Raw genomic sequence first — 109,374 nt, 5'->3', positions numbered from 1 at the left:
ACATGGCACTGCCTGATTGGGTCCGGTCAATTGGGGATCAATTCCTGATTGATCCATTGGTTGAAATTGAAGATCTTCCTAAAAGGGTGTGGACGCTTTCAAGGATAAGAATCACCAGAGCAGCACCCTCAGGAGTGGTAACTCGAGACCAACCACCATAAGAAGCAGCGTCCTTGGGACCACCGGGAGAGAAAGACCAAACGACCATGTGGATCAAGGGCAAGGTCTAGTGTGGCGATGTTTGATCATTCCAAGTTAAGTTAAAGTACAAGATACTGACTTAGATTTACATGTTAGTTGTCAGATTTATAGTGTTAATTTTTAGTTTATAGCGTAATTGTTATAGTATTAATGGTGTTATAATCAATAAGGATCATTTCCTATTAAGAGTTGACTCACAGTCCTTAGCTGGATATATGAGCTAAACACACTGAGTGGCGAACGCAATAGTGCCAGCATATCATGTGTAGCCTTGCAAGTTACAGTGCTTCAGGTAAGATTCAGATTTTTAAAAAAAATGAATTGAGGATCTCTGCATCAACCACAAACTGGACAGTGGATTACAGACACTCCCCACCATCTGGGTGAAAAAAATTTCTTCAAATTGCCTCTAATTCTTCTATTAATCTCATTAAATGTTACACCTTGCTATTTGACCTTTCTGCTAGGGGAAACCGGTTCCTTTTTATACACTCACAGGATGTGGGTGTCACTGGCTGGGCTAGCATTTATTGCCCATTCCCAGTTGCCGTTGAAAAGGTAGTGGCGAGCTGCCTTCTTGACCTGCTACAGTCCACGTGCTGTAGGTAGATGTACGGTGCTGTCAGGTAGGGTGTACCAGGATTTTGACCAGGCAATACTGAAGGAATGGCAATATATTTCCAAGTCAGATGGTGAGTGGCTTGGAGGGGAACTTGCAGGTGATGGTGTTCCTACATATCTGTTGCTCTTGTCCACGATCCAAACACTTCATTCTTCTGTACACCTCTATTATGTCACCTCTCAGACTCCACTGTTGTAAGGCCTAAACAATCTTTACTCATATCATCAATTTCCAGGCCTAAGAACATTCTTGTAAATGTCCTCTGTACTATCTCTAGAGCAATTATATCGTCCCTGCAATGTGCTGACATAAAACGCTAGCTGTGGCCTAACTGATGACTTTTATAGTTCCAGTGTTACATCCTTGCTATTGTATTCAGTACCTCACCCAGTGAAGAAAAGCATCTCATTTACCTCTTCACTACCTATCCTGCCACCTAGAGACCTGTGGACATGCACTGCAAGGACTCACTTCTTCTACCCTTCTCAATGTCTTCTACATTCATTGTTTACTCAGTTTCTTTATGTGCTCACCCCAAATGCATAAACGCATACTTCTCCAGATTGAATTCCATTTGTCTCTTTTTCAACCACTGAACTGAACTACATCTTGCAGTTAACAGTCTATCTTCACTATGAATAACTGGCTAATCTGCATATTTTCCAATCAGGAACACCACCTCCACCCCCCACCTCCTCCCCAAACCACCACCGTGACCATTTTAAGTCTAAACGGGACACAAAAGCAAACTCCGTGAAACACCACTGGAAATCTTTCAATTGCAAAAATATTCAAACTGTCAATCTTTACAGCATCCCTGGCTTCTTTTAACAGACTAAGATATATTTCATGCCATCCTGCTGATTTATCCACTTTCAAAGAAGTCGGTCCTTCTAGTTCTTCCCTTCTCATTGTGCTTATTTTATCTGATATTTCACACTCATCTTTATTGGGAATGTCTGCATCATCCCAATACTTTGTGAAGACTGAGACAAAGTACTCATTTTGCTGGCAAATGGGACGAGATTAACTTAGGATACCTGGTTGGCATGGATGAGTTGGGCTGAAGGGTCTGTTTCCGTGCTGTACATCTCTATGACTCTATAATCCATGTCATATTTTGTAATTCCACGCACAAGTCACCATGTGCATCTCTGAAAAGTCCACCTCTTTCCTTGGTCCTCTTCTTGCTCTTATTATACTGAAAAAACACTCTTGGATTTTCCTTAAATTTACCAATTTTTTTTCCATATCCTCCCTGTGCTTACCTAATTTTCCTTTTCACTTCAGCCCTGTACATCCTATACTTTTCTAAGATTCCTTAGTATTCATTGTTTGAAGCTGTTTTGTTTTAGTTTATCTTACTCCGTATGCTTCTGGTTACTTAGGGGATTCCAGATTTGGTAGTACCACCTTTCCTATTTGGGGGTGATGTGTCCACATTGTGCCTGTAGGATCTTACTTTTGAATGTCTCCCATTGATTTATCATTAACTTTCAAGTAGCTGTAACCAGTCTATTTGAGCCAGATCTTCTCTCAATTTTATAAAGTTTGCCTTATCCCAATTTAGAACTTTTATTCTATATTTGTTCCTTTCCATAATGTTTAATTTAACTATATTAAGTTATTGTTTTTAAATGGTGCTGATTGAGAATAGATGGTTCTGACACTAATTCTTTTTCGGAATAATGCTATTGGATCTTTTAAGCATTTATCTTGCATAATATCTCAATCAGAAGACAAATAGCATTCAATCAGTATCACAATGATAGGACAGCCTATATTGTGTGTTAGTTATTGATGGTGGTTTGAACTCGTACAATATGATTTATTTTCTACATTGTTTCTAATGACTTATTGGGACAGCTTTTGAGGAAGATGATAAATTTGGAAGTCATTATGGATTCTCCATGATGCCACACAATATGCAAAGGAATAATTATGCAATGAGTTGATGTGTCAATGTGCTTTTTTCATAAGTGATAAACATGGGTGTAATCCTAGGATTTCCTCCTATAGTAAATGCACAAACTCAATTTGATTATCAAAATCACAAATTTCTGACAGACAAGAACATCCCCAGAGTTATCCTTTCAATGCTTTTAAGCCAAATTAACCAGAAGACCATAAAACATTCTCATAACTTTAAATGCTGTTAGCTTCAGTAAAATCTATTGAGTGAAAATATACTATATTTAAAACAGAGGTTTACATAGAAGAAAAACAGATAGTATTTACTTTGATATTATTTTGATCTGAACATGTATTGCCACCTCAGCTTCATACCTGCCAAGATTTAAAAGCAGCCGGGATCCACATTCATGACAAGCTGGATACAGAAAACAAGTGTCATGAAGACGTAATATTGAGGCAACAACAAGCGATCTCTTCGTATTCATGTGGGTCCCTGAGAAAGGCATACAATGCAAGAACATGCAGTTATTTTTAAGTCAAAATTGTGAAATTCTTCAGTTAAAATGTTCTAATATGGAACAATAAGAATGTTTGATAGACTGGTATTGATTTGGATTTGTCTTCAGTACTAAACTGTTCAGGCTACATAGCCTTGGTCATGGATTTCGCAACCTCAGATGGCCAATGTTGTTTTCCTGTAAAATTAAAAGTAAACTGCAGAATGAACCACAATATGACAACTGGAAGTGCAGTCCACTTGAAACTAAACTGTTTCCGATAAATAGTGAATTTTGTAAAGAAGTCCTAAGAAATGCAATTATGGCATAAAGGAACAAAGCACAAGTGAAGAGATAGTAAGAACTGCAGATGGGAGTCAGAGGTAAACTCTGAAGAAGGGTCCGAACCCGAAACGTCAACTTTCCTGCTCCTCTGATGCTGCCTGGCCTGCTGTGTTCCTCCAGCTCCACACTTTGTTATCTCTAAAGCACAAATAAAACTGCATTTCAGTTACAAGAAATTTACAAAAAATGTCTCAAAACATTTCACAATTGGCAAAGTGTTTCAGAAGTGCAGTCATAGGCAAATATTGCTGCCAATTTTCATGATACAAAGTCTCACAAACAGTAATGAAAATAAATGAATTACATTTTTTTGGTGTTTTCAATCTCTGGCTGAGACATTGAAACTACCAGCATTCAACTCTGCTACTGACAGCACCTTCTGGAATCTACGCGCACACACATACACAGATGGAATTGGAAATTCAGAAGTTGTTATCATTGATTCTACATTTCTCCATAGGGCATTCTGTTGAAGTCCTCCAAGCTGCAATTAATTGGAAATCATTGACTGTAAGGACTAATTCTTTTTACAAAAGCCATTGTTTTTGGTCTCTGCACCAAACTCTGTTCCCTAGTGACAGACTCCACCTCTTACCCCGAGAACAGTGAGAGTAAGTCAGCTTGTTCACAACCTTGATGTCATGTTTATTCTCAAATTGAACTTCCAACCTCATATTCGTGCCAACAGTCAGACTGCCTATTTACACTTCTAACATTATCTGACTTTGCCAGACTCAGCTTGCCTGGTGCTGAAAGCATCCATGCCATATTGACAAGAAAAATGTACTTCTGGATGGTGTCTCACATTCTGCCCTCTGCAAAAGTAAGGTCATCCAACTCTGATGCCTGTCTTTACTTGAAGCAAGTCCCATTCCCCTCTCACTCCAGTGCTCCCTAACAGACATTGGCTCACAGTTAAATAACATTTTGACTTTAAAATTCTAATTCTTGCTTTCAAATCCTCATGTGGCTTCACCTCTCCCTAAATCTTGTAGTCTACTCCAGACCCACAATTGAGATCTCAGTACTCTTCCATTTGGGCCTCTTGTGCATCCCTAATTTTGACTGCTCTGGCTTATTCCTGAAATTGGCTTAGCTTTAGCATGGGAATATCTACATCTCTGTGCCTCTCCACCTCACTTATCTCCTTTATACATTCCTTAAAAGTTACCTCATTGACTACCCCTGGTTATCTGACCCAAACAGACATGTTTGATGTCAACTAATTTGGCAACACCCACTACCAAGACAATTCACCTGATTTATGCATTAATCAGTTTAAGAGATTACAGACGAGCGTGGATGAATTTTTTTGCCTACAGACCTTGACAATGGCTTTCTGGGTCACCGGGCCAATCAGAGACTGGCAGCTTCTGGGTCTTAAAGACAGCCAGTTTAGACCTATTCCTTACAGCAACAAGCCTTTTTTTCTTCTTTTACTGGGGCAAGGGAAGTGGCTTTCAGTGGCCACCCTTCCGGCCTCCATCTACACCTCCGTTTATCTCATGATTGGAGCAGTTGGAGACCCATTCCAAGCTGGCAGGTAGGTCACGTTAGTTTCCTAATTGAGAAACTAGACACCTTTCTCATTGACAACGTTCTCATCTGCTAGGAAGACAGGTAATCGGAAAGGTGGCAAGTTGAGACCTTTTAAGGGGCTATTAATTAACTTAATTCTTGGCTGGTTGAGAAGGACCTTTTTACCAAGTACTTAATTGGTGAGGTGGCAAGGAGGATTTGAGTATTTCACCAGAAGAAACCCACCTAATTATTTTCTTTCTTTCTTCCAGGCAGGGGAAAATTCAGCTGATCTGGTAATCCTCAACTCCAATTTCCTGTCTTTTCCCAATAACCCTTGATTCCCTCAGCAGGTCTGGCAGCATCTGTGAAGGAAAAAACAGTTAACGTTTTGGGTCCGGTGACCCTTCCTCAGAACTGTTTTTTCCTTCACTGATGCTGCCAGACCTGATGAGCTTTTCCAGCAACTTTGTTTTTGTTGCTGATTTACACCATCCGCAGTTCTTTCGGTTTTTAACCCTTGATTCCCTAACTGATTAACTATTTGTCTATCTCAGCCTTAAGTATAGCTGACGACCCAGTCAAAACAGCCCTCGGCAGAAAAGGATCCCACTAATTCACTACCCTCAGAAGAAAATCTTCTTCATCTGTGTTTTAAAAAGGCAACCTCTTATTCTGAGACGATGCCTTCTCGTGCAAGGCTCTCCCAGTTCTCATTCAGTGTCACGGAATTGTTTATAGCACTGAAGGAGACCATTCAGCCCATTGTGCTCACACCAACTCTTCAAATGTGCATAAGAGCATCATTACCTACTGCCAATCTCCTGCTTTTATCCCATACCCTTGCACATTATTTCTATTTAAAAGCCATCCAATGTCCTCAAGTGTCTCAACTAAACCTGCCTTCACTGCATTTCTAGGCATGCATCCCACATTACCCTTACAACTTTTGCACATTAGTTTAAATCTATGCCCTCTCATTCTTGTTCTTTTACAAGTGGGAACAGCTTCCCCTTATTCCATGCAGCCCACGCATGATTTTGAAATCTTCTCTCAGCCTTCTTCTCGCCAAGTAGAACAGGCCCAACTTTCTGAATCTACCTTACAATTGAAGTATCAACTTTGTGGAATCCTTCTTGTAAATCATTTCTGCATTCTAATGCATTCACATCTTCCCTGCAATGTGCTGTCCACACGTGTTACAAAATACTCCAGCTGAGGTCTAACAAGTGTCCTATACAAGCTCAACTTCATCCTCTTGCTCTTGCTCTCGTACTCTATGCCCTACTAATAAACAGTGTTGCTTTATTAACTGTTCTCTCCACCTATCATACTCAAACAGCATGGAAACAGTCCCTTCGGTCCTACTAGTCCATGGCGACCATGTCCCCAAACTAAACTAGTCCCACCTGCCTGTGTTTGGCCCTTATCACTCCAAACCCTTTCAATTCATGTACTTATCCAAATGTCTCTTAAAAACTTTGCAACTGCACCTGTGTCCACCACTTCCTCCGGCAGTTCATTCCACACACAAACCACTCTGTTTAAAAAGGCTGTCTCTCATGTCCTTTTTAAATCTTTCTCCTCTCACCTTAAAAATATGCCCCCTAGTTTTCAACTCCCCCACCTTAGGGAAAAGATCTTTGCGACTCACCTTATCTATGCTCCTTGTGATTTTATTGAGATTTTAATAAGGTCATCCCTCAATCTCCTACGTTCCCGTGAAAGAAGTTCCAGCTTATCCAGCCTGTAACTCCAGTGTTCCAGTCCCAGCAACATCCTGGTAAATCTTTTCTGAACCCTTTGCAGTTTAATGATTTCCTTCCTATAACCGGCAACCAGAACTGTGCACAGTATTTCAGGAGAAGCCTCATCAACTCCTGTAGAACCTCAAAATGTCATCCCAACACCAACACTCAAAGGTCTGAGCAATGAAGGCAAGCCTTCTTAACCACACTGTCTACCTTTGATGCAAATTTCAAAGAATTATGTACCTAAACCTCTCGGCCTCTCTGTTCTACAACACTGCTCAGGGTCCTACCACTAATTATATAAGTTCTGCCCTTGTTCATTTTACCAAAATGCAATACCTTGCATTTATCAAAATTAAATTCCACCTGCCACTCTTCAGCCCTTTGACCCAGTTTGATCAAGATCTCTTTGCAATCTTACATAACCTTCTTCAGTGTCCACTATACTACCAATTTTGATGTCATCCACAAACGTCTTAACCATGCCTCCTATATTCATATAAATTATTTATATAAATGACAAACAAAAGTAGACCTAATATCAATCCCTGCAGAACATCACCAGTCACAGGCCCCCAGTCCTAAAAACATCCGTCCACCACCACCCTCTGTCCCCTTCTGTAAAGCCAACTTTGTATCCAATTAGCAAGTTCACCCTGAATCCCTCATGATCTAACTTTACTAATTAGTCTACCGTGTAGAACCTTATCAAAGGTTTTAGTAAAGTCCAGGTAAACAACAGCTACTGCTCTGCCTTCATCAATCTTTTTGGTTACTTTGTCAAAAACCTCAATTTCCCTTGCACAAAACCATGATGTCCCAAATCATTCCTTTCCCCCTCCAAACAAATGTAAATCCTATCTTTCAGAATCACCTTCAACAGTTTACCTACTGTCAGATTCACAGGTCTACAGTTCCCAGGCTTCTTTCTTAAATAAAGGATCATACAGTCCTCTTGCACCTCACCTGTGGTTACAGATGATACAAATATTTCTGCTAGAGGCCCTGCAATTTCCTCCCTAACTTAGCACAATGTCCCGGATACACTTGATCATGTCCCGGAGATTTATCCACCTTTACATTTTCTAAGACCTCCAGCACTACTATTTCTGTAATGTGAACGGTTTTCAAAACATATATATTTATTTCTGTGTTATCCAGCCTCTATTTCTTTCTCCACAGTAAAACCTGACATACAAAATATTCATTTAATCTCTCTCATATCTCCTGCGGTTCAACAAAAAGTTAACCTCATTGATCTTTAAGGGGCCCTACTCTCTCTCCAGTTGCTCTGTCACTCTTCTTGTACATGTAGAATCTTTTTGGATTATCTTTAACCTTATCTGCCAAGGCTATCTCATATCCCCTCTTTGCCTTCCTGATTTCCCTCTTAAGAATGCCCTGACACTCTTTATACTCTTCAAAAGATTCATTTGATCCCAGTTGTCTATATCTCATATATGATTCTTTTTTATTCTGGACTGGAACCTCAATATCTTTATTCATCCATTGTTCCTTATATTCCTGTTAGAATAAAAGGTAAGGCTGGTAAGGTTAATGTCTCTGAACTCTCGTCATCACACTTTTGAAAGCCTCCCACTTGTCAGCTGTCCCTTTACCTGCGAACAGTCTACTCCAATCAACTTTTGAAAGCTCTTGTCTCATACCATTAAAATTGGCCTTACTTTACTTAAGAACTTTAACTTTTATGGAAGGCTTATCCTTTTCCACAACTATTTTAAAACTAATAGAATTATGATCACTAGTCCCAAAGTGTTCCCGTACTAACACTTCAGTCACTTGTCCTACCTTATTTCCCAATAGAAGGTCAAGTTTTGCTCCTTCTCTAGTTGGAATATTTATATAAAAGAAAATTTTCTTGAACACATTTAACAAATTCTTCACCATCCAAACCTTTAACATTATGGCAGTACCAGTCAATGTTTGGAAAATTAAAATCCCCTACTATTGCAACCCTAGTGTTCTTACATATATTTGAGATCTCTCTAAACATAAGCTCCTCAATTTCCGTCTGACTCCTGGGTAGGCCTATAGTACAATCCTATTAAGGTGGTCACCCCTTTCTTATTTCTAATTTCCAACCAAATATTTTTACTGAATGATCCCTCAGAAATATCCTCTCTAAATTACAGTATTGATTAAATTTTCTTAATCAAAAACTCCCCCTCCTCTTTGCCTCACTTTCTATCCTTCCTATAGCATCTAAAACCTGGAATATTAAGCTGCCAGTCCTGTCTGTCCTTTCTTCAGCCAAGTTTCCATAATAGCTATGACATCCCAGTCCCACGTTCTGATACATTCCCTAAGTCCATCAGCCTTACTTCTAAGACTCCTTGCATTGAGATAAATGCAGTTTATTTCTTCAGTTACCTTGTTCTCTGACTTTGCTCTTTTCTGATTCATAACCATTCTTACCGTATTTCTATTTTCACTGCTACTTACAAAACCCCCCAGTCTCTTCTCTCTAATAGTTTATAGGCTCCCAAAATAGAACTAGTAAATCTTGCTGCCAGGATAGAATCCATAGAATTCCTACAGAGTGGAAACAGGTCATTCCGCCCATCGAGTTCACACTGACCCTCCAAAGAGCATCCCACCCAGACCCACTCCCTACCCTATTCCTGCATTTCCCACCCTAGACACTAGGGCAATTTAGCATGGCCAACACACCTAACCTGTGCATCTTTGGACTGTGGGAGGAAACCAGAGCACCCAAGGAAACCCACGCGGACATGGGGAGGAAGTGCACACAGACAGTTGCCTGGGGCTGGAATTGAACCCAGGTCCCTGGCACTATGAGGCAGCAGTGCTAACCACTGAGCTACCACGCTGCCCCATTAATCCAAGGGATCCCTTTCCAGTTCAGGTGAAACCTGCCCCTTTTGAACAGGTCTTTTCTACCCTAGAAGAGATCCCAATGATTCAGAAATCTGAATCTCTGCACATTGCACCACCTCTTCAGCCATTGTTTTATCCACCCTATCCTTTTATTATCCTATGATCTGGGCACATATACAACCAGGTCCCTCTGCTCACCTCCTTTGGAATTGCACACCCTATTTTGTATTATCTTCCATTGTTCTTCCTACTACTTCTAAACAGTTCTTCTAACCTCCAATGAGCACAAGCTCAACATATTCCACCTCGCCTCATAAGACAGCCCCTCCAAACCTGGCATCAGCCTGGACTGTCTCCAATGCCAATATATTTTTCCTTAGATAAGGGCCCAAAATTGTTCACAGTATTCCAGATGTGGTTGGACTAGTTTGTGGTACAATTCTAACAAGACGTCACCACTTTTATACTCCATTCCCTTTGAAATAAAAACCTACATTCCATTCGTCTTCCTGATTATCTGCTGAACTTACATGCTAGTATTTTGTGATGTATAAATTCTATTATCGAATCCATTATAAAAACTGTGATAAATGATCTCTTGGATAATAATGATCATATTAGGCACAGTCAGCACGGATCTGCAAATGGGATAACTTAAGGAGATTTTTTTTGAGGATGTTACTGACAAAATTGAAAAAGGGGAGTTAATGGACATAGCATACTTGCACTTTCAAAAGGTTTTTGACAAGGACCCCACAGGAGGTTGGCTTGCAAGATTAATGTATGTAGGACAGAAAATAATGTACTGACATGGATTGATATTGGCTAACATGCAGAAATGAGTAGAAATAAACTGGTCATTCTCATGATGGCAGTTTGTGACTCATGGGGTACTGTATTAGAGGTCCAGCTGTTCACAACATGTATCAAAAATTTGAAAGTGGGGACCAAATGTAATATTTCCAAATTTACAGATGAGACAAAGCTAAGTAGGAACATTCATTGTGAGGAAGAGGTAAAACAGCCTCAGGAAGATTTGGACAGGCAAAGTATGTGGGCAAAATACTGGCATATGGAATACAATGTGAAAAATGTGAGGTTATCCACTTTGGTAGGTAGAACAGACATAGAGTATTTCTTACATGGTTGGAAGCATAGATGCACAAAGGGACCTAGGTGTCCTCATCAATAAGTCACTGAAGGTAAACAGGCAACAAACTATTAGGAAGAGCAATTGAATGTTAGCCTTTATTGCAAGAGGATTTGAGTACACTTTGCTTCAATTATATGGAAGCTTGGTTTGACTGTGTCTAGAGTAGTGTGTGCAATTTTGTTCTCTCTATTTCAAGAAGAATATTATTACCTTAGAGGGAGTGTATATAAGGGTCATTAGATGAGTTTGTGGTTGGTGGGAGCATCTTACAAAGACACTTTGGACAAACTGGGCCTGTATTCCCTGGAGCTGTGGAGAATAAGAGGCAATCGCATTGAAACCGACAACATACTTAAAAGGGATAGACAGGGTAGGTGCAGACAAGTTGTTTCCACTGGTTGGGAAGTCTAGAACTTGGGGACACAATTTCGAAATAAAGAACTGCCACTTAGGACCAAGATGAGAATTTATTTACTCAGAATTATGAATCTTTGGAATTCTCTTACATCAGAGGACTATGGAAGCTCAGTCTTTATGTTGAAGGTAGAAATTAATAGGTTTCCAATTACCAAAGGAGTAAAGGGTTATGGGCAGAGTGTGGGTAAAAGGCATTGAAGCATTCAATCAGCTGTGATTGTATTAAATGGTGGAGCAGGTTCGATTGGCTGAATGGCCTATACCTGTTCCTATGATTTGAAGACTATTCCTAAATATACACATTCAGCGGAACCTTGCAATTTTGAACTGGAAAGGCCCAGCTGAAACATAGTTTAGTGGGTGTTGCTCATTATGGCTGAATTTAATCATGAACTTGAAGTGTTGTGCAAGACCTTTAGGATCCTGGAGTAACTTTGTAATGTCACAGCGTTATTTCACACTGGGCGTCAAGAGCACAATGTAGGTAGAATTAGTTAGGGTGTGTGAGAGATAGCTTGTGGGAAGACTTGTACAGGATAGTGTTTCAATATGTAATATGTAACAGAAACATTAATGGCTGGTATTAATCTGAGTGCTTCTGTAGCATATTTGCTGAGGCAAAGATGAACTTGAACAACATGTCACAGATTGATAGAGATGGCACAAATATATAGACAGAGCACACAAAATAGGAGCAGTAGTATGCCATTCAGCCCCTCAATCCCGGTCCATTATTCAACAAGGTCGTTGCTGATTTCGAATTTTAAAAATGCCTCTTCTAGTTCTGGACTCATGCATAAAAGGAAACATCGTTTCCACATCCACCTTGTAAAGACCATTTAGAATCTTAATTAAGTCATCCTGCGCTCTTCTAAACTCTGGAAACAAGTCTAGCATGTCCACCTATCCTCGTAAATCAACCCACTTATTTCAGATATTAACGAAGTAAATAAAATGAAGAAACACAGATTCTCAAAATCTGAAACTAAAGTGGAAATTGCTGGAGAAACTCAGCAGATCTGGCAGCATCTGTTGAGAGAAAAGAGTTAATGTTTTGAATTCAATGACCCTTCTTCAGAACAGATATCATCTGGGAAAATGTAGTATTTTTCTTGATAGCAAGTTGAGGATGAGTGGGGAAAAGGAATGAGCTGATACGTGGAGTCAGATCTCAGAAAGCGCGAGAGCAAGAGTGGCAGAAACAAAGGAATTGTTGATTGTAAGACAGGGAAGGAGAAAAGCCAAATAGGTAAAAATGGGGACTGTCAATGGGTGACGATGAGTTGGCTGTTTTGAAAGCAACCTGTGGCATGGAAGGACTTGAGGCATGAGTGTAGGTAAACGAAAACATGGAAGATGTGTTCAGGCTCTAAAATTGTTAAACTCGATTATTAAGTCCTGAAGACTGCTAGATCCCCAAGCAGAAAATGAGATGCTGTTCCTCCAACTGGTGCTGAACCTTACTGGAGCACTGCAGTAAGCCTAAGACTGAACTACCGGTCAGGGAACACAGTGGTTTGTTGAAGTGGCAGGCAACTGGAAGATTGGGGTCATTTTTATGGAGAGAATGTGGATGTTCCACAAAGCAATTACCTTGTCTGCGTTTCATCTCCCCACCAGACAGAAGACCACAATTGAGCAGCAAATACAGGAGACTTCCCTGAGAGAAGCAATGATTTACTTGCACTTCACCTGAAAGGTCTGTCTGGGGCCCTGGATAACGAAGAGGAAGGTGGTAAACTGGCAAGTTTTGCACTTTCTGCAATTGCATGTAGAGGTACCATGGGTGCCTTGGGAGTTGAGGAAGGGTGGACCAGTGTGAATCAGAAGGAACAGTCCCTACAGAATGCTGACAGGGGAGGGGAGAGGAAGATGAGTCTAGTAAATTTCCACTAAACCACCTCCAATGTATTTACATTGTTCCTTAAATAAGGAGACCGAAACTGAAGCTCATTTGGGGGTCAAATGTGATAAACTGTTAATAGTTTGGTTTGACTTCAAACAGTTCCCAAAGAAAGGAACAGAGTTGGTAGCAAGGCCAAAAGAAAATGTATTTCGTCTTCCCAGTATTTACTGGGGGAGAATTTCTACTCATCCCGTGCGTAATGTCAAATAAATAACTTGATAATTTAGAGAATGAAGGGATCAAGAGTGGTAGTTGTGAACCAGAACTGTAAAACTGAAAACTCACTCAGAACGGACCATGGAACATTTAAGAACACAATGACAGGTTAACGGACACCCAGCGATTCCTGTAGAATTACCTGGTTTAAGATACATGTTAAGTTGTCTGGTGTTGTAACATAAAGAGTTTGTGTGCTTCAATACCAGTTGACACTCACGGTGTCTGACTCCATCGCTGGCTTTTAGTATTTTTTTTCTCTGAAATTCCCGCCGGAAGCGTCCAACCAATGAAATTGTTCTTCTGTCCGTCACTTTTTCCGGTTCCGAATGGCTCGGGGTCCCGACGCCGACAGTCCGGACAGATTCCGTTCCGGGTCTCGGTCTTTGAATTGTCAGAGGTTCCGAATTGGAGTCCCAAACTGACGGTGAAGCAATGTTAGTGGCAGCTGATGGGTCACTGTGAACCAAACACGGAATGGTGCCACAATGATGCTAAAATTAAACAAAGAACTGCGCAATGATGGAAATCTAAAACAAACACAGATAATGCTAGAGAAACTCAGCAGGTTGTTAATGTCTATGGAGAGAGAAAGCGAATTAGTGTTTCGAGTGCAGTAAAGCTCAAGGGCATATCAGATGCGGCCAGACCTGCTGAGTTTCTCACATTTTGTATTTTTGTGCTTACATCATCTACTGTTTATCTACTTCACTCTTTGGTTCTCCTCCATAATTAGGTGTGAAGCAGTGAGAGTACGAATATGGCTCAATTAACAGATATTGGTGGAAAATCTCAGCAAGTCTGGCAGCATCTTGAGAGAAATTGGAGGGATCAGGGAGCAGTTTGAAGGCCAGGGTCAAGCAGGAGATACTTAGCCTAACTTGGAGGTGCCTTGTGGTCAGGCAACTGAACACCTGGCTCTGTGTAGGATATACAAAAAAAATTGCATAGAGTCATATAGCACAGAAACAGACCCTCCAGTTCAACTAGTCCATACCGAACATAATCGCAAACTAAACTGGTCCCACCTGCCTGCTCCTGGCCCATATCCCTCAAACATTGCCTTTTCATACATCCATCCAAATATCTTTTAAATGTTGTAATTGTATCCGCATCCACCACTTCACCAGGAAGTTCATTCCACATGCAAACCACCCTGTGTGTAAAAATTTGCCTCTTAAGTCTTTTTTAAATCTCTCTCCTCTCACCTTAAAAATGTGCCCCCCGGTCTTGAAATCTTAGGGAAAAGACAACTATCCCACATGGGCCCAAGCTATGCCTGCCTCTTTGTAGGTTACGTGGAACAATCCCTCTTCCGTACCTACACTGGCCCTAAACCCTACCTCTTCCTCCGTTACATTGATGACTGTATCGGCACCGCCTCGTGCTCCCACGAGGAGCTTGAACAGTTCATCCACTTCACCAACACCTTCCACCCCAACCTTAAGTTCACCTGGACCATCTCTAATACCTCTCTCACTTTCCTGGACCTCTCTGTCTCCATCTCGGGCAGCCACCTAGAAACTGATATCCATTTCAAGCCCACCGACTCCCACAGCTACCTAGAATACACCTCCTCCCACCCACCTTCCTGCAAAAATGCCATCCCATATTCCCAATTCCTTCGCCTCCGCCGCATTTGCTCCCAGGATGAGGCATTCCACTCCCGTACATCTCAGATGTCCTCGTTTTTCAAGGACCGCAACTTCCCCCCCTCAGTGGTCGAGAACGCCCTCCACCGTGTCTCCCGCACTTCCCGCAACTCATCCCTCACACCCCGTCCCCACAATAACAACCAAAAAAGAATCCCCCTCGTCCTCACGTACCATCCCACCGACCTCCGGATCCAACGCATCATCCTCCGACACTTCTGCCATCTGCAATCCGACCCCACCACCAAAGACATTTTTCCCTCCCCACCCTTATCTGCTTTCCAGAGGGACCACTCTCTCCGTGACTCCCTTGTCCGCTCCACACCCCCTCCAGCCCCACCACACCCGGCACTCTTCCCTGCAACTGCAGGAAGTGCTACACCTGCCCCCACACCTCCTCCCTCACCCCCATCCCAGGCCCCAAGAAGACTTTCCACATCAAGCAGATGTTCACCTGCACATCTGCTAATGTGGTATACTGCATCCGCTGTACCTGTTGTGGCCTCCTCTACATCGGGGAAACCAAGCAGAAGCTTGGGGACCGCTTTGCAGAACACCTACGCTCGGTTCGCAATAAACAACTGCACCTCCCAGTCGCGAACCACTTCAACTCCCCCTCCCATTCCTCAGACGACATGTCCATCCTGGGCCTCCTGCAGTGCCACAACAATGCCACCCGAAGGTTGCAGGAACAGCAACTCATATTCTGCTTGGGAACCCTGCAGCCCAATGGTATCAATGTGGATTTCACAAGCTTCAAAATCTCCCCTCCCCCTACCACATCCCAAAACCAGCCCAGCTCATCCTTGCCTCCCTAACCTGTTCTTCCTCCCACCTATCCCCTCCTCCCACCTCAAGCCACACCCCCATCTCCTACCTACTAACCTCATCCCGCCCCCTTGACCTGTCCGTCCTCCCTGGACTGATCTATCTCCTCCCTACCTCCCCACCTACACTCACCTTTACTGGCTCCATCCCCGCCTCTTTGACCTGTCTGTTTCCTCTCCACCTATCTTCTCCTCTATCCATCTTCTATCCGCCTCCCCTTCTCTCCCTATTTATTTCAGAAACCCCCTTCCCCTCCCCCATTTCTGATGAAGGGTCTAGGCCCGAAACGTCAGCCTTCCTGCTCCTATGATGCTGCTTGGCCTGCTGTGTTCATCCAGCTCTGCACCTTGTTGTATCATAACTCTATCTGTACCTCATTATTTTATAAACTTCTATCAGGTCACCTCTCAAACTCCTACGCTCCAGTGAAAAAAGTCCCAGCCTATCCAGCTTTTCCTTATAACTCAAACCTTCCATACCCGGCAACATCCTGGTAAATCTCTTCTGAACCCTCTCCAGTTTGATGGTATCCTTTCTACAACTGGCCAACCAGAACTGGACACAGTATTCCAGCAGAGGCCTCACCAATGTCCTGTAAAGAATTATGCACCTGAACCTCTAGGTCCCTCTGTTCTATAACACTAGCCAAGGCCCTACCATTAATTGTTTTGTTTGTTGTACCTCGCATTTATCCAGATTGAACTCCATCTGCCATTTTTCAACCCATTTGATCAAGATCCCTTTGTAATCTTAGAAAACATTCTTCACTGCCTACAATGCTACCAATTTTGGTGTCATCCGCAAACTTACTAACCATGTCTTCTATATTCTCATCTGAATCATAGAATCCCTACAGTGTGGAAACAGGCCCTTCGGCCCAACAAGTCCACACCAAACCTTGGAGCATCCCACCCAGACCCATCCCCCTATAACCCACACATCCCTGAACACTACGGGCAATTTAGCATGGCCAATCCACCTAGCCTGCACATCTTTGTACTGTGGGAGGAAACCAGAGCACCTGGAGGAAACCCATGCAGAAACGGGGAGAATGTGCAAACTCCGCACAGACAGTCGCGCGAGGCTGGAATTGAACCCAGGTCCCTGGTGCTGTGAGGCTGCAGTGCTAACCACTGAACCACCGTGCCACCCCAAATGTTTATATAACTGACAAACAAAAGAGGACCCAGAACCGATCCCTGTGGAACACCGCCGATAACAGGCCTCCTGTCTGAAAAGCAACCCTCCACCATTATTCTATCTCTTGCTGTTAAGCCAATTGTGTATCCAATTGGCAAGCTCACCCTGAATCCCACATGACTTAACTTTACTAATTAACCTACCATGCGGACCCTTGTCAAAAGCTTTACTAAAATCTAAATAAACAATGTCTACTGCTGCCATCATCAACCTTTTTGGTAATTTCCTCAAAAACTCAATCAAGTTTGACAGATATGATTTTCCTTGCAGAAAACTATGCTGACAATCCTTAATCAATTTTTGTCTCTCTAAATGTCCATAAATCCTATCTTTTATAATCACCTCCAACAATTTATCCACAACTGAAGTCAGTCTCACAGGTATGATGTTCCCCGGTTTCTCCTTAACCTTTCTTAAGCAAAGGTACAACATTAGCCAGCACCTCATCCACAGTTATAGATGATGCAAGTATTTCTGTAAAGGGTCTTGCAATTTCCTCCCTTACTTCCCATTACATTCCGGGATACATTAGATCAGGTCTCAGAGATTTATCCACCTTTATATTCTCTAGGACCTCCCGAACTTTCTCTTCTGTAATGTGAACTGTTTTTAAAAACTTTAAAGTTTATTTCTCTGCATTATCTAGATCCATTTCTTTCTCCACAGTAAAAGCTGACATGAAATATTCATTTAGTATCTCTCCTGTCTCCTGGGGTTCAACACAAGAGGACCTCCTTGCTCGTTAAGAGGCCCAACCCTCTCTCTAGCTACCCTCCTGTTCATAATGTATTTGTAGAATCTCTTTGGATTATCCTTAACCTTATCTGGCAATGGTACCTCATATCCCCTCTTTGCCTTCCTGATTTCTCTCTTAAAAATGTCCCTACATTCTTTCCATTGCCAATTGAACCAAGTTGTCTATGTCTAAAAAAAATTCTTTTATTCTTGACTAGAACCTCAATACCTCTATTCATTTGTTGTTCCTTAATCTTACCGGCCTTACCCTTCACTCTAACAGGAACAAAATGCCTCTGAATTCATGAACGCCTCCCATTATCAGACATCCTTTCACCTCTGAACAGTCTACTCCAATAAAGTCTTGAAAGTTCTTGTCTCATACCATTAAAATTTGCTTTAGTCTAATTACAAACTTTAACTTTTATGGAAGGCTTATCCTTTTCCATAACTACTTTGAAACTAATAGAATTATGATCGCCAGACCCAAAGTGTTCCCCCACTTTACTTCAGTCATCTGCCCTGCCTTATTGCCCAAAAGAAAGTCTAGTTTTGCTCCTTTTCTAGTAGGAGCATCCACATATTGATAAAGAAAAAATTCTTGAGCACATTTGACAAATTCTTCCCCATCCAAACCTTTAACACTATGGTAGTCCCAGTCGTTGTTTAGAAAATTAAAACCCCCTATTATTACAACCTTATTATGCTTACATTTATCTGAGATCTCCCTACATATTTGTTTCTCAATTTCTCTCTCACTATTGGGGGCCTTTAGTACAATCGTATCAAAGTGATCTTTCCTTTCTTATTTGTAATTTCTATCCATATATTTTCACTGTACGATTTTTCACAAATATCTACCCTAGTTACAGCAGTAATGTATTCCTTAATCAAAAATGCTACCCTCCTTTCTTGCCTCCTTTTCTATTGTTTCTGCTGTACCGAAAACCCGTAACATTGAGCTGTCAGTCTTGTTCATCTCTCAGCCAAGTTTCCATAATAGCAATGACATCCCGAGCCCAAGATCTTAAACATGCCATGAGTTCATCAGCTTTACCTGTAAGACCCCTTGCATTTAAATAAATGCAGTTTAATTCTTCAGAGTTACTACATACTCTGACTCTCCCTTTTCTTTCTTTTCTAATTGACTTACTCTCCTCACATTCAGAACCTACCCCAACAATCCTTCCTTTTACCCTGCTACTTAGAATTCCTCCACTTGCCTTCTAGATCAGTATAAGTCTCCCCTAATAGAATGAGCAAATCTCCCTCCTAAGATATTGGTCCAATTTCAGTTTAGGTTAGACTCATCCTTTTTGAACAGGTCTTTTCTATCCCAAAAGACATTTCAATTGTCCAAAAACCTGAATCCCTGAAGAATACACCAGCTTTTCAGCCACTGATTTACCTCCTTTATCCTTTTGTTCCTTCCCTCATTTGAGTTTGGCATAGGGAGTAAACCAGAAATTACTACTTTTAAGGTTTTATTTTTTAATCTTCTACCTAATCTCTTAAATTCACTCTGTACTGCTTTAATCTTTTCCATAAAAATATCATTCCTACCAATGTATACAATAATTTCTGGCTTCTCAATCTCACCTTCAACAATATACTTGAAACGTTTAGAAATGTCCTTAATCCTAGCACCAGGAAAGCTTCCTGGAAACAATGCAATAACTTGAGATTGCAGAATTTTTCTTTATTGGTACTGACTAATATTTACATTTTAATATAGATACTGCTGCTGAGCTCATTCCAGCCTTGGTCCAAATATGGATAAAGGAATTGAATTTCAGAGGTGAGGTGGCAATAATTACTCTTGAGATCAAGACAGTATTTGATTGATTTCTGGCAGAGTCCTGTCAAAACTTAAGTACGTGGAATTCGAGGGAACACCATTTCTGCAAGTTCCTTTCCAAGTCACATGCTGATATGGAACTAAATCTCAGTTCCTTGAGTCAAAATCCTGGAGTTCCTTCCTAACAGCCCTGTGGGCATACCTAGTCACCCCTTGCAAAAAAAAAATGAATAGCGGTGCTTCAGGAAAGTAACTCATCACTTTTTCTCAAGAACAATTAAGGATGGTCAATTAATACTTGCCTGGCCAGTGATTCCCACATCCCATGAGCAAACATTAAAAAACACTAATACCTGACTCCTGTGATTTATTTATTTAATTTTTATATTGAATGAAAACAGCTAACAGAGATGGCTTTGAGGTATATTTTGAACATACAAAAACTGACAGAAAGGAGTTGACTATTTAGGTCAATTGAAAGTGTTTCTTTAAGTATCTCAATACATAGACTTCTCTACCTGTCTCAACTGCCATCTTCAAACATATGATTCCCTGGTGGAGATAAAAAAAATCTGGTAAACACACAAAGGAAGGAAGTACTTGCATTTACATCACACTTTTCATAATTTCAGATATCCCAGAGCACTTTATAGCTAGTGAAATAATTTTTAATTGTAGCCAGTGCTGTGATGTTTGCAAACGCAGTGATAATTTATGCACAACAGAGAACCACAGACAGGTATGTGACCAGATATTCTGTTTCTCTCTATATTGGTTGCTGGACAATGCTGGCCAGGATACCCAGAATACACTCCCAGTGTTTTCCTTCAAATAGCACCTTTGAATCTTTTATGTCAGTCTTTTTCCTTTTGTTCGTTCATGGCATGTGGCGGTAGCAGGCTGGGCTAACATTTATTGCCCTTGAACTGAGTGACTTGCTAGACTATTTCACAGAATAGTTAAGAGTCAACCACACTGCTGTGTTCTGGAATTGCATGTCGGCCACACCAGATAAGAACAGCAATTTCCTTCCCTAAAGGCCGTTGGTAAGCTGATTGGGTATTTATGACAATCGTCACCATTATACTAGCTTTTTTAATTCCATATTCTTATTGAGTACAATTTCACCATCTACCAAGATTCAAACCCATGTTCCCAGAACATTAATCTTAGACTCTGGATTACTAATTGAGTGACATTACCACTTCACCATTGCTTCCCCTTGCACAGTCAGTTACAATTTTTAAAAAAATAATTATAATCCCCTTCCGGATCCACTTTTTTTCTGTTGCATTTGTTCTCCTGCTAATAATAAACAATCAAAACCAACTCATTTTGTTAGCTTGTCTCCACCTATTAGTTATCATCCTTCTCCTTTATCTCCACTAGTTGTAATTTTATTCCTGCATCAATTGTCCTCTTTTTCTTATGCCAGTTATGTATCTGCCCATATTTGTCAGTTGAAAGCCCCTAATACTAACATAAACAAAAACTGAAAGTGCTGGAAAAACTCAGCAGGTCTGGCAGCATCCGTGGAGGAAAAGCAGAATTATTGTTTGGGGTCCAGTGACCCTTCTTCAGAACTAGATGTTAGCAAAACGTTTTCATCTTCTTTGACCACAAGTCCAACTTCTGTCACTTACACTCAATCTCATTCTGACAATTACATTAGTCTTTGAAGAGGTTACGTTCACCTCATCAGTCACCAGTCAAACTCCTCCTCAGCTTGACTCCTTAACTATTCAGATCCGCCAGGCTTTTCTGCCTGCCTGTCATACCTTCTGCCACCAGCTCCTGCCTCTACCTTTCGATATTTCTCTCCCCATGTCTCAGGTTCCTTCCCCGCCCCTCCATTTCTCAGGCTTCTTTCTCCCATTCAACTGTCGGGTTCCCCTCTTCCCATCCTCTCAAACTCTCTCGGGGTCCCCCTCTTCCCACGTCCCCCCCAAACTCTCTCGGGGTCCCCTCTTCTCTTCCACCTCAATCAGGATCCTACACACCCATCCCTCGCCCTCTCGCTCACAGACCAACCCCCACTTAAGCCCCACCTCCACACCAGGCCCAACCCACTCGCCGACCCATACTCCTCCCCCTTACCCCACAGCCAGACTCCACCCCGCAAGACTCCACGCTTGATTAGCTCAGGGCCCAGCTCCTTTCTCTGACAGCCTCCAGGCCCAGATTCCATCGGTCCTCGGCCCCTGCCACACCCATCTCCCTCAGAACACTCCGCCCACCCAAAGGCCCGTCTGATGACAATTCCCCACCTCAGGCCCACAGGCCCCACCCACCACCCAAGGCCCCGTCTCACACAGCCGCCGCCGACACACGTTACCCACCATCACCCCTGGCCCCACCCCCATTGTCTGTCCCACCCCCTCCCAAGGACCCGCCCCCAATTGGCCCCACCCCCTTTCAGGCCCCGCCTCTCAATCATGCCCCTCCCTCCTCAGGCTGTCAGCTTTCAGTAACCGACTTGCTGATGGCGGTACATGTGAAGTTGCCGTTTACCGTGATCACCATAGCGACTGCTGCCTTGGCTCTGGCGCTGGGCTCCAGCCCTCAGCCGAGAACCTTGGCTGCCCGGTCGGACTCTGGGCGCCCGGTGCGATTTGATTATGAGACCCGGTATTACCGGCAGAAGGTGAGTGCGGTTTTAACCCGGTTGCCCCAGAAGTGCCGATCCTGAGAAGGTGAATGTGCAGCAGCCCGCTGAGCTGGAAATCTCTGTACCGAGCTGGTGTTGGGAAACATTCCTGAAGAACCGGGCTGCGAACTTCTTCATTCCTCACTCTGAAAGCTTCTCAATGTCCTGGTTTTACAGGACAAGCTGCATATCTGAGTATTACGACAGAAACTAGTGCAATCCAGCTATCGCCTTTCAGATTAATAGCTGCTGACTCGATCTAGTCTGTGCCTGCTTCTTTGTTTTTCGGTGGTATCCTTCCTCCAGTTCAAACTATAAATGAGTATCATTCAAAAAAGTTTCATTCAAGCTATTTATAAAGGCTGCATGCAATAATCAAATTATAATTATAATTTCCAGCCTCGTGAAAACTGAACTAAAATAGGATTTGGTGTGGAAGTTGTAATCATAAGGAAACAGCGAACACCAAATTGATGATCGCTTCTTCCTCTTATCTCCGAAGGGGTTCCTGCTTCTTCCTTCCTCTTTACAATAGCCAAACGCAGATTTGCGATTTCGAAATAGATCAAACCTGGTTCTTTATGACCTGTGCCTGCATGTGTAGCATATGTTAATACCCCAGTGTGCTACTTTGTAAATCAAGCTTGTTAATGAATGTAGAATTTCAACAGCACGTTAGATTTTGAAAGTCTTTGTAATAGCAAGATGTGGTTTCATTCTGTAAGTTCTCCATCTGATGAGTTCCAGATTTAAGATGTATTCCTATGATATGACTTCATTTTTCAATTTGTGGTTTCAATTTAAAAAAAAATCATGCCACTGCAGTATTTGCTGACAGAAACATACATAAAAGCAGAGAAGATAGGAGCAGGAATAGGCCGTCCAGCCCTTTGAGCCTGCTTTGCCATTTAATATGATCATGGAGCACAATTTCCATAATTCCACCTCCCCCACCCAAATCCCTTGATCCCTTTAGTCACAAGAGCTATATTGCTCTCCTTTAAAATACACAATGTTTTGGCCTCAACCACTTTCTAATGGTGGTGAGTTCCACAGACTTACCACTCAAATTCCTCCTCAACTCAGTCCTAAAAGGTTTACCCATTACCTTATGACCCCTGCCTCTGGACTCCCCCACAATTGGGAACATCCTTCCTGTGTCTAACCTCTATGAGATCCCCTCTCAGTCTTCTAAACTCCAATGAATACAGTCTGCCTTCCTATTTCTGCTGCCAAAGTGGATAACTGCATCTGCCATGCATTTGCCCGCTAACCCTGCCTGTCCAAATCACACTGCAACATCTCCTCATCCTCCTCACAAGTCACCCTTCTACCCAGCTTTGTGTCATCTGCACATTTTACGATATTACATTTAGTTCCCTCATCTAAATCATTATTGTATATTACAAATCTGGGGTCCTAGTACCGATCCCTGCAGTACCCCATTAGCCACTGCTTGCCATTCAGAAATGCCCCAGTTATTCTGGCTCTGTTTTCTGTCTGCTAACCAATTTTCTATCCATCTTGAAACACTATCCCCAATCCTGTGCACTTTAATTTTACATAGTCATAGCATGGAAACAGACCCTTCAGTCCAACTCATCCATGCCGACCAGAGATCCTAAATTAATCTAGTCCCATTTCCCTGCATTTGGCCCATATCCCTCTAAACCCTGCCTATTCATATACCCATCCAGATGCCTTTCAAATGTTGTAATTATACCAGCTTCCATCACTTCCTCTGGCATCTCCTTCCACACACACCCACCCTCTGCATGAAAAAGTTGCCCCTTGGGTCCCTTTTAAATCTTTCTTTTCTCACCTTAAACATATGCCCTTTAGTTTTATCTCCCCCACCCTGGGGAAAAGACCTTGGCTGTTAACCGTATCCATACCCCTAATGATTTTATAAATGTCTACAAGGTCACCCCTTGGCATCCGATGGTTCCAGGGAAAGCCTCTTCTGATAACTCAAACCCTCCAATCCCGGCAACATCCTTGTGAATCTTTTCTGAACCCTATCAAGTTTCACAACATCCTTCCTATAGCAGGGGCATCAGAATTGAATGTAGTATTCCAAAAGTGGCCTGACTAATGTCCTATACAGCTGAAACATGACCTCCCAACTCCTAAACTCAATGCGTTGACCAATAAGGGCAAGCACACCAATCACCTTCTTCACTATCCTGTCAACCCTAGACTCCACTTTCAAGGAACTATGAACCGACACCTCAAGGTCTCTTTGTTCAGCAACACTCCCTTGGACGTCACCATTAAGTGTATAAGTCCTGCCCCGATCTGCCTTTCCAAAATGCAGCACCTCACATTTATCTAAATTAAACCCCATCTGCTACTCCTCGACCCCCATCGGCGCATCTGATCAAGGTTCCATTGTACTCTGAGGTAACCTTCTTGGCTGTCCACTATACCACCAATTTTGGTGTCGTCTGCAAACTTACTAACCATACCTCTGATGTTCACATCCAAATCATTTATATAAATGATGAAGAGCAGTGGACCCAGCACCAATCCTTGTGGCACACCGCTGGTCACAGACTTCCAGTTTGAAAAGCAAACCTCCATTACCACCCTCTGTCTCCTACCTTAAAGCCAGTTCTGTATCCAAATGGCTAGGTCTCCCTGTATTCTATGTGTCTAACCTTGCTAACCAGTCTACCATGCGGAACCTTGTTGAACGCCTTACTGAAGTCCATATAGATCATGTCCATTTCTCTGCCTTCATCAGTCCTCTTTGCTACTTATTCAAAAAACTCAATCAAGTTAGTGGGACATGATTTCCCATGCACAAAGCCATGTTGACTATCCCTCATCAGTCCTTTCCTTTCCAAATACATGTAAATCCTGTGCCTCAGGATCCCCTCCAACAACTTGCCCACCACTGATGTCAATCTCACCGGTCCATAGATCTCTGGCTTTTCCTTACTGCCTTTCTTAAATAGTGGTACCACGTTAGCCAGCCTCCAGTCTTCCGGCACCTTGCCTGTGGCTATCGATGATATAAATATCTCAGCAGGGTGCCCAGCAATCACTTCCCTAGCTTTCCACAGAGTTCTTGGGTACGCCTGATCAGATCCTGGGGATTTATCTACCTTTAAGTGTTTTAAGACGTCCAGCACCACCACCTCTGTAATATGGACATTTTTCAAGATGTCGCCATTTATTTTCCACAAGTTCTTTAGCTTCCATGTCCTTCTCCACAGTAAACACTGATGCAAAATACTCATTTAGTATCTTGCCCATCTCCTGCGTTTCCACACATAGATGGCCTTGCAGATCTTTAAGGGGCCATATTATCTCCCTTGTTACTGTTTTGTCCTTAATGTATTTGTAGAATCCATTTGGATTCTTCTTAATTCTATTTGCCAAAGCTATCTCATGTCCCCTTTTTGCCCTCCTGATCTCCCTCTTAAGTATACCACAACTGCCTTTATACTGTGCTAAGGATTCACTCGATCTCTGCTGTCTTTATCTGACGAATGCTTCCTTCTTTTTCTTGAGAAACCTCAATTTCGCTAATCATCATTCTGTACACCTGCCAGCCCTGCCCTTTGCACTAACAGGAACATACTGTCCCTGAACTCTCGTTATCTCATTTTTGAAGGCTTCCCATTTTCCAGCCATCCCTTTACTTGCGACTATCTGCCTCCAATCAACTTTTGAATGTTCGTGCCTAATACTGTCAAAATTGGCCTTCTTCCAATGTAGAACTTTAACATGTTCATCTTTTATATGGGACTGTTGTCAAAAGCCTTCTGAAAGTCCAAATAAACCATCCCCATGATCAACTCTACTAGTTATGTCATCAAAGAATTGCAGTAGATCTGTCAAGTATGATTTTCCTTTTGCAAATCCATGCTGTATCTAAATCTGCCACTGTTTTCTAAGTACTCTGCTATAAAATCCTTGATAATAGACTTTAGCTAATCGGAGCTTTCACACTTTAAAACTCCAGTGTTTACTTCAGCTTCGATTCCTATTTAATAGAGAATCTCTGTGAAGACCTGAAAGTATCTGTGTTGAAGGTGGGATGAATTGCAAACTTGAGGAGGTGATTGCCCAGTGCTATGATCGTGGGATTGTTAATTCTGAGGCCAGGTGATGTTGTGGGGACTCAGGTTTGAATCCTGTCATGGCAGATGGCGGAATTTAAATTCAATAAAAAAAAATCTGAAATTAGTTCAATGATGACCATGTGTCTATTGTTAATTGTTGGGAATTGGTTCACTAATGTCCTTTAGGGAAGAGTTGGTAATTTTGACCCTGGATGACTATTGTCAGTAACCTGATTTTAAAGTAAAGAATAATTGAGTGAGATTTTTGATGGGTGGTTGAGTGGTGTAAAATTTAAATTTTTAAAAATTTGGTCATGGAATGTGGGCGTCGCTGACTGGCTGGGATTTATTGCCTGTCCCTGTTTGCCCTTGAGAAGGTGGCTGTAAGCTGCTGGCTAGAAATGTTGCAGTCCATATGTTGTAGGTAGACCCACAACATCATTAAAGAGGGAATTCCAGGACTTTGACCCAACTACTTTGGAGGAATGACAATATATTTCTGAGTCAGTTAGGTGAATGACTTGGAGGGTAAGTTGTACGTGTATCTGCTGCTCTTGTCTTTTGAGATGGATGTGGCTGTAGGTCTGGTGGGTGCTATCTAATGAGCGCTTTGGTAAATTTTTGCCATGCATCTTGTAAATGGTACACATTGTTGCTTCTGAGCATCATTGGTGGAGGGAGTAGATGTTTGTGGATATGGTGCCAATCAAGCAGGATGCTTTGTCCTGGGTCATTTCAAACTTCTTGAGTGTTATTGGGACTGCATTCGTCTGGGCATTTGGGGAATATTCCAACATACTCCTCCCTTCTGCCTTGTAGATGGTGGACAGGATTTGGGGAGTCAGGAGATAAGTTACTTGCTGCAAGTTTCCTAGTCTCTGAACTGCTCTTGCAGACACTATATTTATATGGCAAGTCCAGTTCAGTTTCTGTTCAGTGGGAATCTCCAGCATTTTGATAATGTGGGATTCAGTGATGGCAACGTGATTGAACATCGAGGTTAGATTGTTTAATATTGAAGGTGGTCGTTGCGAGATGTTTGTGTGGCCCAAATATTACTTGCCACTTTTCAGCCCGAGTCTAGATATTACTTTAAAATCTGAGGAGTCGCAAATGGTGCTGAATATCGTGCAATCATTGGCAAACATCCCCAATTCTGTCCTTATAATGGAAGGAAGGTTGTTAACGAAGATGGTTGGGCCTACCCTGAGAAACTCCTATAAAGGTGTCCTGGAGCTGAAGTGACTGACCTTGAACAACCAGGCATCAACTCTCTCCAACCAGCAGAGAATTTGTACCCTAAATCCCACGGTTTTGCTGGAACTACTTGATGCCACACTTGATCAAATGTGGCCTTGATGTCAGGGGCTGTTACTCTGTCCTCATGGTGATTAAATGGATGATTAAGTTAAAATTACACTTGAGAGGAAGTGAACATGCATTATGGGAGTTGTAGTTTGGTGAGAATGTAATGAAAATTTAAAATATGCAGAATGTGATAATCTTGTGCTTTTTAGTTACAGTTTTCATCGTGCTCCTGTAGACAGTCATATGTTATATATGGTTTTTATAATTTTGTGACAGCCATATGAGATAATTCTTTAGTAAATTTGTTGTATTGCGATGGTATGTGAATTTCTCTTGCATTTAGGCCTGAAAAAAAACAAAGTAACCATCACAAACTGCAGCGCAAGTTTTGAAAACTATGAGGAAACGTGCAAACAAATGTTTGATGCCATTTGTATAATGGATTAGTGCCAGACAAACAAATCCATTCCCATTAAATATGAAAATTATATTTTTCCACAGATTGATCACTTTGGATTTGCTGAAGATGCTACATTCAACCAGAGGTACTTGATAGCAGACAAACATTGGAATCATAATGGTGGTCCCATTCTTTTCTACACTGGAAATGAGGGAGACATCACATGGTTCTGTAACAATACGGTAAGAATAATTTACTTTGTAAATTTTCTTGCTTTTTTTTATTTCTCTCCTAAAATAATTGACTTCTGTTGCCACAATTATGTGTTTTTCCTAATCCTATTTCTCTCTCCCATATGGCCATTCTTCGTTTGTCAGTTTGGTAAGTACTACCCAGGAGGTTGGGATAGAATGGGTTGATTGGGGAACCTCAGTTGAGCGTAGTTTTGTTCTTTGCTGAAATTCACATGCATTCGTCCTAGGAAATTTTACTAGATATCCAAAAATGTACCTAATTATTCTTATCTCAGTCATTATATTTTGCGCTATATTGTAAAATTGGAACTGTTGAAGTGCTAAAGTATTGCTGTGTTGGCAGTGTTAGAGTTATAATTTAAGTTTTCCAACACTTATAGTGCATAATCTTATGCAGTCTTTCATGAGCCAGAAGGCCCCAGTGTATTAATTGCATGTTTGTAATGAAAATTGAAAACTTGTAGCGGTTCTTTGAAAGACGTATGCACCAGTTTTCTCATTCATTCGGGATCCGGTTTTCATGGGTCCAGACCCAGGACAGCCACCCCTTATAAATATTTTCTTTTATGAATGACAATACTGTAAATTATTTTTACCACTTCGTAACTCTGCTGAAAAGAAAACAGGTTGTAGAATGTTAGTTATTTGAATGGGACAAAGTATTATACTGCAGCTTTTAATAAATGTTGAGTTTAGGTCTATACTTTGTAGTCAGTGATTTGCTACCAAACCCTGCTAAACTATTCTCTTAATAAAGTGAAAATGTTTGAAACAAGTTTATGCAGTAAATGCTAAATCCACTGTGAGAAATCATCTTAGAATTTTGTAATTTTACATGCATATTCATTAATATGTGGGATGGATATTTGTTTTAAATTGATAGACTTGTAGGGGCCACTCTCTCATTAGAGAAGGGTGACTTGTGTGAGCTTAACCTGAGGGTCTCTGCACCTCAGGTGAAGGTAGAGGTTAAGAGCTTCATAGTAACCGGGGCAGGAGTTGGACCTGTGTTGTTGGTATTATTCCGCATCGCGAAGTAGCCAGATTGAGCTAACCTATCCAATGCGTCACTAACCAGCCAGGTGGAAGTGGCCTCAGTTTAATGGTTGTCCTGCTATAGGAAGGATGTTAATAAACTGGAAAGGGTGCAAAAAAGATTTACAAGGATCTCACCGAGACTGGAAGGATTGAGTTATAGGGAGATGCTGGATAGAGTGGGACTGTTTTCCATGGAATGAAGGAGGCTGAGGGTGACCTTTACAGATGTTTATAAAATCATGAGGGGCAGAGATAACGTGAATAGCCAAGGTCTTTTCCCCAGGGTAGGAGAGTCCAAAACTGGAGGGCATAAGTTTAAGGTGAGAGGGCAAAGATTTAAAAGGGACCTGAGGGACCACTTTTTCCACACAGAGGGAGGTGCATATGTGGAATGAGCTGGCAGAGAAAATAGTAGAGGCAGGTACAATGACAACATTTAGAAGACATTTGGACAGGAATAGGAAAGGTTTAGAGGGACATGGGCCAAATGCAAGCAAGTGGGACTGGTTCAGTCTAGGAAACCTGGTTGGCATGGATGAGTTGGGCTGAAGGGCCTTCCTCCATGCTGTATATCTATGTGACTCTAGTTGTGATTTCTGTTTTCATGCTTTGTGTTTTCATAAGTTTCCTGCAATTGTTCTCTTCCATGTCCTCCTGTGCTTTTATTTCCTGATCTGGATTATGATCTTTCTTGCTGTGTTAGTCATCTGGTTTTATGATTACTCTGCTTTGTACTTTCATAGTTGCTTTTGCTCTGTTTTATCGGTTTTTCACTTTTCTTGCTAATTTCTCAGTGATCAGCAAGCTTGTAACTGCATAATAGCACACATGCAGGACTGTGCAGCATTAAGGCTGAGCTGAAAAAAGATTAAGTTTGTCTCTAAAGCTATAAATACTTCCCCTGGTCCCCGTATTCAAACTATTCCTGCAACAGCAGTAACATACTGCGTGGTATTTCTAAATTGCAATTGTTCAAGATTACCTAGAAATCTCAGAAATTTAAGTGTCAGAAGTATGAACTGAATTGCTACAACAAAATTTCAATAAAAATGACCTGAACTATTTCAGTTTAACATCAAAGCCTTCAACAGCTAAGATTGTCGTTTTATTTATTAGCAAAGTAATAATTTGAAATATAAGTGGAATCATCTTTTTTAATCTACTCACCTGATTTTTCACAGAATTCTTCTGAAATCATGGGGCTTCAAGATTTCGGGGGTAAAAAGGTTGTGAATGGGCTGACTGGTAGGGGTTGGAAGCTGGGGGGTGAGAACTGTGTGGGTGGATTATGTAGATGGAATGTTTATCACTGTTCACTGCTGGTGACTGCCTGGTTTTTGGAACTTTTCACATAATGGTTCCAAAGCACCACAAAACCACAATTAAACCACAAATTAATGTGAAAAGTTCCAAAAACCAGGCAGTCACCAGCAGTGAACAGCGATAACCATTCCATCCACCTAATGCCTCTAACCAGAGAATCACAGAAGTATTACAGGATAAATCGGGGCCATTTAGCCCATCCATCCTGCATTGGCTTTTTCAATGTGCATTATGACTTGGTGCCATTCTCCTGCCTTTTCACCATACCCTTGCACCTCATGTCTTGAATAGAAACAATCTAATGTCCTTCTGCATACCTAAATTGAACCTGCCTCTGCCACACATCACTATGCTGTAGGAAATACATCAAATTCTAGGATATTTGGGTTATCTAGTTTTCAATGACAATTTAAAAAACGAAAACACTCGCAAATAAGGAAGTTACTTGGTGTCTCAAATTTACAGTTTCCACTGGATTTCATTCTAGTTGGAATGTAAATTTTCTTCATCTCTTTAATATCAGAAGATAAGGTAACTTTGTCTGATTATTGCCATGCATCCTTCTCAGGATATCAATAATTTAACCCAAACATAGTGTCTCCAAATTAAGTCATAATTCTTTACACAGATGTTTTAATAACTCTCTTCTTAAACTACCGTAAACTCTGCATGATCACCTAGTGCTCATTTCTTTTTCAGCATTCTAATTACCAAATTTAAACCATGCTAGAGTAAGTTCTCGCGATACATATTTAACTTTATACTATATAGTTAGTCTTCTAAATATATATTTAGTTTTCTAAATTATGGCCTGTTTGGCCAACTGTATTAATGATTCTAAAATGGTCGTCCTCCATGACCAGTTGTTAACCTATTGTGTCATACTGTATCCTATAAAACCTATTTGACTTGTAAAAGTAATGGTGATGCCTTTACAGTGAAGGAAGTTTCTACAAAACAGCCAATTCTAGATTTAACACTGTATATTGTGATCTACTGCAGGAATCAGGACACTGCAGTAGCCTGTTATGTAGGATAGTGTCAAATAGCTTTCTAGAATCCTGTAAAACTATATTCACTATTTCAATGCTCCTTGTTAGGTCCATTACATCAAATAAATCCAATAAATTAAGAAAGACCTACCATTCTGAAAGCCTATTATTAACTCCAGTCACTCAGTGTGATTCCTTGTACATGTTTGCATTATGGTATTTGAACAATTTTCCCACAAAGTAACAGTTGTAGATCTATAGCTTATTGTTTGTCTTTAGCCTATATTTAAAATAGAGGTGATTTCCTATTTTCTTATCTCGATTTTGCCCTGACCCCAGGTTGAAAGGCCAAACAGTCTACTCCTGCTCTAAGCCCTATATTCTTCTGTTTAGTGAGATCTGGAAAATATTGCTGAGAGAATTTAAAATGTCCAGTGTTAAATCTGTTAGAACCCTGGGATTGAATTTATCAAACCCAGGGTTTTGCCTCCTTGCAACCTCTCCAGCATCTCGTCTTTTACAAATTTAAAAATTTCTAGTGTTCACTTGCCCTCAGCCTGTTTTCTTACTTTGAATATGTTTACCCTGTTTCATTTGAGAATATTGTTGAAAGCAATGGTTTAATATTTAGCAACGTCCTTGTACTTAAACAGCACATCCCTTTTTTTAATAATCCAAGGTTTCTCCACACATAATTCACATCTGCCATATTTGAAAAAGGCATCACCATTAAACTGTTATATTTTGCTTATGTTTTTCCATCATTTCTTGTAATTTCTCAGTTTGGCTTTATAGACATCTTCAATTTTTTCACATTTTATATGTAATTTCCATCCTCAGTGCATTCCATAACTTACTCGGTTATTCTTGTTGGTATTACGCTTCAATTTTTATTTCATTAATTGCTTAATTGCTTTAACAGATTAAAAAGAGATCTTTAAAGTGTTTCCAATTCCCTTCCGTAATCTTATTTCCTGTTTTCTATATTTTTGTTTCATTTCATGTTCTTTTCCAAAGCATAGAAATAATATTATAGTCACCAGATACCATATTTTTCCTACTGCTTGGCTTACCAGCTCCTTTATTATGAGGAGAAACTGAACGTAGTATTGCATTCTGTAATGTATACTGCCTCACTTTCACTCAAAGCTACTGTATAGAATTGTATCAACAGAGGGAGTCAGCAAGCTGAAGCAGAGTCTGAAGAAGCTGTTTTAATGAAAGAAGCCATGTTACCCATAGACTTTTAATTCTGGTTGACTGTAGTCCCAAGAATTGTGCACCAATAACAAAGACATGCAAAATAAGATGGTATGAATCTTTTTGATGATTTTACTTACTCTCTGCAGAAAAGACAACATTTTAAGATGTAGATTTTAAGAAACACTCAGTCTATTTTAAAGGCTTACAGATTTGGATCAGGCAAGCAGGAAAGTTTTATAGACAATGTTATTCATTATTGTTGATGAAAATGGCACTGTCCCTGCCCCTTTTTCAGTCAATTTAGAACCGTCATCTGTGATTCCACATTGGCAAAAGTTGTCGTGGAGTTTTGAAGGGGCCATGGTAGATTTCGTCATCACTGATGACAGAGGGGAAAAAAAAATTGAATGGCGAAGTATTTCCAAGACAGGATGTTGAGTGGCTTGGAGGGGAATTTTTAGGTGTTGGTTTTCTCCTATATCTGCTGCCCTTGTATTTCTAGTTGTAAGTGATTGTGAGTTTGAACGGTGCTGTCTAAGGATCTTTGCTGAATTTCTGCAGTGCGTCTTGTAGATAATACATACTACTGCTACTGAACATCAGTGCTGGAGGAATTGAATGCTTGTGGATAGTATCCCTACTTCTAAACCAGAAAGCCAGTGTCAAGTCCCACCTGCTGCTATTCCTTCACTGTCGCTGAGTCAACATTCTGAAATTCTCTGTCTAACAGCACTGTGGGTCTACCTACAGCACACAGACTGAGTGGGTTCAAGAAAGGAAGTTCACCATCATCTTCTCAAGGGCAACATGGACAAGCAATACATGGTGGCCAGCCAGTAATGCCCATGTCCCGGGAGTGAATAAAAAAATACTTCTCTACTTTGGCAGTAAAGAATTAGAAGAATGTTTTTAACCCATTTACACCTTAGCAAAAATACCTGAGGTACCAAGCAACCATGTGTAACTGTGATGATGTTGACCATTTCGTATGGAAATCAAGCACAAATACTTCAAAATTGTTACTCCCAGCAAGTAAACTGAATAGCACTCATGAAAGAAAGAATGCTATCAGAGTTACTGAGCAGCAAGATCATTATTCCTTTCAGAGGATAGAACTGCTGAATTTCAGGCTGCGAAGGATAACTACCACACCTTAAATTCAACTCTTGGAAAGACTTCATTGTTCATGAACCAGGAAACAACCTGCACAACAACAAAGGCATTGTCAGAAATATTCTATCTTTTGGACACATTAAAATGATTCTCTGCAAGTGTCCTGCAACTGGTAAACAGTAAAAAGTTGTGGATAACCCAATCACTTTGTTCCCAGTTGCCACATATCATACCCCACCAAAAAAGATGAGAGAATGTAGCCAAAATAAAAGCACTTGATCAAGAATGTTTTTGTGCTCACTTCCAGACACTGCACCGAGCGATTCAGGGCAACAACCTGCTTAAATGTAGATACTTTCATTGATACATGAGCATTTGTCATTTTCATGGGAGACAATATTTACGGAACTTCAGACATGGCCCATTTTCTGCAAAGTAAGGACTATCAAAATTTTTGCTTACAATACTGACAAGCTATTAAAAATTCTCAGGTCTTTTGAAATGCTATTCTCATTCAAAGACTTTAGAGTGAATGTTGTCTTGGAATATCTGAAGAATGTGACACATTTATTGGTTTTCATTTGGCAACAGATTCCTATACAGGTAATTCTACTATAATGCGATAGTTGCGTTCTTGTGTGACCTTGTGCTGTAGAAAATTGCCATAGAAAATCGTGTTATAGGGAAATTGCTATACTTCTACAGCAGAAAGTTTGTGTTACCCAAACAGCGTCCACTACTCATCAATCGCATTACAACCAATTTGCATTAACAAAACACGTGTTAAAGCAGAACTACCTGTATCAATCACGTTCTCAAATTGCAGGTTGACTGTTTCACTGGTACCAGTGAATTGAGTGGTGTTCTGTACAAGTTACATGTAAACCCTGATGTGCATGCACCAGCAATGTCAAATATCATATCATTTCATATCAGAATGCTGATGAGGAAGGAGCATCAGCGTCTACGTGATATTGACCTCATTGAAAAGGTTGGGGGTGATCCCACGTGTGGTTTTCACCCTGCAAGTCATCAAGAAACTCAAGCAAGAGCCAGGAGAATCCACATTGATATGCAGTCAACAGACCACCTCATACATTGGGAAAGGCACTTGACACTGACAGATGATGATATAGAGAGAGTGCATGATGTTAAACACTTTGCTAAACTTGATCTCAATTCAGGATACTATCAAATTGAGTTTGCAGAAGAATTGAGGTATTTCACAGTATTGTGCACCATGTTGGAGGTTTGCAATACAAGGAGCTTAACTTTGCACAGTGGAGATATTTCAGCATGTGATTCAGTCTGCGCTAAGAGAACTTGAAGGCATACTGAACATTAGTTGTGACATGCACATCTGTAGTTAAATGGAAAGGGAACTCAAGCCAAGCCTATTTGCATGCTTACAGCATCTTAGAGAACATGCTTTCACCTTGAGAAAAGTCAAGTGCTTGTTCAATGAGATTAGAATCACATTCTTCAGTAATATGTTCAACAATGGTGGGGCATTATTTGATCCATGGAAAGTTGAAACCATTGCAAGTGGTGTAGACGCAACAAATTTGCGGGAAGTTTGGAGTTTTCTGGGAATCATCAGTCCTGGTCTCACTATGCAATGTAACAAATGAGACCACCAAGTGGAAGTGGACCATATCACACAAACGAGCTGTATACCAGATCAACAACAGTTGTCATGAAATTGTACAAATGCCTATTTAGACTGAGAAAACCACCTAGCTGGTCTTGAATACAAGCCTTTTGGCTAAATAGTTTTCCAGGAAAAAGACAAGTTAGGGAACCCATCAATTGTTGCAATGTTAAGCCGTTTTCTAATACCCGTAGAGCAATATTATTTGCAAAGATGTGCTCTCTTGCATAGGGTGTTCTTAATTTTCATTTCTAGTTGTGTAGAGATGAGTTTGAAGTGAAATCCAATCACAGACCCCTAGTAAGTTTGTTCAATGATCCACATGAAAACTTGAGTACAGCATTGGATATCGAAGATGCAGAAGTGCAAATTGCTTGTTGAGTATCAGCCAGGCAAGCTCAACCAGTATACTGTCTCTCACAACATCCATTGCCAGCAGTAATACTACTGATGAGGAAAATGTTGGTAAATTACACCTTAACAACTTAGATATAACTGTGGTGACAAAGCTGCTAAAACTAGCTGACATCAAAATAGCAACAAAACAAGAGGAAGCATTGGGCATGATACCTATGGAATCATGAAAGTGGAATGATGTGGTCAGAAGAGTGCTTACAGACAAAATTGCACACATACTAAGTGATCTGCACAATGTTGGAATGAGGTCACCATTATAACCCATGATCTTGTGTTCCACATCAATAGCATTGTCATTCCACAATCATTAGGGAATGTGCTATTGATGTGGCATTTGTAGGTTATCAGGGATTTGTGACTACTAAACAACATGGAAGAAACATATGGTTCCCAGGAATTGACCGCATATTTGAACACAAAATCGGTCTGTGCTTACCATGTCAAGAAGCAACCACAATATCACATCTTCTCAATCCTCTTGAAAATGGCTTAGCTACTTCCAGGACTGTGAACTGAAATTAGTGTTGATTTTTCACTAGTGAAAAATTGTGAGTTGTTATTGATGACTACAGCAGATATCCAGCCGTGGAAATAGTTACATTTGTTTCAACAAGTATCATGACTTAATTGGAAGATTGCACTGGTAATCATGCACCACTGTCCTTCAAGCTATAATTAAAATAGATAAAATTCCAACAAGACCACCACTTTGCTTGACTGACTGCTACTCAGGATGAAAGCACTTCACTCTAGGTTTTGTCAGTAACAAACTATTTATTGTAACACCTAATTTTAACAAGAGCAGTGAAAAGAAAAGATTTCTATTCTCCTACTATGCAATTTAAAATATACCCCTTCAAAACCCCAAAATATGCACTTACTCAATCACACTTAAGATGGGTAAAAGACAAATATTTCAATACATATATTATGGGTGGAGAAGGAATGTAGACCCGTAAATAAAATTCTGAAGATCAGAAGTCCAGGCACAATATGGAAAGTAACTTCTCTCAGTCCCCTTGATTTTTTGCAACGATGAGACTGCTGCTTGTGGGTGACAGTCATTCTTCGTTTTGGTGGTTCATCAGGTGGATTTAAGCATTTTATTGTTTGCATTCTCTCAAGCTTTCTTGATTTTTCTGTCTTTGCTGTACACACAGAGAAAGAGAGTTGGATGTTTAAGTGGATGTTTTCTGTCTGCATGCTGTGATCAGGACTTGGAGACACATTCTCGTTCAGCATCTGCATCTGCCTCTTGACCGTATGAACTAAATTCACAAGAAGAGCAGAAACGCCTGTGTGTAAAATCCACAGTGTTGCAGCAGTTACTGGAAGGTGCTTGCTTAAACAGGTCACCAGCCACCTATAGGACTCCAATGCAATAGCTTTGACTTTTCATAGCCAGATCCACAAGGCAGTGAGTACCATTTGACCCATAGCTTGGACTAGGCTGATGGACGACAGGACATGTCCAGATGCCAGTGGCTCACAATATTAGATGTTTTGGGGCTGAGAATCCCTGCAATTTAACCCAAGGCTATCCGATTCCTAGTTGCTATCTGTCACTGTGAGTTGACAATTCGTGGATATTAGTGATGCTGAGGCTGTGTGCTGGCAGGAGAAATTTGGTCCCCTCTTTACAGTAAGCTAGCCCACCGCTACGTGCAACTACATTTGACACATAACATCACCCTGTGACAAAACCGCTGATGCTGTCCTCCCTGTGCATCAGATGAATGTTAGGATGATTGAAGTTCTCATGATCACAATTGAACACACCCTGTTCAGTTCTTTCTTGGATTTCCAAAGCGATCTTACAGCTATCTTCTTTTACTGTTTGTACCGTATCATGTCCATGTCACTTTTCCATTGGCTACATCTCAGTAGCCTCAGGCTCAGTATAATTTCCAGCATTCAATTTTTAGTAATATGAAACACCTCCCTGACAAGTATTACCTTCCTTTCTCCTTCTCCCCCACAAAGCACAGACAAGCTTAGTAGGTTTATTCTCCAATCCTCATACTTCATTAGTCAATTTTCTGGTCACTCTTATGAAGCTTATTTTCAGTCTACTTTTTAGCACTTCTAATTCACCCATTTTACTCCTAGCACTTGTGTAAATAGAGGTTCAGTCAAACTTCTGTAATCTTTACTGTATATTAATTTACTTTAGCTGATCACTCTGTATACTTCTTTCCCACCTCACTATTGAGAATCAGCCTGACGTTGGCCTCATTAATTCAGTCTTCATGTACTCTTGAGGTTGTTACTATCTCAATGGAGATCAGTAACTCCTTTTTAACAGTGTAAGTTGTATTTGCTATTGAAACCAAGAGTAGGGAAAGAAGGAGGAGAAATAACTGATACTCCTATCATGGATTCAATAATCTGCTAATTGTTAAATAGAAACTTGCTACATTAAAAGATGAATTTCTTAATAGCCATATAAAATGATTGTTTTGAAAGCTGTATGTAGTATCTAGCTAGACTGAGTTCAAAAGTTACATTTTTGGATTATAGCAATTTTCTCAGCTTTCACTATTAACCCATTCAAATCTTTTTTTGGTGGTGTGGAGGTAGCAGGGGATGGTTAAATTTATCTTGTGTTTCCACCTCCTCATGGCCTTGTTCCTCTTTCTTGCTTTTTTCAGTCCCATAGTAAACCTGTAGACTCCTATTCCCTTCCCTTGATTTCTCCATTTCTCTGGCCTAGCATTGTGCCTAGCATTATAATGAATGTTGTTGTTCTTCCATTAAATGGAGTATCAGTTTGTAGATGTCAGACCTTTGCTCTATTTGTATAGAACTAATAGTATTCATCAAATCAGACAGCTATGGGAAAAGGGTCTTGGCAAGCCTATCACTTAAGAGGTCATGAAAAATGGACAATAGAATGTATGGTTTATGTTTTCCTTCTCGTGATTGGGAATATCAACAAAAGCAGAAGTAAAGATGCATAATGCTAGAAATATGCAGCCTCTGTAAATAATAAGTAACTCATAATAAATTTTTGAGATAAAGCCCTGTATCAGAACCTGTTTGTTATAATTAGTAAGATTAAGACCAAAAGAGGGGGAGAAAGGAAGGAGTAGAAACAACTGATACTCGTATCATGGATTGATTGCTAAATGCTTAATATAAAGCTTTTGAGTAATGTAAAAGTTCAGTAAGACAATGAGTATCAAGGGGTCAAATGTACATTGGATTACTTAAAAAAGATCACAAACAGGTTAATTAATCATTGATCACCTTCTCTTGGAGAATCTTGCTGTGGTAAATTAATTTCTGCATTTACCTATTTAAAACAATGGTATGTTTTCAAAATTAATTTGTATTTGAAATGCTTAAGGAAACTTTCTTTCCTTCTTTCCTTTTCGTTCATGTTGTATTTTTATTCTTTCCTGTCTTTCCTTATTTCTTTTTCTTCTTTGTTCACTCTTGCCTTTTATCTTATTTTTAAATGCATTTTCTTAGTTCTGGCATCAGTTTCTTTCTCTGTTATTCTGGCTTGTTGATTAAGTATGTTTGTTCTGTCTTTGCTGCTGTCCATGGCTAAATTACTAATGGTAGCTTACACCAAGAAAAAGGGCATTACCTGGACAAGTTCTGGTGCAAGCACATAGTATGCTTCAAAGCATCAGGGCCTTGGATGGTGATATTTCTTTTCTTCCCACCACCCCCAACCTTCCCCAAAAATAAATGAATGATGGTAAATCTTAATCCTATATTTAAATTGAAATACTGAGGATCATTATTAAAATAGATGGGTAAATTTGATGTTTTTCCTTCAAGTTATTCTTCTTAACTTTATCAGACTTGATCTCAGCCTTTGTACTTTTTGCTTCATTTGTTTATATTCAATGTTGAAATCATAGCTTTTATGCATTTTTTAGGGTTTTATGTGGGAAATTTCGAAGGAACTGGAAGCCATGTTGGTGTTTGCCGAACATCGGTATTATGGAGAGTCTTTGCCTTTTGGGAGCAAATCATTCAGTGTAAGTTTGGAAAAATACATGTTACAAACTTAATATTTTATCAGGTTTATTTCAGAGACAACTGCTTTTGTCTCTATTATTGTGTTACCATTGTCCTTTGTTCCTTCTGCAATTAAGTGAATGATAGTAAATCTTTGACTTATACGGACAGTGAAATACTGAAAACCATTCCAAAGGTGCTTGCATCTGAAGTCTGGAATCACAATTGTTACAACACACGTAAAGACTGTTAACAGTTAAAGATAAAATTGAAATCCCAGTTATTTACTAGACTGAAGTCACAAGGTTTTATCGTTTAAACAAATGAATTTTAGTACGCAAGCATCAAGCAAAGCAAATGCAATTCAATAAACATATTTTAAGGTAATTATTTACAATTTACATAAAACATAATGAAACATAATCACATACGCTTTAGACTAAAATTCTCAACAGAAATTTCCATTTTCCTTATGACTTTTCTCAAAGTCTTTGGCTACTTATCATGTTCATTAAAGTTATCCACTTGCTTCAGACTAACTCCAGTTTTTTTCCTTGGCTCCCTTGAAGAGTCCATGATTTTTCAGCTCAAGCCTGAACTTCACGCGCAATTCCTGTTCACTGAATTTAACAGAAATCTAGAAATATCCTGGTTTAACACTTCTTCTGTTAGCAGTTCTTATTAAATAACTTTCTTCCGCCTTTTGAACTTGGGGCTAACACACAAACTTGGTTGTTTTCAGATTTAAGTCCAAAATCTTCTGGCTTCTCCAAGCTAAACTGCTTGTCTCTGTGAGCAAAACACAATAAACCCAACAACGAAGAACTGTTCTATCCAATAAAGCTACAGGGAAATGTGGCATACCTGGGATGTCCCAATCAGAATTTTGCAGTAATTAACTGTTAGCTCCAAAACAAAATCTTTTCTTTCCAACACACAAATAAATGGTTTATATATGTATTGGAGTGAGCAAGCCTTTCTTCCAGACTTGCTGTTTCCTCAAAGAACCTTCTTTATTTACAAACAGCTTTTAGATTTTCTTCTGGGAGCTACATACATAAATATTTTATTGATGCAAGTGTGGATCTCCTGGCTGTACCACAAGCTCAGTGTCGGTTCATCTATTGATTAGGTTTTTCTTTTCTCATTCTGATTTCAGTATGACCAAATACTTTGAACCACTAGTACTTTTGTGGTGTTCTGGAAATTTCTAAAGTTCATCATTTTAATTACCTTGTCATTATGGAAAATCTTCACAACACTGGGAATTACTTCTAAACTAATACATGAACCATGAAACTTGATTTCTGTGACACAATTGTGTACTTATAATTCAGTTAAATCTTTACTACTTATGTCAGCATCTGTGATTTTTGTTTTTTTTTCAAATTAACAAAATAGATGAACTAGAGAATAAGAAGGGATTTACAATTAAACAGACAGGGAATGGATGTGTAGTTAGAACTGATGCCTGGTCATATGAAATACAAAAGTATGTAAAAGTTAGAAAAATACTTATTCAGTTTCTAAATGTGATTACACTGTAAAATTTAGTTGTGATCTGTGGCTTTTGCTCCTGGCTCTGTAATAAGTCTTTGTGTGCTGATAGGAAGGATGCAGCAATTCCAAAATAGTTTGTCAGGAATAATTGAAAGCCAATTTAGGTGGATGAAAAGGAACAAAGAAAGCATTCATATGGTGGGTAATGGCCTGTTTATGGTGACAAATGGGAATTGAATGTACAGAACCTACAATTCCTATAAACCTGAATTGATGATGTTTGAATTGATTTGGTAAAACCGCCAGAAGAGAGATGTAGAGTGCAGCAGGTTTCACTGCCAAATTCCCACAGCCTTAAAAAGATTTTCTGGTTCCCACTTCTAATCTCGAGGCAATAAATTTTAAATAACACAGAAGTGAATTAATTGGGAGGGAATGTAAAAGAGAGTAGGCTTGTATGGGAAAACAGAATCTATGTAGGTATACAGTTGAATAAATATTTGATCTTTTTGGTTTTGATTTTGATTTTGAAACTTCACATGGATTGGAGATGTTGTAGACAAAATGAGAGAAGAACATGATGTAAGAGAAATGTGAATATGGGTAGCCATGGGTGTTTCTTGAGCTTTTTAACTTATTTTGGAGTATGAATGGGACAATTTTTGAAACAGTAAGTAGTAAATACTAATTTGGGTTGGAGCTCTTGGTCCTTGGATGATTGACATATATGGCTAGTAAAGTGAATCCCTAAGTCACAGCACATAAGAACAACTTGGCAAAATAGTTTGGAAGAAGCAAAAAGCTTTGGCATTTTTAGTTTAAATTCTTGTGAGTATTTTGTGAAATAGCTATTCATAACACAGTGATCCTATACTATTTATAATATTCATGCCTTACTTTTATGCTATATCTTGGTTTGTGATGCATGTGCTATTATGATCCTGGGATCAATGCCATTGGTATATCATAAAGAAGGCTAAGTCATAATGGATTTCAAATTCACTTGCAAGAAATGGCACTGCACTCCTTTTGCTGAATTTAGCTGTTTTCCCAAAATAACTGATGCTGTTTTATGTAGTAAATATGTCAAAGCATAATTATGAGCTCATTTTTGTTAATTCAGTGATTGTTCTCTTTAACTATTTAAAAACTAACTTTATACATAGGCATGTTTTGAAATATTTAGAAGTTATTAGGGAATGTCATCAAAACAGAAAGTGCTAGCAAAACTTGCCAGGCCTGGCATTGTGTGTAGAGAGAGAAAGAGTTAACGTTACAAGTCCGATGACTCGTCTTTGAACTAAGCTGCCATGTTCACTTTCAGTTGTTATTTAGAATTATATTTTATGAATGTTTCTCTTCTAGAATCTCAAGAACTTGAATTACTTCACTTCTGAGCAAGCTTTGGCTGATTTTGCAGTTCTTATACGGAATCTCAAACAGACCATCCCTGGAGCTCGGACTAGTCCTGTTATTGCTGTAGGTGGCTCCTATGGAGGAATGTTAGCAGCCTGGTTTAGGATGAAGTATCCAAACATTGTTGTTGGGTGAGTAATAAGTTGGGAGGGTAAGGGAAAATATTTGCAGGAAGCAAATCTGTCTTTGTTTAATTTACCAAAAAATTTTAAACTGTTTTTGAATATGCAGCATTTGAAGAAAAACACATGACTTCTGGTTTGCATTCAGTTTGGTCTTTAAATTGTCTTTTGTTCAGAAGTTCTGTTTTTGACATAATGAATCTATGTAATATAGTATGATTCTATGGTAGATAACAGAAGTTAAAATATTATAAATTGTCTATATGTGGACACAAGAGTATCTCAGCTCCATTAAAATAGAAAGTTTATTTTAAAAAATTCACGTTTAGATTCTAATCAGTATTGCTCCGATCTGAGCCAGAATAAAAGGAATGGAAGCTAACAATAATTTACAGAAAGAGATTGATAGTAATATCAGATATAAGATCAAGTGACTAGAAACATTAATTTTGAGTGTTGAGGCAATGTATATCTATTAGAACGGTTGGAAGGGTGATGGAGAGCAAGACACAGACTGCAGAGAGATATAGACATGTTAAGTGAGTGGGCAAAAAATTGGCAGATGGAATATAATGTGGGGAAATGTGAAGTTATGCACATTGGCAGGAAAATACAGGAGCAGAATATTACTTAAAGGGTGAAAGACAACAGAAAGCTATGGAACAGAGGAATTTGGGAGTCCTTGTCCACAAATCACTAAAAAGCTAGTATCTGAGTTCAGCAGGTATTAGGGAAGGCAAATAGAATGTTGGCCTTTAATTCAGAAGGAATGGAGTATAAAAGTAGTGAGGCTTTGCTAAAATAATACAAGGCATTAGTCAGACCACAGCTGGCATATGGTGAACAGTTTTGGGCTCCTTATCTAAGGAAAGATATACCGGCATTGGAGGCAGTCCAATGGAGGTTCACTGGGCTTATTGGTTATTGGAAAAGACAGGAAAGTGGAGTTGAGGATTACCAGATTAGCCATGATGTTGTTGAATGGTGGAGCAGACTTGATTGGCTGAATGGTCTATTTCTGCTCCTAGTGTAGTTCCAATTTCTTTTATCATAATCTCTTTTTAAAAAATTTTTCTTTTTGAAGTATATCTTTAATTCATTTTAAATGTTGTAATTAACTTCATGTTTATAATTTTCTGTGATTACTTGTATAAATACAACTATGTATCAGAATGATTACATAGTGCACAATACTTATGTAAAAAACCAAACTCAAATTACAATGAAAGTGTGGTGTTCTATCCAAACCACTTGCATATATAATCTGAATTAAAAAGAAATGTGAAATCTTATCGGTTCTATAGAAATCTAAATCTATCTGGATGCTTTCTGTCATGATTTTTAAGTGCTGGTGCATATACAGTGTATGGACATGTATTGTAATCCTATTTAACATTTTTGCATTGAAATCTAGGAAGGAACAAGTGATTATTTGTGTTACTAGTTTATCGTTAAGATTTTGCTGTATGAACTTCACAGTCAATTCATAAACATGGTTGTTTGGAATTTGTTTCCAACTGTTTTAATGCCAGTATTAAATAGACACCCGGCCATCTTTGTTAAACAAGTTGGCAATATGCACCTTAGTCATATTGAGTATTATGATCCACTAATAAATGCAGAATGCAATTCTAAGCCATTTTGTGTTTGTGTTGTAGAGCTCTGGCTGCTTCTGCTCCAATATGGCTGTTTGAGAATTTGTCTCCATGTGAAGGCTTTTATAATATTGTGACCAATGACTTCTTGAAGAGTGGAAAAGGCTGCTCTGAAAGCATCAAGAATTCTTGGGATGCAATTAATAAACTGTCATCCACAGGTAATAAAGCCCTGTCTAGGTTTTGACTGATATTGTAGTTTTTTTTTTGTTAGTTTGGAGATTTCCATCTGGTTAAAATCTTAAATATTTCATTTTGAATACCCTTTTTTCTCTTTCAAAGAAAGAGGAGTATAATAATTTTTGCAACATATACATTGGCCTTCATAACATCACTACATGTCTATAAAACATGTTATAAAACACTGGAACAGAGGAATTCTATATGTGCTACACAATGCATGCCACTGGTATTAGAGAAAAATAGGATTATCTTCTGTCCATATACTTGTTCCCCTGCAAAAGTACTCGATTAGCAGCTGTAAATTTAATGTGGAAGTATTATTTTGTGGCATGTCAGTACCTTTTTTTTAAAGGTCCTGGATCAGTCTAATTACTGACTAATGGCAATACAAACACAGTGACTGCATTTGCCTTCTAGGTGATGCCAGTTTGTTTACTATTTACTAATGTACTATTTTTGCGTATATTGCTGAAAAGGGAGGCACGTTGCCCAAGATTTTCATCTTGCACTCATTAGGATGTAAATTTGTTGATGACACAAATGTAGGACAGTAAGTTGTGAAGAGGACATGAGGAGGCTACAAAAAGATAATGGGTTGAACGGGTGGGCACAGATCTAGCAATTCGAGAACAATGTGGGAAAATACAGAATTGTCTATTTTGACAGGAAGAATAAACAAACATTATCAAAATGGTGAGAAATTGCAAAGTTCTAAGATATAGATTAATCTGAATGATCTAGTACATGAATTACAAATGGTTAGTATGTAGAAATAGTGAATAATTACGAAAGCTAATAAAAAATGGTATAGTTTATTGCAAAGAGATTTGCAATTCCCTGGGGAGGCATTGGCATAGTGGTATTATCACTGGACTATTAATTCAGAGAACCAGGTAATGTTTTGGATACTTATGTTCGAATTCCACCATGGCAGATAGTGAAATTTGAATTAAATAAAAAAAATCTGGAATTAAAAGTCTAACAATCAACAATGGATTCATAGTCATTCTTAGATAAACCCATCTGGTTCACTAACATCCTTTAAGGAAGGAAACTACCATCGTTACCTGGTCTGGACTACATGTGACTCCAGACCCACAGCAATGTAGTTGACTCTTAACTGCCCTGTGGGATGGACAATAAAAGTTGGCCTGGTGAGGGAAGCCCACATCACATGATTTAAAAAAAAGAAATTGAATACATAAGCATGAAGGTTATGCTTCAGTTATAAAGTGCGATCACATCCTTTCTTATTTAAGGAAGGACATAAGTATATTGGAAGCAGTTTACAGAACATTTACCAGACTTATACGTAGAATGGATTTGCTCTCTTATGAGGAAAGGCTGGACAGGCTAAGTTTGTATCTGCTGGAGTTTAGAAGAATGAGAGACTGAACTGAAATATACAAAATCCTGAACTGGTTGACACAGTGGATGTGGAAAGGATGTTTCCTCTCTAGGAAGAATCTAGAATTAGGGGTCTCCTATTTAAAACAAAATGAGAAGAATCTTTTTTCTCTGAGAGTTGACAGTCTTTGGAACTCTCTGCCTGAAAAGGCAGTAGAAACAGAACCTTTGAATATTTTTAAGGCAAAGATGAATAGACGTCTTTAGAGTTGTGTGACTCTATGGCTCTATTATTGCTTGAGTTCAATACTGAAGTATTTAGAACTGTGACACTGGGCATTTTGGCTTGGGGAAGACCTTGTTCTTGTGCTGCCTTTGTTGCTACTAGATTTTGAGGATCTCTTGAAGGCACTGCTGGTTTTGAAGTGAAGGTGGTGTGCACCAGTAAGGTCTCGATGGAGCTCATGGGGCAAAGAGCAAGTGTCACCAGTGGACATGAAAAAAAATCCAAATTGTCTCAGGCAGGTAGAAATTAAAACAAAATAAAGAAGAAAATGTGTTCTTATGAAAATACATTGAGAACCACAAGAAGTACAGAAGGTTCAGGGGAAATAAAGAAGCATATTAGAAAAACCAAATGGGATTATGAGAAAAGACTGTCAGGTAACGTAAAGGGAAATCCCAAGGTCTTTTATCGGTACATCAGTAATAAAAAGATGGTCAAAGAACAAGTAGGTGTTAAATGAATCCTTTGCCTTTGTCTTTACCAAAGAAATAGATGCTACCAAGGCCATAGATGACAGAGGAGGAAACTATCACTTGAAGGGTTCAAATATAATAGGGAGGAAGTACTGCATAGACTATTGATACTTAAAGTTGACAAGACACTGAAACTGGATGAGATAGCAAGAACTGCAGGTTCTGGATTCAGAGATAACACAGCCTGAAGAAGAGTCCCGACCTGAAACGTCAACTTTCCTGCTTCTCTGATGCTGCCTGGCCTGCTGTGTTCCTCCAGCTCCACACTGTGTTATCACTGAAATGGGATGAGATGCATTCAAGGATATTAAAGGAAGTGAGAGTGGAAATTGCAGGGGATACTGACAATAGACGACTAGAAAAATTCAGACTCTACACTTTGTTCAAAAAGGTTATGAGGATAAACCCAACAATTACAGATTAACATCAGTGGTGGAAAAGCTTCTGGATAGAATTTACTAGTCACTTGGAAAATGCTGAGTTGTTTAGAAATTCATGCTGGCTTTTCCTAAAGGGTTTTGACTAATCTGCTGGAGGTTTTTGAAGACATAACAGAAAAGGTCAATGAGGGTAATGCTGCTGATGTGGTGTACATAGACTTTCGAAAGGCGTTTGATACAATGATACATAATCGGCTTGTGATCAAAGTTCTAACTCATGGAATAAAAGGGATGGTAGCAATGTGGGTAAAACATTTGTTAAACATCAGCAAACAAAGGATAATGGTCGCAGAATCTCACTATAAAACTTGCTCCAGATAAAAAATATTTGAAAACCGTTATCCTGTGTTTCCTGTTACTCAACCAGTTTTGTGTCCACATTGCTACTATCGCTTTTATTCCATGGGCTATTGCTCCCTGATCCATGGCCTTTATCAGTGAAGTCATGTTGGCTAACAGATAAAGCATTTTGCACTTTCAGAGACTTAATCAGTGCAGATGGGATGACTTGCATAATTATCCAACAGAAGTTATATTTTGAAGGCAAGATTTTCTCTGGCATAGTGTGCCCTCCATGCAAGGCTGGTATTTGAAGAGAATCATTACTGAAAATGTGGCCACGTTATCCAGACTATCTTAAATGAGTGCCACGTTACATGCAAATGCTCTATAACCCTCAGTGCTTGTGTTGTCTCGGACTGCTCCAGCACTAAGACCGTAAACCTAAAATCTCCTGCAGTTATCCCAACAATCAAAGCGGTCAGGTGACCTTTGGCAGTTTTAAATTCCAGCGTCATCTTCTCTTGCGAAATGTAAATTCACTAGGGTATATTTTTTCTGAAAAAGCTCAGTTTCATCACTGTTGAAACCTGTTTTTCTAAGTAGTCAAATAGGCATTGAATTCATTAGCCACTTCTGTTTCAGCATGAGCTGCCTCACTAGATATTCTTGTCTTGTACAGATAGACATACTTCTCGAAATGGTGAAACCATCTACGATTATTGAGTCTTTATAAGTGTGAGCTCTCACCATTCACCCTGCTCATTATGTAAGGACTCCAATGCCCTTTGGCTTTGTCTTGGATGGCCATCAAATTATAAGAGGCAGGTGGCACTGACTTTGATCATTATCCAGAAAGTCATGAGTTTTCCACATTCTCTGTGATGGTTCTGCTGGCCCAACTTGCCTTGTCAGCACTTAAAGCTGAAATGCTTTGTGCACTTTGTATGAACTTTGTCAGTAAATACAAGATTGTTCTCACTGTCGTAGAACATTTCTCTAGCAATATTGATGGCTCGTTCTCCTTTTAAATATTTTAAACATCCAAGTTCGTTCCCTTGGTCTCTTTGCTGAAGCAGGCTCACTACAATCTCTGCTGGGCATTTCTTGCTAATTTTCAAAAGGGATTGCAGCACAGGGGACTTTAAAATAACTCCTCTGCCTTGCTTTCTCACTGACTTTATAATGGCTGTTTTGCCTTGCCTGCTTTAATACCTTTAAAAAGACTCCTGTGCCTTGCATGCAGATAGGTACAGTACTGTGTGGTACAGTATTTTTCTCTCAAAACAATTTGAGAGACAAGGAAAGCAATATTTTAGAAGAAATTGCTCATGATCAAAATCAGCTTCAGTGATGAAAGATGAAATAAGGAGCAAGCTTCTTGTTTCAGAGAATGCTTTAAAAAAGCAAAGTTAACAGTACTGTGCAGGTAGTGTCTCAACTACTGTATGGTACAAGTTCATTAATGAACTCTTTAAAAACACAACCCTGGTTTTTCAGCTAGTGATCAGAAATTCCTCTTAAAAAATCACAGAGGTTTAAAGTAGTTCCTCAACTATAAGTACAGCTGAGAACTTTAAAACTAAAAGTTTCATTCCTTAACTACAACCGTAAATATAGTAGAGAACATTTAAAGTTCAATAGTAAAGACCTGTTTGAAAAATTAAATTCTTCGACTACAAAATGCAGGCACATTGGCACCAACTCAGTCATGATGCTTGGTTTTGCCAATGCAGTCATGAGGCTTGTTTGTTATTACTATTGTGTGCAATGACGCTGATTAAGTGTAATCAGGTAGCGAAAGATTGAACCCGATGTTAAAACTTGGAACAGAACTTTAATCAGGACAAAGGCCCTTAATTAAAACTCACATCAAAACCATGTTTAGCGGGGCAACTTTAAAGCAGGATTTACTGCATTGAAAAGAATTTGGAGAAAGTTCACCATGCTGATTTCTGGGATAAGAAGTTTGTTTCATAGGAAAGCTAAGCAGCTTGGGCCCTATACTCATTTGTGTTTAGAAGAATATGAGGTGTTCTTATTAAAATATGTCAGATTCTGAGGGGCTTAATTGGGTAAATGCTGAAAAGATATTTCCCCTCCTGGAGAAACCTAAGTCAAGAGGTCATGTTCAAAAGAAGGGTCATCTTACTTGTATGGGAATAAAAAGGGATTTCTTTTCTCAAAGGGCTATTGGGGTTCACTTCCTCAGAGAGCAGTGGAGGCTGGGTTATTAAATATATTTAAGGCTGAGTTAGATAGATTTGATTGATAAGGGAGTAAAGGCTTATGGGGTAAACAGGAAAGTGAAGTTAAGGCGACAATCTTAAACAGTCACAATCCTGCTGGATTGTGGAACAGGTTATGGAGCCAAATGATCATTCTGGTTTCTATTTCTTTGGCACACAGAAATTGCAGAAGGGTCTTTGAATCTATTTAATTTGTTGCACAGGACTTCCTCATCCAATACTCTTCATGGCAATTGCCTGATGGATAAAGAGCACTCCCAAATTAACACCCTCTCCATTGGGGGTTCCTGTCTCCTTTGATGACAGGATGGATCACCATGGCCTGTTCAGCAGCCAACTAGGGCAAAGAAGTAGAGAGTATGCAAGAGCAGCAAAGTTTTTCATACAGAGTGGAATGACGAATGGGATTTCTAAGAGATGTTCAAGTTATGGGGTCAAAGCTACTGAGGGAGGTTTTGGGATCTGGCATCATTGAGAAATTCCATTCAAGTGATGCGCAGATCAGGCAGGAGAATTTTGTACTTTACAGTTGGGGCCAGACTTAAGATTCTTAAATGACTCCAGCCATGAGCTTGATGCTACCCAAAATAGGCATGTCATGACGGCTTCTCCAGTGACATCCAGCCTGCTCTACCACCATCCAGTATGTCCCTGACTTTGGTTATCTCCACGGCTACTGGCTTCTCCTCTACCAGCCGCTTGAACCCACACTAAATATCTGAGTGGTGGTTTCTAGAGTTTAGCTGCCGAACTTGGCTGGAGACAGCTACTGCTGGAGGGCACAGTTTTTCAGACCTTAGTTATTTCATGGTAAAAGACAAACAGCTGCTGCAATGAGGCAGGGAAACCTACAGATGAACTGTAACAGTTCAAGGAGACAGCTCACCATCACCTCATCAAAGCAATTAGCCTTGCCAGTAACAGTCACATCTGATGAAAAAATAAAATTTTTTTATAAGCAGGAACTGCATGTCATAATGGAGACCGTATAGCTATTGGAGGAAATGAATTGGCAGAGCACACCATCTAAAAGGACATTTTGAAAGTGGAAAATCACGAGCTGAGTAGAAAAAGTACACTGACAAGACCATACTCCCAAAGAGGGTGACTTTGCACCACCATAGGGACTCACTGTATTCTTCTGTTCCAGAAGAAGTGGACAGGTTTCTTTGGTATTTTGGTGACCAGCTCGGGAGGAGGAATCAAACCTACTTAAAATAATTGGCACCACAACATAGCGGCCACCATAGCGGTTTAAAACCAGCAGTCAACATCCTTAGGCAAGTGGTGACTTTGGTTTCTATTTCTTGTCAGTTCCTTCGGCTTTACCAAGATGGGGACTCCAGGTTGAACACCACCTATTCTAACTGTTTGACCTCCTTATGTACTCTGAGCCTTGCTAACATCCCACAGTGGCCGCCAGGAGGGGAAACATTAATGCTTTCTTCTCCATTTGGCCCAGAATTGATGGATCAAGTCCCAGAACTGGTTGTACTCCACCAGCAGATATTTAAAATGCTGATAGATCAGCCTTGTCTGTGGTTGGAGTGCAACTAGCTCCGCCTACAGCTGGCAATATTCCAGTCGTGGTATCAGCCACAATGAGACCACGAGAACGTTGGAGATATATGTCCAAGAAATGTGAAGGCATTTGATTCTGGAATCTTATCCTTCAAATCTCAGATAAGGGAAAGCTGGAGTCAGGGTGGAAATTTTTACAGACATCCACCAAATCTGAGGACCCAACTAGGGCATTTAGCTTCTCAACCATCATTTTGCAGTGTGGGGTACTGCAGTGACCCCTCACCTCAAGACTGCAGTTGAAATCCTTGCCTTCCTGCCAAGGATTATGTGCTCGTCAACCATCAATGGAGCCAAGCTGCTCAAGCCCTTTAAGTGAATGTGCTTGCTGTCTGCCTGCCTGGGATGCGTACACATTTATGATGAGAAGAAGCACATCATCAACCTGGGCTGAAAGAAGTGCTTAGCATGCACCCTTCGATACCAAAGATCCTCAAATCATAATGTTGGTCATGCACTAAACTTCCACTTGAATTGATGCCAGGGTGACTCACGTGGGCCCTTCTTACAATTCTATGAACTACTACCACTACATCTATGAACCTGGGGATACTGTCTGTACCCTGATATTCCATTTTCTTTCTTTAGCATCACAGCAATAGGATTCAGTAGCAGTTTCTGATTCAGTACATCTTCCCTTTAAGAGGGAAATACTGCTTTAAGAAGAGCAGGCTAACTGCATCACATGCTGTCAGTACATACTGCTTGATCCCTTGCTAAGTACTCAAGTAAAAAGCTCTGATGAATAAGGATATGGAAACCAAATTTGCATGTCTACCTACCTCACAGCAATGGATATGACAATTTGAGCCCTATGACTCAAGAAATTACTTACGAACCAATTTCTAGTCCTGTATGCCATGGTAACTTCAGGATTCCTTAAATCAGATGTGTCCAAATGTTTTTCATTTTGACCTCTGATGTCCCACTGGTCATGTCATGGGCCATATCTAAAAAAAAAACAAGATTACAGTAGGAAACACTGAAATCACAGAACACATTTTAGCGCATTACTTGCCCAAGGTAAGTGACAGACAGAAAACGTATTATATATAATTGAAAGCACGCAAGTGTGTGCATTTGAAGCTAAGTTACAAAACTAACTGAATTTGCTGCCACAATTTTCAAAGTTGACTATAGGAATGGAGGCCTCTGTGCTGCTTAGATCAGAGGTCCAGGGCTCCGAACTGTAAATGACTCAGATACAATAGTTTAGGCCACACTTCCTGAAATTCTATTAATTGACTTGATTTTAATTTTCCCAAATCAAACATCAAAATTATTTTTTCCTTCCCTCATAAATGAGGGGAAATTGTGTAACTTATATTTCATCTAAGGTATTTAGCATTTTTTTTATTGATCTCATGTTCTGGATGTGGCCCTTTTTAACTATTAACCTTTTACACATCATGATATGGTTTCCATACAAATGTGAAGGAATTGTTATGGGCAAAATGACATGGTTGAATGGAGCTTCTAGATTTGCTGGAGAGTTAATTGATTTGGAAACCTGTGTTGTATTAAAGTTGGCTTTATCTGTAATGTGTCTTCTCATAATGCGTTCGCAACCTTGTATTGATTGCTATAATCCTTGCCAACACCCAAACAAACAAAAGTAAATGGTAGAAGTGGGAACTAGTACAACATTTAACAAGAATTTAGATGAACACTCGAAACTCCATAGCAAACAAGGCTATGGGCCAAGAGCTGGGAAATAAGATGGGGTGGATAGGTACTTGATGACCAGTGTGGATGCAGTTGGAGAAAGGGCTTCTTTCAGTGCTGTAATACTCAATTCCTCTATAATTACCTGATTGTTGAGCTTTTACCTGGGTTGAAACTTGCTGTAGTGTTGCAGCCCATTTTCACTCATGCAGGAAATACTCAACTTTCATCCAGTTGGCTTTAAACTTGTCTGTTTAGGTTAGTTTATTATTTCTAAGCTATAGCTATTGGTATCCCTGCATTAATACAACATTCAAATGTTTTTTGACTTTTTCTTATTGCTTTCTATTTGTAGCGGAAGGTTTAACCTTTCTTTCCCATACCTTCCATCTCTGTTCACCATTACAAGCTACAGATGTGGTATTCTTCAAATCATGGCTGAGCAACACTTGGGTTAATCTGGCTATGGTGGACTATCCATATAAGGCCAATTTTTTACAACCCCTTCCTGCTTGGCCTATTAAGGTAATTAATGTTGACACTTTGACAAAACAGTTTAGTTCAAAATTAATGAGTGCAAAAAGAGGAATGGAAAAACAGGAAAGATTACCAATTGAAAGAAAGTTTAAACTCTGAAATCTAAGCTTTCTGTTTGTGTTCTGCTCTGGTAAAGTGCTATCACAGTGTTTTGACAAAAATGATTTCAGTAATCAATGCATGTCTGAGAACAGATAAGATCACAATCATCAAGATGTTCTGACTCTAGCTGTCTGTGAAAATTTCCATAATATTTGCCATGAAAAATAACTGAGTATTTGATTTGGAATTTTTTTTGCATGAAAGGTTGTTTGAATATATTTTGCATTTTAGCATGTATTTTTGACACTTGATACCCTTTATTAAAGAGTGGAGCAAATCAATTCTATACACTTTAATTTTCAGATATTAATTTTATTCACAGCTAACAAGTGATGCTGTTGTATGTATTTTAATAAAATTAATTGCAAAAATACTAGGTACCAGACATACAAATCACATACAGGATATATTAGAATATGATGGGTAATTTTGACGAGTAGCTAATAAAACAGAGAGACAATCAAAACATTTGAGAAAAAATTGACAAGAATTTGACAGTGAAAGAAAATGTTAAGAGGGTTGGTAAGGAGCAGAGAAATGGGAATAACAATAAATCAAACTTACGGTGCAGTGAACTTAATTCTCATTTTCTGAGATTTATTTGATATTTTTAAGGAACTGACTTAATATTCCACATTTTTTACTTTGAATTTATACAAACTCACAAAATATAATATCATCTTGAAGATTAAAGTTGCGCTTGTTTAGGATGTGCTGCAAACCAGTTTTTTACACTGATAATTTATGTAATGATAGTAGAGACAATGGAAGCATTTCATAATCTTACATTTATTATCAGGTTTTAAAATTAGTATGTATAGTTTAACACAAAAAATTATGAATATTGACAGTTATTGTATATACACATATAGGGCTAGCAGTGAATAAAAGGTGTATTTTATATACCTGTTCATTAAAAGTAGGACTTCTGTTGTGATCCCAAAATAATGGAAGAAGTCAAGTGGTCGTTTGTGCATCATTGGAGTCGCTGTGACTTGTAAACATCTTGTAAAGTTTTATGTGCAAACTACAGAGAACTGTATAAAATCTTATATGTTGGAGAATTAAAATAAGCTAGCATCTTGCACTTCAGCAGGGATATGCCCGGCACTGAAACAGACATACTTTAAAATTTATCTGTACATGTGCCTGTATTTCATGAATTGTAGATATGTTGAGTCTGATGAAGCTTTCTTCAAATCATGTTGATTTGTTAAAAATGATTTCTTTCCAGGTTGTTTGTACCTTTCTCAAGAACCCCTCACTACCAGCAGAATCCCTGCTGCAAAACATCTTTAAGGCTGTGAATATATATTATAACTACACTGGCAATGTAGCATGCCTGAATATCTCGCAGACTGCAACTTCCAGCCTTGATGATCGAGGCTGGGATTACCAGGTGAATACTCTTATATGTCAAGCATTAATGTGTGATGGTGGTGTAACATGAGCATGCCAGGTGTATTCTAATAAAGGAAATCTTGTTTGCAATGAGAGCATATGATGTATGTACTTCATGTAATATTAGTTTTGTTGCATCTTTGTAGCAACCTGACTTTTCTGCTGACTATTAAGTTTTGACAAAAGCCCATGTCCACTGCTGAACCAAATGATTCGGTCAGAGTCCCCTGCTGTTTGTCGTGTACGTTAGAGATTCGGACATGAATGTAGGAAGTATGATCAGTAAGGTCATAGATGACACAAAAGTTGGTGGTGTGGTAAAAATTGAGGAAGATATAGATGGGCTGGTCAGTTGGGCTGAATAGTTGCAAATGGAATTTAGTCCTGAAAAGTGAGGTGATGCTTTAACAAGCTGAAGGAATTCATGATGAATGGTAGGACCATACAAAGTACAGAGGTTCAGAGAGACCTTGGTGAACAGGTCCATAGCTCATGTTAGGCATCAAGACAGGTAGATAAGGTGGCTAAGAAAGCAAATGGGATATTTGGCTTTATTAGTCAAGGTGGCTATGATTGAGCATATAAAACATTAGTTAGGCCACAGCTGGAATACTGTGAGATCACCTTTCATTCTTCTAATTTCCAAAGACTATAGACCTAATTTGCTCTGCCTCCCCTTATAGGACAACCATTCTTCCAAGAATCAATGTAGTGAACCTTCAGTATGCTGTCTGTATTGAAAATACATCCATCCTCAAGTATGGAGATCAGAATTGATCACAGTATTTAAGGTGTGGCCTCACCAAAGCCACGTAATATTTGTGTGCTCCAAATATTGCACTAAAGACCAATATGGCATTTACTTTCCTGACTGCTCACTATATCTGATGTATATCCACCCCACCCAAACCACCTTCAAATGTTTCAACTTGTCTTACTATCATTAAGTTACTTGGTGGCAATTTGTGAATTTAATCCCTGTTCTGTTGATTTCTGCTTCAAACATGTTTCGCTTTTTTCCTTTTCTTCCGTTAAGTCATACTTAGAAATTACCTTTGTATATGTGAGTAATTTTCCTGTATTCTGGGTCTAAACCATACAGGTTAGAATGGACCGTGTTCAAATTCCTGTCTACTTTATGTTAGACATTGTTTAATAAAGAGCCACAATTGGCTTTCACTCCATAAGTAAGGGAGAGGTAAAGTCAGCCAGCTTTTCTGGTGTTGGTTCGTATTGAATGACAGGTTGTTTAAACATTTTTTTAAATAGTGATGCCCATGAATGGTCCATACAATTTTACAATATGCATAACTTAAACATCGTCACTTCTTTGTCTCAGTTTCTAATGTGCAGCTTAAGCCAAGATGTCTTAAAAAAACACTTGGTCACAGATTTATACTTTTGTCAATTTTTTGTTATCAGACTTGCACAGAAATGGTGATGCCTTCATGTTCTGATGGCATCAATGACATGTTTGAACCAATGCCATGGGACCTCCAATCGTACTCTGATAACTGCAAGAAAGACTGGGGATTACTTCCTAGACCTCAATGGATGACTACAGTCTATGGTGGGAAAAATATCAGTTCACACAGCAATATTGTCTTCAGGTGCGTTTTTAAAACTAGCACAATGTTCAAGTATCACTTGGAAACGAAAGTGTATTTTTGATGTAAAAATAAAGTTGATGGTTTATAAGAAAGAAATCTTCTTACAGCTGTGCTAATGGTTGATGTGTGGAGGCAACTTCTAGTGTAAAAAAAGTGTTCAATGATTATATTGTAGATATGTAGCAGTGACCTTTTCAAACGGGTACTAGAAATGTTTGGCTGAATAGGTATAGTAAAAATCTTTTACGCATAACTGTGCTTATTTCCTATTACCAATTAGAAGTATGTTGTGATCATCTAGATCCTTTCAATGGAACAGTCACAACTGAAATAAAAAGCAGATTTCTTGCCAAGCAAGTTATTAGTAGTATTCATGTTGGAAACTATAGGAATGCATATCTTACTTGCCACTGTTCCAGTGTTAGCCAACTATAATTGAACAATGGATTTCCAAATATGGAATCTCACTTTGTGGATTTGATATCTTGGAGATTAGTTTTCTTGTAGATACCTTGTGTTTTGTGAAACTATTAAGCTATTGGGATCTTTATCCCTGCCTCCTAAGGAGGTATTCAAAAAGGAATTGAACGTAAAACGGTATCAGTTTATACCCTACAGCACAAGAGCTTCATTTGCCGAAGTGCAGTCTTGGACAAATAAGATGAGAAGGTATGGCATAAAACTAAAAGAAAAAGCAGACAAAGTACGAAAACTAGCACAGGTTCAATGCAGATACAAAGAATGACAAAAAGTGACGAAACAAATAGAGAGCTTAAAGTTTGATTTAAAGGAGGTTGTGAACAAGAGATCCCATGAATTGGGATGGTCAACAGAGCAGAAACAGTGGTGATAAGCAAAGGCCTGGGAAGGAGGCGGTGAATAGGAGGGTTATTGGAGTGGGAGAGGTAGCAAGTTGGGAAAGTTGTGGAGAGAGGCAGAAAGCAACTGTTTACTTTTGAGAAAACAAAGGTAACCTTGCTAAAACAAATGTGAAATCAGTGCTATTGCTGAATGTTCCTAATCTAGCAATCACACTGAAATTAAAACATGCTATTTGAATAGGCTTTAAACAAGGGTTGTCTGAACTTATTCTGTAAAATCATTTTTGAGCTTTGTTAACTGTTGGTTTTGTTTGCTTTTCACAGCAATGGTGGTTTGGATCCATGGGCAAGTGGAGGGGTGACTAAATCTATCTCTGATACGTTGATTGCCATACTTATTCCTGAGGGAGCACATCATTTAGACCTGCGCTTAAGCAACAAAGAGGACCCTGTCTCTGTCCAAAAAGCACGAACTCTGGAAGTCAAATACTTTAAAAAGTGGATTGAACAGGCAAAAACTGAACCAGTGCTATGGTAAAATGAAAGATGTGTATCTCTTCCTCATTAAGCTATATTCTGCAGGGGATATTGCTCTTGAATGTTGCTGATTTTTGACCTGATTAGCTGTATGTTTCTTTCACAATACAGCATGTGTTCAACTGATGCTTTTATACTGCCCAGAAAATAAATTTTACATTTTGTGCGTGACAAGGTTTATACTTGGTGATGCAAGCTGGACTGTCTAATAAGTAATAGAATGCTTTTTAACCAAACTAATCTTGTTTTGTAATCCAAATCATGCCCTGTTAATTTGTTATGCACACGTGCTACGGTGTTTCATGACTTTGATTATTAACTCATGGTGCACTGTGTTCAATTACATATCTAAATTGTGGTTTGCTGGTCAGACCTTTCTGATTCAAATACAAGTTGTGTTTCAGTGGATTTGTGAATAATTCCATAGCTTTGTAACAAAGAGAAATGGTACAAGTTTCATAACTCCATGCTTCCCAATTTAAGAACATACTGAGCTTATAACTGAAACCATATTTTGTTTTTCATTATATCTTCCTTTACCATTCTTCATGTATACCCTTTCAATGTTACATTTATTCATTGTTTGAAAGGTCTTAAGGATTAGATTGTTATCATACTTCCTTCAAATAAATGATATGCATAAGATGGGAAAATCAGTGTCTTGTGCACTGTCCTTATATCTTTCACTTAAACCTTTGGAAAATTTTGAATTTACCCCTGCACCATGTGGACCACAACAGGTATCGTGCCTCCCTATTTTAATTAGTTATCTGACTTGTAGTCAGTGTAATCCCAAACCACTTGTGCAATCTAAGAGGATGTACTCCTTCCATCATCAGCTCTTTTATGGAGGCATATGACAGCATGAGTCACCCCCTGAATGTCTGCTAGACAAAGGTCCTCCTCCAACGTGGCCAACATTGTGGAATGAATCCCTGATCATCAAGGTCCACAGGGAGGTCTTGGAGAACGTTGACCACATACAATACATTTTGAGTGCTTTGTGGGCCAAAGCAGCTATTGATGAAGAGATCCAGCACCACCTCCAGTGTGCTTGCACAGCCTTTGGCTGCCTGAGGATAAGGGTAATGGACAACCACAACACCAAACTTGACACCAAGGTCATGGATTACAGAGCTGTGATGCTTCTTGCCATCCCATATGACTCCGAGATCTGGACTGTCTGCAGCAGGCCCCTCAAGGTACTGGAGCAGTACCACCAATGCTGCCTGCACAAGATCCTGAAAAAGATGCACCAACACCAGCATCCTGGACCAGGCTAACATCCCCAGCATCCTTGCACTGACCACCCTTGATCAGCTATGACAGCTGGGCAAATCATCCGCATGGCCGACGCAAGACTCCTCAGGCAGGTGCTCTACTCCCAGCTTCAGTGATTCCCTCAAGGCCTCACTGGCAAAGTGTGACATTCCCACAAATACTTGGGAAGTACTGACCCAAGACTGTCCAAAGTGGAGGAGGAGCATCTGGGAAGGCACTGAGCACCTCGAGACTTGCCGTTGAGAAAAAATGGAAGTCCAGTGAAAACAGTGCTGCCACACTAATACCCCACCCACTCCTTGTGACCACTTTCTGCCCCAAGTGTAACAGAGCCTGCGGTAGCTGCATCAGTGCATACGGCCACCTATGAACTCACCCTCATTGTAAAAATCTAAAACCCTATTCCCTACCCCATTTATTAGTTGATTTTAACATGTGGCAGCGGTTGATTTGACCATGAAAACTGGCATTCCCAAGGAAATTAAGTCCAGAATTGGCACGAGGAATGATGCAGATGGACTCTGAGTTCCTAGGGACACTTAATTACCATATGTTGCTCCTCATCTCCCCACTGGAAAGGGGAGCAGATGAGACCAGTGTGTGCAAGGAGCTTTTTATTCATTTGTGGGATGTGGGCATTGCTGGCTGACTGGCATTTATTGCCCATTCCTAGTTGCCCTTGAAGGTGTGGTGAGCTGCCTTCTCGAATTGCTGTATTCCACCTGCTGTGGGTTGACCCACAATGCCATGCGGCGAGGGAATTCCAGGAATTTGACCCAGCGACAGCTAAAGAACTACAATATATTTCCAAGTCAGGATGGTGAGTGACTTGGAAGGGAACTTGAAGGTGTTGGTGTTCCCATATATCTGCTGCCATTGTCCATCTAGATGGAAGTAGTAGTGGATTTGGAAGGTGCTGTCTGAGGATCTTTGGCAAATTACTGCAGTGCATCTTGTAGATTAGTTCACACTACTGCTACTGATGGTTGGCGGTGGAGGGAGCGGATGCTTGTGGATGTAGTGCCAATCAAGCAAGCTATTTTTGTCCTGGATGGTGTCAAGCTTCCTGGTTGTTGTTGGAGCTGCACTCATCCAGGCAAGTGGGGAGTATTCCATTACACTCCTGACTTGTGCCTTCTAGATGATGGACAGGCTTTGGGGAGTCAGGAGGTAAGTTACTCACCACAGCATTCCTAGCCTCTGACTTGCTCTTGTAGTCACTGTGTTTATGTGACGAGTCCAGTTGAGTTTCTGGTCAATGATAACCCTCAGGCTGTTGATAGTGGTTCATTCAGTGTTGGTAACACCATTAAAAGTCAAGTGGCAACGATTAGATTGTCTCGTAATGGGGATGGTCATTGCCTAGCATTTGTGTGGTGCGAATGTTACTTTTAATTTGTTAGCCCAAGCCTGGATATTGTCTAGATCTTGTTGCATTTGAACATGGACTGCTTCAGTATCTGAGGAGTTGTGAATGGTGCGGAACATTATGCAGTTATCAATGAACAACCCCACTTCTGACCTTGTGATGGAGGGAAGGAAAATGATGAAGCAGCTGAAGATGGTTGGGTCTAGGACACTAGCCTGAGGAGCTCCTGGAGCTGCGTCGACTGATCTCTAACAACAATGACCACCTTTCTTCATGCCAGGCATGACTCCAACCACTGGACAGGTTGCCCCCGAGAAGCATTGGTTCCAGTTTTCCAAGGGCTCCTTAATGTCACACTTGAACAAATGTGGCCTTGATAATCACTCTCACTTCACCTCTGCAATTCAGTTATTTTGCCCATGTTTGAATCAAGGCTATAATGAGGTCAGGAGTTGAGTGGTCTTGATGCAATCCAAACTGGTGTCACTGAGGTTATTGCAGAGCAGGTGCTACTTGATAGTGACTTTACTGATTGAGAGTAGACTGAAGGAGTGGTAATTGGCCGGGTTGGATTTATCTTGCTTTTTATGTACAGGATATAGCTGGGCAATTTCCACATTGCCAGGTAGATATCAGTGTTGCAACTGTACTGGAAGACCTTGGCTAGGGGAGCGGCAATGCTGGAATGTTGTCAGGGCCCATAGCCTTTGCAGTATCCAGTGCCTCCAACTGTTTCTTGATATCGCATGGAGTGAATCAAATTGGCTGAAGACTGGTATCTGTGATGGTGGGGACCACTGGAGGAGGAACTGTTAAACTGAGTAGTTAATAAACTCTATCCACAAACCGAGGCTTCTTGGTTTCTGTATTGCTGACTGGCTTGATCTCAGGTTGACATTGGTAGGGGTGGATGGTTGCATAAAGGTGGAGATTGCACATAACAGTTCTTTTCAGACAGAAGATTAGGAGTTACTGGGGTATATGAGAAGAATGGCTGAGACCAAGGGCAAAGTATTGGGACATGATTTCATACGTGTTTTTTGAAGCTGAACCTTATAGTCAATTAAAAATTCGAGAATATGTGGATGTGTGTCACAAGATCAGGAGTAAAGTATTCTCAGAGTTTTGGTTTAACAATTGGAAATGGAGAAAAATTTGGGAACTCTAAAACATTTAGCCCATAAATGTTAACAAGAAAAATGTGCTATTACATGCAACGAGGCATGGTCAGACTTTGAAATATCCATCCTGTTTTCTAAATTTGTCAAAGTACATGTCGTGGAATTTAACAGACCATATACAAGACTGCAGTAATCCTACTTGGGAGATTCCTAATTCAGTACTTGCCCTTCAATTGTTGGGTTGCTCGAAATTGTTGAATGTGGATAAATACCCAAATGGGGTTAGATTTTTCAGAAAAGAAACAGTTTTAAATTTGAGTAGGAAGCCTTTAAAAATCCTGAGAAAACATTCATTTCCAAATGCCTTCATTTAGCACTCGGACAAAAGAAGCATTCATTGGTAGTGGCGATGCATGACTGCACAGATACAGGCCATAAGCATCAGTACAAAAGGAAAAGTATGATTAAATGGAGTGAGAAGAGGTATCTGGCAATTACAACAGATTGCAGGAGTTGGGGGACTATGCCAGAACAGTGAACCCATAAATACTCAAGGTATGATCAACAAGTGTTTTAGGTATGACATGAAATACATTATGTAATGAATTGTCCTAATAACAAGACTTTTGAAATCATGTGTGAGATTGGAAAGTTTGGAAGGAAGAGATGTTGACCAACCAGAAGGAATTACACTTGTTGCAAGAAGCTTTGGACCAGTAATGAATGCTTTAGTTATGACTCAATCAATTGCACTGTGTGAAACAGTGGCTCCCCATCCACAGCGTATGGAATGGATTAGTTGAAATGTTAGCTAGATTCTTAACAAATAAGTACGGTTAAGGAATTTGAGAGTTCTACCTGCTTCAGTTTTGGTGATGACAGCATATTGAAATATGCCAGAATGAACAGTGGTTACTTCTGATGTAACTGGGGTAAATCACTTCATCAGCAAAGACAAAATTTCAAGTGAAATACCCTTGCTCTTAAATATAGGGAATAGCACCATCACACCTATAGTGAGTCACCCAGTAATGAACATGATACTTCAACAAATTAGTAATAATGGACTGAAAGGTATGGGATAAGGGGAAAAAAATCATCTTGCAGTTCCTAGATATGGCAACTAGATTTAGTTAGTTCACAATAAAACATAGTAAAGCGAAAGAGAAGTGGACAAGGTACTGGAGAAATTGTTAGGGACAAGACTAAGGGTACTAGTTAAATTCCGAACTGACAATGAGTGGGAATTGCCAGTGATGAATTGAGGGATTTGTGTGAAAATATGAGCATTGTGGTAATGAACATGGAACCAGAAAGGCCCTTAAGTAATGGAATATGTGAAAGAAATCACGCAGTAATAGATGAGATGTTTCAAAAGTCCTGACAGATCAGCCAAGTTGAAAATTAACATTGTCCTTGCATTTGAAGAGCTCACTGCAAATAGTTGGGGCAATAATCTATTTAAGTTGGTATTTGTGAGAATTCCAGAAATTCCTTGGGTAATGAGTTACCATTCAGGGGCTTGGGTAGGGTTACAACTTACTTCACTTTCTCTGAGCACTTCAAAGTCCTCCGCTCGGGAAGAAGAACGTTCCTGAAGGCTGAGTTTTCAGGGAAAATTTGGTAAGCTTTACTGCATCAAGAGGTGTTATTCCCCACAGAATTCTTGGCCTCCAACTTGCACTTCCTAGCCATCTTTTTAATGCGGTTCATCATTGGTAACCCCAGGATGTTGTTGGTGATGGTTTCAGTGATGATGAATGTCAATTGATGTAGTTGTGCTCTCTTGTTGAACATGATTACTTTTGAGAAATGACTATAATCTGATAGCGATCTGCCCAAGTCTGAATGTTTCCAGGCCTTGCATTCAGTTAGCTCAGTTGGCTTGATGCAGAGTAATGCCAAAAGCGTGGGTTTAATTCCTGCATTGACTAAGGTTCCCATGAAGGACTCTCTTTCTCAACCTGTCCTCTCACCTGAGGCATGGTGACCCTAAGGTTAAATTACTATCAGTCACCCATCTCTAATGAGAGAACAGCTCTATGGTCTGGTAGCTCTATGGTCTGGTAGCCCTATGGTCTGGTAGGACTATGGTGACTTTACTTCAACTTGAAGAATTGCTTCCTGAATTCTGTGATATTGATGTGTTTTGGAGAGGATTGGGTAGGTACTTGTCTGGTTACCAACAATATCAGTTCCACCTGACTGTAACTGAATCAGTTATCATCTGTGGTTTCAGAATGATTTCAGGTGGAAGCTGCAAGTTCTGTCATGTGGTATGTTGATTCTCAATAAATCCACAAGGTGGCATATTACACCACAGTGTGAAAAGGCCTAAATAAGAGTGAATGATTGAAGTGAAAGAGATGTAAGATATTCTTGTTTAATTTTGCAGATCTGAGTTACCAGATTAAAAACTGTTGTAAATCTGATAATTTAAAACTGAAATTTATAGTCTTTAACTTCTGAAGAAGGGTCCAGACCTGAAATGTCAGCTTTCCTGCTCCTCTGATGCTGCATGGCCTGCTGTGTTCATCTAGCTCTACACCTTGTTATCTTTAATAAAGCTGAGGCCTTTGCTGAGTACAGAACGTTCAGCATTGGAGAGCGGAAGGTTAAGAGGGATGGTGAATACCTGACAGGAGGTAGGGTTTGGAGAGGAGATGGAGTCAGAGGGAATGGCAGGTGAGGAAGGTTCCACAAGGCCATGGGTATCGCTGAGTTGTTTCATCTTGTGGGCCTTGATGCCTGAAAGGAAAAGAAAAAGTTTCTTGTTAGCATGTCGAATGTGCCGGAGAATGAAGTGAAACTGTGGAGTGTGCAGTCCTGAGCCAGCATGTTGCGATGCTGTTGGAGAGAAAGTTTGAGAGTGTGCATGTGACACTACATGGCACTGAGTGTGGATCTCAGGATGTGGCGAAAATGTCTGTGGAACGTTGAACATAACGGAGATATCTGTGATCGTGAGAGGATTCAAACATGAGGGGTGAAACTTCAGTTGGAATTCACGTGGGGTGAGTCTGAGCCGGAGGCAGTCACTGAGGAATGTGATATGGCTGTGGAAACGAGTTTTTGCAAATACTTGGTCAAACACCAGGACTGACAGTGAAATTAATGTCGGTGGGCAAGAAGAGAGATTGGAACGGAAATCCCATCAGAGAGAGGAGAACTTCTTCAAGGTGGGGATGCATAGAAGAGATGTTGCAGTGAGTCACTGGCTCAGGGTTGCACCACTCTGCAGGTTCCACTTCATCCTCTGGCTCATTCGTTGTGCTAACAAGAAACTTTGTCTTTTCCTTTCAGGCAACGTCCGGCCAACATCTCAGTCTCTGGCTTGTTGCAGTGTTCCAGCGAAGCTCAATGCAAGCTGGAGGAACAACACCTCATTTTTCCTTGGGGACCTGCAGCCCTCTGGACTCAATATCAAGTTCAATAATTGTAGGGCCTAAACTCTCCCATGTCCCAGCCTCCTACCCTACACACCAGGCCTTATTATCACATAGCCTGCCATTACACACTACCTATTGTTAGTCACTAATAGTCCCCGTTAACAACTATTCACTCTCCTAGCCAGATCGTTATCTACTCCTTTGTCTATCCAACTGCTGTTCTCTCTCCTTGGGCTCTATCCTATCGTTTACTCCCTACCCCATCCCCCTCCCTATTTTCTGCATATAAACCGATGGTTTCCCAGTTCTGAGGAAGGGTCACCGGACCCGAAATGTTAACTCTGATATTTTTCTTCACAGATGCTGCCAGACTTGCTGAGCTTTTCCAGTAACTTCTGTTTTTGTTCTTGCTTTGTCTCTATACCTTCTGCATCCTACAGCAAGTAGCTGAAAGAGTCATAGAATCATAGAGATGCACAGCATGGAAACAGACCCTTCGGTCCAACTCATCCATGCCAATCAAATATCCCAAGTAAGTCTAGTCCCATTTTCCAGCTTTTGGCCCATATGCCACTAAATCCTGCCTATTCACATACCCATCCAGATGCCTTTTAAATGTTGAAATTGTACCAGACTCCACCACTTCCTCTGGCAGCTCATTCTATAAACGTACCACCCTTTGCACGAAAAAGTTGCCCCTTAGGTCTTTTTTAAATCTTCTCCCTCTCACCTTAGACTTATGCTTTCTAGTTTTGGACTCCCCCATCCCAGGGAAAAGACTTTGGCTAGTCACCCTATCCATGTCCCTCATTATTTGAGAAACTTCTATAAGGTTACCCCTCAGCCTCTGATGTTCCAGAGAAAATAGCCCCAGCCTATTTAGACTCTTCCTATAGCTCAAACCCTCCAACCCTGGCAATATCCTTGTAAATCTTTTTTGAACCCTTGCAAGTTTCACAACATCCTTCCAAAGAAAGGAGACAAGAATTGCACACATTATTCCAAAAGTGGTCTAATCAATGTCCTGAACAGCTGCAACATGACCTCCCAACTCCTACACTCAATGCACTGACCAACAAAGCCAAGCATATCAAATGCCTTCTTCACTATTCTATCTACCTGCAACTCCAGTTTCAAGGAACTATGAACCTGCACTCCAAGGTCTCTTTGTTCAATAACACTCCCTAGGACATTATCATTAAATGTATAACTCCTGCCCTGATTTGCCTTTCCAAAATGTAGCACCACACTTTTATCTAAATTAAACTACATCTGCCACTCCTTGGCCCATTGACCATTCTGATCAAGATCCTGTTGCACTCTGAAGTAACCTTCTTTGCCGTCTACTATACCTCCAATGTTGGTGTCATCTGCAAGCTTACTAACCATACCTCCTGTGTTCATATCTAAATCGCTTATATAAATGATGAAAAGCAATGGACCCAGTACCAATTCTTGTGGCACACTGCTGTTCACAGGTCTCCAGTCTGAAAAGTAACACTCCAGCACCACCCTCTGTCTCCTATCTTCCAGCCAGTTCTGTATCAAAATGGTTAGTTCTCCTTGTATTCCATGTGATCTAACCTTACTACTAAGTCTACCATGAGGAACCTTGTCGAACGCCTTACTGAAGTCAATATAGATCACATCCACCACTCTGCCCTCGTCAATCCTCATTCTTATTTCCTCAAAAAACTCAAATCAAACTAGTGAGACATGATTTCCCATGCACAAAGCCATGTTGACTATCCGTAATCAGTCCTTGCTTTTCCAAATATGTGTAAATCCTGAATCTCAGGATTCCCTCCAACAACTTGCCCACCACTGATGTCAGGCTTACCGGTCTATAGGTCGCTGACTTTTCCTTACCACCTTTCTAAAATAGTGGCACCACGTTAGCCAACCTTCAATATTCCAGCACTTCACCTGTGGCTATCAATGATACATATATCCCAGCAATCACTTGCCTAGCTTCCCACAGATTTCTGGGGCACACCTGATCAGGTCCTGGGGATTTATCTACCTTTATGCATTTTAAGACATTGAGTACCTCCTCTTCTGTAATATGGACATTTTTCAAGATGTCACTATTTATTTTCCCAGTTCTTTATCTTTTGTATCCTTCTCCACAGTAAACACTGATGCAAAATACTCGTTTAGTATCTCCCCATCTCCCGTGGTTCCACACATAGGCGGCCTTGCTGATCTTTAAGGGGCCCTACTCTTTCCCTAGTTACTCTTTTGTCCTTAATGAATTTATGGAATCCCTTTGTATTGTCTTTAGCGCTATTTGCCAAAGCTATCTCATGTCCCCTTTGTGCCCTCCTGATTTCCCTCTTAAGTATACTCCAACTGCCTTTATACTGTTCTAGGGATTCACTCGATCTCTGCTGTCTATACTTGACTTATGTTTTCTTCTTATTCTTGACCAAAACTTCAATTTCTCATCCAGCATTCCCTACACCTACCAGCCTTGCTCTTCACCCTAACAGGAACATATTGTCTCTGGACTCTCGTTATCTCATTTTTCAGCCATCCCTTTACCTGCCCCCAGTCAACTTTTGAAAGTTCTTGCCCAATACCATCAAAATTAGTCTTCCTCCAATTTAGAACTTTAACTTTTAGATCTGGTCTATCATTTTCCATTACTATTTTAAAACGAATAAAATTATGGTCACAGGCCCCAAAGTGCTCTCCCACTGACACCTGCCTTATTTCCCAAGAGCAGGTCAAGTTTTTCTTTAGTAGGTACATCCACGTACTGAATCAGAAAATTTTCATGTACACACTTAATAAATTCCTCTCCATCCAACCCTTTAACACTATGGCAGTCCCAGTCACTGTTTGGAAAGTTAAATTCCCCCACCATTACCACCCTATTATTTTCACAGATAGCTGAGATCTCCTTACAAATTTGATTCTCAATTTTCTGCTGACTAATGGGGGGTCTTTGGCACAATTCCAATAAGGTGATCATCCCTTTCTTATATCTCAGTTCCACCCAAATAACTTACCTGGACATATTCCCAGAAATATTCTCCCTAAGTATAGCCAGATTGTTATCCCTAATCAAAAACGCCACTCCCCCTTCTCTTTTGGCCACATTTCTTTTGGTTTTACATTGTATTAAAAGGGGGGAGGAGGTGTATACGGAACAGATGATACGTGTGCCCCAGAGTAAAAGACAAAGGGAGTGCTAACACTAGTAGTATTATTAATTGTGGCTCCTATTTTTTTGTCAGCTTTTTCACCATGTCAGGCCTATCAATCAAATAAATTACACACCATTTACTTGACACAATTCCCTGTCTTGTAGGACAGAGTGACACATATTTAGAGACAGCAGAACTATCCAGGAAGTGACTGACTTCCCTGCATGTCCTAACCCCATAAAGGAGGAGATGGTGCAGACCATTGTTGGGATATCCTTTGCTGAGCCCGTGGTTCATGGTGGGGCTGAAACCACCAAAGGTGACAATACTCTTATAATGAATCTTCTTCCTCAAATGACACCTTCAAGATTTATAAGCTTGAGGATGTAGGATTGCTTATTTTACCTTCGCACTGTCTTCCCTCCTAATGTCTTTGCCTTACTGTTTCTCTTTTCGGATACTTAGCCAGATACCAGAGGAATAGCAACAAGACGGTATTGATAAAAAGCTCTGATTTCACACTCGCAGCCAACTGCTCAGATAACTTAGAGGCTAGTAGGTGGGATTGGCACCTGTCAGGGACATGGAGGAGTCCAGCAACAATTTGGCACAAGGCTCTTTATAGAGTTGGAGCCTATCCCTTCTCGCATGGAAACGATGACCTACTCTGCTCACAGTTGTGATCCCAACCATTGGGCAGTGCCTAATTACCAATATCTCAGTTTCCATTGAAGCAAATGAACAAGCTGCAAAAGATCTGGGTGCTCCAGTGAAAGCTGAGACAGCTGTCATTGTATGTGTGGATTTCACTGTATGAATTGGCTTGTGATTGTCCAGCTACTTTTCCTTTTACTAGGATTTTACTACCTTTTACAAGCATCCACTCCCTCCACCACCAATACTCATTCTTGGTAGTATGTACTGTCTACAAGATACACTGCAAAATTCACCAAAGATCTCAGGCAGCACCTTTTGAACCCACAACCATTTACATTTAGAAAGCCAAGAGCGGCAGATAGATGGGAGCATCACCACCTTCAAGTTCCCCTCCAAGTCACTCACCATCCTGATTTGGAAATATATTGCTGTTCCTTCACTGTTGCTGGGTCAAAATCCTGGAGTTCCCTCCCTAACGGCATTGCGGGTCAACCCACAGCCGGTGACCCACAGGTCAAGGAGGCAGCACACCATCACCTTCTCGGGGGAATTAGCGACAGGCAATAAATGCTGGCCAGCCAGCGACGCCCACGTCTCACAAATGAAAAAATAAAAACAAAGGATTGCTGAAGATATACCCCAGAAGAGTGGTGATGGTCAAATGGAGGAAGAATCAGCAGTCCTCTCTTCTGAAAACAACAGCATTTGTTCTCTCACACCCATCACTTCACCATGGTCCTTTTTTCCCAGACAAATTCCATTTATGCTGTGGGACCACAACTGTTTGAGGTCATCCTGCAAAGCTATCCTTTCCTCAACAAAACAAAGTCACGTTTCATTATCCATGCAGCAACCACTGGAACAGAACCAGGTAGGATCCTGGGATGGCAAAAGAACACAGAAAACAGGTATGAAAGTAATGCACAGGGTGATTGGTTTATATTTATATGCAATATGGTATGATTTCGTTTCTACATTTAGTTTGAAATGTTTATTTTGCAATACTTTTACATTTTTTGTCTTGTGGCCAGGTCATTAAAAAGGGATGGCGAGGTTTGGGATTGTTGAAGAGTAGGGAATTTGGTTTGCAGTTGCAGGTATTACACTTCGATATGTTATTTGCAGATGGCAGGGCAGAAGGGGTTGTTTACATTGTCTAGTTTCCCTTTCCTCCTCATCATGGTCCTGATCACCAACTGCCCACTGTATAGCTGTGAGTTAATGATTGTTCCCTCAAGTTGGCGAGATATTTAGCAGGCAACAAATGTTGTTACAACTCTACTGGGTACTGCAGGGCTCCTTCAGAGTGATCCAGCCAGTAGAGGTATTGGTTTAACATGGCAGTGGTTTGTTTTATCATGTTTTGTGTTGTGGCTTGGCTTTCATTTTTGAGTACATTGACAGTTTGTGCGTGGGTTACACACTACAGTCATTAGCCATGTGGTCAGCAAATATCCCCATTGATAAGTAACCATCTTTTGATGTGTATTCCTGGCTAAAATGCAGCTGGTATAATGAGTGCCACAGATTTAGGGGATTATGATTGCTTTGAGGACAATATTTACTTCACCGTCTTTGGTCACTCTCCAGCTGGACAGTGTATGTGTAGAATTGCTTTCATTTCTGGTAGAATTGATGTGCAGTCTATAGTATGCTGCACCATGGGGATGCCAATATGCCTAGGGAAACCATGTGCTCACTCCGTATGCAGCATCCTGTACTTACCTCTCATTGAATAGAACCTCAGTGACCCCTCTTCTGCAGCAGTGGATGGTAAATTATGAGGTGTTGCAAATATCTCCAGTTTCAGCTTAGAAAGAACCATAGTCACCTTCACAGCCATTGACAATGCAGTCCTTGCATTGAGACCGCAGTTGTGGCTGCAGGCACTTGCCATACTGGTGAATAGACACTTCTCAGATTGTTCCTTGCTGAGGTTAAGATTGGAGGGTTGCCTCCTGAATACCTTGAGCAGATCTTGCTTCCTGTTGAGTGATCTTCTCCCTGCCCCCTTTCTCCTTTTTCCAGTAACTTGTCCTGCACTGGGTGAACTGTGTGGATCCTCCAAGTAATGCTGTGCTCTACGGGAAATGCCTACCACTGTGCCAATGTCTGGCAGCAATTGGTTTGTGCAGAAGCTTTGAAGTAACTAAAAATCCCTTTAGCATCTCCCTCACCACTCCTTGTTAACTTTTACAACTTTAAACAACTACACAGAATACAAATACTTGTACACTCATAGCTATATCCAGATGAAATCAATCAGCAATTAACCTGTAAGCTGATCCCCTTAAACAGTGTTTGTGGGAGTTGTCCTTATTTCTGCTAACACAATTTCTGTTGTGCAAAGTTGAAAGAGTGTATTTGCTGCAGTTTTGAGTTCCAAATTGGTAGTATTGATATTTTCTAATCAACCCACTCAGAGATTATTGCACATGTCTGGAGCAGGTGGGACTTTGAGCCTGGGCATCCTGACTCAGAGGTAGGGACACTACCACTGCATCGCAAGAGCCCCAAATTGGCTCTGTTGATATCAAAAATTGATTGACATTGTGGTCTACATGTTCTGGATACTTCCAGTGACTATTCATGGTGTAAGTGTGAGTACCCTCACCAACAACCTCAAAAGTCCACATGCCACCGCAACTGTCATTTTGGAATTTACTCCTCCCCCTCCCCCTCATCTGATCTTCAGCATATATACCAACCTCTTCCTGGCTACGATCAGTTCTGTGTAAGGGTCACTGGACCCAAAGCGTTAACTCATCTTTTTCTCCACAGATACTGCCAGAACTGAGCTTTTCCAGCAATTTCTGTTTTTGCTTCTAATCTCCAGAATCTGCAGTTCTTTGGGGTTTTTTTTGCCACTTTGGAGCCTTAAGGCCACTTATATCATCTAAAGAAGTAGAGAAAAATGATTCCAATTTTACAATCCTTTTTTCCATTTCTTCTTTCAGATATTGCAACAAACATTATATTGAAAATATAAGAAAAGTTGGACCGATTCTTCTGCAGCCTATTAACTTTTCAAACAATATTCTACACAGATATTTGAAATTAAGTTGGAGCCTATTATTTGTTTACATAACTGAAAATAAAATATCCTTTTAATTCAGGTGTGAATCCTCAAAACCAATTTTGACTTGGTCAGAAATCAATTCGTTTTTGATTGAGGAATTAGTTCTGAAACAAAATACAATTAACTGCACAGCTTGTAATTGTTTTCAGTTAAAATATAATTGTGATGGATGACATTGTATTTTTGAACATATTTTACAGTTATAAGAAATCCATAAGTTAAAATTGCTACAGCTTGAATTATTTTTAATCAATCCGTTTAAGCATGTTTTGATATTCCTTTGGGTCAGATGAGACTTGAACTCAAATCTTCTGGCTGAGATGTAAGGCACTACTTCTGCACCACAAGACCCTCTGCTTTTCTGAAAAACCTGAGTGACATTAGTTCTTGAACCTCTAAATAGTTGAATGACTCTGGTTAAATGTGAAGAAAAATAACTCCTTGGTAATCAATAAATCATTGCACAATCACTGCTTCGTTATTAAATGCATACAGTATCTTACTTTATGGTATGCCTTGAAGATATGGTGTGCATATACAATAAACACATCTTTGTGAAAAAAAATTACACTGAATTACTTTGTTAAAGATTGAAGTAAAATATTCGTAACTTTATGTCAAAGCTCACTCATGAAGTCAGCGAAGACTCTCTCATGAAATCTTTGCTTGACTGGCTTACTGTTTTCCCTTCAAACTGTTCAAAACCCGGAATTAACTGAAACAAATACAAATCTGCACAAGCACAAAAAGCCAAGAAGCTGTTTATAGTCATTTAAGAATATATAATTTGATCATGTTGTGTGACAAATGTTAATAGTATCAGCAGTGAAAATATTTTATCGAAGTAGTTGCACTTTGCAAAGTTTCAATTTATGACAGCAGCAGTGAAAGTCATAGTTCATAAGATTCAGATATTTGTCTTTTTTTAATATATGTCACCTCTATGGGTGGTTTTAGCAGTTTAAACAGTGGCTAAAAGAGAAGCTCCTTTAATGACAAAACTAATGTGATTATCTTAGTGACTGTGAGAGGGCTATTGAGGGCTTAGAAAAGAGAAATCTGCTGGCAGAACTGAATGTATCTGCCTAATCCCTCTCTAATGTGGATGGAAGATGCTCCAAGGAGCAATTGCTGTTTTATGGTGTAAATCACCAGTCTCTGGAGGCAGGGGCTATTTGCAGCTTTAGTCACCTATTGGCCTTTTTCTTCTAAACAGTACAAAAGCACTGGAGAGAGTCTTTGAGCCCCAGAATTTTCCCAATAAAATGCTCCTTGGTATATTGCCAAGACCTGGCAGTTCTTTTGATTGTTTAGTGCACAAACAGAATATTTAATTTTATTATGCAAGACTGTGTTTGCTATTGAAACCAGCCAGAAAATTTGATAAAACTCATTTACTGTAAATTAGCAAACAGCAAATGAGTTCGTTCAATGTTCATTCAAAACAAAAATTAAAGATTAATATAATGTTAAAAATTCTCCAGCATTAGTTCATGTTAACTGGTTTATTTGGAAAGAATGAATGAAACTGCTTGTGATCGAGATTTCTCAGTGAGATACCCAGCCTTGCAAGTTCAGAAGCCAATCTGAATTACAGAAATGACCGTATCAAAGCCAATTAAACAGGTGAAAATCATTCAGCTGAAACATTTTTGTTGCTGTGGGTCCGGATATCCTGTTAGTTGGAGAATTTAGAGAAGTCTCATGTAAAATCTATCTCAATTGCATTTTTAAAAAGTGTAATTGTGGGATATGTGCATCAATGAATGGGCCAATGTTAATTGCCCATCCCTGGTTGCCCTTGAATAGGTGGTAGTAATCTGCCTTCTTGAACTGTTGCAGTCCATGTGATGTAAGTACACCCACAATGCCATTAAGAGAGGGAATTTCAGGATTTTGAACCAGTGACAATGAAAATTGGTGGTATACTTCCAAGTCAGGGTAAATGCAGAAATGTGTTTCCCCTTGTGGGAGAGTCTAGAAACCAGACACCACAATCTCAGAGTAGGGGATCACCATTTTAAGACACAGATGAGGTTGAATTTTCTCTGAGGTAGTGAATCTATGGAATTCTTTGCCTCAGAGGGCTGTCGAGGCTAGTTCATTCAATATATTTAAGCCTGAGATGGACAAATTCTGTTTTTCAGTGAGGGTAACCAAGCGTTATGGGAATAAGGTGGGAAAGTAGAGTTGAGAATTATCTGACCCAGTGACAAAGAAGGAATAGTGATACAGGTCTGAAATTCAAAAATATTTACTAATAGTCAATTATGGGAGCTTCATGGAGGATTTCTATGAGCCTTGGAAAGCAAGCCAAGAGCCCTAAGGTGCATCATGTGCAGATGCATGCGATGGGTATGTGTTCCTTCTCGTGTAATCATGTGTTCCCTCTCCTGTTTGCTTTATTAACACTTTGTCTGGCATTTACAATGCACTTCTAGTGCAATTATTCATTGGTAGACAGGCAAGTACTCACAGACACTGGGACTTTCTGGCATCCACACCACGGGTGCCATATTTAAAACCATTTCAAATGCTGCAAGCCAGAAACAAACATTCCAAGTATCTTGGTAGACTGCAATTCTAAAGAGGTTGGCTGACAAAGGACGTTTGCCGTCATGGTTTGTGTTCAGGGGTCTTGGAGTCCTGGTGGATGAGGTGGTGGAGAGGGGAGTCATCGACTTTCCTCAGTATTGTCAGTGGACACAAAATGCTTTGAGCCTGTTGGAGATAGCCACCCAAGTCAGAAGAAACGTGCATCAGAGCCATAAGAAAGCCAGTGACATTCTGCACTCTACATGACTAAGTACCATCACCTTCTCTCTGCTATATCATATTCAACTAACTGTGTTATTGTACACATTTCTCCCCAAGGCTAATTGCCTACCTGTCACACTATTGCATACAGCATCTTCCTTCAATGGCTCTCACCCGTTCCATCCATCTCAAATTATTATGCCTTTCTGCCATCTGCACTTGCTACTCCTCCATTGTGGACACTTCACCATCTCTCCTGCATCACCACTAACAGCTTTCCCATCCATTTTCATCATACTCAATCCTCCCCTTTGTCCTATTGCAGGAAGAACTGGCTCCACACCCCTGGACTAATGTCTCCAAAGCACCTTTAATGACCTACCTGTAATCCCTAGACTGGTTGGACTTAACCTGCAGAACAGACTGTGTCCAACCCTCTGGACTGAGATTAGATGGTGCTCTTCACTGAGCATGACGGCACCCCCTAACTGGCCAAAGTCCCCATTGACTCAAGGACTTCTCACCTTCGGCATATAGATACGGCCATTTGGTTGAAGCACATGCAGTTTGTTTGCCATGGAAGCTGCTGGCACCTGCTATAGGTGTGACATTGATACAGCAACATGTCCAGTTCATTGACTGTTCATTGCTGGCAGCCTCGGCAAGCTGCCTGGCTTTCTGCTAGCGCTGAAAGGTAAGGAAAGGCAGAGATGCTGTGAGCAAAGTGAATGAGTGCTGCAAAAGCAAGCCAAGAGCCTGAAGGTGCATCATGTGCAGACGCATAAGATGGGTGTATGTTCCTTCGAGCAGAGGGACCAAGCAGGAGCATTGTGATTTGGGGTGTCAGTTTATTCCAAAAGGCAGTGATACTAAATGTGTTATTGAATTACTCCAACATTGGCCATGACGATGTGGTGAGGCTGGTGTTTTGCTGACACTGTCTTCAGTGGATAAGGCCCTGAGAAACCACAAAGAAGCTGCATCCACTAGGCAACCATTCAGACTTTGAACTCAGGAATTGGTGCCAAATATTTTCTCATCACTACCTGTGAGAATTGCAAACTGCATATAAATGAGGCAAGATTAGCTAAGACTGAGACATAAATGCAGTGAAATTGGGTCTTCACTGCTTTCCAACAGGGTTCCTGCCCAGCTGTTGAAATCTTAAAAGTGAAACTCTGACTTCTTTCCTTGACGTTGAGAATCTAATTTTTTTCAATACCATATTTCTTACTATTGTTCATGTTCAGATGCTGGGAAAATTTTGCTGATAATTTCGTATCAGCATAGTGAATGGCTTGGAGGCAAACTTGTCAGTGGTAGTGTTTCCATGAATCTGCTGCCCTTGTCCCTTTAGATGCTAAAGCAGTCAGGTTTGGGAGATGCTGTCAAGGGAGCCTGGATGAGTTGCTGCAATGCGTCTTGTATATGTGACGTACAGGTACCACTATATGATAATGGTGAAGGTGGTGAATGTTTAAGGTATTTCAAGTGCTGATGAAATTGGGTTGCTTTTCCTGGATGATGTCAATCTTATTGAATGTTGTTGGATCTGCACTCATTCAGGCATCTGGAGAGAATTCAATCATACTCCTGACTTGTGCCTTTGTAGATGATGGTTAAGGCTTTAGAGAGTCATGAGATGTTTTACTTGCCCAAGATTTCCAACTTCTGATTTGCTCTTGTAGCCACAGTATGTATATGGCTGGTCCAGTTCTGTTTCTGATCAATGGAAATGCTCAGAATGCTGATTCAGCAATGGTAATACCATTTTATACAACGCAGAGACGGCTAAATGTTCTTGTGCTGGAGATGATCTTTGCTTGGCATGTGTGTGGCATGAATATGACTTGCCCCTTATGAGCTCAAAAAAAATGTTGCTGAAGTCTTATTGTATGAACACACACGGACTGCTTCAGAATCTGAGGAGTACTAGTGATTTGGCGCAGCACAGTGGCCTCACAGCATTAGGGACCCAGGTTCAATTCCAGGTGACTGTCTATGTGGAGTTTGCACGTTCTCCCTGTGTCTGTGTGGGTTTACTCTGCATACTTTGGTTTCCTCCCATAATCCAAAATTGTGCAGGTTTGGTGGATTGGCCATAGGGAATGAAGGTAAATAGGGATATGGTTTTGGTGGGGGGGGGGGTAGGGTTGGGGGGGGGGGGGGTTTGGAGTGGGGGAAGGTGGGTTATTGGGTGGTGTGCTGTTTGGAGGGTTGGTGTGGAATCGATGGGGCAAATGGACTGTTTCCACACTGTAGGGATTCTATGATTCGATGATCACCATGCAATCACCGGTGAACATTCCCACTTCTCACCTTATGACGGAGGGAAGGTCAATAGTGAGGCAGCTGAATGTGGTTAGGGCTAGGATACTATCCTGAGTAACTCCATAATGATGCCTGGGACTGAGATGACACCTTTAACAACCACAATTATCTTAATTTGTTCTGGGTAAAATTCCAAACAGTTTCCCATTGACTTAAATTCTGTCAGGTTTTTGATGTGACTCAAGACCAAATGCTGCCTTGGTGTCAAGGGTAGTTTCTCTCACCTCACTGTATTGTTCATGTTTAAACCAAGGGGGCAGCAAACGGCATGAGTCCACTCGATGGTGTTGCCTACTTGGTGCCAGGGCTCAGGACAACTGCTTAGGTCCAGCAAGAAACTTGTAGAGGTGAGGGGAGGATCCAGTCATTGTGGTTCATGTGGGCACCAACAGCAAAGGCAGGACAAAGAATGCACAGCCAGAATGGGGAGCTAGGCACCAAATTACAATTCTGAAATTCAGAGGTCATAATTTCTGTATTAGTAACCACTTAGCCATGTGAAAATTGGCATAGGACAAATCAGATCAGAGAAATGAATGCGTGGCTCAAATACCAATATGAAAGAAATAGGTTCTGGTTTGTGGCGTGCTGACACCAGTACTGGGGAAACTGAGATTTCTACCAATGGGACATTCTCCTCCTGGACCATGCTGGGCCAGAGTTCTTGTCAACCATGTAACTTCCAAGATGGCAGCAAACTAGAATTCTTCAGCTGCAGCTTGTCCGCTCTGTCCATTTCTTTTCTTTATTTTCTCTTCTTTCTCTGTTTTGTGTATTTTTTTTCTCCCTTTCTTCTCAGCAATGCCCTGAACTCCCGGGCTCAGCATGGACTCAGAATCCTGGTCTTAGTGTGGGCTGAGACTGTCATCCTCAGTGCAGACCCAGCATGGTGATCTCTTGGCCTGGTATGGTATTCCCTCGGCAGCCCTCAGTGGTGGTCTCTCGGCAGCCTGGCATGGTGGTCCCTCAGCGGCCTGAATTGGCGGTCTCTTGATGGCCTAGCATGGCCTCAGCATGGATTTCTAGACTCAAGATGATTCCGTGAAGTCTGTGACAATCCTGGAAACTAGACCCCGATGATAATTGTGGGGTCATGATTGGGGTGATGCAGTAAGTGTCTAAGGGTTGGTGTTTAGCCTCTGCCTGGTGGAGGTCAGCATGCCAGACAATAACTGCTCTACCCTTATTTGTGGGTTTGATAACAAGGTCGGGGCTAAACCTGATCACAGAGTGTGCAGCAAGTTTATAGAAAGACAAGTTTGAGTGGGTGACGGAAGGAGAGAAATCAGAATGGCCTATGTTGCATCGGCAAATCTCAAAGTCATCAAGTGCAGTTAAAAGGCCAGGGGAGTGCCTAGGTGGAGGGATAATATTGGAGATGGTTGAAAGAGTCTGTGTGAGGATTCCTGTCCAAAGAAATGGGCATGAAGGGAAAGACAACAGAAGAAGAGTTTAGCATCATATTGCACCTGAATCTCAGTGAGATGGGAGTGTAAAGAAATAAAGCTAAGTCCTTTGCTAAGTACAGATTGTTCAGCATCAAAGAAAGGAAGGTCAGAGGTTATGGCAAATACACAGCAAGAAGTGGGATTAGATGAAGGGATGGAATTGGAGGAAAAGGGAGGAGGAAGAGGATCCAAGAGGAGCATCAGTACCCATGAGTCAACAAGGTGTAGAGCTGGATGAACACAGCAGGCCAAGCAGCACCAGAGGAGCAAGAAGGCTGACGTATCGGGCCTAGACCCTTCTGAGTGTTTGGTGTTTGCTGTATTGTCTGTAGTGCTGTCTTTTGCATAAGTTACTAAACTGAGGTTCAACTTCCTGATTTGGTTCAGCATAAGCTATTTGAAGGCACTATTTGAAGAGAAGTTGTTCTGCTATCTTTGTCAACATTTATTCATTACCCAACAACACTCTGACAGTTTCACTTATTTCTTAGTGTTAGTGGGACTGATCTGTGAACAAATTGACTGCACTGCTTGCTTAAAAAAAGAACTGCGACTATATATCAAAAGATATTAATGATTGTAAAGTACTGGGGACATCAATGTGATTATATAGCATTAAAATAATTATTTTTGTAACATTTAACTGCATCTATCACTGGTTTGCCAATTACACCAACTTATCCATGGTCTTCGCAAATCTGCTGCTTTCTTCCCTTATAGCCATGCCCCTTATTTAGTATCATCAACAAATTTCAAGATGCGCTTATTTTTCAGGATACAAATGCTTATACAAATGGAAAATAAAAGTCCCAGTTCAAATCCTTGGAGCACACACTGCTACATCCTGCCAATGTGAGAAACATCTTATTTATCACTACCTTGCTTTCTCTGAGAAATGTTATGTGACCTGTGACTTTGAAATATTTCAAGCCAATTCATTGTTAATTATTCAATATATACCATGGAAACCTGACTACACAGCGATGAAAAGGATGGCAGTAAATTTTTTGCCCTTGTTTGTTGCTTAATGTCAGCATAGATTGGGAATTAATTTACATTAAGACTATTGTCATGCAATTGCTGTACTTTTGTTCTGCTATCATTTTCAAGACTGTATAGAGTGCAATTATAATTAAAATCAAGTTTACAGCATTTTATAAATGAACAATGTTTTTATATGTTAAACATAGTCATGATGTGCCAAATTGTTAGTCAATTAAATAAACACAGGAACCTATTAATTTAATATTGTTTTTTTTTAAGTAGGCTACTTATATGGCTAAGATTTGAATCTAAAATCAGTGTAAGATGAGGTAAATGTCTTAATTGAAATACTATGCTTGACTTCTTGATAACTGTCCACTTTAAATATGTTAAAAAGAATGAATAAATATTTAATTACCGTAGAGATGTATATTATATTTGGGCAAAATCCATTGTCACTGTTTATATTATAGTGCGGCTAAACCATCTGGGAGGCCTTGAATGGATTCTCTATCACTAATCCTTCTTATTGGTATTAGTCTAATCTACCGATACCGAGCTTTTCAGCAGAATATAGGCTCACTCTTGATAAACAGTACAGGTTTATTACATGGTACTTGATAGCTTGTTGCATTGCAACTCAGATATGCGATTGTCTCCTAGGAGACATCTCATTACTAAAAGCTACATTAGGAGTAGAACAATTGTTACAATACACAATGCTTGAAAACTGGTTAAGTCCTCCCTTAATATTTTGATGGGTAGTGTTTATCTTGTAATGTCAATTCAATAGTTTATAGCCGATTTAGACATCTATGATATCATTGTTGACATAAATACAGAATTGCTATGTTATGGAATGTTATTTTTTTACTTTATAACTGACATTGTTCTGATGGATACGAAATGAATAATCCAATCAATCCAGTCCATCCAGTCTTGGTCATTCCTTCCAAAGATGTTTTTGTTCATTCCTTCCAAAGGTTTTAATTCAGAAGACTGAAAAAAATGGGGGTTGATATAAGGAGAGGAAGCACTAAGAAAAAGCATTGGAGAATTCATTTTGATGCAGCCAAATAGAACATTAGTAGCCCTCCTGACTGTGCAAAAACATTCACAAACGTCTTTTGAAATTTTTTTCCGGAGTAACCATACACATCCCTTTAATGACTGTTGGTTCGGCCATTCAACAATGCCCACCAGTAGGTGCGCATGATGGAGGCTGCAACACTTGGTACTTTAGAATTACAACCACATTCAAGCCGGTGGATACCTGAATATCAAGAATGCTGGAGAAACTCCAGGTCTGGTAATATCTATGGAGAGAAATACAGAGTTAACATTTTGAGTCTAATGTCTTCTTCAGAATTATATTTCAGCATTAGCAATTCCTTGCCTTTACCTGCAAGTGAAATATTTGTTGGTGATTCATGTTGTTTTGCCATTTTAATTCTTTTCATTTTAATTCCTACTCATTAGACAAACCAAATCAACCTAATAAAACCTAATAAAATAGAACCTAACAAAATGGATGACAGCAAATTATTTTTCAATATAAGCATGGCATTTATATACTTGTGATTTTGTTTTCCTTGTGTTATTTAGTGAGTATCTGTTTTTCTGTTACACCGCAAACAAATTGGAAATGTGCCTGAGTCTTGGTGATTTCAGTAAAATGCTTCAGCCACATCTGCACGACTTTTCTTCTTATGTTGCCAACTACAGGGATTACAAGAGTTTTTAGTGGAAAGTTTGTGAACTCAAATGGCAACTGTTCTTAAGGTGGCTTTTCAAAATTGGAATTCAAAGGGGGCTTGAAAATTGGAAAAAATGCATCTTCCTGCTTAATTCAACATCAATACATGACCTCATGTCACATTATATACAAGGAAGCAGTCAGGTTGTAATCTTTCTTTTCAAGCACCCAGTGTCAGCATCAAGAACTTCCAGATTAGATTTATTAGACATAGGTTAAAGTTCTACTCAGTCCCAACTTCAGAAAAAACAATACCCTTACTTCTCCCGAAGTATTTTCCCCTTCCTGTGCCAACAATCCTGGTGTTTCTGAGTGACTTTCTCAAATTATTACCAAAGCAGTATAATCTTTGTGATGTAAATGTATACCTGCTCAAATCTGCAGTGAAGTGACTTTTTTCATTTAATTCTGGAGCCAGATAGGGAGCATTTTCATCTCATCAGTTCAAGATATACTCAAACCAAATCCTGGAAGGAAAATCAACGCCCCTCCAATAAGTGGAAATACAACTCAAAGGGCCAAAATTCCACATTTCTAATGCTAGACTGGTCTTAACAGAGTCTGACCCAGACTGATTCTGTCAGACCCTTACCCACACTGATCCTATCAGACTGACTGAAATTGGTTCTTGCAGTGTCTGTCCCAGATCGGCCCAGACTGGTCCTGTAACCTGTGTATTCCAGGTGCAGAGTCAAAATTCGAAAATGGTTCAAAAGCACCAAACCTGATTAATTTGATCAATCTGACATAGGTCAGTTTTTCCATGATTACTAAACATATGATAAAAGTTCTTAACATTTAAATTGCCAAGGATAAATGACAGAGATCAGAACATTGCATATGCCTCAATTTTATATCATTTTGAAATTCTGGAAACTCATCCAATAGCTTGGCATAATTGATTTTTCATCTCTAAGTGATGATGTAAACGATTTAAAAATGTAAATAATTGTAGGACATGTAAGTGTTAACACTCAGATGAAAACAACACAATTATTCTTCTTTCTTCTCCTAAAAAGAAGTGTTGAGAGAGAACTCTAAGGGCAAGAAATTATGCAGTTGAATAGCAATGGGTAAGAGCAAGGGAGTAAAGGGTCTAAAATCTGAACAATAATGTTTGTGAGATGAACATGGAAGGCTTCAGCTTGATTTTCTTCCACCTAGTTGTTGCAGTATTTGGCTGAATGCCTTCAGCATTCAATTCAGTCTGGTTTTCACTTTTCTCTTGCCCAGCAGGTTGCCAGCAAAAGATCACAAGCTCCATAGGCAGATCTACATTATTAAAGCTGGTGTGAAAAATCTCACTCCATTCAGCTCGATAAAATTACCAACATTTGAAGTATTAATAATCAGAGAGAAACATCAGAAACCATTTTTTTTTTACTATGAATTACGTTCAATTGCTTTTAAAACCTTTCCTGGACGTCACCATAAATTGCATAACTTCTTATTAGAGGTTTTTCTAAATTACAGATTCTCTAATATGGCATATATAAAAACTGCTGGAGATATTCAGCAGTTCAGGTAGCATCTATGGAGCCAAAGTTAACATTTCAGGTCAAGTTAACCTTTTATCAGAGCTGAAGAAAAGTAAGAATTTAATAGATTTTGAGCTGGTGAAAGTGGGATGGATAAGAAGAACAAAAGGGAAGACCTGTGGTGGGCAGGATAAATTAAATAAAAGATTTCTTGATGCAAAGAATGGTATTGGGCCACACAGGAGAGCCCATTACGAATAACATATAGCAATACATGCCAGAAAAGGCATGCATTGCTATATATTATTTATCAAAATGCAACATGAAGGCATAAGGAGAGAAATTAGAGAAGACGAATCCACTTTTAAAAAAAGAATAATATAGAGGCAGAGATTATGAACATAAATTGTAGAACTTAATGTTGAGTTCAGAGGGCTGCAGTAGGAAGATGAGGTGCTGTTCACTGAACTTGCATTGAGCTTGTTTCATTGGAATATGTAGCAGACGCTGGAAAGGAAGCTCAGTGAGGGAGCAATGTGGACATGACAAGTGACAGGAAGCTTTAGATCATGCTTGTAGCCTTTTACTCCATATCTTTTTGCTTTTTTTAGACTCTCACTGACACTGTATTTTGCTTTATAATACAGGTTTCTCTCATTGAGCAAAAGTGGCTTAGTTCACTAATCAGCATGAGAGGTAAATTATTAAGTTCCTGACACCTTGGATGCTATTATGATTCCAAAGGGAGTCTTAAAGTCTTATTGATGATGCACTTATAATGGAAATTTGAAGTCTAAAAAGTCATTAGTTTTAAAAAAATGTATGTTACAGTTACAATTTCTGCTAATACAATCAGGGTTAGGATGACTTCAATGCATATTGATTCAATATATGCCAATTTAGATAGCACACACCTTCAGTTATCTTGGCGGTTTCTGAGTACTGGGATGACTGCCATCAATATGTTGCCAAAAAGTAAGCTTTTTAAAAGTACACTCTGATCTCTTTAAATATTGCATATTAAATATTTAATTTGTTGTGTTACTAGTAACACATAATTATAAAAAAAGATTATATTAATATTTTTGATTTCTGATGTGGATGAGCTTGATTAAGCTGTCTTAAGAAAAGAATGTTACCCATCTTTGTTGGAAAATTAGTCTGGCTGTGTTAAAAAGTCTTCTTAAAGGGCAAGTGAAAAAAGACTTTTAGCTTTCTAATGACTACAAAATCTGGAGCATGTGGTTCATTTGGAAACTTGCAGATACAATTTTCTTCAACTTCATTTTTAAGAAGTCATTCAAATCCAGTGTACGGATGAGGTTTTTGGGCTTGGAAGTAGGAAGGAAATTTAATTTGATGACAGAGTTGTGTACCAGGATGCTCTCACATTCCCATTTCTATCTGGGTTAATTTCTGGTCGCAAAGTCCCAAGATCTACATTTCCACCTGGGCTGGGACTTCCTTATTCTTAATTCCAATGCCAATCAAAAATCAACTGGCTACCAATCAGATGCCTGCTTTCCAGTGACATCTGGCAGGTTTCCACATTTTGACAAACCATGGATTTCTCTCCAACAAATTGTTCTGCTTTTAGACTTAGTCTGAAAACAAGAAGATACTGGGCCTCAAATCTGTAATTGAAACAGAAGTTTTATAAAATAATCTGAGAAAAATGGGTCAAGTTTTATCATGTTAATCTATTTAGCTGTCACCTGGATTTGGGGGATCTGAATAATATTCCCCTCTTCCTCTTAATTCTCTGAATATAGATATGTAAACTGAATAATTTAGTTTCACGAGCAGAAGCTTGTGTTACATACAGGGCAGAGGTGATGGGATTGCTGTTCCTTTTCCACCTCTTGACCAACTATTATTAGATGTGCTTAAAAGAAGTGCTCTTATCCCTTGAGGGAGTCTGTACTTAAATTAAAAAGAAGAATTAAAAAGAAAACATTCATTTTCTCAAAACCTAAAGTGTAAGAGCAACAGCACCCATTCGCTCTTTATCATAATGGCCACACACAAAAATTGATGAGGCATGTGCTGTGAAAACATCCAAAAAGTCAATGGAAACATTGCTATCTCAGGATCTCGCTTTGTTTCACTATAGAAAATGGCAGTTGAAGCTGCTGGGAATGAACACACAATGGTTTACTATGTGGAACACCATTCTTATGGCTTTTCCAGTTAAAACTGTGGTCAAGCCCCTGTAGTGAAGATATAATCTACAGGTAAAAATAACAGCCCAATTTCTCTGCCTCTCCATAAATTTCCACACAGGCTTCTTCCTTTTTCTGGGTGACATGTCTTTTCTCTGCAGTCCTTGTGTCCCAGACTTAGGCCTTGTATGCCCTTATGAATTAACAAGGTGTTTCCTATCACAAATGAGGTGTCAACTGGTGAAGCTACAAAACAGGATTACTTGCATGTGAAACAGCATTAGCAGCAAATGATTGACAGAGCTAAATGACTCTCAACCAATGGATCAGATATGAACTCTGCTGTCCTGCCCCATCCAGACAATTAAGCAACCCACTGCAGGAGAAGGCTCCACAAATATCCCATCCTTAATTATGGATGAGCCCAACACATCATTGCAAAAGATAACTTTGCAGTATTTGCAGCAATCTTCACTTAGAAGTGCTGAGTGGATGATTCATCTTGGCCTCTTCCAGTGGTTCCCAGCATCACTGATACTTGTCCTCAGCCAATTCAGTTCACTGCAAATGGTATCAAGACATGGTTGGAGGCACTGGATATTCCAAAGGCTATGGCCCGTGACAACATTCCAGCAATAGTACTGAAGACTTATGCTCCAGAACTTGCTGTAACTGTAACCAAGTTGTGCCAGTATAGTTGCAACACTGACATCTACCTGACAATGTGGAAAAGTGCACAAGTATGTTCTATCCACAGAAAGCAAGTCAAATCTGGCAAAATACCATCCCATCGGTCATCTCTTGATCATCAGTGAAGTTATGGAAGGTGTTATAGGCAGTGCTATCAAACAGCCCCTTCACAACAATAATCTACTCACTGATGCCCAGTTTAGGTGCTGCCAAGGCCACTCAGCTCCTGACCTCATTTACAACCTTGATTCAAACATGGTCAAAAGAGCTGAATTCCAGAGGCAAGGTGACAGTGACAGCTCTTGACATCAAGGCCACATTTGACTGGATCAAGGAGCCCTAGCGATGCGAATCCTGGAATCACTGGGATTCAGGGGGCAAACCTTCCATTGGTTGGAGTCATAACTGGCATACAGGAAAATGGTTATGACTGTTGGAGATCAGTCATCTCAGGTCTAGGACATCTCGGTTGGGATTCCTCAGGCTAGTGCCCTAGGCCCAACCATCTTCAGCTGCTTCATCAATGAGCTTCCCTTCACAATAAGGTTAGAAGTGGGGATGTTCACCAATGATTGCTCAATGTTTCAGCACCATTCATGACTCCTCAGATACTGAAGCAGTCCATGTTTAAGTGCAACAAAATCTGGTTAATATCCAGGCTTGGGCTGACAAATGGCAAGTAACCTTTGCATCACATAAATGCCAGGCAAGAAGAGACAACTGAACCACTGCCTCTTGACATTCAATTGTGTTACCACACAGAATCCCTCACAATCAACATCCTGGCAGTTACCATTGACCAGAAACTCACTGGACACGCCATTTAATTCATTAGCGACATGAGTAGGTCAGAGGCTAGGAATACTGCAGCGAGTAACTTGCCTCCTGACTTTCCTAAGCCTGACCACTATCTACAAGGTGCAAGTCAGGTATATGATGGAACACTCCCCACTTGCCTGGATGAGTGCAGCTCCAATTACACTCAAGATGATTGACACCATCCAGGACAAAGCAGCCCACCTGACTGGCACCACATCCAGAAGCATCCATTCCTTCCAGGACCGATGCTCAAATAATAGCAGTGTGTACTATCAACAAATTGCACTGCAGAAATTCCAAACCCACAACCTCTTCCATCTAGATGGACAAGGTCAGCATATATATGGGAACACCACCACCTGCAACTTCCCTTCCAAAGACACTCATTGTTCTGACTTGGAAATATATTGCCATTCCTCCACTGTCACTGGGTCAAAATCCTGGAATTCTCTCCCTAATGGCATTGTGGGTCTACCTAGAGCACATAGACTGCAGCTGTTCAAGAAGGCAGCTCACCACCATCTTCTCAAGGGCAACTAGGGATGGGCAATACATGGGATCTGAACCAGAGACACCTATATCCCATGAGAGAAAGAAAAATACCAAGCCAGTTTCTGTCATTTGACTATGCTATTTGTGTTCCTACTAACCACAGAAATGGTTTGATGGCCCAATCAATTATGACACAAAGAGGATTGAATATGGGTCATTTCACCTTCTTATGAGAAAATAGTTTTCTTCATTCCCATTTTCACAAAGTTTCAATTTTCAGACACCAAGTATGGCCCACTGTTATATTTCAGTTTGTGTCAACAATTAGACATTGGCAGCTGTCAAGTCCACAAGTTGCTTTCTAATATATTTTCAACAGAACGTCCCCAAAAGGTCATTTATACTTTAATAACTTCCCAGAGGCCTATTCAGATATGTGTCAGTTCCTGTCCGTACAGAAAACACAGAAGGTTGCCTGATACCAGCCACTCCACTCTCCAACCCAGAATTTATATTGTCAAAAAAAAAGAAGGGTCCTGACCGACAACATTAACTTTCCTGCTCCTCTGATGCTGCCTGGCCTGCTATGTTCCTCCAGCTCCATACTGTGTTTCCACATTTCATGTTGATTTTTAAAAAAAGTATAATGTCCAGCTTCTTCATAAATTCACTGGGCAAAATACTTGACTGACCAAATAGTAATCTTGTAAATTTGAAAAAAGAGGGATATTCTCAGAGATAAAACATTATAGCAGCCAGTATAACATCATTAATAGGTAGCTTACTCAAATCAAGGCAATTTAGCACCAATTACAAAAATATTAATTTATTGTGTGGATTTTTCCATTGTTGGCTGCCTGTGAAGACTGTGAGGCATCACATCATCATCAATTGTTCATGGTCAGAATTAACACCACTGCATGAAGAAGGATCATTTAACAGTGATTGTAATTTAAGGAATAAAACTGGACAATGTGACACTCAATGTCACCATTCCAGTATTCATTTCTTGTAATGCATTGGATGTGGCAGACATGTAAATTTTGGCTGCTAGAAAGTTTACTCCTTTGAACGCAACACAATGTACTAAGATTATGATACAAAGATCTCGCTTAAAACACTATTAAAAAGGAAGAATATGAGAAGATACAAAGAAAGATGAAGAGGTATTAGAAGGAACAGATAAAGAACATGCATTTATATAGCATGTTTTATGACCTTACAATGCCCCAAAGTGCTTTAGAGCCAACAAATTAGTTTTGCAGTAACATCACTGGGATAATAACTAGATAATCTGGCTTAGTGATGTTGCTTGTGGGATAAATATTGGCCAAAAATCACAGAACATCCCAATTCTACTCTTCAAGAATGCCATGGAATCTTTGATGTTTCTCTGAGAACAGTTCAAGCTTTCATCTGAAATTGTGGACAGCATCCCGTTGAAGAGCTAATGAAATAGAATGGGGATCTACATTTTTTTCGATTTATTCATGCATTGTCTAATTACTTTTTGTCAAATATCAGAAAAAAGGCAACTGGATGAGAATACATTGTCTTAATGCCTGTTATCTATTGTGAATAACATTTGTCTTGAATGTTGCTGACTGTTAAACAATGGAATTCACTGGCTCTGGGCAGTTTGACAATGTGTTAAAATAGCTTACTTGTCTTTGTTTTCATTGATCTGGCTGTGCCAGACTATGTCCATGTCAATTTCAAAACACACAACTTAACCATTCTCTCTTCTGATAATCAGTTTGCAGCTGCAAAGTATTTTCTGATTTTCATGTTGCTGTTTTTATTATTCTTTTTCAGTTTATTTATCTAATGAGTTTTTCTTCTTTATACTCTTCCTCATTTTGTGCTTTTCTTATTCTTTTAAAATGTTGCATAATAGTTTTATTCTGTTTTGCCTTGATTGTTCACGTCTAATTGATAGGGTCAGGAGCCTCTGGAACATTCATTAATCTTTGGGAAGGTCTGCTTAACTGTCATTGTCACTCTTGTCTTTCACCCTGTCTTGCTATGAGTTTAGTTTTTAAGCTTTTGACTTTATCCAGCACTATAAAACTTAACATTTTATTTTCTCTTTCACTTTGATTGCACATCTTCAGACAATTTAGTTCAAAACAATCTCTCACAATTGCACAAATGCTTCCAATGTTTTCTGTTTGTTTTCATTGTAGCTTTAAGATAAACATGAGGGAATGCGTTGCCTTTTTAGCTCAGCAGTTTGAACACGTGCAACAAAAATGAAAGAAAAAATTTCATCTTGAATTTTCTTGTGTTATATAAATTCAAAAATATTAAGAATCAAATTAATTAAATGTTTATTGAGTTTACATTTTTATTTAACTACTAATAGTTAAGATTCATTTGTGGGTTAGTTTATTTGATATTACAAATATTGGTAATTGCATTGTATTCTAAATTATTGTTCTCAGGATTTGGACATTACAAGCAAAGCCAACATACTTTATCCAACATTAATTGTCTTTGTTCCTTCATATTGAACACGTAACTGGCAATTACCTGTTAATGATGATTATTTATCATGCATTGAACCTAGAATTATGGCACAAATGCATCACCTCTATCCCTAAAACTTGTTTGAAGACATCTGTGACAATTGGTTGACTTATATTGAAGCTAACCAATTAAAATATTGCAAAACATTTTAAATTGCAAGTGTATTATGTGGGAACAGTTGAAACCACCTTCTGAAGTTACTAGTTGCTTGTTTTAAAAGTGACACATACACATTTAATCTGAGTAATTACTTAGAAGAACATTTAACGACCACTCATTTGTGCCTCAATTCTGATTCAGTAAACCATTTTAAACTTTATCATAATGTTTCTTGATGAAGATTTTCAAGGGAAAAGGAGAGACTTTAGACATTGTAAATGTATAATGAACTGTAATAATAATAAAAAGCATAAAGCTCTATATTTGGATGTTGTCTAATGAATAGAGGGCCTGCAGGGGGGTATGAGCAATGAACCAGAATGAATGTTGGAACTATGGATAACCTGCTGAATTCCTCGGGTCACAAAGCAATTTACAGAAGTCATCTAATGTCATTAAGTTTATATCCAGACAGTTTTGGACCCCATGGTCTATGATGCCCTGCTGATAGCAATATTAATAATGTAGTTACAGTCAGCAGGAGACAACGAAAATGCAGAAAGTACAAAATACACCCTGAAAAACATGATGAAAGAAAGTATTCTAAAAGATGTTAGGTGGTCTCTTGCATAGCTTTATGACTTGCACAATTGTGAGGGACTTGTGAAGCTAGCCGGCCAATAACTACCATTTCAGGCATTCTCTGTGGGATGTCCACTACTTTGCGTGTTGTCTTTTACTTTAGCCACCAGCTGTTAAAGAACAGGTTGGGAAAATAAAAATAGGCAGTAGGCAGTCTGAAACTAAGGATAGTCCTTTCCCATGTTAAGTTCTTGATTCTTTATTAAACTTTGGGCTGAATTTTTTTTAACTTATTCAATTTGGCAACTATACATAAATCATCCACTGAGCTTTAAAACAAGTTGAAAATATCACTCCGCATTGCTGAAAGCTTGTTGTGTTATCACACTCAACATGTTCTTCATGACAATGAACTAAATAGAGAAAAGTCAGTGAGGTGGAAACCTGAATGTTAAATTCCTTATTAAGCCTAAAAGGCTTTTTGCATAATTTCCCTTTCTATACATATATATTTTTTATCTCTTCTGTATTTCCATACTATGAGGTTGGGTATACAAAACATGGATAAAGCATCATAAAACTATCTTGTATGAAGTATAGCAGTAAGCACTAGCTAAATCTTCAGGATTAGTAAACACCATTTTTAAATTTCTAATGATTTCTTAGTTAAAAATAACCCTTAATACTCTTTTACTAAGGAGATTAAATAGGTGGAGTAGAATCCATAATAAGATAGATTAGGAGCAGCTTGATAGAGCTGATTTTTTTATCTTGTTCTTTGCTTTTTTATTTTGCCATCAAATGGCCTTTCAGGCAATTCAAATTTTGAATGCCCTGTACCCCTAAAACAAATACGTGTAGATGATACCAAATAGAGATATCAAAATAACTTGGATAGAAAGTTTGCAAGAAAATATGGTGAATAATTTACAAGGTCCTTTTGATGAAAGCAATTATGCTATAAAGGCTGTGTTTGACTTTTCGTTATCTAGTAGGGGTTCGAATGATCTACGTTCTGAATGATAATGAAATTGCAGGTTTTGGACAAAAAGATTACAGAGACCATATGGTTTCTTTGTTGAAATTATCTGAATTAGAATTATATTTTAAGCACACAAGAAATTAATTATTTAGGTGTGTAATGAGGGGTGTACATGATAATGCACAGATGTGGAATCAATTTTAGATGCTGCAGTAAAAGTCACCAAAGTTCTGATTTAATTTATTTTCCTCCAGTAACCCATATATTTTTTAGATAGTTGGCATTGAAATGAACCATGAGAATTGCAAGTTTTCTCAAAATTCAAAATGTTTAATTTTTGTGGTGTTATAGACTCCATTAATGTGAAATAGCATTAGTATATGGTTGCATTTACTGAGCCTTTATTTTTATTAGTTCAGGAGATGTGGGATTTGCTTGGCTGGTCAGCAGCTACTGCCAATCAATATTTGTTCTTGAGAAGATGGTGGTGAGCTGCTTCTTGAACAGCTGCAGTCCATTTGGTGTAGGTACAGCCACAATGCTTTTAGGGAGGGAGTTCCAGGATTTTGACCCAGCGACAATTAAGGAACAATGATATATTTCTCAGCGAGGCTTGGAGGAAAACTTGCAGACGGTAATACTCACATATATTTGCTGTCCTTCTCGGTGGTAGAGTCGATGGCTTTCGAAGGTACTGTTTAAGGACCCTTGTCAAATTTCTGCACAGTGCATCTAGTAGGTAGTACACATTGTGGCTACTGTGCATTGGAGGTGGAAGGAGTGAATGTTTGTAGATGTGGTACCAATCAAGCAGGCTGCTTTATCCTGGATGATGTCAAGCCAATCTGGAGTGTTATTGAAGATGCATTCACCCAGGCACTTGGGAATATTACACATCACTCCTGAGTTGTGCCTCTTAGAAGGTTGTCAGGATTTGTGGAATCAGGAGGTGAGTTACTTGCTGCAATTTTGTTGACTTGAACAAAATAATGGAATCTCTTTGAGCAGGAGTTGGAACTCTCTGTATTTTCATCATATGGTTTCATGGGACTAATATTTTCTGCTTTTGTTTAGAAACAGGAAGGGTCTGTATAGCATTGTATAGCAATTTTAGCATTACTGTGTTTCTTCCTTTTTGAAAAAAGTTATTCCTGAGGCTGCCTGTTTCTTTTCAAGACTACATGCATTGTTTAAGACATTTTTCTCCTGGCAGGGTACTCATTACTTAAGTGTTCCTTCAGGGTGGAGCATATGGCGAGCTTTCTCCTGCTCTGTTTAGAATCCCTACAGGGTGGAAACAGGCCCTTCGGCCCAACAAGTCCACACTGACCCACAGAGCATCCCACCCAGACCCATCCCCATATAACCTACCTAATCTACACATCCCTGAACACCATGGGCAATTTAGCATGGCCAATCCACTTAGCCTGCACATGTTTGGACTGTGGGAGGAAACCAGAGCACCTGGAGGAAACCCATGCTGACACAGGGAGAATGTGCAAACTCCACACAGACAGTTGCCTGAGGGTGGAATTGAACCCAGGTCCCTGGCGCTGTGAGGCAGCAGTGCTAACCACTGAGCCACCGTGCCACCCCTAAAACTTGACTCTGGTGGGAGACAAATTCCATTTTTGTTTCCTTACTGACTGTACCTGTTTCAGTGTAGCGACGGTGTCTTTTGATTTCTTTTCTTCTTTTTATTGAAGTGCCTCTGGGATCTTCAGTTAGGACTATGTTTCTTTTTGACAAATTTGTGGATTGGCCCAGTGGCACTCCAAGCAGTTTTTATCCTTGTCACCAGTTTTCCTCTTGTGTTATGCTTCAAGAAGGACCAGGAGGCTGAAGTGTTAAAAACACAGCAGGACCTTTATTAAGGAGCTGTTCACTCTGCAGGTAGCATGGTTAGACTAAGCTGCTTCCTACCCAAAATGGCTGATTATATCATCATGATGTCACCTGATCAGATTGTCAAGGTGACAGTCCACCATACTTACCAAATACACAACATCCCTCCTCCTTTACATTAGAAGTTCCTGCAATGAATGCACCCACAATATTTAAAAGTATATACACAACAGGTAAGGTGTTCCAGAGAATGTCGCTGTTGGCATACCTCAGGCCTCTCTTTATTTTTCTTTTTGGAATTAGCCTCTGGTGTTTTTGGTGTAATAGAAACCTCATATATCTTTTCCTGGGATGACTGAATGTTCAGAGGTTTGCACAATGTTGTGGTATTCTCCGCCAAGGTACTGTTTCCCTCAGATGCTCTAGTTATTGTCTGTTCTCAGGTATATTCAGGTCTGTACTTTGTACAGTTATTGGTAGATATTGAATTACTGTCGTCTCTGGCACATCTTTTCTAGTTGTCAAGAGTTGATCTGCTTGTCTTCTACATACTACATTGTCTCTTGTTTGTACAGGGCTGTTCCTGTCTGTGCTACAATGATCTACTTCTTGCTAATTGTGTAATACCTTGCCAACACTTCTTGACCTTTTTGGAATACACAATGTTTGGCCAATGATGCAATTAAGATATCATGTGATTGAACTGTAACAAAGTAACAGTCCACCGTATTTACCAAATACACAACAGGAAGCAGTACTCCTGAAGAGGTTTAATACCTACAAACCTTAAATATCTATCTTTGAAGCATGGCATCACATTATCTGGAAAATGGGGAAACATTAGATTCTTAAGACCAGGACAGAGGTTACCATCAGGGAGCAAATGGGGATGTAGGCCTCAGGCTGAAGTTGTAGAACAGTTTGCACAGATCCAGTTCTTGCTCCATGGTAGGCCTTGCAGCTAATCTCATCCAAAAGATGTTCCAAAGAGACACTGAAATTATGACAGGGCTGTGCCCTTCAAGACTGACTTGAACAACCACAGCCACCATACTTTCAGGCTCAGCGACATTATCCAATGCAACAGCCTTCCCTTCTCACCAGATATTAAACTATTTGAGCCTCCCACTAAAAGGCCAGGTGAGGGGCAGAAAGAGGCTCCGTTGTATATATAGAGCAATAGGGACTAGTCTGATAGTGAGTGTGAAATTTTTGGGGTAGAAGCATTGTGCCTAATTGAAACAAGAGTGGTGGCATCAACCATTACCCACCAATTTTCCCATGAGCATCTTGTTGAGGGTAGTGAGCCAATTGATGTTTTCCCTCATCTGGCTCATTACTTCGCAGCATTTGAATATCCCTTATCATTGAGCTCTGTCTATCCACCCTCAATCATATATTTTACAGCTTTGTGTTTCTGATAGTTCATGACTTGGTCAATACTCCAGTAGAAACAAAGAATATAAGTGGTGTTGGGGTCAAATGTATCAGAAGATAACCAGGTGTCCTTGTAAAGCATGTATGGTCTCTGTTATGGGTGGCACATTGACAGGAGAGGCTCAGAAGGTTTTGACCTTGCTCCAAATACTCAAGCTGTATTGGGCTTTAGGACTGCTTGAATAGCAGAGAATCAGGATGTCCTGTTAGTCTCCCACACTATCACTAATTGTGCAAACTCATAACAGCCATCTCCAGTTGATCAATATCAGGTCGTGCTAGAGCATCAAGTTTAGCAGAACTCTCATTTGGCTTAACTTTGGGAGCCAGCCTCATCACTGAGGGAAAAGAGGATAGGGTATACATGGATATTGCCAATTTCAGCAACAAAGATGTTTACCTTCAGCTATTAGCAGCTGTAAATGTCCTTAAACCTGTCGGTATTGTAGATATTGGTCTGGCTGCCATTTCAAAAATGGACATTGACGAGTTGGAGAAGACCCAGAGGATGTAGCTTGTTTCTGTTCTCACCAAATATGGAACAGTCAAGATGGTGATGAAATTGTTTATTGTGACATGATAAGTCACAGTTTGCGACTAAAGGTGACTGTCCAGTAAAGATCCCTCTCTATCACTGGGAAGAAGTCCAGGGCAAATTGCATAAGACCAAGGTGTCCTCCGAGAGACATCAAGTCCATACACCTCCCTCATAGCCCTTGAGAGGAAGAAAGACAGAAAAATTAGGATCTGTGTCAACGACCAGGCACTCGACACAAAGACTCATAAAGATGTTTACCCTCTACCATGGATTGAGGAAGCATTGCAAGTTCTCAAAGGTGCCAACTGTTTCTGACGTCTTGATTTGGCTCATGTTTCTAACCAACTACTGATCACTGAACAGGACATTGAAAGGACATCATTCCGAACAGACACCTGAAAACTCTACTAATTTGATGTGTCCTCCCTCATGCATCTGGATGACATATTCATCTTTGGCTATACATTTCAAGAGACCCTTGTAAAAATAGATACCGTTTCGGGCCACTTGTCACAGTTTAACTTGAAATTCAATCCAGACAAGTGCGAATTTTTCCAGACCAAATGTATGACACCTTGAGCATTTTGTTATCATTGAAGGCATTACTCCTGAGATGAGGAAATATGAACAGTACAGGAGTAGCCCCCCTGGCCTTAGGTGGGAGGAAACTGTTTGGGTTTCTTTGGTGTAGCTGGTTACTACAGGAGGTTTGTGCAAAGCTCTGCACAGTTGGCTTTCACAATTTGCTGAGAAAAGCAAAGAACGCTACACAATTTTTGGGATGGTCTGAATAAGGCATGATACTTCATGGAGCATCACAAGTATTGGACTCCAGCATGTGAGGATTCCTTTTGCACCCTGAAACAGAAGCTTGTCTTAACACCTATTCTTGACTACAATGCTTTCCAAATTCCTTTCATACCGAAAATTGATAACAGTTTCCTTATCCTAGGAACAGTGTTGTCAAAGGTTTAAGGGCAGAGAAGAATGTTTTAGCTTTTGCTTGTCAGAGACTCAAGCTGAATGACAGCAATGAGGAGAATTACTCCAGTATGAAACTTAAACTGCTAGCTTTGAGGTGGATTATTTCCCAAACGTTTAGTGACACTGATCAGTGTTGAGTTTGAAGTGATTACAGGCTACAATCCACTCAGCTACTTTTAAACATCCATTAAGCTTGGAGCAACACAGATTTAACTGGCTACTCAACTTGCACGGTTTCGAAACCAGGTCTGGTACAGATCAGGCAAAATGAATGCAAATGCTGATGCTCTTAGTTGGAAGATTGACTATGTGCATTAATTACCCCAGCAATTGGCATGAGTTGTGGCTAATGCATTGCCCAAAGTCAAATGCACCATTCTGAGCCTGACTAAGATTCTGTGGAGAGTCACTGATATAATGATGTGAGATACAAATGGGATCCAGACAGGTAGAGCTCAGTGTGGTTTCACCTTTGAGGTCCTCTTTTGAGATAGGTCACAGATAGCTTCAGCTGATTGATGTGGTAGACTGTACCATTACTGGAAGGCCCAACATCTACCAACCCAGTGTTAGCTGTTGAGGGAGTCCTAACAGACGCAAGAAGAGCTGAGGTGATGGAAGGGAGTTAGAGAGGAAGATAGAGTCCTCAATTGGCTGGTTCCTGACACAGTGAGAGGTAAAAGGACACGTCCTTCCTGTCAGCTTCAAGTGTCAGTGTTGATAGCACTAAATAACAGAAAATCAACTGTCCTGACCAGACAGTGGTTTAATGGCACAAAACTGAAATTAATGGAAAAACTCAGGAGATCTGACAGCATCACCGGACCCAAAACATTAACTCTGCTTACTCTCCACAGATGCTGCTAGACCTGCTGAGTTTTTCCAGCAATTTCTGTTTTTGTTTCCGATTTCCAGCATCCGTAGTTCTTCACGTTTTTTACTGAGCGGTCCTACTGGTCTGGGAAGCCTGCTGATACTAATGATTACTGTTGAAATTGTGAGAGATATGTTTTGGCCAAAGCAGGGAGGTGACCTTACCCCAGTAAGAGATCACTGGCCATGAAGAGACTTCTTGAGGTCCTTACAGTAGATTTTATAGTTCTGACTTTGGTAATAATGGGACAGAGCATATTCCCATGCTCATGGATGTCTTCAGCAAGTTCACACAGGCCATTTCCATCTGTGATCAAAGGTCTCAACTATAGCCAGAATGTTAGTGCATGATTGGTCTGTCCATTTGGTGTTCCATTTCAGATTTACTGTGATCAGGAGAGTAAGATCCTACAGGAGCTTTGCAAAGTCTATGATATTGCACAAAGCCATACAATCTCCTACCATCCAGAGCGTAATAAGCAGTGCAAACATTTCAACTGTACTCTGCACAACTATCTGTGGACCTTGCCTCATGAGTATAAACAGCGATGGCCTGAGTATCTTCTGAAGATGGTATATGATTATAAGGTACCCTGTGCTCATCCATGCACTATTCTGCACATTATCTCCTCTTTGGACAACACCTAGTCCTTTCAATGGATCATCTCCTTGGGTTAACCATATCTGGCCATGGAGATGGCCAGGTCAATGAGTAGCATTACGCAAGGCAAAGCCAGTGATTTGAGATGGTGCCAAGAGGTCTGCAAGACAAACACAAAAAAGAAAACATTAACTGATCTCAAGCCTGACAGGACAGACCTTCCAATTGGTGCAAGGGCATACCTCTGAAACTGGAATATGAAGGATCGGAGTAAGATGTAGGATGTGTAGAACTCTGAACCCCAAAGGATCATTGAGTAGCAGGACATAGGTGCCTGTACATACGTTATTGAACGAATAGGTGAAGGACAGCCTCAGAAAATGTTTTATAGAGGACAGTTGTTTGCAGCCAGAAGTCTGGTGGATGATGTGGGGCAAACAGCTTACTCAACAGTATTCTGGAATCTGAAGGGCTGGTGCATGATGACTTGAATGTAGCAAAATCACCTCTGAGTCATGGAGTGATTTGTGTATTATGGAGCGAGGGTGTGCACCCAGTGTGCAAAGGCCTCCTCCCTGTCTGGAAAAGAACACTAGGATGATCTAGGAGTGACCTCGGTCTATGAGGCAAGAGGACTCTGAGAGCTTTGGGAATTCAACAGGAACAGTGGTTTATTCGAATGGCAATCAATTACAGCAAGGAGTGGAACTCGAGATTGTCATGCAGGACAATCAAGCTCACTCTGCAGAATACCCTCGTAACACTATCTTTATGCACTTTTACATTGAAATCACAAGCTAACTGCTAACTATGTGGTTACTTACATCAAATCTATTATGCAGTTAATTCCATCAAATCACCACACATTATACATCTACTAATCAGATTCAAGCACACGGTGCCCGTTCGCTTATGTGGTCACTCATTCATCTCTTAACCTTTGTTCCTGAACATTCTGTGGTCTGCTTACTCATGTCAGTTGCCAACTAACTATACTTCTGTGGTTTGGGTGGCATGTCTTTAACAATGCAATGAGCCAATCACCTCAAACATCTCATTCCATGGCCCCGAGACCCGAAGCAACACCACTCAGCCAGAACATCCTGCACAACACCCCACACACACGTCTGCCTAACCAGGAACCCTAAAAGACCATCCTTCTCCCTGTCCTCCCTCTTCACTCCAAGGTACCCCATCATTGCTTCAACGGAGGACCATGGTCCCACACCTGAGACAATTCCCAACAACCACTGATTACCCTCAATCCCCTACTTCAATGATCTGCTGGAAGGCAGTGACTGAAGCAATTAGCCATCATTCACATGACTCATGATCGACATGAACCTCAATATGAGTGATTCACTATAAAGATTGGATCCCTTAGAAGCTAACAGATAAGAAGCAGAGAAGGTCTTCTTTGAGAAAATGTTTTGCTATCATTCCAAATTTTACCATTTGCCTGGAGCAGTGATGCAAGAAGAAAATACTGCCACTAATATGGACTTGAACATTCTAGCAATCATTGAGTGTGCAAATCATGCAACTGTTACTGTGTAGTTGCTGGGATGGCAAATTTCTAGTCTGGAAGTGTTACCAGAATCTCAAGCATTAGATGGTGACGTTAAGGGAAGGTAATAAGTAGGGGAACTCAAACGTTTGTGCTGGAACCTACAGGAGTAGGTAGCAATGGTGAGTGAAGGCAACTCAAGTAGTCAAATGGATTTTCTCTGGAAAAAAAAAGGTAGGTGTGGGGGAAGGAAGGGAGGAAGGATGATGGAAAGATGGAGCAGAGAGATAAAGGATTTCTGAACACAAAGTAAACCACATTCTTTATAAATACTTCTACACTGTAACTACTTCATTGTTTAGTAGTTAATCCTAATTGCCCTTCATGTTTGCAATGATCTAATGCCAGTGGAATAAAGAATCCTGCTTCATACTCTTTGGGCTGTCTATATGTTCAATTCTCATGTTACAATCACATTGCTGCTTTTGAGAATTTTCTGTGTGCAAATTTGTATTTCCTACATATGAACAACGGGTCCACTTCAGAAATACTTAATTGGCTGTATATGTTTCAGTTATCCAGTTGTCATGAAAGGAACAAGTCTTCCTTTTTTAAAAACTAAGTTGCTTCAGCAACATTGCCTGAACAAGCAACTGATGCCTTTTCAGGAGCCTCAGAAACAAACGCTGTGTGGTACCACAGAAAGACAGTACCACTGCATTTATATTTGTAGCACTTCTGTTGAAGTCAGGCAACTTGTATTAATCCTTTAGTGTAAATGGTCAGTAAAATAGAACAGAACATAGGCCTGATCACAGTACAAGTTAATAATATAAAACACAGTAGAAATTTCTTAATTCAACAGAGAAAACATTCTAGTCATTCAACCATTCTTATTGTTAACATTCAGCAAACGTTGTTGAATGCATGGGGAATGCATCAAGGTATGAGCAAAAGCTCTCTAGAAACAAAGTTTCATTAACTGGCATGTTCACTGGTCATAACTGTGCTACTGGTTAAATGTTACCCTATGAAATAACCTACTGTGAAACACAACTTAAAATATGGCACTGACTTTTATGTGTGACATTTTAAATTGCCATATCAGAAGAGATTTTTCACCACATGCAGAATCATACATTTTTTTGTGGCTTTGTTTATTATAGGTAGTACTGACATTTACGAAGCCAAAACCTGCCCAGCAGTTAGGCATTGATGTACAGACTAACACTATTACCATAAAAATGATGATAAACCTCTAGCAATTGGAATACATTCTGCTTTTGTTCTTACACACAGATGTTGCTGCCGATATCTCCCTGTTACAGCTACAACTCCATGTGATGCATTCATATTCAAATAGACTGGGATAAAGAGAGTGATTTATTTTGGAGATAAACCTAGAATATTATTGGATTTCTGACACGGTCAGCTTAGTCACAATTGTCTGCCAGCTTTATTTACCAATTTTTGGGAATGACAATGGCCATTCATGAATGTCTCGCAAGAGAGTGGACAAGGCCAATCAAATCTGAACGTTAACTGAGATCTATTTGCATTTTATTGGTGCATTGTTATTTTTCAAATCTTTGTTGATGACAATTTACTCCAGTGAAATACAAATTGCTTTCTCTAGTTGAAATGGTCCCCATAGATCACAATCCTATATAATAAATTTTGTTTTTGCAATTGAAACTACTTTCTAATTTCTCTTTCTCATGTTATACAGTGATAGTTGAGAGCTCAGTTCAATGGTCATATTATTTGTATCAATATTTTTGCTGTTCTTTCAATATGAACCATTTCAAATCACTGTCGTCACTTTTGCAATGCTATTTCCCAGGTAACTGTCACTAGTTGCTATCAATTTAGATCTGCTGTGAAACCTTCTGAGATTCAGTAACATCTGATGCTGAGGTAAGGTGTCTGAGAGCCTTTTCTTTTTATTGCAGTAGATTCACATAGATTTACATTTACCAAAATTGCTTCTGCAATTATAAACTTCAAAAAGGTTGAATAAGTTAATATTAAAGAAAGCTGAAAAATAAAGAATTTGATTTTTTAAAAAAGCCTTTTGTTTTATAAAGGTGTATGGATCTGAAAGGGCTAATACTAGAGCATGACTTCAGCATAACCATGATGATTTCACATGGACTTGATAGGAGATCAGTTTTGGATCTTGAAGAAGGAAGACCTAATATCTAGTTCTTCCTCATTGTCTCTGTAATTGCGTCTATCACATCAGTGTAACTTGTATGTAGTTTCTATTATGCAATAAAATACATCTTGCTGAAGACACAAGATTCTTCTCATTAGACTACCAAATGCTTCTCTTCCACCACACCAGACCAAGCAAGCCCCGTTGAATTGTAGCATGTGAAAAAATGGCGATAATAAATCTAGTAGATACCTCATACAACATGATGAGCAGTGGTCAGGATTGATCTTACAACCTGGTGACAAGTAGTGCAGACTCCATTTAGCTGCCTCCTACAAACACTAACAGCAGTGCAGGTCTGAAAATTTCTTCAGACACATCTTTAAGAAGGCTGTCTGTGCAAACAGTCAGCAGCTAGAAGAGGCTGAATAGTCTACAGCCCTTCAGAAGAGACCCTTGTGGCAAGATTCAACAATACAGGATCTACAGTTGATTATAAAAACAGCCAGTATGAGCTAGGAACTCCATGGAAAATGACAGCACTGGTCACATCAAGACAGTTGCAGGTTGCATTGGGTGCGGGTGATCTGTAAGAGCAGTTCTCTGGCAAGGTTTAGCCAGAGAGTGAATGATGTCGCAAGCGCCATAAGTACAGTTGAAATCCCTGATCGGCAAAGGGCATTTTTAAAACAAAACTCCCCATAGTTTACAGGTTGGAAAATCTGGAAATAAGTGAAATGTTTACAGCTCAGGTTGAGCTTCGCTACCATAGTGAGTTGACATTACAAGGCATAGCAACAGTAATAGACCAAGGAAGCAACTTAAATGAGGGCATAGACCTGGTATATAGCAAAGATAAAATTAAAATGATAAAGGTCCAATCTAGAAGCCTAAGCAGAATGCTTAAAGGAAGAAGAAATTTATGAGACCATTCAGACTGCAGAAAAAGTAAGAGATCAATTACCTAAACCATGGTAAAGCTGGGAGCATCTATTTAAATAACATGTAGAACTTAATACATTAGCACAATCAGGGAAAAACCATGAAAACAATGGGATTATTATTTAGTGGCATGAAGATCAGGATTCTCTCAGTAAAGTCATTAAGAGAATGGGAATTATTATTAAAGCTACAGGCACCTGGATTCATTTAGTAAGGCTAATAAGGAAATGGGGATTGTTTATTAAGGCTGTGATGGTGGAATTCATCTTGAGAAACATCAAAAAAGTTAGTTATCATCAATTTCACTTGCAGAAAGTGGGAATCCTCCATTCTGACCACAAAACAGTGGGAATTTCTTCCAGTATAGAAATATTCTGCAGCAGCATGGCTATATTGCATATTTAATAGTCTTTGATGCAAGGGTAATAACATCATTAAAAGACATGGCAGCAGAAAGAATACTGCCAGGAACATTAAATTTCAGAGATGGACCAAATAGATGACAGAAATAGATATCTTGGAGAAAACAATTCTTAAGATACAGAAATGCTTCCAAGCTTGATACTGAATCAGAAGCTGAACAAGTTAATATATTTCAGTACACAATTGCAAGCATATCTGATGATGTTATATCTTGCCAAGATCTAAAACAAGCAACAGATTTTTTTAACGATGTTCTGAAAGCCATTGAAGATTACTTCAATTGTAGAACATATAAAATTGTTGAAGGACCAAGATTTAATAGAATAGTTTAGCATCCTGGGGAATCCATAGGTAATTTCATTTTTGACCTCTCCAGCTTAGTGGAAAATGTGACTGGAAATTTAAAGTTATAATTCACAAGAGACAGAAATGTTGATATAATTGCTGATGAGGTTTACTGAGCCAAATGATAATCAGATGCAAGAGAAAGCCATTCAGATGGTGAGTAAAGAAGTCTGGAAGTGGCAGACATCAATCTTAAAAGGAGAAAATATCAAATCAGCAGAATCCATTATATTCTTCACGTACAATATCCCTAAAGACATGTAAGAAACCAAGACATCTAATAGAATATACAAAAGATACTAATAGTTATTGTTAGCACTGTGGAGCAAGAAAACATCAAAGGCAGAAACAATACCCAGTTTTTAAAAAAAGAGAATCTTTATCTATATCTGTATTGCATCAAATCACTTTCAGAGAATGTACTAAAGTATTGTCAACAAGTCAAGTAGCTGGTCACACAAGTCCATGAGATAGTAAAGCATACAATAAAGGAAAAGCCAAAAGTATTTCTAAAGAAAGTAAGTAATCCACACCTAGCCTTTTGACAAGTTGATATTTACGTCAATTGACATCTCACTAATTTTAAGCTTCAAATGGCGGTGAGTATCACCATATTCTCAGATATTGTACCATGGTTTAAGAGACACTGTTTCCAGCCAACTGCAGGATAACTATACGGCCTAGGAGGTTTAGTACTTGAGATTACAAGTTTACTACAAGCAACTCTGCAACACATGATGTGTCAAGTAGTAGACAAATTGTATAAACTTAACAGTCCAGAATTCTCACTCTTGAACATAAGAAATCCCTCAACCAAGGGATCTAATCTAAATTCTGTAGCCCTGCCCCATCCAGCTATAAATGATAGTGGACAATTAAGAAACTCATTGGAGGAGGAGGAGGCTTCACAAAAAATCCCTATCTTTAATTATGGGGGAGCCTAACACATCAGTATGAAAGATAAAGCTGAAGCATTAGCAATCATCTTCAACCAGAAGTGAAAGGTGGATGATGTACCCCAACCTCCTCTGAATGTCTCCAGCATCACAAATGTCAATCTGTAGCCAATTTGATTCATTCTACATGATATCAATAAATGGCTGAAGGCACTGGATACTGCAAAGGCACTAATCCCTAACAACAATTCAGCAACGGTATTGAATAAGTGTGGTCAAGAACTTGCTGTGCCACTGGGTAAGGTAGTCTATTGTAGCTACGATACTGGGACCTACCCAACAAAGCGCCCATGTGTATCCTGCACACAAAAAGAAGGGCAAATCCAACCTGACCAGTTACCGCCCCATCAGTCTACTTTCAATCATCAGTAAAGTGATGGAAGAGATGATCAACAATGCCATCAATCAGCATTTTCTTAGCAATAACCTGCTCACTATCATTTAATTTGGGTTCTGCCAGGGCCACTGAACTCCTGACCCTATTGCAGCTTTGGCTCACACATTGTCAGAAGAACTGGTTCCAGATGTAAGGTGAAAGTGATAGCCCATTATCGAGGCTGCATTTTGATCAAGTGTGCCATCAAAGAACTTGAGGAAAACTTGAGTCAATTACAATCAGAGAAATACCCTCCACTGGTTGGAATCACACATAATGCAAAGGAAGATGGTTATGGTTATTGAAAGTCAGTCATCTCATATCACATCTGTCCAACTGCTTTATGTATCAGAAGTAGATAATGCATCTGTCACTGGCATATAGGAAGGAGTGTATTATCACTGCTTTGTACATACGAGTTTGGTTGTAAGATTTATATCTTACTTCTCCCCATGGGCAAATGCTCTAGCAATTCTAGTTGTCTCTTCATCAGCAATTCAGAGTTTCTAGACTTTGTGCTTCTGAGATAAGTGAAGTTAACCACAGCTTTCAGGGTTGTATCATTGATAGTTGTAGAAAATGGTGTCATGCTGAATTTAGTGTTGGTTGGTGGAGTATCCCTATCTTCTTTAAGCTAATTATTAGCCCATAGTGTTTCTTCTTTATGTTCTAGCCTGCAATGTATGGTAGTGTGTGTGTTGTTATTAAGAAAGTGCATTTTCGGATATAACAGGACTTGGTGAGATGTGCACATAAGAAATACCTCCACATGAATTGATTAGAATGGAGACGGATTGAACTTGGCCAACCCCACTCTCTTGGTCTTGCATGTCCATTCTTGGTGGTATCAGCAGTCAAGGCAACTGGAGATATGGTCAGCTGCCGTGGATGATCTGCTTCTGTGTCCATGCCAATAACCTTTACATCTGTCCATATAACTGTGCTGTGATGCGTTCAGTAGCAGGAGGGACTATCACTTTGTTTGCTAAATCCATCAAGACAACTTTTTTTGAATACATGGGAAAGGACATTTGGAGATAGTCATTCTTCCTCTATATTGACAATAGCCTGCATGCTACCCTTACATGGTTTGGCCTGCAAACTGACATTGTTACTGAGATTATCACAAACAACTACCCAGAGGCATAGTTGAGAACTGGGAAAAGGTCATGTCAAGGACAAGGTTAGCCATCAAGCTATGAAGTAGGGTGTGGCAGAAGGGGCTGCAACCATAGGTAACTACATTTTCTCTATATTGGTGATGCTGTCAAAGCATTCCACCAAAATTGACCTACCATATATGATTAAACTTTTGAACTCAGATGAAGTAAATAATTTGATTCTTGTTAGTTTAATACTTTGAACATAGGATAGGGTTTAAGGGAACTCACTCTGGCAGAATATGTGATGTGAAGTGCCACAGGGGTCTATGAGGGGCTGCATATACTTACCAAATGCTTAAAAAGTTTTAACTGAAAACTTGAAGATATACTGTTGAAATTTAAAAATGTTAATTTGAAGGAAGGTGGTAAAACGCAGGAAGACATACCTGAATAGATTAAGAATTGGACACGAAAGTGGCATGTTAAATTTAATACAGCAAAATTTCTCTAGACCACAAAAACAAATATTGAAGCACGAGAAAAAATGCAGAACAGATTTAAAAATTGCTGCCAAAAGTGAAAAGATGCAGAAATTGGCAAACCTTGAGTCCATGGTGGCTCTTTTCTCTGGAAAACTCAGTGAGAATTTGAAAGCAATCATCAACATTATAAAGGGGTTCAATATGATGTGAAGAAAACAGTCCCACTTATGGATGAACACAGAAGAAATGGGCATAAATGCAAAATTAGTGAAATTAATAATTTAATAGATGAACTGAAAAATTTTGGAGGAATTTATTTACACAGACATTGGTGAAAAGGTGTAACTCACAGTTACACAGAGTAGTGGAAGAAACTGACATTGATGTATTCAGGGGAGAACAAATGTATATGAGGGAGACTAGAGGATTAAGCTAAGAAGGACACAGGATAGAAAAAGTTCTTAGAATGAGTGGATGTTTGTGTGGAATCTGAACAACCATATGGATCGATTAGGCAATAATTTGATTTTGTTGTTACTTTCAATTGTCTTTTCCATGTAGGAAACTGCAGGCAGCTTTAAGTAGAACCTGCAAGTCTAAATTTAGAACCCCTTATTGTTAACATTGAACAGAGAACATTTTTCTTTGTTTGCTAGTAACCCCTGTTATTTAATCTGTAAATTATCTTTAACTTAATATTAAATAAACCACCTGGTGATAATCTGTCAAAAATAAATCCATGATGGATCACCATAAGTTCACTAGGTAGTTGCCAGCCAGCTAATGTTTGGAATTAGAAAGCAGATACTTCAGGCCAGGTAATGTAGCTTAGAAAATAAATTGTATAAGGTATTTATATAAATGATTTGAATGAGAATATTGGAGGCATAGTTAGTAAGTTTACAGATGAAACCAGTTGAAGAAGGTTATTTAAGATTACAAAGGGGTCTTAATCAATTGGGTCAATGGGCTGAGGAGTGGCAGATGGAGTTTAATTTAGATAAATGTGAGATATTGCATTTTGGTAATAAAAACAGGGACAGGGCTTATACAATTAATAGTAGGGCTCTGGGTACTGTTGAAGAACAGAAAAATCTAGGGGCTCAGGTACATAATTTTTTGAAATTTGCATCACAGGTGGACAGGATGGTTAAGAAGGCATTTATCTCCCTGCCTTCATTGCTCAGATCTTTCAGTATATTGTCATGTTGAGGTTGTGTGGGATATTAGTGAGGCCTCTTCTGGAATACTGTTTGCAGTTCAGGTCTTATAGGTAGGATACTATTAAACTGGAGACAATTCAGAAAAGATTTACCAGGATGTTGCTGGGAATGGAGGGTTTGAGTTATAAAAGTAGACTGGAAAGTAGACTGGGACTTTTCTCATGGGAGTGTAGGTGGTTGAGAGGTGACCTTTTTGAGGTTTATAAAATCATGAAGGGCATAGACAATGACAAGGGTTTTTACCCTAGGGTGGGGTAGTTCAAAACCAGGCTCTGTATTTTTAAGGTGAGAGGAGAAAGATTTAAAAAGGACATGAGAGGCAACATTTTTACACAGAGAGTGGTTTGCATGTGAAATGAACTGCCAGAGAAAGTGATGGATGCAGGTATGGCTACAACATTTAAAAGACATTTGGATAAGATCAAGAATAGGAGAAGTTTGGGAAGCCAAACGCATGCAGGTGGGTCTAGATTCCATGCTGTATGACTCCATGACTCAACTTGTTCAAAGCTTGCCAGAAATTTTCTTCAATATTCTGTACACAAACTAGAGTTATTTGTAAAGAATATCACCATTACCTAAAGCATGACACAAAATACAGCTTACTAAAACCAGCATCACTACACAATCCTAAACATTAACAATAGGGAATCAGACAAGAGGCAAATTTTTATAAAGAAGGCAACCATAAACTTTAAGACTAAAGTGATGTCTGGCATTAGAGCTCAATGAAAAACAAATGCAGTATTGCCCTTCCCCCAGCATTCTACTTTATTCCCTTGTCCCATACAGGATGAAATAAGGAATAATCTCCTTCCTCTGGTGTGTGGTCTGTTTTCTGCAGCTTCATGCAGACAGTACAGAGACACAGGGTCAGGGGATCAACAGAATACTAATAAGAAAGCTGATTGATTAAAGTGTCAGCTGAATAATGTGTTAGTTAATTAATGACTTCTGCCGGTTTAAAGGGTCCTTTTAAAGGAAGCTCCCGGTCTCACCACTCCTATTTTTGGAAGAAACCACCCCTGTAATACCAAGTTTTCCAAACAGCCACAGAAGACTTCAAAGGCAAACATGACCACTGTTGTGTTTGGGCTGATTCATTCTTTCTTTTGCGGAGCAGCCAGGCTTGGTTCCAACGTTTAAAAATAGAAGAACATTATTGTACTGTTCTAGAATGAAACCTTAAAGAAAAATGCAATGCTTGTTTTAGCATTTTATTTGGCAATTTTAAAAAGTGAAGCATTATTTGAACCTGACTTTGAACAGCAATCATGAATTATTGTACAATGAATGAAGAAACAGGCAAAAATAAAAATGAATCACTATAAGTGACAATAGCGTAAGAATCCATTACCAAAAATGCAGTAAAATGTGTTAGAAAAGAACAATGCAAATAGGAAAGAACACTTCTGATCATATTATTAAAATTATACTTCATTGTTTTTGAATATCATCCATCTAGTTTTCTTTTTACATCTGATTTTCTTTATAATGCTGCATTCTAGCATTGTTTTTCTTTTTAAAAAAGTTAACTCTAGCAAAATCTGCTCATCTGAAGTGAAATTTAGAAATTATATTGCCCTCTAAATTAGAGTGCAATACAAGGCATGAATCATTGCATTCATAAGTGGTAAAACTAATAGACAGATTTTAACAGTATTCTATTTTCAGTTCTTATCTATTGATATTGTTGATTAAGAATTTCTGCTTTTAGCAGTTTGATCCAGTACTAACTTGTACAACTGAAATTAATACAAAATCCAAAAGACGACCTCTTCAAGCTGATCCTGAAACAAAACAAAACACATCAAATTGATAGAGAAACTGTGTATAACTTACTTAGTTAAGGCATAATGACATGTCTAGTTACTGATTTATTGACTACTATTCTTTCTAATCAATGCAAAAAATTTTTTCCCAGAACAAGCCTACATTGTTATTACATCTTTAGCTGTTGTTTATATTTTTCCCTTTTTATTATGTACAGTTCTTTGATTCTAAATCCTGAAATTGGCCCAAACTCAATCTCTGCTAGGTGAAAATGCAATTGAATGGGAAGCAGAAACTTCAATTTTTTGGCTAACCTAGCAGGATGACTGCAGATAAGTGCTGAATTTCCAGCAAATGCTGAACAATAATGAGATGCAGGGCTGGATGAACACAGCAGGCCAAGCAGCATCATAGGAGCAGAGAGGCTGACGTTTCGGGCCT

General features: G+C 39.7%; 1 protein-coding gene across 2 annotated transcripts; it reads left to right on the top strand.

Annotated features, from left to right (window-relative positions):
- The first annotated feature begins 22,065 nt into the window (after positions 1 to 22,065).
- LOC109918411 (prolylcarboxypeptidase (angiotensinase C)) lies at positions 22,066 to 80,783 on the top strand. Of its 2 annotated transcripts, XM_048597873.1 has the most exons (11): positions 22,066 to 22,256; positions 28,142 to 28,282; positions 39,925 to 40,026; positions 42,872 to 43,053; positions 44,703 to 44,860; positions 53,558 to 53,727; positions 55,076 to 55,240; positions 56,665 to 56,852; positions 57,998 to 58,207; positions 79,569 to 79,646; positions 80,762 to 80,783. In XM_048597873.1, the coding sequence occupies exons 1-11, from the start codon at positions 22,095 to 22,097 to the stop codon at positions 80,766 to 80,768; spliced, it is 1,563 nt and encodes a 520-aa protein (XP_048453830.1). In that variant the 5' UTR covers positions 22,066 to 22,094; the 3' UTR covers positions 80,769 to 80,783. The 2 variants fall into 2 exon arrangements, with proteins under 2 accessions (XP_048453830.1, XP_020373927.2); XM_020518338.2 differs by lacking the exons at positions 79,569 to 79,646; positions 80,762 to 80,783 and adding an exon at positions 72,137 to 72,734.
- Positions 80,784 to 109,374: the final 28,591 nt, after the last annotated feature.

The sequence above is a fragment of the Rhincodon typus genome, chromosome 6 (genome assembly GCF_021869965.1).
Source record: "Rhincodon typus isolate 14 chromosome 6, sRhiTyp1.1, whole genome shotgun sequence".
NCBI classification, from domain to species: domain Eukaryota; kingdom Metazoa; phylum Chordata; class Chondrichthyes; order Orectolobiformes; family Rhincodontidae; genus Rhincodon; species Rhincodon typus.
This window is presented reverse-complemented; position numbering and strand designations above follow the sequence as displayed.

Bases quoted from the DNA above. Each gene is read 5' to 3' on its own strand.
- LOC109918411 (XM_048597873.1), top strand. From the start codon at position 22,095: ATGGCGGTACATGTGAAGTTGCCGTTTACCGTGATCACCATAGCGACT. The intron at 55,241-56,664 runs GTGAATACTCTT...TTTTGTTATCAG, and splicing joins ATCGAGGCTGGGATTACCAG to ACTTGCACAGAAATGGTGAT. The intron at 58,208-79,568 runs GTAAAATGAAAG...CTTATTTTTCAG, and splicing joins AAAACTGAACCAGTGCTATG to GATACAAATGCTTATACAAA.